This window comes from Platalea leucorodia, assembly GCF_965183815.1.
Source record: "Platalea leucorodia genome assembly, chromosome: W".
NCBI classification, from domain to species: domain Eukaryota; kingdom Metazoa; phylum Chordata; class Aves; order Pelecaniformes; family Threskiornithidae; genus Platalea; species Platalea leucorodia.
This window is the reverse complement of record NC_138859.1, coordinates 3281313-3409708: the sequence shown is the minus strand read 5'-3', so window position 1 is coordinate 3409708 and position 128396 is coordinate 3281313. Positions and strand designations below refer to the sequence as shown.

Sequence of the window (128396 nt, the reverse complement as noted above, 5' to 3'; positions counted from 1 at the left end):
CCCAGAGCAACCTGCTCCCAAAGCAAGAGAGAAAACAGGTCTGTGCCATTCCCTTCCCGCTCCCTGCACCCGGCTGGCCGCCCTCCCCGGAGCCCCGGCAGCGAGAGCGGCTTTCACTCCATGCCGGGGGGTGTTAAACGTGGCCGGGACTTTCCCTCCAGCAGGAAACGGCTGTTTACCTCGCAGGGGCTGAATCACGCCGGCCGCACGCAGGCGTGTCGCATGGGTCCTGCAAAGCTCTGCCAGCCTCGCCTCCCCGCCAGCAAGGGTCGGGGTGACGGGCTGCAAGGTGCAAAGGAGGATGCAGGAGCCAGGGGGGTCCCGGCTCGCCCCGGGCACACGGTGCTGGGTGAAGCTGCAGGACGCGGTGGGAAAGAGAGCAACAAAAAAAGGAAGCTGGGTAACATACCGCAACCCAGGGAAAAAAATACAAAACACACTGCCCGGCTTGCCATCGGCGCTAAAATTAGCAGCAGAGGAAATGACACTTAGAGATGTCATGGAAGTCTGCTAAAGTTGGATTTCTCCTTCTCTTTTTCTATACTTACCCTCTGTTGAGGGTGTAATTGGCCCGTTAGGTTAATGCAGAGGGACCGGTGTAAATGAAAGGTCATGCTTTGTTGACATCCTGCAGTCAAACTATAGTCATCCTTTCCTCCCTGCCTGTAATTCCTTGTGGCTGGTGTGTTTATTTTTGGTGGAACGGGAGAGAAAAGGCAATCGGATGTTTATCCTTCTAGGAAATTATCACCATCATTCTTGGTTTTAATTTGAGCTGGAGATGAGAGGAGTTAGACACACGCCGCGTCTCCCTGGTCCGAGCCAAGTGAGCTCTCGCAGGGCACTGTGAGCCCAAACTGGTCCCTCTCCCCTGTGCATCTCCAGTGGGGATGGGGATGAGGACAGGGATAAGGATGAGGATGAGGATGGGGATGAGGATGGAGATGAGGATGAAGATGGGAATGGGGATGGGGATGGAAACCAGGGATGGGGTTGAGGAGGAGGATGGGGATAGGGATGGGGATGGAAACCAGGGATGGGGATGGAAACCAGGGATGGGGTTGAGGAGGAGAATGGGGATGGGGTTGAGGAGGAGGACGGGGATAGGGATGGGGATGAGGATGGGGATGGGGATGGGGATGGAAACCAGGGATGGGGTTGAGGAGGAGGATGGGGACGGGGATGGGGACGGGGATGGGGTTGAGGAGGAGGATGGGGATGGGGTTGAGGAGGAGGATGGGGTTGAGGAGGAGGATGGGGTTGAGGAGGAGGATGGGGACAGGGATGGGGATGGGGATGGGGATGGGGACAGGGACGGGGATGGAGATGGAGATGGGGAGGGAGATGGAGATGGAGATGGAGATGGGGAGGGAGATGGAGATGGAGATGGAGATGGAGATGGAGATGGGGATGAGATGGGGATGGGGACGGGGACGGAGATGGAGATGGAGATGGAGATGGGGATGAGATGGGGATGGGGACGGAGACGGAGACGGAGACGGAGATGGTGATGGAGATGGAGATGGAGATGGAGATGGAGATGGAGATGGAGATGGAGATGGGGATGGAGACGGGGATGGAGACGGGGATGGTCCAGAGCAGGAATCTGCCCAGGTGGCTGCAGCAGGCACTGTGGTGGGACAATCCCCTGCCAGGACGCAGGACGAGGCACGGCTGGCCTTGCACCGGGCACCCAGGCACACACAGGGCTGCACACACACGGCGCAGCAGGAGCACCGGCCAGGCCAGAGCCACAAACTCTCACTTGGATGCACACAAGGCCTTCACGGCATGGAAAATATTAATTGTGGTTTTTTCGTTCACTTTTTGATAATTTAGAAAGAAAGAAAAAAAAAAAAAGGAGGAAGCCATGTACAGTCACTTCGCGCTGGTCCCACCCCCTTTATCTCTCCTTCCATTCGCTCACCATCGGTGCGAGAGAGAAAAGAGAAGCTGAGTCTCTCACTGCCTAAATGTAGAAAGTTTTGCTTCTAAATCAGTTTGTGATGGAAAGGAAATACGTCACGTCCCTGGGGAAGTGGCTGGTTTTCAGCAGCCACAACCCCAGCACCGAGTGCTGCAATGGAACAGCCCAGCACTGAAATAGCTCCGCGCTCTGTTATTGTCACCGATATAATTTTTTTTCTCTGTCTACGTGTGTCATTTTTAGCATCCAGAGGAAGTTTTATTTGTATTTGTTAGCTCGACTTTCCACTGTCGTGGCTTTTATTTTTTTCATCTGAAGGTCCAGGAAGGGGGCAGGAGAAAATAGAGCGGGGTGAGCTCAGGTGTGATGGGCTCGATGGGGTGGAACGCGGTATCCGCGGCACCGCTGGCCTCTCCGCCTGCATCTGCCGGGCATGCCGGCGTGCGTGCCCCAGCCTTGCAGAGCCCAAGGGAACTGAAACGCTGCAGGCCCACGGGAGCACACGCTCCCGGGGATTTTGGGGGGCTGCGGCAGCAAGCCAAGCCCCGGGCATGGCTGCAGGATGGAGCCGGCTCCTGTTTGCTCTCCCCAGGATGGGGTCGTGAGGCAGGTTTGGATGCTTCCAGCCCCTTCCCAGAGCAAACCCACCCACTCAATGGGACAGCTGAGGAAGAGGAAGACTTGGGGTTTAAAAAAAATAATAGCGAGCTTGTGAAAATCGAATGCTCCTAGTGAGCAACTGCAGCTCCCAGCAGCACATGGGGGGTGTTTCTTTCCAAATCTGGGCTGGAGGCCAGAGGAAGACTGCACTAAATGCAATCCCTAAATCAACAGGGTAATGATTACCTATTTTTAATGATTATTGAAATAATTAATGAGAAAAAGTCTCAGCCCCTGGCTCATTGGGAGGCAGCCCTGGGTCCCCTCCCCTGATGAAGAGCAGAAGGCATCTCCCCTCCGGTGGGCCCACCCTGGGAAAACACAGCTTTAGGCACAGGGGATATTAAAGAGCAGAGACTGGGGGCCACCCCTTGCACCCCCCCGGCCTCGGTAGCACGTGGGGACGACACGGGGATGACCCAGCTCGCCAGGAGCGAAGCGATGCCAGGCAGCAGCTCCCCCTCGCACAGGTACTTGCACAAGAAGGGATTAGCAGGATCAGCTGATGATGATCTAAGCGCATAACTATATCAACCTGTGAATTAATTAATGATATCTCACACTTCATAATGGCTCTATCTGCAGATCTTATGCACTCCTCAAGCATTCAGCGAATTAAGCCTTGCTGCACCCCCCGGGAAATAGGTCAAGATTGTTAATCCCCATGTGCTGGTGGGGACGCGGTGCATGATGCGGGGATAAACAACGCTGCCCAGTTTGGGTGCCGGCGCAGGAGATTTTCCAGGCGAGCTGAGCACCAGCATCCCCAAAGGGACCGGGCTCTCCGGATCGGTCGTGGGGTGGGCGATGGACACTGCTGGTGGGATGCTCCGATGCCCGGTGCTGAGCTCCCAGCCCTCAGCCTTGTGCTGCAGGTCCACGAAGCCCCCAGCCCGGGGGTCCCCCATGTGCCACAGCGCATGCACGGGGCTGGTGTGGGTGGTGGGTGCATGCACCGGGAGCCGGCTGCTTGGCTTTGCCGGCAGCCACGAGGTGCCAGATGCGGCGGACACCTCCCTGCCGCTCCGTGAGCGGTGACCCAGCAGCCGGGCGGGCCCTGGGAGAGGCAGCCTGGGCTGCGGCAGGAATTTAGGGCTCCTGAAGTAATAGGGGAAGGCAGGTAAGGCTGTGTCCCCACCTCTGCATGCCAGGCCAGCACCCAGAAGGGGCTGGTGGGCAGCAAGGAGCACGCAGGCCGCTCCTGGCATGATGGTTTCATTGATTAGCAATAATAATTAATTCTTATTTGGCCTCCAAAATGCTGCATATCATCAGAGGAGCTTTGTGGGGCTGGCTGGAGGAGCCCAGTCCCCCTCGCTGCCCTGTCAAGGCTTGCTTGGCTTGGGGGTCCCGGCCCCCCATCCTGCTCGCTGGGGCTGGCGGCCATTCGGCCGGGCTCTTGCAGCGCCCTGGGATGCAAACGCCGGCGGAGGGCGAGCGGCTGCGCCTGCCTGGCTCTGCCCAGAGACGCTGCCAGACATCCCGGGACACCGCATTCAAAGGATGCTCAACAGAGAGAAACTGTGTTGGGGTTTTGTTTCCTCTTTCAGCTCGCTCTCCAAGTCAGTTTGGGCTGGGTTTGTCCGTGTGGAGCCGCGGCAGTGGGAAGCTCACAGCCTCACCCGCTCTGCCGGGAGCACGAGCACCTTCAGATGTGGTTTTACCCAAATGCTCCTCGGTAGAAGAAAAAAAAAAAAAAACAACGTTGTCGATACAGTGGTCCTGGCCCACCAGCTTTGCCCCTGTCCAAAAGCAGCCATCACCCTCGGTTCGTGTCCGGTGTTTACGCCCGGCTGTCTGCAGGGTGAGGCGGCTGCCTCTCGGGGTTTGCATCCAGAGGTGTGGTGGAAGGTGCTGGGTGGCTGCGCGGCTCCGCCAGCCTCCCTTGCCTGCACCACAGGCAGAGGACGGTCTCAGCCCGCAGCCCCCGGCCGGCTTGTCCTCACTTGTCGGTAGTGACTCGCTTCCCATTCCCTCCTCGCAGCCCTGCAGGTCCTCAGCTAACCCCATATTTCCTCATTGCTAGGAAATGGCTAATTCCCCCCGGGCTGGTTTCAATGGCTCTGCAGATCCCTCGCCTTTGGCCTCTCACCAGTTTCTCCTTCGGTGGTTAAAGCAAAGCCCTGCAGCCCTCGGGAGCAGCGCTTTCCCAGGCTGCACAGCCTTTGGCTAGCTGGGAGGACATCCATCCCCTCGCACAGCATCCCGAGATGGATACCCCAACCCTGCCGGGCACTGGATTCACCCCCTGCTCCGGCTCTCCAACCACTGTGCCACATTCACGCAAGGTTGAGCCCCTTCTCCGGCACCGCCGTCGGATGCGGCGGATTCAGAGAGTCTCTGCCATGCTCTGGCGCTGGCTGTGCCACGAGCTCCTCTCCCATTAGGGAACCGCTCACGTCTCCGGAGTCGTGTGTCATGGCACAGTTCTCAGAGCTGAAACGCAAGCATCCATTTCCTCTTTTGTTTCTTGGTTTCACGTTAAAAAAAGCCTTTATGGTATCTCTCTGCAAACCCCTCGCTGGGTCCGCAGCACTGTCCGGTCACCCCGGGGTTCCTGGCCGGCACCACAACACTGAGGTTCGTCCTTGTCCCGTAGCATCAGCTCTGGTTTTGCAGCCGCATCTCTCCCAGCTCTGCACCTGATCTCTGCCAGTGGTCCTCTGGCTGGAAACCCCGTCGTTCCCAGCGGTGCTGCTCCCTCGGGACCGCTTTTTGCTCTGGACCTACTATTTAATTTTCCTGCTAATCACACTGTCTCCTTATCTCTGGGTCACACTGCGCCGGCCGCCACCGCTATTGTTCCCCTGCTGCGGGCTGGATAATAACAGGAAAGACCTCCGGGCTTGCGAACCAAAACCAGTCTCGGACTTAGATGACCCAGAGGTTCCCGGCTCCCCGGTGCATACGGCGGCGTGCCCCTCGCTGAGCAGGCTGGAGTCACCCGCCGACCCCAGGCCCCGAGAGCAGCGGAAAATTGTGGGATGCTCTTCGGGGTGGCCCAGCGCGGCCGGCCCATCCTTGCCGCGGGGTGATGCAGGGAAGGGGATGGCAGCGGTGTGGGGACCGGGGGGATGTGGGCAGAGCCTCCCCCAGCAGCACCCAGTGCTGTTGTGGGTGCTTCCCTGGCCTCCAGCCGGTTCCCAGTGCTGCCACCTTCAGGGACCGGCCCCGACCACCCAGCACCCATTTTCCTGCGCAGGGTGCCCAGGGCTGCCCAGCTGCTCCAAGTTTCAGCAGGATTTGCAGCTCCTGTCTGCTCCAAAGGGCATTCCCCCCTCCTCCCCGAGCTTTTCACACTGCTGCTGCACAGAGTGAGGCAGGGATGCTCTCTCTCTGGCCACAGGGGAAACTGAGGCAGGAAAGGGCCTCCCACAGCCACCCACGATGCTGCCGTGGTACCCCGCTGCCTGGCTCCCCCCCACCAGCCGCCCTGGGGTTCGGCGCACGGGGATCTGCCTTTTGGGACCGACCCAGCAACGCAGGCAGCAAAGCCCCAGGGCAGCAAGTTCTGCCCGCGGGTCCCTTCATCCCCCCGAAAGAGGAGGGAGGAGGGAGATGGTCGGCTCTTTTGCCATACATATTTCAGTGCGAGTGTTTCTGAATATTTCCGGAGGAGGAGGGTGTGTAGTTTTCACAGGCAAATCAGGAAAACCTAGGTGAGGCGGGAGACGGCGTTGTGGAAGGACGCAGGCCGTTGCCGGGAGGGTGTTGGTCCGGGATCAGGAAGGCTGCCCAGCAGAGTTTGGCCTGAAATGAGGATTTCCCACACCCAACAGCAGCAGAGAAAGTCTCTCCTCCTCCTCCAGAAATTACAGATTACGCTGAATCCCATCCCTGCCGGTGCTAAGCATCTCTCACATCCAGGCCCTGGGTTGCCCAGTGAATAAATTGCTGCCAGTGCAGCATCTGCCACATCTGGGCAGCTGGTGTTTGCCAGAGGGAGCTGACACCCCCGAAGCACCGCATCCCGCCCGTGCAACCTCACCACTTGCAAACAAAGCACTTGTAGCCCTGAGAAACTCCGGCGGCTTCATCAGATACCTCTGCGACACCCACCTCGTGGTTCGGGTGGCTGAAAGACTCGGGGTTTATTTGTTCCCCTTCTCCAAGCTGCTCGAGAAGAGCTTGTGTTGTCGACCATCCAAGCAGCCGCCTACGCATATGGCCCTGGTACAGTCATGCCGAGGGGTAGGAGGTAGGTGACCTTTCAGGTCCCCACCAGCCACACTCTGTTTACGACTCTGTGACCTTACCAGCCCCAGATCTACATCTACAGCAAATCCAAGGGGCTGGGGAGGAAAGCCTCCATGTTCTGGTAGTGTAAGGGCCTCGAGCTTCATGTCTGAGCATCCTCTGTAAGCCAGGACTGGAGGCACCACCACGGCGGATCCCCAGAGCCAAGCACTGTGCAGAGTCTCCCAGAGCTCCCGAGACACCGAACCGCACAGCGGGATGGTGATGAGCACCTCAGCCTCCAAGGCTCAGCTCTGTCCAAGCTCAGCTCTCGGCTCAAGACACCAGCAAGGTTTAGGCATGGTATCAACGGGAACGAGCATCCCATTTGCCTCACCACGAGGCATGAAAACCAGGCTCATGTTCTCCTCCCTATAAGTACATTTATGCTGTCATTAATTAGGTGAAAAAAATCTGAATAGTTCCCCTTTTAAAAGCCCCAGCAGTCCCCGGAGAGCCGGCGTGCAGCGTGGCCTCTCGCCCCGGCCGCGGCACAGCCCTGTGCACCTGCGGGGCTCACGGCACATGAATCACCCGACGTGCGGCAGGACCCGGTCACAAGACTGAGAGGAGCGGGGAGAAATCACCCATCAGCTGACAGCACCCAGAGGGACACAGCCCCGGCTCCCCGGGGGTGACGGCGGGGTTTTGGCACATCCCGCTCTCGGCATTGCACAGCCCCAAAAGGAGGAGCAGGGGCTGGGGGGCGGCGGGAGCTGGGGGCTCCTTGCTAAGGGGAAGCTGCCAGCACTTTCTTGGCGTGGGGATTGTGGGGATTGATCCCGGTTGGGACAATAAATAATGTCACGGCTTGTCCCAACCTCTGCACGGGCGGGCAGGGAGAGCGGAGGCGCAGGGGGACGGCGATGGGTGCCAGGGGCAGAGGAGGATGGGCTCACCCGTGCTGCCCGGGCGTCACGGCATTATTCCTCCCGTTAGCGCTGGGGTTAACGAGGCAGCCGGTTCCGGGGCCAAGCCGGAGGCTCGGCCAGCTCTGCCTTCCTCGCTTCATTAACACGACGAGCTTTTAAAATGCAGGGGCAACGGTGGCGTGGGACACTTGCATCGGCTCTGAGGAAGGGACCGCAGCGTTTCATGCACACAGACCCATGCTACAAAATCACTGATGCCCGCCGTGATTATTCACATTACTGAGACACCCTGCTCAGGATGGGGTTTGCTTGGCCTAAGACAAGCATGTGGGATGCCCAAAATGAGTGAAAGCTCTCGGCTGCAGCCTCCAGCCAGCCAGAATCGTAGTTTAAAATCATTCAGAGCATCCCAGGTGAGATTTTGTTGTTGTTGTTGCTCCCTTTGAGTAAACCGCTCTGCTCAGGATGCTCTGACCCATTAAGCTGAGCTGTAACTAAGCCAGTCCAACCCCCACGCAGCCGTTTTCATGCCAGTCTAAGGCTGCCTCGGTTTATTTTGGCTTAAGGCCGTTCCCCATCAATTGGCATCAAACCACTATGAGTAACTGAGCCGGTGTCCATGTGGGATTAGGCCGTTCTCACAGGCTGGGTTTAGCGGTGCACCTCCCTCCTAGGCCGGCTCCTTGTGTAAACCAGGCCCTTATGGCTCAGGAGCTTTAAGCCAGGCTTAAACCCTGCCGTGAGGGGTTGGGGTATTACTGCTGCACCTGCAGCCCCAGCTGGCCGGATTCGGCGGGGGACGGCTGCGTTCCCGGCGGGGAGCAGGTGCCACTCGGGGTGGGGGGGATACGGGCGCACGTTCACGTGCCCGTGGCACCGTCACCCCTCCGCCCACGGCGCAGGGGCCAGATACCCACCCGGGTCGGTACGAGCCGAACGCGTGGCTGGGCCGCCTGGCACCTGCCGGGCTGCCGGGCTGCTCCGTTGCGGGGCGAGGAGCCGGGCTAGTGCCCGCTTGCTCCGGCGCAGCAATTCCCAGCGCAAGCCTCGCCAATAAGGCCGAGCGAACCCTCGCCCCCTCCACTACAAAGTCTGGAGGAACTGGAAAGGAGCGGTGGTGGTGTTGGTGGTCGAGGAGGGATGGCTGGATTGAGGGGGGGGGGGCTCTGACCTGCGTGGGGGTGCTGGTACCCGCGGGGGCCGTGGGAGCCGGGGATGCAGCGGGGGACACGCAGCATCCCCAGCACCGCAGATGCAGCCGGGCTGCGACCGTGGGAATGCGCTGATGGGGAAGGATGGGGGGGTGCTCGGTGGGACCCCCCCTCCCCCGGATCGGGGCGGTGCTGCCCAGGGGGCGCGGGCGCTGGGTCCCCCCTCCGCACCCCGCCGCGCAACGCTGCGCGCCCGCCCCGCACCTCCCCGGCGCCCGGGGGCACCGGAACCGGTCGCCAAAGAAGGCAGCGAAGGCGGGGCCGGATCCAGACCTTGTATGGTTCTTCCCCTCGGCCGCCCGCCCGCCGCCGCCCCGTTCCCCCCTCCCCGCCGCCGCCGCCGCCGCCGCTGCGCTCCCCCGGGCCGCGCCGGGCCACGGGCGGGGCGGGCGGGGGGGGCGCTGGGTGTGGGCTGTATCGGGGGGGGGGGGGGAATGCGTCTAGAGGGGGTGCAACTGCGGGGGGGATGGTGGGGGGGTGTAAATAGAGGGGGGTGCAAAAGAAGGGGAGTGCCCTGCGAAGGGTGGCGGGGTATGGGGGTGCAATGGATGGAGGGGGGCTGGAAGGGATGGGGGGGCTCCAGGAAGGATTCTGCTGGGGGGGGGGGGGCATTTAGTGAAAGCGGGGTCCTGTGATGGATAGGTGCCGCTGCGATGGATGGGGGGCTGCAGTGGATGGGGGGCTGCAGAGGATGGGGGGGGGGGGCTGCAATGGATGGGGGGCTGCAATGGATGGGGGGCCCTGAAGTGGATGGGGGGCCCTGAAGTGGATAAGAGCACCCGGGCCACCCCCCTCCCCAGCACTCACAAACAAGCCACCATGAGGGCTCGCTGCCCCCCACTCCCGGTACATGCTCCCCCCCCAGCATCCCCCCCCCCCCCCCCCCGCCCCCCGGAGGCTGCTGGCACCCCAGGGCCGAGGTCCCCGGCTCCCGCAGCACCGGGCCCCCCCGCCCCCGCCCCGCCCGGCCCCCCCGCAGCCGGCAGCCGGTGCCCGGTCCCCTCCAGCTGCAGCACTCCCGTAGCACGGATTTCACTCCCATTGCAAAGCCGGCCCTGCAGGAATTGGGTAAGTGGAGCTATTGCAACACAGCATTTTTCCATACATTTGCTATATAACTCGGAGGGTTTTAAAGATAGCATCAGTTGGCACACTTAGCACGAAACCACCTAATTACTGACGCCTTGGAAGTGCCAAACTTTTAAAGGGGGGAGGTGAGGTTAAAATCACAGGCGACCAACAAGTGTTACCTGTTTTAAAGTATTCAAAGCACTGTTCCCCATCGGAGCCGGGGCGCGGGGAGGGGGCAGCTGGGTGCGAAGCCGTCTCCTCTGTCCCCACTAGCTAGGGAGGGGATTTTAGGCTTCTGCAGCTCCAGCGCCTTCCCCGCTGACCCTCTCCTTCCCACCGAACTCCAGGCGCTGCCGTTTCCCCCGCCCATCTCCGATCCCGCTTCTCCTGGGCTGCGGGATGGGGTTTGGGGTCGGTTCCCCCCCGCCCCCCCCGTTCCTGCTCCCCAGGGAGCGGAGGGATAAAATCTCCCGGTGAGATGAGCATCCCCGGGGGGGGGGGGGACGCACGGAGGGGACGGGCAGGGCCGGGGCGGGCTGCCCGCGCCCCCGCTCCTTCCCGGGGGGCAGCGATCCGGGCAGGGGGTGCGGAGGGGGGGGACCCCCCGCCCGGTGGCCCCTACCCGGTGCCCGGTGCCCGGTGCAGGTTGCCCGGTGGCCGGCCCCGCTCTCGCCGTTGCCCGGCCCCGCGCACGCCGGCCCCGCTTCCTGCTTTCTAATGTTCCATTGTGCGGAGCTTCCATTGTGACGTCTCGGCCTCGGCTCGGCTTTGTCTGTCCATATATGGGCAGCTACGTCACGGAGCGCTCCCGCCGCCCGGATAAATGGGCTGCGGAGTCCCCGGCGGAGCAGTCGGGCGGCAGCGAGGGAACCTGCGAGCGGAGCCGAGCGCGGGAGGGAGCGGGGACGGGGACGGGGACGGGGACGGGGAGCGGGAGCGAGCGAAGGAGAGAGGAGGGGTTAAATCCTCCCACCCGCTTCTACAACCACATCTGCCAGCCAGATCGCCCCCTCCCCCTCGAGGAAACACCACCAGGGACCCACGGAGGACCGCACCCCCCCCGCGCCCCCTCCTCCGCGGCCACCCCCGGCCCCCCCCCCCCCTTCTCCTCCTTCCCGGCCCCCCCCCGCCCCCGCCCCAACTTTTTTTTCTTGCATGATTTCCCTCGCACGGATTTGCCACTCGGATGTTGTTTCCTCGGGAGCTGAGCTCGGAGCCACGTTGAACCAGCCTTTTCCTCCAGTGCTATGACAGGCAAACTACTGGAGAAGCTGCCGGGGACCATGAACACTTTGATGAACCAATTGCCTGACAATCTGTACCCAGAGGAGATCCCCAACTCTTTGAATATCTTCAGCAGCAGCGACTCGGTGGCTCACTACAACCAGATGGCTGCAGGTAAAAGGGGGGGGGGAAGGAAAATGGGGAGAAGGGAGGGGGGGGCGGTGGGGCGAGGAGGAGGACGCTGTGGGTAGGGTGTCATGGAGCCTCGGAGGGAAGGGAAGAGCTGGGGCTGGGGAGCGTCCCCCCCCCCGCACCCACCCACCCCTTTCCTCGCCGTGTCTCCGCACGATCGCTGCAGGGCTCCGCCGAGCGCTGCTGCCGCCGAGCCGCCGCCGCAGGTACGGGGACGGCGGCCGGGCTCCGTGGGGAGGAGGACACGGGGATGGAGGCGGGGGGTGAGGGGGAAAGGCCCGGGTCCCCGTGGGGCGGAGGGACCGCCCGCCCCCGCCGGGATCCGCGCGGGTGCGGAGGTGCCGCGGACACGCGTGGCCGTGGCGGCCCCCCCCCCCCCCCCGCCTCAGCCTTACCCCGCAGCGGCGGCGGCAGCGTGGGCTCCCCGGGACGCGGCGCCGACTTTCCCGGAGCGTGGGGTTGGGAAAGGCGGAGGGGGGGTGGACGGACGGACGGACGGACCCGGGGGGCATAGGTGAGCCCCCAGGGCGTGGGGGTGCGGGGCCGCCCCGCGTGTCCCCGCTCCCACCCGGAGCCTCACCGGGCTAAACCCCCCCCCCCCCTCCCTTCCCACTCGTGTTTCTCCTCGCCGGGGCTCGGCGCAGGGAAGGCGGCGAGTCGGTAACGGCGTCGGCGGCCGCAGCCGGCTCCGCGGAGTGCCCAGCGCTGGCGGGGGCTGGACGGGGAGGAAGCCTACCTGTAGCCGCAGGTACCTCCTCCTTCCCCCGGCCCCACCTGCGGGGCGGCGGCGGTGTCTGGCCCCCCCCGGGGCGGGCGGCGGGGGCGGCAGCCCGGCCCCGCATCGCCGGGACCCTCGGCAGCCAGCGCCGCAGTACGCGGGGAGCGGAGAGGCGGGGGGGGGGGGGGGGGAATAAAGCAGCGAGGGGTAGGAGGGAGCGGGGCGGGGGGGGGGGGCCCGGAGCATCCCCGGAGCATCCCCGGTGTGCGTGTGTGACCCCCCCCCGGGGCGGTGCGGCCCTCCCGGCTCACCCTGCCCCGCTTCTCTCGCACTTTGCAGATAATGTTATGGACATTGGCTTAGCGAACGAAAAGGCCGGTCAGGAACTGTCCTCCTATTCGGGGACTTTTCAACCCGCCCCGGGCAACAAGACTGTCACCTACCTGGGGAAATTCGCTTTCGACTCGCCCTCCAACTGGTGCCAGGACAACATCATCAGCCTGATGAGCGCCGGCATCCTGGGGGTGCCGCCGTCCTCGGGCGCGCTCACCAGCACGCAGAGCTCGGCGGGCAGCATGGGGCCGCCGCAGGGCGAGGTGGACCAGATGTACCCCGCGCTGCCGCCCTACTCCTCCTGCAGTGACCTCTACCCGGAGCCCGTCTCCTTCCACGACCCCCAGAGCAACCCCGGCCTCACCTACTCCCCCCAGGATTACCAGGCGGCCAAGCCCGCCTTGGACAGCAACCTCTTCCCCATGATCCCAGACTATAACCTCTACCACCACCCCAACGACATGGGCACCATCACGGAGCACAAACCCTTCCAGAGCTTGGACCCCATCCGCGTCAACCCGCCCCCCATCACCCCGCTGGAGACCATCAAGGCCTTCAAGGACAAGCAGATCCACCCGGGTTTCGGGGGGCTGCCGCAGCCGCCCCTCACCCTCAAGCCCATCCGACCCCGCAAGTATCCCAACCGGCCCAGCAAGACGCCGCTCCACGAGCGGCCCCACGCTTGCCCCGCCGAGGGTTGCGACCGTCGCTTCTCCCGCTCCGACGAGCTCACCCGCCACCTCCGCATCCACACGGGCCACAAGCCCTTCCAGTGCCGCATCTGCATGCGGAGCTTCAGCCGCAGCGACCACCTCACCACCCACATCCGCACCCACACCGGCGAGAAACCCTTCGCCTGCGAGTTCTGCGGCCGCAAGTTCGCCCGCTCCGACGAGCGTAAGCGGCACGCCAAGATCCACCTCAAGCAGAAGGAGAAGAAGGCCGAGAAGGGTTCGGCCGGGCAGCCCCCCGCCGCGCCCCCCGCCGCCGCCGCCGCCGCCGCCACCTCGCCCCCCGTCGCCCTCGCCCCCGCCGTCACCACGTGCGCTTGAGGGACCGCGGGAGGCGGCGCGGTGGCACCCCTTCTCCTCCCCTGCCCTCCGCACCGCACCGCTCCGGGGGGGACCCCGGGGTGGCCTCGTCCCCCGGGTTCAGGATACCGGGGGCTGCGCTGCATGGGTCCGTTCTGCCCGCACCCGGATTGAACCGGGGCCAGGCTGCCCGCACCGGGATCCTGCCTGCACTTGGATCGACAGGATCCGCACCGTCTGGATCCAGGCTGCCCGCACCCGCACTGCCCGGCTCCGGGCTGCCCGCACCCGGATTGCCCGCACCCGCACTGCCCGCATCTGGGCTGCCCGCACCCGGATTGCCCGCACCCGCACTGCCCGGATCCCTGCTGCCCGCACCCGGATTACCCTGCCCCGCGCTGCCCGGATCCCTGCTGCCCGTACCCGCACTGCCCGGATCCCTGCTGCCCGCACCCGGATTACCCGCGCTGCCCGGATCCCGGCTGCCCGTACCCGGATTGCCCAGACCCGGATTGCCTGGATCCGGCTTTCCCGGCTCCAGCCTGCCCGGATCCCGGCTGCCCGCACCCCGCATCTCCCGGGGCCGACCTGCCTGGATCCCGGCTGCCCGCCTCCCGCACCTCCCGCACCCAGCTTGGCCCTGATCCGGGTTGCAGATCCCCGGGATCCCGACTAACCTGGATCCCAGGTACCCGGGATCCGACCCACCCAGGGCTGGGCTGGGCAGGATCGGGCCCTCCTGGATCCTACCCGCCCGCCTTCCCCAGGGGCTGGGCTCGCCTGGATCCGGCCCGTCCGGCTGGGGATGGAGGGATGGAGCCCAGCCGGCTCCTCTCCGCCTCGCCGGGCCCGGCTCCGCTCCCCCGGGCCCCCCCTCTCCCCGCCTGTCCCCCCCCCCAGCCCCAAGCACCGGCTCCCCGAGGCGGAGGTAAGCGGGCTCGGGCCCCCCAAGCCGGGCTGGCGGGGCGGGGGGCGGCTCCGAGGGTCCCCCGCAACTTCGGGGGGCGGCGGGGAGCGATGTCCCGGCAGCAGCTTTTGGGTTTGTTTTTTCTTTTCTTTTCTTTCTTTTTTTTTTTTTTTTTTTTTTTCAGCAGAAGGGAAATTCTTTACAGAAACGCAGACCCCCCCCATTCCCCCCCCCCCAGTATTTTGCTGAATACTTTTTATAATGTGAGATATTTTTATTTTATTTTATTTGGTCACTTTAAAACAACCAACCAACTACGGAGGAGAAAAATCAATTAGTCCTCTATTTTTTTTTTTTTTTCTTTCTCCTTCTGGTATGTGCATGTCATTGCATGACTGCTCTGATTTTTTTCTTCTTTTGTTTTAATAAAACTGTGCTCAGACATTTAAGCTAAACTAAGCAAAAATAATAATGACTTAAAAAAAAAAAATCTTTGTTGCCAAAAGGTCGTGCTATCCAGGTTTGATGTCTGCATGTGAAAAAAAAAAAACAAAACAAAACATTAAAAACGTACAAAAAATAAAGAGAAGAGAAAGAATGCAGTCTAATTTATGTGAACCGAAAGGAACAAAAAAAAAAAAAAAAAAAACCACAATCAGGTTTAACCACACAAACCTAAGGGAATGATATTTTTTGAAAGACTTTTGTATAAAGTTGAGTACTTAGAGAAAAAAAAAAATCATACCAGATGTAATATATTTTGTGGATGTTTTTATTTCTTGGATTTATAGTACCTTATACTAAGGTTAAAAAAAAAAATTATGCTTGATATTGTGAAAAGGTGATAATTTTCACACACATTTCATTTGCTCATTTGTCATGTTGTAATGCAAATATGATAGTTAATGCATACAGCATTTTTAAGGGAAAAAATCAGAAATATTGAACTGATGTATTGTTGTACCATTTGCACTGTGAGCAAATGCTAATGCAGTAAATATATTGTGTTTGCTGACAATCAAAATCTGTAGTAAATATCTTTATTTTACCTTGCTTAAGAAAGATCTATATTGGTTTGGAACAAAAAAAAAAAGTCTCTAATATGTAAGGGGGATGTTAAAATGGCTTGAAATGTGTAGGACGGTGGGCGCTGTGCCTCTTTACGGGCGACTTTGAAACCTGTTTGTACATTTTTTTCTAGTGTTGTATTTTCTTAAATAATTTTTTTTTTTTGCTATGATTTTTTTTTTTTTTTAAATAACCCAACCTTTTCTCAGCCCCCCCTCTCCTTCAGTTCTGTTCGCAGGACGGCGTGGCGAGACCAGCTGGCCAGGACGCCGGGTGACCCCGAAGGCGACCGGCTCCGTCCTCACGTCCCCCCCTTTTCCCGGCCGCGCGGGGATGGGGTGCGCCCCGCAGCCCCCCCCCCAAAACCGCCGCGTCCTTGGTTTGCCCTTGACCTCGCGTCTTATTTTTCCCCGCTCGTGCCGTCGCCTTGACCCCGCCACCATTTTGCCGGCAGCTTTCGCCGGGTTGCGTCTGTCGGATAACGGTGGGCGAAAGAGGATCGCGCCGCGTCAGCCGGTAATGCCCCCGCGCCTTTCGCCGGCCGAGTTGTCCCAGGTACAGAGCGGAGAGGGGATTTTTGCCGGGCTGGGTCGCTCGGGTTAAAAATAACCCGCCAGGTTTCAGAGCCAGCGCTTGTTCGGGCACGAGGGACGGATGGGAGAAGGAGCAGGATGAGGCGCTTGGATATTTGAAGTGGGTACACGGATGGTGGCCCGCGATGGTTAACTGCTTCCCCAGGGCCGGGGCCGGAGCCCTGGCTCTCCTGGAGCTGGGATTGTGCTAGAGGCGAAGGCTGGAGGATGCTGAGGGTCCCTTGGTCCACGTGGGTCCGGCTCTGCTGGGCTGGAGCATGACCGGAGCGGCTGAGCATCCCGCAAGCTTCCCCTTTCCCCAGAGCTCGCCGGCGGTGCTGGCGGCCGGCATTGGCACCACGATCTTTCCCAGTGTTCCTGGGGTGTGGAGGCATCGGCACCGCCATCAAATTTCCTGCCTTTTGATTTGCGTCCGCAGCCGGGCCCCGGAGAAGCTGCTGCTCCTGCCAGGCCAGGGCAGCTCTGCCCGTCCCTGGGGTTTCGCTGAGCTCCCTGGCTTGGAGAGGTTTTAATTTCGGGGAGAACCCAGGGGCAGACGGTGCCCGGGGGGGCTGCCCAGTGACTTGGGGCACGCTTGGCCCAGCCAGGGACGGCATCTCGTGGTGTTGCGGGAATCAGCTCTGGAGCCGACGGGCGCTGCGCCGGGTGGGCTCCCGCATCCCCGAGTGGATTCCCGGATGGTTGAGCCTTCGGTGACCATTAGGATGAGGCTGGAATGGCTGCCGGAGTCGGCGTGGGGCAGGAGCAGTGGCAGGGGCTGCCGTCCATGGCGTGGGGCCGGGGTGAGCCGGGGCTGCCCTTCACTCGGTGCTCTGAGCATCTTGGAGGTCCCGCAGCGATCAGGGGCTGCGTGTTGGTTTTGGAGCTGCCGGTCCCTGCGGCGTCCCCTTGCGCGGCTCGGACAAGCCGAGGTGGATGGGTAGGGGCCGGAGCCGCCATGGACAACAGCCGATGGTGCAGGGAGAGCCGCCGCGGCCCCCAGCATCGTCTGAGGGTGCCGTGGTGGCGGTGGTGGTGGTTACGCCCGTCTCCACTGGTGACTTGTGTTGGAGATGCCGGGCACGGGCAGACGGTGGCATGGCAAAGGCTGCCGGGAGACACCACGCTGGCATCACCGCGCCACGGTGAGGAGCCACCCAAGGTTGCTCCAATGTTTTGGGCTCCTTCACTCCAGGCGAGGAGGAGGAGGGAAGGAGGCCACCGGGCATCAACGGGGCATCGTGGCCGCAGTGCCGGGCTGGGGACCCACTCTGCCACCCGGGCGCAGGCGTCCCGCCGGGCAGGACCCTCCCTGCGCGGAGCAGGAAGGTGAGGAGCACCCTTGGGTGGCAAAACGCGTGGAGTGCGTGCAGCACCTTGCACGAAAATGTTGGTTGCTACGGAAACACGGCACTTTTTCCATCCCCATTCTGGGCTATCTGTGTTCTGGGGAGGAGGGAAGGGCTTGCCAGTCACGTACCAGCTCAACACAACTTGCTGCCTTTCCCTTCTCGACGGCAGCTCTGGGTTCCCGAGGAGGCCACCAACACCTCGCTCCTCTCTGCTGAGGGTCTTCGGGGCTTTGCAAGCTGTTGTTGAAACCCAAGAGCTCTCCACAGGATGGGATATGCTTCTGAGAGGAGCACCAAGAGCTGAGACCCCATCCCCGGGGTCAGGAGCGACGAGGACCCACATCCAGAAGCTCCTGGTTTGCAGCTGGTAGATCTCGATGCCACAGATGTTGGTGGGATCCCTCCTTGATCTTCTCAGCCTCCGGCCACTGGCTCAGCCTCACCTGCTGCCCCGGCAGGAGACATCTGCAGAAGGTCTGGATGGTTTCTGGATCACCCAACACTCATCTCTGCCCTGTGCCGGTGCTGTGCGGATCCATCCCCCCTTTCCTCCCCAGCCCTGGCCAGGGCGGCAGGTCTGACCCTGAAGGAAGGGCCCAGACTCGCCCCCGCAGCGTGCGCCCAGGCCAGGGTGACACACGGGGCAGAGCCTCCATGGAAGATGCTCCCTGAGCCCCGCAGCCATCGGGACGCCCAGATGCCAGGACCCGCTTGTGCCAGCTCTGCCTCTGGCCGTTCCTTGCCGCATCCCCTGCGCCCTGAGGTGCCGGCGTGGGGCATCGCGGTGGGGACGGCGGCCAGGAGCAGCCGCGTGTCCCAGCAGGCAGTGGGAACCGCCGGCAAACCCTTCCTGGCACCAGCCTCGCTCCATCCTTCCTCTTCCTCCCCACGCCTCGGCCGGGGACGCGGCGGGCTCCTCCTGGCTGCCTCCCCTCGGGGTTTGCTCTGACACCCCATCAGCACCCCAAAACTGATTCCTTTCCACTGTGCTGCCTTGCAACTTCCCCTCTCCCCGCCCCGGCGCTGCCAACCCTGGCTCCTTCTCCCCATCCCGGCACAAAATCGGTGCTTGGGGGTCTGTGCTGCCCTGGGCACCGTCCCCGCTTGTTGCCCGCCCAGTCCCCCTCCCTCGCTCCTTTTCGGCTAATCCCCTGTCCTCACCGGTGTCGGTGACACCTTCCCAGTTTAGCATCATCCTCCCTGGCTGTAATTACCGCGTTGTTTACCTCCACCTGCTAATTGATAAAGCCACCCCTGGCACCCATCCCGGGCCTCCTCCCCTCGGCCCCGTGCGGTGGCACGTGCTGTCACCAGCTCTGTGTCACCGGGACCAAACATGCTCCCCCCCACGCCGGGATGTGGCCCCGGGCTGGCAATGGGGGTCCGAGGGCACCCAGAGCTCAGGGGGGGTTTCGCTTCATCCTGCTGCCGCCAGGGTCACGGCTGGCGGTGGCTGCTGGGGACATTGCTGACGACAGGGGTGTTTTTTGGTCACCAAAATGGCTTCGCTGCCCCACCCGCCCCTGCCCAGCCTCCTGGAGTCAGATTTGGAGGGTTTCTCCCCAAAACTGGGTGCCCTTGCACATCCCTGCTGCCCTTCCCTTGGATCTCCTCGGCTGGGGCAGCCCTGCCCCTCCCCATGCCCTTGCTCACCCCAGGGATGCTCCCGGGCATCCCCTCCCCATACCCTCGCCCACCCTAGGGTGCTCCTGGGCACCCCGTGCCCTCGCCCACCCCAGGGATGCTCCCAGGCATCCCCTCCCTGTGCCCTCACCCATCCTAGGGTGCTCCTGGGCACCTCGTGCCCGTGCCCTCGCCCACCCCAGGGATGCTGCTGGGCATCCCCTCCCCACACCCTCGCCCACCCTAGGGTGCTCCTGGGCACCCCTTCCCTGTGCCCTCGCCCACCCTAGGGTGCTGCCAAGCACCCTGCGCCCTCGCCCACCCCAGGGATGCTCCTAGGCATCCCCTCCCTGTGCCCTTGCCCACCCCAGGGTGCTCCCAAGCACCCCTTCCCCTCGTCCACCCTAGGGTGCTCCTGGGCATCCCCTCCCCATACCCTCGCCCACCCTAGGGTGCTCCGAAGCACCCTGCGCCCTCGCTCACCCCAGGGATGCTCCTGGGCATCCCCCCCCCATGCTCTCGCCCACCCCAGGGTGCTCCTGGACACCCCATGGCCTCGCCCACCCCAGGGTGCTCCCGGGCATCCCCTCCCCATGCCCTCGCCCACCCCAGGGTGCTCCCAGCCGCCCCTTCCCCTCGCCCACCCCCGGTGCTCCCAGTTTTGGGGGGGCCGCCGTGGTTTTACTCCAACACCCCCCGCCCCGTTCCCGGGGTTTTAAATGGATTAAGAGGATTTTAAGTGTTTTCTCCCCCGTTTCCCCTCCGGACACAGCTGCGGACCCCCTGCCCTCCGCCGTGACGTCACGCCCCCCTCCCCGACGTCACCCCCGGCGCGGCACACGACGGGTTAACGCTTCCCGCTCCTCCCGCCCTGTGGCGGCGCTACCGGAAGGGGCGGAGCGTAAGCGGCGGCACTTCCGGGAGCGGCGGGGGACCATGAGCTGGTGAGTGCGGGACCCCGGGCCCGGCCCGGCCGCGCCGCGCCCCGCTCCGGGCCCGGCTCCGAGCCCGGCTCCGAGCCCCGCTCCGCCGCCGCGGGACCCCCGGGCCCGGCCTGGGGCTCGCCATCACCCCCCGGCCCGGCCCGGCCCGGCCCGGCCCGGCCCGCTGCGGCGCTCGGCCTGCCAGGCCCCGGCTTCTCGCCGCGGGCGCCGCCGGGGCTGACGGCCTGAGGGAGGCCCCGGTGGTGTGGCCGCCCCGGAGCTGTGTCTGTAGGCGCACACACACGGTGTAGGGGTGTCTAACGGGGGTCCCCCCCGGGGTCCCCTCGGCCGTGCCCCCGCAGCGGCTGTCGGGCCCTCCCCAGGCCGCGGCGAGCCCTGCCTTCGTCCCGGGGCACAGGCCGGGCCCCCCGCAGCCCCAAGGGTCCCCTGTGAGCCCGGCGGGTCCGTGAGTCTGAAACGCTGTAGAACTGCCTTCGATTCCATTAAAGTAAAGCTTTTTTTATATGAAAAAAACACCCCAAAACCCATAGTTTTCACGTGTGTTTGAACTTGTGAAAAGCTATGTTCGGATACCGCGGTGCCCTTGGCGTGCTGCTTCTGTGCCTCTCCCCACCGCTTATTTAAACTAATTCTATTAGAAATTAATCTTGACTGCTGTGCGTGATTTCTCACCCCAGATAGTCACGTAGAGCCGGCGCCGTTATGGGAGGTGAAGGATGTGTCGGTTTAAGGAGAAAAAGGCCTTGCCCTCATCTGGCGGTCTCAGGTTGAGTTTGCCGGGGCAGGCACGTGGTGAAAATTAAAGATTTTTTTGGGTTGGGAGTGGGGGAAGTTGTGGTCTGGAAGCATACCTCAACAATATAATGATGCGCACATGGGTACCTATTAAAATGGGACCTTTTGGTTAAAAATACGCACTTATCCACCGGGTTCATTTTTGTTCTGCTTTACTCATCTCAGAGCAGCCATGATTATAGACAGCGTTGGTTAACGAGGGTCTCGGAGCCGCCTTTTGCCCGGGCTGCCCTCGTGAGCTCTGCGGGAGCTTCAAAAAGCTCCGGCCAGTGGAAGACACCTGCTCTGCTCTCCTGGTCCGGGAGGAGCCGCAGAGCCGAAAACGTAAGAAAGAAATATTCCCTTCACATGATGGATGTAGAATAATTCGGGTGCAGAGCGGCAACGCTCGCCCTCTGCGCTTTCCAGCATCCGTCCGGCCACGCTGCTCCCGGGGACCTCGCCTGGGGACCGCAGCTTATGGCGTCTCGTGGCTTCCCTACAACGCACGTGGCTTTCGCTGAGAGATCGGCTGTTTTCGCCTTTTGCTGGGGAGGAATAAAAGGTCATTGCTGGAAGGAGGGGGGAACTCGGGACTTCACTGAAATCTGAGTCTCCTCTTTCTTCTCCAGCAGCGTCAGTCCTTCGGCGTGTCGTGGCTCCGCTTACGCGTGAACGCGAGGGGCTCGGACCCCGCGGGGCTTCGGCGCCGTGTCAGAGACACAATCGCTCTCAGTTCGGGCTCGCTGGCCGGCCGGCCCTGCCAGCCCTCCTGGCCGATCGCTCCGGCAGCCGCCCGCCCCGGATGAATCGCCCTATTCACGGAGGGGGGCCGGAGTTCAGCGCCCGGCTGGCAGGGACGGGCTCGGCGTGACGTCCGCCTCGCCGCCGCAACGAGGGGTTACGCTCCCGCCGGCAGCGGGCAGCGGTAACAAATGCCGGCGTGCGTGCTGGCAGGGGGGGAGCCGATTGTGCCGAGGTCGTGCCCCGCTCCTCAAACGTCAGAGTAAAACATGTCCGGCCCCGGTGCCGCTGCTCTGCCGTCCCCGCGGAGGGAGCCAGCTTTGTTCCAGCCCGGCGGGGCGGGAGGTTGCTTTGTACAGCAAAGCGTGTTTGCTTAGTTTGCGCGCGTGTCTCTCTCCGGCAACGGGCACCGTTAGACCTGGGGCAGCATTGATTAAAACCCCTTTTTGCAGGGCTTGGCTGTCGCGGCCGATGAAGAGGATGGAGCTTCATCCTCAGCTCTGTCCTGCAGATCGTGCTGGGGAAGTGGCACATAACTCTGCCTCCAGTTTTGCTTCTGTACGCTCGTTACCTTAATTAATTTTTTGCGCAGGCCTGTGCGAGATCCCTAGAGATTAAAGGGCAGAGAGGCTGTTCGCAAGCCGTTTGGTGGACGCCTCGTTAAATTGTGCCTGGTGAATGCCTTTGCTTTCCCTCACTCTTGGTGGGTCGGGGCTCTCTGCGCCCCATTGGGACTGGCAACACAGCAATACTCGTTGTACCAACGTGGGAAAACTTTGCTCCGGAGAGTAAAGCGTAACCCGCTGGTGACAGAGATTAAACCCCCAAATTCCCGACTCCTGCACCTAGGCAACTAGGCAGTGCTGTCTTTCTAGGCCAAACTTTATTTAGAGCAGGAGTAGGCTTGTTTTGGGAAGCAGCCTTGCATGGACAGATGAGATGTTTTCCAAATCTCGGCAGAGCTTGATGGCTTCCTTTAGGCTTTATGCTGGGGATTGGGGTCTCTTGAACGTGTCCGCATCCCCCTCTTCCTCACCCCTCACCTGTGGCCGTGTGTTTTGGAGGAGAGAGGGGAAAATGCTCCAGCGATTACCTTAACATCACTCCTTTTAAAAAAATAAAGAGAAATGGAGTGATGGCTTTTACCGTATTGTCACCCTCAATTGCCGCAAGCATCTAATTTGTGACCATCTAAAGGGTTTTTAAGGGTCGTGAAACCGCATAAAACCAAACGCTCTTGCAGCTCGTAACCAGACTCCCAAATACCTCCTCTTTTGGTTTCCCAGCTCCTGCAGGCGATTTTACAAACGGGAAGGGGTTTTTAGTAGTGTGACAGCTCGATATCCGAGTGCTCCCTCTCGGCACCGCTGCAACAGCTGGTATTTACTGGGAGAAAAAATATGTTAAGCAAATGTTGATAGTGAGGCACAGCGAGGCACGTGTTTTCTTGTTGCACTGCAGTGTATTAGTGGTCTGCTTGGGGGGTTGCCGTTGCCGGACTGCTAAACCATATGCCTCTTGGCAAGGAGCTCTCGCTAAGTGGACTAAGGAGCTGGCATCGATTTCAGATCGGGAGTGGAACTGTATGGTTATGCGATACTTAACTCCCCAGATCTTTATCAGATGCAATCCAGAGTGAATGTGAATGTGCTTTGTGCAATATTTAGGGATGGAGATGAAGAAGAGGAGCTGCCTGTCTCAGAAAGGACGGTTGGCTGGATGGATTTATGCCTGCTAGCAAGGGAAGAGGAAAGTGCGGGGAAGTGGCAGGCGTAGCTGGGTTGTAGCGTAAGAGTAGGTTTGTTGGTTATTCATTTTGTTTTCCGTGTTTTGGAGCTGTGCTGTGGCCACGTTGGGCAGGTGCGATGCAAACACAGACCAAGGCGCTGTTTTCTTTCCGGTGAATCAATATTGGTATTTTTCGGAGCCCAAATCACAGTCCCTTCGTGGTCAACGGCAACGCTCTCCCTTCTCTCCGGGTTTCAACGAAACTGGGATTTGGAGATGAGCACGGGATAAAATTAGATTGGATGAAGCAACTGGATACCAAAGCGGTGAGCGAGGTGCGCGCAGCTCCCAAGCACCTCCCTGCACAGCGCTGCCGCGTGTAGCACCCGTGCAAGGCGGTTTGCGCATCCCAGAGGTATTATCGCAGCGAAACCAAAACGCTGGCGTGCCCTCTGCAAGCCGGGCAGCGCCGGCACTTCGGCTCACCGCACCGTTTCCCGGGGTGGAGCAACCGGCAAGAGCCACGCACCGTGTCCGCCGCTGCCGCGGTGGGAGGTTGCAGCGCCCGGCGTGGTCCTCGGAGCGCGATTAGCACGTGGTTGTTTCTTAATTATTATTTTTTTCCGCCTTATTTGTACAGGTAGCTAAAAAACAGAGTTATAGTTGAGCCACAATCGTGTTTCACAACCATGCTTAAAATGGATATTTTTGTAGCATAGTCAGGGCCTAAAACAGCCTTGCAAAATTCTGCTCACCCACGCGCCTGGCGTGAGTAATTTTCTTTTGATGGGTGAGTAAAATATCATTATTTTTTTCATGCTCATCTTGGAATGGGTGGGAGAGTAGATTCTGACATTATTTTTGATTTGCTTAACACTGACACCGCGCTTGGCTCCGTGCAAGATGCAGAGATACGAGCAGCCCCTGCTCCGACGAGCTTGCCGTCTGCTTGCACACCTCTCCGCTGCCGAAGTTGAGGAAGGTGCCTTGTTTCCCCGGGCTGACCTAAACCAACATAAAATAGATGTTTACATCTTCTTTTTTCCTTCTCCCCTGCTGCAGGGGCTCGCTCTGACATCCACGTGTGGCTTAATGCCTACAAGTTCATAGGGAAGGGGTTGAAATGCGGGTGGGAGCGCAGGCCTGCGGGGATGGATGCGTTTATTTCCGAGGGATCGTAGCCCCGCGTCGCTCCTCTCCCTGCCTCTCGCCACCCCGTGACCTCCCCTCTCATCTCCACCAAAGAGAAAACCCAAACCAGAATTTGGCGCAGAGTCTCCCTCGACATAAGCTGTTTGTGATCCGTTTGAATAATTTTTTCCTTTTTTTGCCTTCGCGCTGTGTTTGGAGCGGTTGCTATGAGTTCCTGCGAGGCGGGGGGAGCGGGGTGGGACGGTGCATGCAGTTTCCATGGACACGATGTAGTACAGCGAGGCATCCGGAGCGATGCTCGAGATTAATGTCTAACCTGCGTCTGCCTTCATGCCTTTCTCACCTGGGCAGGGCTGGGATCCAACCCCCAGGCTCCAGGGCAGCCCGCGGAGCCACGGATTTGCAGCTTTTAGTGATTTTTAGAAAACGCAAAGTCACGAGACCTGTGGTCCAGATGCCCAGGGTTGGTTTTCTCGGCGCGCACATGCGCAGCACCACGCGCCCTGCCAGCCTTCGCCGCGTTGTCTCTCCTCGGGTCCTGTGCAGGCTGCCTTCAGCACTTGTTAGGACTCAGGAACACTAATGAGATAATTAGTCCTGTTTCAGCAGCTACCGATGGTGGTCACAGCTGCCCTTGAACTTCCAGGGTTCTCTGGTTTTCCCGTATCACATCACGGAAAGCTCCTTTCCTAACACCGATGTCTTGTAACGATGCGTACCTGAGTGCAGAAGGCACGGCACGAGGAGGAGAAGCGCCCTCCAGCCATGGAGATGCTCGCTCAAATTCACTTGATAACGGCAATGAGAAAGTGAAAGTTGTTACCTTCACGTTCGCATCCTTCCTCTGATGCTCCCAACCTTCCCGTTGATGTTTGCAGGAACGTTTTGATCTCTCCCGGATAGCAGCTAGTCCCATCAACAGGCAGGTCTCCTGACGGCAATTACAGCTCGAGCCGAGTCCTCTCCCGAAGCAGGAGTTTGGTGCGGCCCGGGCGAAGGGAAGGGCTCACCACCGAGCAGAGCAGGGCTTGGGGAAGGGCCCCTGACTGTCACAGGGGGATTTTCTGGGGGAGATTAGGGCCAGTTTTTGGCTTCACGGAGGATCAGGTATAAATGGATGGTTTTGTAGAAGCCCTCGGCATGCCACGTGCCGAAAACTTTGGGAAGACCGGCATCGGTGTGTTGGGGTCACCCCTCGCAGCGCAGGAGGCTGGGTGCTGTCCTCTCCTGGCTGCAGGGAGAGAGAGAGGCTTCTTTCTGGTGAAAGAATTGAGATTTTTGGTGGAAATTCAAAGAGTGAAAAGCTCTGGTGGAAATCCAGGCTGTGCTGGCTGGCTGGCGCTTGGGGTTTCGATGAAAAAAAAAAAAAAACCCAAACCAAACCCTGAAACTTTCCACGGGAAGCGGGCACTTTTCACAAAACAGGAATTTAGTTGGTGGTCTGACGGTGGTGGTGTTACCGATAAAAACCAGTCGTTACCACCGCTTCACACCAGGTTTAGACCTGCGGGTCCCTGGCAAACGCCTCCCGTGTCCACCGCCGCCTGCGGCAGAAATATTGATTTTGATGGTGCGTGGTTGCCAGAGACTTGGCGTCGCTTTTGCCAAGTGTCTGGGTAATTAACCTCCCAAACGGACTGTGAGCGAGCACATTGCCCTGGCCTCAGCTCTCCCTGCCCTTTCCCTCGCGTGCTGCTTGTCCGTCCGTCTGTCCATCCTTCCTTGCCTCCCCAGCCCCTGGTTCGGCGGCAAGTGGCTCAGCATCCCCAGGGACAGCAGCTTATCAGCCGTGGGTGAAAATGCTTCGTGCTTATCCCTTGCTTATTTGCGAGGGGTCTTTTGGGGCCTGATTAGGGCTTGCAAAGCGGTGTTCAGATGCAAGGTGCTATGGGGGAACGGCTCGCAGCCACCGATTTTTTATCCCCCGCGCACGCTCCGAACGCCGGCTGGGCTCCCCAGCCTCCCCGCCGCCTGCTCCAGGCCGGGGATGGTGCCAAGGTTTGATGTCCTGCTCGGTCCAACGCAGCGAAAGGACCATCGCCTCCCTAAATTAGCAATGATTTAGTCTGATTCACGCTGGCAATTCCTGTGTGCCTTCGTTTCAGGGGACTGGCGGAGAGTGGGAGGGGGAGCTACATGTTTTAAACTCCAGCTCCCCGCAGACCTCATTGAGCTGTATTCCCCCCCTGCCTGCGAGGTTTGTTTGCAACTCTCCTGTGCATCCAGAGGAGAATTAGCTGCTTTGGTGTGCGGCCCTGGGTTTGCACATGGAAAAGCCAAGTAAATATATGACATTGCTGGGGAAACTTCAGAGAAAATTAGCCACAGCTTCTCCCACCTTCCCCTCCCTGGGGTTCCTGAGCATCCCCGAGTAGAAGCTTGCAGGATTCTCTCCACCCACACTTTTTTTCCTACTTTAAGCTCTTCCCACCCCCTCCCTGCAGTTCTTTGCCCTCTTCCCTCCCAGCTGAACCCCACTGCTTTCCTAAACTCCCTGCGACCTCCCCGGGGAGGGGTGCGGGTGGCCGGTCGGGGCCAGGGGCCGGGATGCTCCCCCAGCCCTGCGGCGCGGGGGGGACCGGGGTGGGAACGCTCCGGCTGTGACTCAGCGCGCTCGCGCTCTTCAGGAACAGGATTTCAAGGGATTTCACACCCCAAACACAACCCCAGCTTTCTCTCGCTCAGCAGAAATGAGAGATCAAAAAAAAATGCACCGATTCTGGTTTTCCATCGGTGTACATAGACCCGTGCTCAGCTTTTAAGGTAACGGTGATAACCGTGCCGCGCGGGTGATCCATGGCAGTCAAAGATACCGACCCATCTCTCTCCAACTTGTTTGCATTATGCCCCTCATACGTTTTCTCCACAGAATAAAACACCTGGCGGCTCTTCATTTTTAAGCAAATGGTTGTAACGTTGCTATATCGGGCACGTGTTGTCCCCCCCCCATTTCGCAGGCTGGGACGCCGACTCGCGGAGGGGCAAAAATTCTCGGTGCCGGCAGCAGCTTGCCGTCGGCGTTTCGAAGCGCGGGGCGTATCCATTTGTTTTAAAAGCTCAGATAAGATCCGTACCTCTCGTCTTTTTTTTCCTCCTTACTGCTTTTGTTCCTGCTTATGCATCTCCCCCCCCCCTCCACAGAACCATATTAAAAGACAAAGATTCAGAAACCAGGAAGATTATCTCAAATTGTAAAATAGCAACAACAACAAAAAAAAGGTGAATAGACATTACTTGCATGGGGTTATTTTTTAGAGGTTTTACCGAGACAGACGTAATTAGCCAAGCGGCATCATGATACTAATAGAGATATTTATTGCTTCAAAGTGTATTTGCAGCATTGTGAAGCGCTCCAGTGACTTGCTTTTGTTCTGGAAGAAAGTAGCTGGGATTTTTCTTTTTTCCTTCCCCTCTGCGGTCCGGCGGAGATGGGGGACGGGACGGGACCCCACGTGGGACCCCCCGTGCTCCCCACTGCCTTCCCCTCGGCTGCTGCCTGCGCTGCCGGCTCGGTGGCACCCAACCGATGCCGATTCACGGCTTTGCCCTTGCCCATTCCCCGCATCCCTCTTTTTTACCAGAATTCCCTTGATTTAACCCAGCTTGCCAGCGGACAACAACGGTCAGGATGGCTTCTCTAAATAACCCGCGTTGGCAGGGTTGGCCAGACAAGGGAGAGGGGAAGGTTGTGTGCAGGTAATGCTTTAATCGCCCTCTTAATTGTGCTTTCCCGCTAGGAACCAGCCTAGCTCCGGCCTGAGCCCTGCGCTCGCTCCCGCGCTGCCGGAGGTTGCCCAGCAGGCGCCGTGGCTCGTCGTGCAAGCTGGTTTTTCTTGGGATAACTCACTCCCCCGGGGTAAAGACCACATCTTTTTCTCCTCCTTCCACCGAGATAGGTTGATGCCATCACTTCCAAAAACATCGAGTGACGGCACCTGGCTGCGGATGGGACAGCCTGTGCCTGCGAGAGTAAGGGAGGTGCCTCATTTTAGTTTATATTTGACCCATGTAGGAAAACACAAAGAAAAAATCCATTTTTTTTTTGCTTTCTTCCTGTAAGGCACCACACACCCAGTTATTGACAGGGTAATTATACACCAGACAAGTGTTTGTTTATAAAAGAAGTGTGATTCACGGCTGCCGCAGGAGCTGGAAAGGGTTAACAACCTAAAATTATATCAGTCCAACCGGAGAACCATAAACAGGAAAAATTTAAATTTAAACCTGGTGACTCAGGTTGGCTTGTGCTCCCCGAGCCGCTCAGGAGGTACGCATGGGTTGCAGCCCCGGTTTATTACCGGTGGCTAATTACACCGTTGGTTCGAAAACAGCGGCAAAGCCGGGCAGAAGCGAGGCCGGGAGGGATCGCGTTGGCAGGTGATCTTGGTTTTGCTTCGTCCGCGCGGATGGCGTGTCGCTTCGTCGCAAGCGCTTTCTCCCATCGCGTGGCATTGCTTGTAGCTGGGTTTTACAGCACATTACACTAATAAAAATGTTTTCGGGCGTTCCAGTTGTCCGATCGAGCAGTGTTATAGCAGTGCCGGGGCGGGGGATCTTGTAAGTAAAGCTGATGAGAAGCAAATGGAGAACCAGCCACGCGTTTGCTGCCCAGCAGTGAGCAAAGCCAGCCTGCGAGGCAGCGTGACCGGCGGCCGAGCCGGAGTCCTAAAATGCACATTATTAACTTCGACTTCGGGTAGCAATGTCAGAATTTGGACTGGTCCAAGAGGGGACTCGGGGACCTTCCCAAGAAGTGCCCGGTGTGGATTTGGGGTGGGATGCCGATGCCGCTGAGCTGTGGGCATGCTCTAGGTGAGGCATCTCCGGGAAAAGATACTTGCATTTCATTATGGGACCAATTTTTTTCTTTTTAGTTAAAGCAGTATGATGCACAAAACATTGGGAGGTTTTGGATGAGATGCTTCAACCAAGCAGCACCTCTTTAACTTAATGAAATACATTGGAAAGAGCAGTTGAATTCCTGGATTTTTATTATACTGATAGGCGAAAGAAATCCAAGTATTTTCAGGATGGCTGCCTGGCTGCAACCATCTGACCCAGCCACCCTTACATATGTTGTGTAATTTATTTTGAGTACTCTTCACCTTTGAGCTAGCTCGCGTGGGGAAAATCATTCAGGTAACCCAGATTTTACTAGCAACCATATTCAAGATTTTAAGAATGAAGGCTGTTCTGCTGGCAGGTGAGCCGCTCCTACAGCTGTTGTATCAGAGAAATCCTTTGAAGCAGCTCACAGCTCCAGACACTCGGGTTGTTACTTTTTTTAATATCTTCTTTCTAAATATTTACAGGGTTTGGTTGTGTTTTTTTTTTTTTTTTAAATCTTTTATTTTTTTTCCTCCCCTTTGGATTTGTTTTTAAACACAGCATGTTCTTCAGCCAAGGAACGCCTGGAGCATCCATTGCATTTATTTGCCGTACTAGGATGGTGGGAGAGTGGGGAAAGGGGCGCGCTGCGGCTGGAGATGGAGGTCCTGGCCTCGGGGCAGACACCGGCTCTCGGAGGGGGAGCAGGCTGCACAAAAAGGGGTGCTGCTACCCTCGGACAAGCCCTGCTCACCCCAAACCCCATCACCGAGGGCGAGACCCGTGGGGCTGGGCTGTTTGAGGCCAGCATCGCTTGCTTACACGTTCCCTCTTCTCTCTTTTCCAGGATACCGTTCAAGATCGGGCAGCCCAAGAAACAGATTGTACCCAAGACAGTGAGTAAACCAGTTCCCCCTTTTTAGCTCCAGCCTTTGATCATGTGGCTGATGAGTCAAGCCGGCACTTTGACTCGTCCCATTTTGCGAGCGTGTGCGTGTGCGCGCGCGTGGGAGGGAGATGTGAGCGAGCAGAACCTGTTGCCGCGTGTGACCAGCGCTCGGTTCCTCGTGCGAGGAGTGAGGGGGAGCCCCAACCAGGGAGAGTATTTTGGTTTGGGATCTGTTTCTTTCTTTTTTTTATTTTTTTTTTCCCTTTTTTTTTTTTTTGGGGGGTGGTGGTGGTGAGGGGAAGAGCTCTTTTGGTCTGGCACAGTTTTCCTCGGAGATGGCTGAACGGGCTTCCTTCCTTCCTTCCTTCTTTCAGCAATGGCTTGTTTGTTCATCCTTTCTGAGCAGATGGAGGAGGAGGAGTGGTTCAGATCGCTGAATATAACTGTTTCCAAAGAAAGGCTTATAAGCTGAGATGCTTAGTGCTCGGGCGTGAATTAATTTGTGCTGCACAGCATTTGCTTTAAAAGCAAATTAAAAAAGCATTTTGTATTCTCGTGTATTTGAGACTCCTATCCCAAGTGCTGTTGCTTGCAGCTGGCTGTGGTATTTTCCCTTCTTAAGCAGATGGTCTTTGCCTTTGTCCCGTGCAAAAAAAAGCTGTGGGACCTCACAGTAGCTGTCCCTGAAAACTAACCTGCATACCTGCTCTAAAATAAGTGCCCCGGCAGCGAGCGCGGTGGAGACCTTGTCTTTATAACGGCATTGGTGACCTAATCCCTTGAACAGACTAACATCTCTGATCCTTCCTCTCTGGGACACTCACCGCGGCTAATTCCTCAGGATGCGTGGGCACTCGTGTTTACGGGGCAGTTTCTCCTTGGGACATGACATTTTCCCCTGGAGGCAGAGGGCTAATTCTGCCACTCCCTTTATGCCTTGATTGACATGTTGTATTTTAAAGGATTTGGTTGTTGTCTGCTGCCGTAGACCAGCAATTTCCTGTAACGGCTCCAAACTGTCAGTACAAAATTTAAGCCAGGCAGGCGATGAAGACAAGGACTGATAAAATCCCTCAATGGTTTTTGTATCTCTTCAGCTGCCCTTTTTCCAGGGGCTGGCGACCAGCCGGCGGAAGGTGCTGCTGTCTGCGGTCCCCCAGGAAAGGCAGTCCACCAGCCTCAGGTCTTCGCACCCACTCCCGTTCGTTTCGGGAGACCCCGCATTGCCTTGCTCCACGAGATTTTGCCTCTCGTTGTCTTTCCCGGTGTTTCCAACACCGATGTCCTTCCAGGCTGTTGCAAGAACCAACTGCTCTGCAGCTCTGGGTGTCTTGACCAGCTTTCTTGGACGTCTCCATTCCACCTGTTCTCACATCCAAGTTGACTATATTTTCTCTCTTGCCAGTGCTTGCTGATTTCCCTCTGCTCCTGCTGTGTTTGCTGTTGCGAGAGGTTTGTCTGAGAGACCTTGTCTCCCCTGTGCCATGCTCCTTCGCTGCTGAAATCAGCCGTCCCTGAGCTGCTGCTGCAGCTCGGGCTCCGTGCAGATGAACGGTTGCACCTTTGAGAGCTTGTCTTCCCCTGAGCTGCTGCTATGTGCTGAGGCAGTTGGCAGGCATTGCTTATATATATATATACGTGTGTGTGTGTGTGTATTAAATAGAACAGCTCAGAATATCCGGCAGGCAGAGGTTCATTCAGCAGCGCGAGCGTTTCCAGGCCTTTTCCCTTTCCTTCCTTCCTTCCTTCCTTCCTTCCCCCTCTTCCTCAGCTCCCCCAAGAAGAACGACAAGTTTTTGTGTCAGCGACTCGGTAGCTCAGAGTTGGATGCCGATTTTTAAATGGCTTCCACTTGCCGTGTGTTGATGATGATGGTATTCTTCAGGCAGCAGATCCGTGGAAAGCAGAAAACAGGAAGCCCAAAGCCTTGCAACCTCACAGTAAGTGTAAAGTGCAGCTCTTCAAAGAAGAACAAACGGCAGGAAACCACCGATCTCCCCTGGGAGCGAGGCGTTCGGCGTCGTGGTGTGGAAGCGATGGGGCTGCTTTGTAGCTTTAGCGAGCTCGAGGCCCCCAACTTTACCTCCCAGTTGCAGGCTGAGACGCTCCATCTGTGCGGGCTTTTGGGAACAGCGGTAGCAGCCGAGGTCTGTGATATTCCAGATGTTGGGCTCTGGAACCCGCTGCAGGAAGTGGGAAGGTGCGGCATCTCCAGGGCTGCATCCCAAGCTGATCAGAAGGGAAGTGGTTGCGGGTAGAGGAGCTCCCACTCACAGAGATTGGACCACAAAAGAGGAGGGGGGGGAGGCCAAAAAAAAAAAAAAAAAGGCATTTGTTAGGATCTAACTTATTTGGCTCTCCATGAGGCATGTAACTCGAGTGCACGAGAGGGGAGAATCGCTTTGCCAAGAGAGGCTTAGCTCGCCAGTAAGCCTTTTTTCTTTTCTTGATGAAACAACGCTGGGGCTGGTGTCAAATCTAGGCCGGCAGTAGTACTGAAAAGCAATTTGCCTAGGCTGCAGAGGGAATTAGTCATGACTCCCTATGCCCACTCGCTTCTGATCCTTTGAAGAAGGGCATGGTGTCAGCCACAGTTTAGCTCTTCAGGTAGAAGGAAACCCCCGTAGAAAATATCGGCGGGTGAACTGAAGTGATCTCCCGCCCCCCAGACATGCCTCTGCTTTGTTTCCACCTTAACCTGGGCAAATCCAATTCCAGACAGCATAATCTCTCCCCTCCTCTCCCCTGAAAAGAGCAGCTGTCACCGGGCTCGCCGAGAGGCCAGGAGCCGGGTGGGAGGATCTAATGCGCAAGAGAGGACCTGCTGTCAGCGGAGCCACAGAGGACACAGTAACACAGCCCAATTAAACTAATGCCCAGTGATAGAAGTTAAACCTGTTAGAATTATATCTCTCTGCAGAATGTTTGTTGCTCAAATCCGATGCAGCGATGAAGCCTCTTACGGCAGAGATGTTCTTCCCTCCCCCAGGACAACTTCGGTCTGAGCAGGGGTTACGCTGGAACCAGAGCTGCAGTTGTCTTTTGAGCTCTCTTGTAGCTCCAGCTTGCTGAAGTTCATCTGCGTCACCCCAAGGTTGTACCCTGCTCTTCACCAAGGCTTGGGTTATCTGAGCCGGCAGGTAGCCGGGAAGAAGAACCGGCCGCACGTCCCCACGGGGCACAGAGCCGGGTCAGAAGCCGGGAGAGCCAGCTGGCTCTCATCCCCTCTTGGGATGGGGCAACACAGCACACAGCCCGTTCCCATCACCCGGGTTTTGCCCCTGCCTCCATCCCTCCCTCCCTCGGCAGCGCTCTGGCCTGGGCTGACTCAGATGGCTGGCCTTCCTCCTCCTCGCTGGCTAACCTTGGGTGAGTCAGCTTGGCAGGGAGCGGAGACCTGAGCTGTGGGCCCACACGCCTGCCAAGCCTCCCTTCCTTGACTCATCCCAGCAGCTCTGCCTTCCCCAGGGATGTCGGACGGAGGTGCTCCATGAGCAGGAGGATTCCACTGCAGCTGCTGGCCGTCAGCGCCTTTCCATTGGGCTCCACCAGTGAGCTGGAAATCCCAAAACAACGGACTAAATGTCGCAGAAATGGTGGGGTGAAATCAAGTGACGCCAGTTAAAGAATTTTACTCATTTTCAATCTCTTCCTTCAATCTTCAGCATGACGTAACCGGTCTCTGTGGTTCGGAGGTGCATCCTTTTTCCCTTTTAGCGTGCCACCTAAGCAGCCTTTCTTGAAAGCTTTCTTGCTAGAGCGGGGTTTGGAGAGCTTTCGGGGTGGCGAAGCCCGTGAAGTCCTAGGTACGCCCGCACTCTGCAGCGTTGCTTCGGCTCAGGGCTCCGCTGTGGGACGCAGAGCGAATATTCACCCACACTACTTGCCTTGAATCTCCTCTTGCTTGATGGGATGGCAAAAGCTCAGCAGAAGTTCCAGGTTATAGCAAAATTTCTGGCCTAATTACATGGGTTTCTTTTTTTGGGGGGAGAGGAGGGAGGAGGAAGCGTTTGCTTCCCTCTTTTTCCCAAGCCTCATGAAGAGGCTGAGACCACTGGAACATGTAGAAATCAGCTAGTCCTCCTCCTCCAGGAAAAGAAATTAACCTCAGGGGAATAAGAAGGTTCATCACAGTCCCTTATTTCCATCTCTTTGTAGTGTTGGCTTTGGTCTTGCTTCGTTGCCTTGTAACCATGGTGTCGATTATGATATCGCCCTGAAAGCAGGAGGGGTGTTATCACAGGTGGAAGGCCCAGTGTTTGCAAACAAAAATAACTGGGTGAAAAAGAAGAACGTTGTTTTATTTCGGTGCTTTTAAGAACGCGTCATTCTTTATGTAGATTTAAATAAAAACCCAGAGACGAGCAATCTTGAATTAACTAGCCCGTATGCCTAGAAGAAAAAGCGTTCAATACAGAAACACGTTTTGATTTTGAGTTTTCAGAAAGAGGCTGCGGAGAAGTGGGATTATTTTAATATTACGGAAACTTCCCTTCAGGATATTGTAATTTTCTTGCCTGTACTTCTTGTTCTCGTTACTCTTAACATGATAATCCTATCCATAGCCTTTTGCCGTGAGTGTCGGGTATGTGTGGCCATTGATGATCGCTACTGGGAGCGGGAATTACTGTGTACTCTGCAAAATGTGCTTGGCTTGCTTTCAGCTTGTCCTCCTTGCACGCCTCTGATCCGCCGGTCGCTGCCGCCTGTAAATCTGCCCGGTGGGAGCACGTGAGAGCGCGTCTTCTCCATCGAGTGCGCTTCTTCTGTGTCGTATATCTGGGCTCCGGCGATGACTGGGAAGGCTACATCAGCCTGCAGACTGTGATGACTGGTAGCCAGTTGCTACTGTGGGCGTGAAAAATAAGAGCAATCCTTGGGCAGCTGTCTCCGCATAGATGGCACTGGAGATGTGAGTCAGGCCGGGCAGCTGAAGCGCCGCCTTGTAGAGTCACCTCGATCATATGTAGAAGGCGCACAGGCTAACCGGGGTTGGGTGTTTCGGGGAAGCTTGGAAGCCCTGCGAGATTTGGGGGTTCGCATCACCCAGAGGGTCGCAGGGTGGGGAAGTTTTGCCTTCCTTCGTATCCATCGGGCAACGACGCCTTTCGCTCGTCTCTGCTCCTTGCCCAGTAATGGGGGAATCAAACAGCAGAAGGGAAGGGGCAGATACCGTGGATCTCTGCAGGTGGTTTCATTTCATGTCCAAACCCTCCGGTTCTTGGAGGAACCGACTGCTGAGCAGACGCGAGGAAGAGCCTCCCGAACGTGGAGAGGGCTGGAGCTCCATGCCAGGGGAAGGATACCACCAGCCTTCAAAGGACATATTTTTGAGTCGTGCCCGACCCTCTCTGGTTTGCAACCAAAACAATTCACACATAAGGCATATAAATAGAGTGCAATACTCCCTGGTTATTTTAGCAGCCGGAACAGCCATAGAAATCGAGGGTGATTTTTACTATGTGCTGGTTACCTGACCTCCAGGCACCAGCTGCTGCGGATTTCTGCAGAACTGTGAACCAGGCAGAAGTCGTGTGAGCTGCCCCCACACTGCTCCATGCCTGTTCTCCAGCGACCATTTTTAGCAGCACGAAAGGGAGCTGGAGCTCGATGGAGGTTTTTCATCCACAGGGAGAGCCAGCATGCATCCCCCGGATGGTGGGAGCTGATGGCGTGGACAGCTGTCCACTGGGGACGGGGCTGAAACTCGGCACGCTCGCTGCGCCGGTCACCGGCTGCCTTCGGATCGGGCTGGTCGAGTCGCTGCGGAGTATCTGAAAGCGCAGACCAAAAAGATATTTAGAAAAGGAGGTTTCAAGAAAGTTGGGATTCCTGGGCTTCATCTTAAAATACTGGTCTTTTAATAGCAGTTTTGACTGAAAAGCGAATGTCGCTAATAAGCGTTCTGGTTTCACATAATGCTGTTTATAGAATCATAGAATCCCAGGTTGGAAGGGACCTCAAGGATCATCTGGTCCAGTCTTTCTAGCACGAGATGGCCCAGCACCATATCCAGCTGAGTCTTAAACTTGTTCAGCGTAGCGGAGTCAACCACTTCCCTGGGGAGATTATTCCAATGATTGACTGTTCTCGTTGTGGAAAATTTACCTCTCGTGTCCAACTGGAATCTCCCTGGGCGTAACTTGTACCCGTTACCCCTTGTCCTCACCATGGGACTCCTTGTAAAAAGGGAGTCTCCATCTTCTTTGTAGCTCCCCTTTAAGTACTGGTACGTGGTACTGGTAGCGTTACATCAAGCCTGGGTTTGAAATCCCGAGGACAGCGTGAAGATTTGGAACAAGCCTTTGGATCCTTCTAGTCCTGGCTGCTTGCAACACTTAGCATTTCCTTAATAGCATGGTAGCTTGACAACACAAATGAACCCAGTTTTGATCCCATGACAACAAAAGCGCATGTATTTACTCTTGGCTGGTCAATTGAAATCCATTTGCTTATTTGGTCGACGAGGTGTGGAATGAATATTTAAGTGTGTGTTAAAACAGTCAGCATGGAAGGAAAGTTCCTTAAAATATCTTGTATCACTGGAGATTTGCTGCCAGATAGCAAGTAGGAGGAAGCAGTCATTGATGTAGCATCGGGAGAAGGCTGTTCTTTAGCTCTGCGCTCTTCGCCGGCACAGGTTTCTCCCTCCTTTGCGAGGTGCCGCAGTCCGCTTGGACCGCTGCTCCAGCTGAAGCGTTTCATCGGAGGGAGCTATTGCAGGAACAAGGAGCGTATCGAGGAGGCAAATAATACGGAGACTGGAGGGCTCAGTAATGGCTTGAGGGGTTTGGGAGGAGAAAACCCATCTTGTTGAAGATGGGGAAGGAGGGAGCGGCTGGGTGGGGGTCTGGCAGCCAGCCATGGGCAGCCCCACGGCGGGGGTCCTTTGCTGCTGGAGGAGAAGCAGCCTCTCTCAGCTTCTGGGACGATCATGCCTCTGGAAGAGAAAGCGGGCTCGTCCCCCGCCGGCACCAAGCTGAGCTGTGGGCGCCTGTGTCAGTGCGTGCTAAGTTGCGATCTCTGCTTTTAAGGCATTCCCATTTACTCTGTCAGCTTCCAATTCATGTGCTGGAGCACATCCTTGGAATGAGCTGACGCAGTTGGTGGCGGTGTCTTTTGCTCTAAGAGAGTCTGGAGGAAAAAAAAACCAAGACTTCATTTACTTTTGAAGCGTAACTCCCATTATAGCTGCAGCTTATGCTTCCCTGGGTTCACGTAGGCATTTCCTGAGGACAGGTTTCCCTGCACAGGTAGTTGCCACTCCAGGCTTTGCTGCGGTACCTTTGAGCTGGTTTCCATCTCTTCTTTCCACAGGTGGAGAGAGACTTTGAAAGGGAATATGGAAAGCTTCAGCAGTAAGTATCAACCACACTGGTAAAACAGGAACAGTAGCATACTTCTCTGTTGTGCCCTCTTATTGCATCTTCCCAGGACATTTTAGCCAGTTACGCTCTTCCCAGCAAATCACTCACTGCCCTGTAATTTCTAATTCTTCAGAGTTTCTCTGGTGGCCGGGTGTTCAAAGGTATCCTAAGAAGTATTTGCAGTGGGGTTGAGGTTTGCGGATTATGGCAGCTCTAAAGTAAAGAGTGTAAAATTGCCAGAAAACTGTGGGGTCACCGAACAGCTCAACACCTCTGAGGACAAATACTGGTTTTACCATACTGACTGTGTCGCATAAGCTCACACTTATCATCTGGAAGCATTTGGCTTTACCATTTGTGGTAAGTGTGAGGATTTAAGAAAATATGTGACTTTGAATAAGAGATCACCAACTTGAAAAGGTTCAAAACCATCTGAAAACAACCAGAAAAGGTTGAGCAGTACTGAACTTCAGAGAGCTTTGCCTGGATATTTTTAACTCACAACAGAAGCCAGCATATTCAGCCCGTAAATGATTTGTTGCATGTATGATACACTTCAGTTTGTTTCTTTCCAAGATTCAGACTTTGCCTTGTTCTCCCATCTTTCAGATTGGAAGATCAGACCAAAAAACTTCAGAAGGATATGAAGAAAAGCACAGATGCAGACTTGGGTATGTGACTGTAGGATACATAGACTGTGAACTTGGCCACAAAGAGATGAAGTGACTTTCTCAAGATCACATGAGTAATCTGTGACAAGTCTGGAAAACAAATCTAGATCTCAGTCCCACTCAGTTTGCTTAGTTACAAGGCCATCTGCATGAGCAGTAGCTCAACCAAGGGAACAGAAAGCATGTTATGGGCTTAGTCCCTATCTCTTGAGCTGCAGCTTGCTGTGTGGCCTTGGACAAGTCACTTTCTTTTCTTTGCCTCAGTTTCTGTGGCCGAAAAAGAGGAGTAATTATTCCAGTTCTCATGTTAGACAGGCAGGAGCAGTCTCCAGCTGAGCCTGTTGGGTCAAGCAATGCATATTCGTCTACTTCAGGTGAGGGCATCTTCTGCTCTCTGAAGCCAAAGGAAGATGGGCTGAGGCTTTGGGGGGGTCTGCAGAGCACCACGTAGGCATCGCCGTACGCGTTTCGCGTCGGAACTGCTGACCTAGCAGCTCTCATTCAGGAATAACCCTGCTCGTTCCCTTGGTGGCTTCTTGCTTTGGCTTGACCTCGTGGCAGCGGGCGACGTAGGAAGCAATAAACAAGTCATCTCTGCGTGTACCGCCGCAGCTGCCTGCGCGAGGGGACATCTGCCCTTCAGGTGTCCCCTCCCAAGGCACGGCAGCCCCTGCCCGCTCCATTCATAGCTTCTCTAGTAGGAAACCGGTGTGACCGCACCACGTGGCGCAGGCTTGAAACGAACATGGGAGAGAGAAGATGGAGCGATCTGGCGGAGGGGAGCTGGGAGAAGTGGATTCGGTGGATGCCAGTTATTGAACCGAGCAGGGCAGCCTGCAGAAACATGCAGCAAGGAGCTGTTTTAAACACAGATGGTTTTTCTCAGCATGTGGTTTGGAGTAGTCCCTATTTGTACCGGGCCCCCACAGCTCTGGAGCCAAGGCAGATGCACCAGCGCAAACAGGTGTGGGCTGGACTGGTCCAACACTCATCTCGTGGGAGTTGGGTTCACAGAGGGGCAGGGGAGTGGGAAGGAGCCCGACCGGGCGCTTTGCCAGAAGGAGGGCTGGCAAATTTGGGGCTTCCCATGATACAGGCTCTCACCTGTGCCTATGTGTGTGTGCATGCTCAGATATTGCCAGACATAAACACGGATCCCGGCTCTTGCCCGTGCTCTCCCACCCTTCCCAGAACCGTGCTGGCTGTGCGTGTGCTTGCACAGGGAGAGCGGTGGGAAAGGCACCAGTAACTGGCTCAGCCAGGACTCCTTTCCAGGGTGAAAACTGCCCTTTCTGGGGACTTTGGTCATTGTCAGGGATCCTTGGTAAATTTTTCCTTGTTAAGGATTCCCCTCCCCTCCCTTGCAGTGGGCGTTGTTTATATGGAGCATTTCAAGTCCCAGAGGAGCTGTGGGAGGACTTTCTTTTTCCGTTCTGCTACATGGCAGAGTCACAAATGAGCCTTGGCCAGATCCAGTAAGATCTGATTTCTCATTTAAAGGCACGAAATCATGAGCGTAAGGGAAGATTTTGAATGTGGTCTGGTGAGGGATGGCTGAAGGAAAAGGAGGTAGATCTGATCAAGCTCTGAGGACTGCTTTCCTCACCTGGCAGTGCCCATTCCCGAGAGGAGGTGGCTGTGCTTGCTCAGCCAACATCCAGCCCCCATATCCCGACGAGGACGGCAGTGTATCAGCGCTGTGTCCTCCTGAGTGTCTTATTTCTTCCACTGTACCTCTGCGCCGAGGGTTTTGATTATTCACTGCCTGCAAACACTCCCTAGCAAACTGGACCCAGCGGCTCGAGTCTCCACCTTCTGCCAAAAAAGACTCAGCTCAGAACGAGACCGATTCCTCCGTCTGCATGAAAATGTTCCTGCGAGGCTCGGCCGCTGCCCTGCCAGCTGCAGCAGCATGGCTGGGAACAGGGTACGGGTTATTAGCGGCACTCTCCGTACTGTGGCTAAAGATCACTAACCCCCTTCCCCACCCTCTTTCCAAACAAAATATGATCTTAAGGAGCAGGAGGATGTTCTTTAGTTGGAGACAAAAGCTCTTCTTTTGAAATGAGATGCAGGTGACCCACGGGATCACTGTGGCTCAGATTTGCTCTCTGGAGCGTGCCTGGCTGTTCTCCGTTACTTTTATTGTGATTCAAAAAATCAGTGACTCTCTAAAGTCGCTTCCTTTAATTGGAGTCGTGTCCCGCATGTTTTATTAGCAAAGTGCAGTACAGACCCTCCTGAAGCCCGCCCTGAAGGGCAGGTGATGCTCTCGTCTCCCTCTCCCTCTCCCTCTCCCTCTCGCTCTCCCTCTCCCTCTCCTCTCCTCTCCACTCCACTCCTTTCCCTCTCCTTTCCTCTCCTCTCCCTCCTCCTCTCCTCTCCTCTCCTCTCCTCTCCTCTCCTCTCCTCTCCTCTCCTCTCCTCTCCTCTCCTCTCCTCTCCTCTCCTCTCCTCTCCTCTCCTCTCCTCTCCTCTCCTCTCCTCTCCTCTCCTCTCCTCTCCCTCTCCCTCTCCCTCTCCCTCTCCCTCTCCCTCTCCCTCTCCCTCTCCCTCTCCCTCTCCCTCTCCTCTCCTCTCCTCTCCTCTCCTCTCCTCTCCTCTCCTCTCCTCTCCTCTCCTCTCCTCTCCTCTCCTCTCCCTCTCCCTCTCCCTCTCCCTCTCCCTCTCCCTCTCCCTCTCCTCTCCTCTCCCTCTCCTCTCCTCTCCTCTCCTCTCCCTCTCCCTCTCCACTCCTCTCCTCTCCTCTCCTCTCCTCTCCTCTCCTCTCCCTCTCCCTCTCCCTCTCCCTCTCCCTCTCCCTCTCCCTCTCCCTCTCCCTCTCCCTCTCCCTCTCCCCTCCTCTCCTCTCCCTCTCCCTCTCCCCTCCTCTCCTCTCCTCTCCTCTCCTCTCCTCTCCTCTCCTCTCCTCTCCTCTCCTCTCCTCTCCTCTCCCTCTCCCTCTCCCTCTCCCTCTCCCTCTCCCTCTCCCTCTCCCTCTCCTCTCCTCTCCCTCTCCTCTCCTCTCCTCTCCCTCTCCACTCCTCTCCTCTCCTCTCCTCTCCCTCTCCACTCCTCTCCTCTCCTCTCCTCTCCCTCTCCCTCTCCCTCTCCCTCTCCCTCTCCCTCTCCCTCTCCCTCTCCCTCTCCCCTCCCCTCCTCTCCTCTCCCTCTCCCTCTCCCCTCCTCTCCTCTCCTCTCCTCTCCTCTCCTCTCCTCTCCTCTCCTCTCCTCTCCTCTCCTCTCCTCTCCCTCTCCCTCTCCCTCTCCCTCTCCCTCTCCCTCTCCCTCTCCCTCTCCCTCTCCTCTCCTCTCCTCTTGGCATGGGGAGGTGGGACCAGGGGATGCCCTCCCGGGCTGCCAGCTCCCTGCGCACCAGTGGGGACGCGGCGTGTGCCGGGGTCCGCAAAGCTGCCGCGAGAACCACCGAGCCCACCGCGGCTGCTTTTGCAGAGCTGTACAGGTGAGGTCGGTGACGCAGGGGAAGCACCTGGCCCAAAGTCTCGCCGAATGTGCCTGAAAAGCCCCGGTTTCTGGCCTCCCAGCGTGACCCCGCTGCTCGCCGCAGCTCCCCTCGCTACAGTACTCTTTCAGTCCTCTCCTTAGGAAGGGAAACTAATTTTTCTTCCAGCTGAGGGAGTTCTGCCATTCTTAACTCCGTCCCATTTTGGCACAAATCCTTCTTCAGATGTGGTCACACATATGGATTATATCCCATCTGTTTAAAGGTTTAAATGCCTAAACCCTTAATGTTTGGATAATAGACGGATACGGTAGCTTTGTTATTCCTTAGTTAGCATCTCGTTCTGCATTGAGCTTCCCAGCTATTTAGCTTCTGAGCTCTCTGTATAATTGTGTGTAACCTTTAAATCAGAATGTTTAACCCCTTGATTTATGATCTTAAGCCCCATTATTCAGATGACTTTAACTTTTAATATCTGAGTGAGTACAGTAGGAGTCTTTCCAAAGCTCATCTGTAGCACGGCTCAAGCATCTGGCTTTCTGATCTTAAACTGGAATAACTTCCAGCAACAGTGCTGACGAAAAAGAACATTCTTTTTTAGTACCCGTGACTATTTTTTTTCTTATTTATTCCCATTTATATTGATGCTTGCCTTTTTATTCATCCTTTTTTCCCATTCTGTACCTTAGCTATTTTCTTCCTCTTTTGTAGTGGCCCTGTCATAGGGATTTAGTTTTCCCTTTGAAGACCAAGTGTGTGGATAGGAAGAGAGATGTGTCGGATGGAAAACAAGCAAAAGTGCCAGCGAGACAAGAACTGAAGCCCGTCCGTGCGTGACCTGGTGTTTCTGTATTTCTTGGTGCCAGTCTCACCCTGGCTTTTGGGTTGGTCTCCACGGGCAGAAAATTTAGGCTCACTGAGGGAAACTGCTTAGCCAGCTTGTGTCTCTGCTGCTTGCGTAGCGCCTGTTTTGAGAGTAAAAGAGAAGCCTCGTCTTCCAGTCCTGTCAGTCTCGTCCTTTTCCACCAGCAATAAATCCTCTTCAAATATATATATTTTCGTAAAGCCATTTGAAAGATTTAAGGGACTGATTTTCCTCATTGTGGAAGAGCTGTAGCAAGACTGAGAGTGACACTTAATAGTCTGTCGAGAAAAGACGTATAAAAAAGCCCATCTACATTTTTTTAAGAGAACAGTGCTTTTGTTAGTCTGGTATTATTTCTGGCAACACCACAAGCTGTACATTGGAGTGGTTCAGACTTAACATATAAAAACAGTTCTCTGGGTGTTTATGTGAATGAATTGGTGGCTCTTCCTTTCTTTTCTTTTCACCGATGTTGAGTACCTTCCTGGAAAGTTGTGCTAAACCCTCCTCGGTGGCTGAAGTCCCTGATTTTTGCCCACGGTCACCCTTTGCAGATGCAGGAGCCAGCCTGGGCAATGAGGACTCATATGGCTGTCCCGCCAGGCAGCCGCTGAGACGTGACCCTCTCTGCTTTCCTTTGCATGCTCCTGTTGCCCACAGCCATGTCCAAGTCGGCCGTCAAAATCTCTTCGGACCTGCTGTCTAACCCCCTGTGTGAACAGGAGCCCAGCTTTCTGGAGATGGTCACAGCCTTCGACACGGCGATGAAGAGGATGGACTCCTTCAACCAGGAGAAGGTGAATATGGGTTTGGCTGAAGAAGGGGAGACCAGGGTGTGCAGAGGTGCTGTTGGTATCTCCTCCTTCCCATTTTGTCATCATCTCCAAGACGTTTCCCACATGAGTTTCTCTATAGTCTTACTCTTCTTCTGGCTCTGGTTGTACTGGGGATTGCAGCTCATCCCGAGCACATGGGAGAAGTTTGCTATTTCTTGGTTAAAGGGCATCGTGGTTGTGCTCAGAAGCCCACATCACCCTATGGTAGGCGCTGTGCAAACATGTATCGTTGTGCAAACAGGCTTTTTCAACAAGCCTGACATATAATCATCCCTTTTGCTTTCAACAGGTGAATCAGATCCAAAAGACAGTCATAGAGCCTTTGAAAAAGTAAGTACCAACGTTGTCTTATGAGCCATATCGAGTGTTTGTCATAACCATGTACTTTAGGGATGTGTATCATCGAAAGAGATGTTGTCGGGTTAGAAATCAGCCCTTGCTAAAGAGGTAATAGTTCACGTCCCGGTGACAAAATGGCATCCTTCTTGCTTTACAGTTGGGGCATGGAGAGGTGGGATGGTTTAGCTGAGTCTGTAGTCTGTGGCAAGGGTAGAGACCTCTCGTGTCTTGGCCTGCCAGGTGTCTTTATCTGTACTTTAAAGAACACCTGAGATGAGTAATCCTGAGTGCATTAAAGCATCCAGCTTCTCTTCCTTTACGTGTTGGTTACTCCCAAAACTTTGCTTCATCCAAAGGAGAAAAATGGACTGGGGAGCTCCCCTGCGGCCAGCAGGCGCGGCCGGTGCCATCCAGCCCAGGGTGGTGAGCATTTAGGTGTTTGAACAAAAGTTTCTTTCCTTTGGAAGTTTTCTAAATAAGTAGAAGCTTGCTTTTAGTGGAAGTTCTTTCGTGTTTATAAATAATATATCCGTGCGGGAAAGAAAGAGATGTTAGAGCCGTCGTAGCTAGACAGTGAGCAGGTGGGAAGTACGGACAGAAAAAGACCAACATCCCCCATCCCGGGCTGGTAACTGAGCCAGGGTGGGATGTCTCAGACCCTGGAGAAAGCCTTGCAAACCTCTGCAGGAAAAAATGCAGAGCGCACGTGGTCTGCAGGGCCGGCGTGGGGTGCACGTGGAGGGGAGCCCGTGCAGAGTCACGCCGAGAGCCACCCTGTCACCGGGCGGAGAGGTGGCAGGGAGCGTGCCGGCGTCGGACCTCGCTCCAAACCGTGCCCGTCCGCAGGGTGCACGGCTTGGAAATAAATCCTTATCGGCGAGCGAGAGCCGGAGCTGTTGACGGTATTGTTCTGGTAGCAGGTTTCCATATTTTCCCCTGTTCCTTGCTCACCGGTGCTGTACGGTGCGTCAGTACTCAGTCATGCCTCGGCACCGCGGCAATTTTGTCACCTAGGTCTCATCTGCTGCAATTCCCCTCTGTCTGCACAATTTCCACCGGCGTTAGCAGCCATTATCAGTGTCACAGGCTGTACCCCCTAAACATTTAAGGAGTGCTTCAGTTGCTATACCAAATGTCTTCTGAAATCCTGAGATTTGCTATTTTGTTACAAGAACAGAGCAAGCGAGCGAAAATAAAATAAAATTACTTTAATATGACAGTAAGTGTTGCAAATTGCTGAATAACAATTTCAGTTTAGGTTTGACACAGGGTGGTTTGGTTTTTTTTTAAGTTGTTGTTTCTGCCCAAATCTGAAAGTAAAATCTCATACACCACTTAGCGCATGAGGTTACAGTGTGTTTCTATCCGAGGGATGTTTGGTGACTCAAGTTTTACCTCGGTCGTCTATCCACGACCAGAAATTCTTGATTATTTAGGAAAAAAAAAATGAAGAAAGAAAGAAAGAAAAAAACCCCAGGCTCATGCTGTGGAATTGTGTTGCTTATTATCTAGATTGTCCTCATGAAAGATACATTAACTTTTTCTTCCAGCATTCTGTTAAAATTGGAAGAAGGGCTTGTGTCTCTGAGATCTTCATGGGTTTTTTTTTTTCCTCCAACTTGTGTTAGTTGACGAAATGAAAGATAATACCATTCCCTGCAAACCTTGCCTTGTGTTTTAAACCCTGGGCAGCGTATGGAGCCGTTCATTAAAGACAATAAAGACATTTCCACATCACCGACATCTTATTCTGCATTTGTGCGGTGTTTGGCTGCTGGTCTGGATGCTGCCGTAGCACAGATGGTACAGAAGGGGAAAACCCTTTCCTATTGCTTTGGGTTTGAGGCAGCTATGCAAGATCACGTTATATTATTCCTGCCGTAGGGAAATATTGGGGGAAGAGTGGAGTTTTGCAGGACGCGGGGGCAGTTGGTTTGTTCCCCCTCGGCAGCAGCGCGGTGCCCGGGAGCGTGTCTCACAAGGTGTAAGGCTCAACTTCAGGGCGGTTATCAGTCCCGTCCTTAGTTAAACGTAAGGGTGTTTACTTCAGCGTCCTGGCTGCTTTCCAGCCTTGGCAATTCTCTCCAACTTCCTAAATTTCCACTGGACTTGAATATGGTATTTTTTCCCTTCCTGCCCTTTGGCACCTGCAAACAGTTGCTGCGTGCTCTTAAACAGCTTATGTTTCACGCTCGGAGAGGCTGCATCTCCGCGCTGAGCAAAAAATGTTCCTTTCCTTCCCTCTTTCTGACTCTCCGCCTAGGTACGTGCATGGCCGAGTCGTGCAGCCAGGAACATTTCTAAAGAGCCCAAGGGTCCATTTTGAGGCTAATGAGATGCAGGAGAGAAATGCAGAGCTTGCACCTCCCCTTGTCCTGCTGGCAGATAAACCCCAGCAACGTTTCTAGGATAAAAGTTTCAGATTAATGAAAGCTGCCTTGAGGAGCTCTTCTTATTTCCAGTTAGGTATTGCTTCCCCTCGCAGAGACAGTCCTCCCCAGCCTCTCCCAAACTTGCTTTGACCTAGAAAAAGGCTTTTGCTACAACAGCTGCACTTTATTACATCTTCACTGGTGGTCTTTTATAGTTTATTAGCCAAAGAAACAGATAAATATAATCCAGGCAATTATCATTAGTGGTAATACATTGTAATCGGAGGCACATGTGCAGTAAAATCTCCATTCAGTTGTCCAGGGATGGTAGGTTTCAGACAAATATTGGAGAATTTGTTAAACCATGCAGAAGAAAGCGGTAGTAGATTTAGAGGGGGGTGGAGGCTCGTATTGTTTAATTCCTTCTGCTTCTGGGGACATAGGGTTATTCAGAGTTTTGCTTTTTGAGCCCCAAGAAGCCCTCGGCTGGCAATCACTCATTTCACTTCAGGGAAGGAGCAAAGCTCTAATGAGAATATTGCATATTTCAGCGTGTGGGTTGGGCAAGGCGCTGGGGTGGCTGGGAAAGGTCGGGAGGGAGCTGCTCTCCTCTTTGGGAGATGCCTGCATAAATTCACACCAGAGCAGCGGATTTGGGGCAAGGGGGGAGCAAAACAGCTGGTTTTTACTTCATTCTTCCAGTTCTTCGCTCTGGCTTGGGTGAGGAGTGAGGTGTATTGGCTGGATCGGGGGTTGGTGATAGACTGTGTACTGTCATCTTAGTATTACATATTGTGTGTCAGTATTTAAGGAAGGAAGCCGCTTAAATAAGCCAGGTGGTTTGGAGATTCACGGGCTTTAATGCCTTTCACGTTTGGAGGCGATTTTCGTTGCCGCAAGGTCTCGAGTTAACAAACTTTAGCTGTCTGAACCTCTCAGAGCGTGGGGATGTCGCGGTCACCCTGGCACGGTACCATCCCCTTGGCTCGGGGCACGGTCAAAGCCGAGGGGCTGCTGCAGGACGGTGAGGCTTTGGCAGGGGTACGGCGAAGGGTGCTGCCACCCGGCTGCCATCCCCGGGGCTGGGTGTCAGCGCAGCGGCGGGTCCCAGGGGTGCAATCCAGGAGCCGTTCGCAGCAGACTGATGTATAAATTCAATTAGAGCTGTATGTCAGCAAGTATCTGCTGGCGATAGCAACCAGTGCTTGGCATCCACGGAGCAAGGGGGGGTCGTCTTCTTCTTCCCATAACCCTGCCATGAATGCGAAGCCTCGAGCTGCATTTCCTCCCCTGCATTTCCACCCCTGGGGCTGCCGGGACCGGAAGCAGGAAAAGCCGCTTTCATGTCCTTAACGAGCCCCTAATGAGGATTTCGTGCACAAAGCTAGCCACATGGCTGCCTGGCCCCCTCCCGCCGCGCGGGGCTCTCGGCCTAATCCCCAGCTCGCTGCTTTTTTGTACCGTCATCTTCATTTCTGGTCCTTTTCGCTCTAGTCGGAAGGGCTGGTTTTAATTTCCCCCTTCCTGGTGGGTGGACGGGCCCACGACGGACGTGTGGGCACGGGCTGAGGAATGGCAGGCATCCCCGAACATAGCCCAGATGCTTCGGCCTCGCGCTGAGCCGTCCTTCTGCCTCTCCAAACTTCCTCCTCATCTCATCCGCCGTCGCTTTCTTTCGCATCTCATGCTCCCCAGCTCTCTTACTCCTTTTTCCCCTGTCCGGTGCCAGCCATAGATCCCGTCCGCTTCCTTTTGCTTTCATTATCCAAGCCGTTGTCCCTAAATAATGCCATAGGGAAGAGCGCACGTGCATGCCAGCCTAGTCTAGCTCACGGGGCTGCCAACAAGAGTGCTCGAGACGCTTGCAAACAGGGAGAAATAAAGGTTTTACCGTTATTTTTCCCTGCGCCGAAGCCCTAGCACCTCTTTCGCATTGCTGACACTAAAAATGGGGGCTGGAGGAAGCCGCGGGGCGAGCATCGGGGATGCATCGGGGCAGGCAGCGGGGATGGAGAGGGAGAGGAGAAGACGGGCTGCTCGGGGAGCTCGCTGTCGGCCGGGAGGCGATGGGATGGTCCCGCTCCTCGAGCATCCCCGCAAAGAGCCGCTCGCCGGGCTCGCCGGCAGCCTCCCGCCAGAGAGGGAGAGAAGTTTTCAATTTTCAAGCACCAGACTTGTCAGCTGGGCTGACTAACGAACGAATCCGGCAGCGACGGGAATCCTAGTGGCACTTTTATCTCCCGTGGCAGTGTCTCTCCAACCCCGTCCTTTTAATTACGGGAAGCTGAAGGGAGGCTGGCGTGGAGACGAGGTGGCAACATGATTTATAATTCAGAGAATCGGCTGATTTATGTATTTTTTTTTTCCAGGGCTAAACTGTCATCCTAAGAGGAGTTCACCAGTACATCCCCCTCTCCCTCCCAGCAGCGGGGAGACAGTAATTTGTATTTTCTTTTCGTTATCCCTGCGTATCTCCCCTCACCTGCTCCTCTTAAGCCGCCTGTGCTGTAATCCCCTCTCAGCAGCCTTGCCGAAAAAGTGACAGGGAACAACGGCGGCTTATTCTGCAAGCCGCTTTCGTGCCGGGGGCTCTAATGCCCTGTGCTGCTGTTTTACCTTCACTCCTGCTCTGTGCTTTTAGCACCGTACCCACCAAATTTGCTTTAAGTCGGCTTCAATTTTCTTTGCTTTGTATTAAAAAAGAAAGTATCGAGTAACAGAGGGCGGCCCTGGGGATTTGTGAGTGGTTACGGCTGTCAGACCCTCTCAGCCCCTACAAAAGCAGGGTCTGGGTGGAGCGTACGGAGGAGGATGGTGCTGGGCTTATCCATAAATACCCACATCTCGGGCTTTTCATCTGTGCTTCTCGGAGCACTTTGCAGCAGGAGGAATCCTTGCTCCCTGTGCGGGTGGAATGGATGGGTGAAATGACCCGGGTTTGCTTGCGAGGCTTCCCTGGTCCTGCTAAAATGCTAAAATTCTGGGTTTAGTTGTTCAGACTTCATTTCCAGAGGGGCTGCCGCTGTTTGGATGTTGCTCACCACCCACGGCACTAATGACGGTCCTCGTCCCTTGTCTGCTGGCACCACTGCTGCCGGGAGGGTTTGCGATGCTTAGCCCAAGGCTTTGGAAGAGATTTGAGATCCTCGCGGGGTTGTTCTTGCAGGGCTTGCGAGACTGAGGGATGTGCTTGTGGATGGCAGGAGCTTTTGGAGGGTTTGTAGCCAGCCTTTCTGCCAGGCTTTCCACCAGGATCGTTTGTAAATAACATGCATGAGATATTTGCAAAGACACTGGGGTGACATGTGAAATGCAGCAGTTTATTAAGGCATCAGAATAACTTGGCAGTGGTGGAGCCCGTATCTCCATATCGCCCTTCATGAGTGTTTACCACCCCTGGCACTTGGCTTGAGATCCTATTTCTGTACACATGGGGAGAAAAACCTGGGTAGGACTTCAATGTGGGCAAGAAACCCACTTCTCTCTGAACTCCAGGGGAATTTCAGAGCTGCTGGGTTAATAGGGAATTCACACGGAGTAATTCCGTCAGGAGCCGGAGGCAGCTTCGCCGCAATCCAGATCAGTCCAAGGAAGGAGCATCCTTCCCTGCTTGAGCTGAGCTAATCCTGCGTGAAAATTAAACCAGGTGACTCACGGGGAGAGCTCGGTTGGCACAGGGAGAGCTCGGTTGGCATGCCGGTGGTGCCTGGAGGAGCCGCGGCTGGCCCGGTCCTTCCTCCTGGTTCCGATGGTGAAGGACCACCGCACCGAGACAACCTCAGCTGCCACGTGGGGTTTGCAAGCAACTTAGAAATCCCCACGCCGCTTGCGCGGCTCGGCTGCGGCTGCTCAGGAAAAACTCAAGCGGGTTTCAATTTTGTTGCTCGCAGCCCTTAAAACCTTTCGAGCATCTCTGGGGGGGGTGGTTTGAGCCCTCAGCAACCCATCACTTAACGCTGATGTTTCCAGCTGGAGCCTGGGGCAGCCGGAGCTGGGCGGCCGTGCCCGGCACGGCTGCGGATCCGAGGAGCTGGCGTGGTGCGTTGCGTTAATGGCAGCCACCCGCCCTCTCTCTGAAATGCAGGGTATAATCTATGCATTAAAAGTCCTTGTGAGACAGTAGTTGCTGTGCCTACACAGTAACAGCCTCTTCAGATCCAGCACTGTAGCTATTTTTTTAAAGCGCTGCCGGAGTACAGTGTCCTTCCATTATGGGCTGCAAAATCGCACCGAGTTGATACTAGGAACAAAAAGGGGGGTAAAAAAATAAAAATCAAGCCTTTTTCCTTTTTAAAACCAGATTTAACTTCAAAGTAAATGGAAAGTGTGTCGCTAATCGTCTTCTGCGTTCTCACTTGCTGCGGTTCGGAGCTAAAGGGTTCGCTCTTCCCCTGCGGTAGCGAGTTTGTAAGATGTAAATGGCTGCGTGCTAATTCTCTGGTGTCTCGTGGCTCTTTTAAAGTACGAGCACCGTGGAAGTGCTGAACATGGGAGAGCGTGCGAGAGAAAGGGCTCAAAAGCTGGGCCATTGGAAAAACACCATTTAAAAGCCAGCGTTGGGTACCGACACAAAGCTTAGCATTTTTAAGGCATCTTCTCGATAAGCGTTTGCCAAGAGTTGATGGATGCGCGGGGCAGCGATGGCCGCATCCAGGCCACGCTGGTGGCCACGGCTCGACGTTTGGTGCCCAGCCTCCCTGCAGAGCAGGGAAGGGAGGATTTCCCAGCCCTGGGCCATCTCCTCCGATGTTTGCCGGGCCCAGAGGCACATCGTACAGGAGCAGTGTGTTACGGAGAAGCGACTCGGCTCGCCCGCCGTAGTCCTTAGTGAGCTGCAACTTGCTCCTGCCCTGCTTTTGGGTGCGATGCAGAGAGGTAGGAGGTTGTGTGCCCTGTTACCAACCCCCCCGTGAGGGATATAACACAAAAATAAAGCCAAGAGCCGCTGGCCTGAGGAGATCCTTCCTTTCCATCGCCAACTCATTAATAATTGGGAGAAATTTCTGCAGAAGCTGCAACCGCAAGCTGCTGACATGAAGTGTGCGCCGTTGGCAAAGAACGTCCGTGCTTTTATACCGAGGAGACCTCTCAACCCGGGTACCCCTTCCCTTCCTCCGTGCAGTCCTTACTGCCCACCCCTATTTCCCTGGCCCTCTCCCGGCGTATTTTTGGACCTTATGTAGAGGGAGGAGGTATTTTAGCAGCAGCCGATAGCCCAGGAGATGGTGAGTCCATGCTTGGAGCCCGGCACAGCCAGGACCCGTAAGCTGCCGCGGCATTTAAATATAATGGGAAGCCGTGTGCGAAGGTTACCATAAAAAGCAATGTCAGGGCAGCAGCATCTGATCCGCGCGCGGGCAGCTGGGCGGCAGGGTGACGCTGGGCGAGCTCCCTGATGACTTTTGCAGGTTGCTCCTCGTGCCACGGCCCCGGCTGCGATAGCATCTTGCGATAGTCTCGGTCAGAAGGAGAATATCATCGGGCGAGCACATGAGAGCCTTGCTGGCCACGCACGGACTGGCCCCGGTTATCCTCGGCCAGCAGGATTGCAAGAACACCTCCCTGGTTCGCCGTCTCAATGAGGGATGCTTGAATACAAATGCTTGAACGCAAATATTTCCCCTTCCCCCTCGCTTCTGGCATTTGCCCTTTGCAAACTGGCAAGGCTCAGGGACAAAAGCTTTGCCTCTGCACCCGCCGGTCCGGCACATTAACACCCTCCGGGGCGAGCACGGCGGCGGAAAATGAGATTTTAATAGGGGATGGAGTGGCTGTGCAGGGCTGCGAACGCCCGTGGTTTTGTTTGAACCCGAATGCCTCTGTATTAGCCCTGCATCTGATTACATCTAAAGCAAATTACAGTCCTGAAGTGAGACTTGTGTTTTTCTTTTTGCTAATGTGCCCCCCGGCCTGGATTAGAGTTGGGTTTTTTTTTCAATTTAAAGAGATCAGAAAGCTGTTTGCTTGCCTCTCAGAAGTGAAAATCGTCACCAGGCTGTTCAGACACATTTTTCACAACCGGTTCCTGGCCTTGGCCCCCCAAAATGACCCCATAATTTGTGGGAATTAAATGAATATATCCGGAGGTAGTGTGACCCATTCCATACGAACCCATAGCCCAGCACCAGCGCAGTCCCCCCCCAGTATAATTTGATTTACTGAAATTTGGGAGACAAGAGCAATGCTCCAGTTTCTGGCTTTCCCTCTTCTGTCGCGTTCAAAAATATTCTCTCTCGTCTTTGCCGTCAGATGTTCATGTTTCCTCAATTTGTAACACATTTTAATAATATGAATCTTCCCGTAGCCTGGCTAATTGTTGGCTGCTGTTAATCCTTCTGTGTGGGGTACAGAGCTCCTCTTCAGCTGGGCAAGCCTTGCTGTACGGCAAGCTGGGGTCTGCAACTCCAAAAACTGCCTGAAAAAGCAAAACTTGCTGCAGTTAATATCTATTTTGCACTTCGTATTTATTTTTCCTGGACTTTTGATCCAACTCCTCTCCCTGCTCGTTCCCTTTTCAAACACGGTATTGAGGAAATACCACATTAGCTAACTATATATGGGGGAAAAGTTGTTTATTTTTCCTTTTTGGTTTGCTCGGTGGAGTTAACAGCTTTGTTTTCTGCAGCAGCTTCCGTCCCCCGTCCCAGATAAGGCAGCTCTCCATGTTCTTGAATACAGCAGCTGGAAGAGAGGGGGAAAACTGTTAAAAATAAAGAACTAATGGTAAAAGCATAAGGGCTGGCAGGAGAAGTCAGAAGCAGGTTGGGACCTTCAAAGTACTTTTACCAGGCTTTGCAAAATTGGCTCGATTTTTATTATTATTATTATTTAAAAACACACCCTTCGACACGTGAATTGACCTTCGCAAAAAAACCCAAGCGTGTGCTTCTAGCTCTCCTCTCAAACACCATACCCTGGCAGGGCTTTGCAAATCTTTATATATAACTTAATCCTTTCTTCCAGTCTCCTGGATGATCGCAATGAAAACTTTTGTGTTTAGAACAGGCTTTGTTTAAACCCCTGGGTATTTTTGGTCTGAATCCTGAATTATTTAGGGACTTTTAGCTGGGAGATTGCCTTGGATGCTGTATCCGACCAAGATATCCCACCCAAAAACCCTTCCCATCCTTTCACCAGGTTCAGCAGCGTGTTCCCCAGCCTGAACATGGCAGTGAAGAGACGGGAGCAAACGCTACAGGACTACAAGCGCCTGCAGTCCAAGGTGGAGAAATACGAGGAGAAGGAGAGGACCGGCCCCGTCCTCGCCAAGCTGCACCAGGTACCAAGATGCTCGCGGACCCAAATCCTGAGCAGGGTCACTGGGAAAACTCGGGAAGAGCTTTTCTCTGGGCATTTGACATCCGTGCCAAGCCTCTGTGAAATATAACATTCTGGAAGGATGTCTTTTATCATTGTAAAATCACCACATAGGGCGCTTGATAACAAAAATGTGAATTACAGCGCTCGGCGAAGGGAAAAAGCCAGTTTTCCAAAATAAAATGGAATAAAAGCCACGAGAGCTGGGGATGCTCGGAGGAGCAGCCAGCGCTGAAGTCGACGCACGGGGGGTTTCCCCCGACCTCCACGTCTCAGCAAGCAGCTGGATGTGAAAAGGGGAAGATCAGAGCGTTTCAAGGCTTTATGTTTGCCACCTGTTACAAAAATTCGTCTTGGAAAATTGCAGTAATTGGTTAACAGGAAGCTTTGCCAGATTCTTTTCTCTCTCCCAAATTTTAGCGAAATCATGATTTTTTTTTAAATTAAATATTCACCAGCATTTCTCTCCAAATCTGTCACTCCTGCAGAACGTTGCTTGATCCTCGAAGGAACAGTTGACTTTCTCGGCGTCAAAGAACATGTATTTTTTGATTACTTTCCCCACAAAAATTAAGTTTTGTGTTAAAGAATAGCCCTATCAGCCTTAACAAAAGAGACCTCCGATTTAATAGTAAGCAGCTTACTTCGCTTAGCCTCGGTGACTAAAGCTGTGGCTGGAAAAATGTGAATGCTTTTGTCCTGGTGATTAAGCAGGTTTTAGTTATTTATTTTTTTTTCTCTTAATGAACTTTTGTGTGATCTAATTCCACCACCCCCCCGCAAAAGATCTTAACTGCGTGAGCTTGAACACCTGCAGGAGCCTTAAGCAGTCCTGAACCTGGGGTATCTGAGAGGTCCACAGATTTGATGGGAAATAGCGTAATCTCATCCAGGTATTTTTATTGAGCTGCAAATTTGCATCTTCCCTTCAGAGCTGTTTGCTCAAAGTCTTCTGCTGTTTGGTGTCCCACATCAACTCCTCCTCGGGAGTCTAAACGCTCCTTGTTTCATGGCAGACGACGAATTTGCTCGTTTGCATCTCAGACCTACTTAAGCCTGATATGATTTAAGGCTTTGTCCGTGCCATCCCTCCAGCGTGCTGTCCCAGGGAGCAGGACCGGCGCCGCGGCTGGGCTCGGCTCGCCGGCTTTCTCCCGCATCCCCCTCCCGTCGGAATGGCACCGGGATTAAGTGGCAGACTTGAACCGGTCTAATATTTCACAGCCCACCCCCTCCTGCCCTTTTCCACACCATCTCAGAGACATTTCCCTTTCTCCCCACGCTTCTGTTTAAAGAAGCCAGTTGGACGCGCTGAGCTGAAGGTCATGGGCGAAAATGACAGTGGGGGCAGGATCCTCTGGCGATGCTCTTGGGAATCGCTGGGTGAGGGGACACAGACGTGGCCCAGGATGTTCTCCAGCCTGGCTGAGCTTTCACGTTGGTTTTTGTCCCCATTCTTCTGAAGGGGAGAAGACCAGCTGGCTCATTATCTCTGCAGCAGCCTCTCTGGGTGTCCCATGCATTTCCTCATGGTCCAGGGTCAGAGCTTGGGTCCCACCAGGCTCCGTTAGCTCGTCACTTGGTCCCACCAGGTTCCGTTGGCTGGTCACTTGGGTCCCACCAGGCTCCGTTGGGTGGTCACTTGGGTCCCACCAGGCTCCATTGGCTGGTCACTTGGGTCCCACCAGGCTCTGTTAGGTGGTCACCTGAGTCCCACCAGGATCCACTAGATGGTTGTATAGGTCCCACCAGGCTCCGATAGCTGGTCACTTGAGTCCCACCAGGCTCCGCTAGCTGGTCAGTTGAGTCTCACCAGGCTCCGGTAGCTGGTCAGTTGGGTCCCACCAGGCTCCAGTGGATGGTCGTATAGGTCCCACCAGGCTCCGTTGGCTGGTTGCTGGTTGTCCTTGGGTCAAAGCAGAGCAGTCCAGTGGCCTCCGTGCAGGTCTGCCCAAGGGAAGGGCACTTTCCCAGATGTCTGACTCTCCATGCTCTCTCCTTTCCCAGGCCCGTGAAGAGCTGAGGCCGGTGAAGGAGGACTTTGAAGCCAAAAACAAGCAACTCCTGGAGGAAATGCCCAAGTTTTATAGCAGCCGCATCGATTACTTCAAACCCAGCTTTGAGTCGCTGGTCCGGGCACAGGTGAGACGTTGTCCCCTGTCTGCCAGGCACTGCCGGGTGTCCCTTTGGTGGGCATCCTCACTGCAGAGCATCTGGGGTCCCACCTCGGGGGGAATTGTTCTTAGAGCAAGGCACGTTCTCGAGCTGAGTGTTACACACATGCAGCAAACCTCTGCCCAAATGCCGTTACCTCCAGCAATTTAATGACCGAGCGGTGAGAGGGCATGGGGAGCACTGGTGGGACACTGGTCCGGTCACCATTGGACCTTGCCCTGGCAGAAGAGCAGGTTGGTGTCTGCCGGTACCGGCGGTGATGCGGTGCTGGCTGTCGGCTAGAAAGGACAGCCGGAGGTGAGTTTTCACTGGTTTATGTGGATCTGCCTCGTAGCAGGGACGCTCCTGGAGTGCGTATGATGTCCTGTCCCCCAGGATTGCCTGTGTAACGCAGTTCAAGCCCTGGTTATACATTAGCCCCTGGCATTTGATGGCTTTATTTATCTGGGTACGTTGTCTCTTTGCGTTTATAGTCCTGAGCTCAGGACTGGATCTCGTTTGAGGTTATGAGATGCTCAGGGCTCATCTTAAGGGTCTCTTCTGGCGCTTGGTAACCAGAACTGGTGTGTGCTGGCAGAGATAGAGGAGGCTGCCGTGTAATCTCCACACCAAGGATTTGCAAGAAGGGGTGGCCTAAATAAACCACAGCCTGTTTTAATTTCCATCCTCCAGCTTCCTTCTGTGGCTTGCTGCCGCTCCTCCTCCATCTTCCTTCTCCTCTCGCCCTTTTTTTAAGGCTGGAGAGGAACATTATCGGGATTTAATCTAGCTTTGAACTTCTGGCATCTCGGGCATACGTCGTGCCCTGGATCACAGGGTGGTCCAGCGCCAGGAGGTGGGCGAAACCACGTGCTGCTCCTCGCGTGGGCGTTTTCCTACGGTATTTTTTTTGGAAGGGAGCTGCTGCAGTGACACAGGTGCGGCGGGGTGGCTGCAAGGAGGTGCAAAGAGCACGTGTTTCATCTCACCTCCGACTTGGGGGGGCCTCGCCGCAGAGCTGCCAGCAAGTTGTCTGCAGGCTGATTCACCTACCAGATGGTGCCGATGCACCCTGCCGCCGCCTGGGTGGGTGCTGGGGATGCTGTTCTTGCTGTTCCCTTAGCAATCGGGCGCGTGGGGCTCCCTGTTCCAGCCATCGCAGCCGAAATAACCAGACTCCCTGGAGCCACCGCAAAGTCTCGCTGGCCCTTCCCTCTGCAAACCCTCTCCGGCCGCTCGCTGTGGGTGGGTCGTTTGGACAAGACCTTGAAACCCGAATGCCGCCTGCCCTGGCCGGGTGTTTGGGATCCGCTGGCAGTTTCCTTAGAGAGCGGCTTTGCCCCTCTGTCCTTGGCCACGATGTCCCTCGCTCGGCTCGTGCTGGCTCCCGGCTGCCAGCTGGCTCCTGCCTCGGCTCGTCGGGAGCTGGGGGCGAGCGGGCGGCAGCACGGGGGGAGCGATGTGCTGGGGCCGCGGGGAGATGCGAGCGGGGAGCGGCAGGGTGCTGTTGCCGGGGCTGTTGGCAAGACTCTCCGTTCGTACCCTCTTCTTCCTTGGGAATCCTCTGTTTTGTTTCTTGGCTGGCTGCCCTGCCTCTCTTCAGGTGAGGATTTTTGTTAGGAAAGGCGAGGAAAATCTCGCTTTTAATACCCAAGAGGCAGCGTCATAACAAAGCTGATGCACCTCCCGTAGGCTAGACTAAAGCTGGTCCCAGATGGATGCTAAAGCGTGTCACATCCCGCCCTCCCTGCCGACCTAGATGGGAGCCGCATCCCTCTTTCCCAGCGCTGGCTGCATCCTTCCACCCCCGGGGAGGGATGCTCCGGCACGGCATCTCCACTGCCGGGAGGAGAGCTCGGCACTCCCCTAATGACTCGTTTGTGCCAAAGCTGGGCTCAGGCCGTGTGTCCCCCCGCTTCAGGAGCCCTTGCCCGGGGGCTGCGCGGTGTTTTCCCCCTTGCAGGTGGCTGAAATAAAACAGAAAAGGGAAGTGACTTGCCCGAGGTAACTTAATGAGTCAGTGGCGAGCCAGGAATAGCACCCAGGAGCCCTGACTCACTGCAGCGGCTGCTCACCTGCAGGGACCTGGGCAGGGGAGGGCAACCGGGGGGCGGCTGGGGCGATGCTGGGAGCATCCCCATCTCTGTCTCAACATCCCAGGTGTGAGCCGGCGATGGGAGGCACGGGAGCAGCGACGGGCCGTGCTGCCGCCCCCGGCCAGCCTCATTCATCCCGCCGCTGCTTCCCGGGTTCTCTCTCCCTCCATGCCTCATTGAGCTTATCGAGCATCTCAGGGGTTTCGTGTTACTCAGTGGAATTTCTATTTTCAGCCTCTTCTGCGGGTACCTCTAGGAGCGATGCTTGGCTGATGGGGCTCGAGCGTGCATCCCTCAAGGAAAAGGGCAGACGGGGACTGGGAGGCTGAGGTCGGCTCTGCCCTTGGCCGCAGGCAGCCAGCGGCTGGCACCGTGCCGGGAGCTGTGGCTCTGGGGTTACTTGTCCCCAGGTCAAACCCGCCACTCAAAGGCAGCCCCGGGTGCAAAACCGTGTAGTTTTCCCTTTTTTTGGTCCTGGAGAAAGCAGAGGAGGGGTTAAAGTGAGAGAATTGTGTGGCAAGTGGCACCAGCCAGCGCGACGATGAGTTGTGAACGCATCGGCTGTCTTGCTGGGAACAAGTCATGCCCTGGCAAAGGGAAGGACCCCCCTTCAAACCAGCTCCGGAGCAGCAGCTTTATGGCTTTGACCCAACGAGACCCTCCAAGACCTTCTCGCCGGGCGGCTGGGTTCCCATGGCACAGCTTGGCCGTGGGCCCCGGTGCCGGGTGTCTCCTGACGGCGTGACATGCCCCAAGCTCACAGGGGCTGTAACATTCAACACCAAATGCTTCTGTCCACCCACGTGCCCGGGGCCAAGCCAACGGAGGCAAATATTTCCCTGGCTGGGGACTTTGAAGTGGCCACATGAAGATGAAAGGGGGAGAGTTTGAGCTTTGTTGCTGGTGTGAGCGTGTGAGCAACACTTCCTTCCCTCCTTGCGCTTTATTTTCCAGCTAGAAAACATGATACTCCTCTGGGTTTTAATGAAACGGGGAAAAAGATGGGGCTTGCAAGACAGGAGTGTCTGCAGGGTGGGGTGAGCTGCTGCAGTCCAGCCCTGGCAGTGACCCCGGGCTTTTGTTTTGTGTAGGGCTGACATAAACACAAACTGCTGCTGCCTGGCTGTGGCATTGTAAACACGATCTATAGAAAATCAGGAGAACACGGTGTCCCGAAACAGAATTAGTTCAAGACAGGTGGACTCGGGGCCGTTGGCTCGGTCTCAAAGGCAAGTTGGAGATGGGATTTGATGGGATGGGGACGGAGCATATGGTATCCATAGCTGGAAAAGTACTGAGCTGCAGGCAGGCACGGGCCTGCCGGCAGCAGGTACCACGACAGCGACCGCAGGGCGAGCTGCCTGCGGTGCGGCAGGGTTGTCGGTGCCCATCGGTCTGGGGTGCATCCCCCTACCCAGCACCCGCCCCGGTGCAGGGACCCCCCCTGTAGAGGCAGTGATGGTTTTCACACATATTTCAACGGGAGAAAAGCATTGGGGAGATCAATGCCTGCGGGATCTCGTTGATAAAGCACAGGAGACTTGCATGGCGATGCATGCTAGCACCCCAGATGACTGCCTACTGGTTAGGCACTGGGTCCTACTGGGGGAGAAGAGCATCCCCAAGGAGACGCGCTGGGCCCCGGGGACCCGGCAAATCCCGCAGAAAGGGCTCGATGGCTGCGGCACGTGGGCGGTGGGGGGGACAGCGACCAAAGTGTTTGCTCTGCCTTGCCCGTTCAATACGGAGGAGCTGCTGCTGTGGATGCTGGCATGCCCGGGGCTCGGGGGGGCAATCCTCGGGGGGCAGCGGCTCCCCCAGCTGCACGCAGCTGCCTCCAGCCCTGCCACCCCGGGGAGATGGGTTTCAGCGTGCCGGTGCCTTTTCTGTGCCGGAATTGGCAGCGCCGCTTGGCCGTATGTGAATGAACTGAGCCCATCTGACGCCAGGCTGGGGACAAGGGACACGGAGGGTCGCTCCAGAGCTCCGGTGCCCAGTTTCGCAGCCCTCCATCCGGGATCCCTGCTCACCCATGGCATTGCCGAGGGACTATGGTGGTGGCGGATGGTTTTGGCCCGCTTAGCTCAGGGCAGCATCTCTTGCTTGCGTGGGACTGGGGCTGCAGCCGGCGGGGAGGATGCATTGGGGGTGACCTGGCTGCGGGACTGCGGTTTGGTGGAGGGGGCTGCAATGGGGTGAAGGGGGGGGGGCTCTTGCCTGCACACCTGCCTGCTCAGCCCTGCCGCCACAGAGCGAGGTTCGTTAGTCACTGTGTAAATGAGCATTGAGGCTGAATCACCCAGCACCCACTGCGTGGGGAGACCCAGCCCCTGCCGCACCCCGGTACGGCCAGACCCAGGGAGGGGGGCATGCAGGCAGCTGGCAAAGGCGTGTGGGTCCCCAGCATCTCCCCTCGGCCCTGCCCAAAATAAGCATCATTTTGAGCAAGATTAGGGGAGCCGGTCTCCATGGAGACTGTGTGTGTCTCCGCACCGATGCTGCTGGAGATGCTGGGGCCGGCCCCGGGTGCCCACCGAGCCTCGCCTGTGCCCCTCTGCAAAATGGGGGCAACGCTGGCATCGTCCAGCCCAGCGGGCAGCGCTTCCTCGCCCTCCCGGCCAGAGCTGGGGGGAATACCCAGGCCAGGCATCCCCATCGCCCTCCTCCCGTGGGGCACAGCAGCCCTCCGAGCTGGGAGAGGGGCCTGATCCTGCCACCCTGCCCGCAGCACCGGGGGCTCCCGCAGGCAGGGCTCGCTGCCAGCGCCCGCCGGGCAGCGCGGCTCTCCTTCGGCAAGAGCCCGCGCCCAAGCAGGCAGCCCGGTGCCATCTGCCTGCGCTGACCCACTGGCTCCCACTCCGGGAAGCGCTGCTCGCTGCCGGAGTTAATTGGCGGTGCTAATTAGCACATTATTAAAACACCCCTCCCCCTGCTTCATGCAGGGTATGGCGCTGCCAGGCGTGATGCTCGCCATGCTCATCGTGCCCCTGCTCGGCAAGCAGAGACCTGTTGCAGAGCCGGCCAGCGTGGGCTGGTGGCTCATCCCGGTGCCGGTGGCACCGGCGACAGGCCCGGGACAGCCCGGCTGCGGCACGGGGCCGGCGGCTGCACGGCAGTGCCGGGTGCCGACGGCAGCCCCGCGTGCGCAGCTCCCCAGATGGGAAGCGAGCAGAGAAGGGCAGCGTGTTATTAAAATGTGTTGAGTTGTAATAATCTAAGGGGGTGGTATTAACACATGGGAGGAAGCTATTTTAGAAACAGAAATGCTAAGGCTCGGGCAGCGCCGCACCTCTTGGCTCCCACAGCAGGGTGGGGAGGAGACCCCCCTGCCCCACTCGCCCCCATTTTTCTCCCCCCGCCCAGGTTGTCTACTACACGGAGATGCACAAGATCTTTGGGGACCTGACGGCGCAGATCGACCGGCCCGGCTTGAGCGACGAGCAGCGGGAGCGGGAGAACGATGCCAAGCTGAGCGAGCTGCGGGCTTTGTCCATCGTGGCCGACGACTGAGCGCCGCAGCGGGATGCCGGTGATGGGGAAGGGGCTGGGGATGCCCCCCCCCGGGCCCTGCAGCTGGGCTGCGCCCCACCTCCTCTCTCCTGGGGATGGACTTGGGGGGCTTTAGCCGCTGGCTGCTCCCTTTGCCCCCACGGCTCTGCCCTCCTGCCAGGACAAGGTCTTGCCTGGGGCTGGGGGCACAGCAGGGCTCCCCCCTCCCCAGCCAGCCACTTTCCAAAGCCAGGGTCTGGCTCATCTCTGCCCCCCTGCAGCCAGGCTTTGCCTTTAGAGGGTTGCAGCAGAGCAGGGAAGCGAGCCGTCCCGCTCAGCTGAAAAAGGGGAGCGGGCTGGGTGCCGTTGGCCGTTCCCAGGCCCCAGCTCGGTGCTGCACCATCACACAGCTGCGTTGGCCCAGGTCCGGATCGGGCCCAGGCTCCTTGCCTTGCTGGCAGGAGGACGGGGTCAGTCCTGCTGCTGGGCCGTTCATTTTGTGCCTTAGGAGCCCAGTAGCCCCCCAGGGAAGGGTAAAAGCATTCAAATTCCATTTTTTGAGGCATCAGGAGGGGGTGATGAAAGGGCTGCGCTTCCCACGCCGAGCGTCAAGCGATGCCGCGCTCTGAATCCGCCCCATTTTAAGCACGAACGGTGCAAAATGCCTCTGCCCCACAGCTGGGGGGGGTGAAGGGGGCGCAGGGAGGTGCACATCTGCACAGCACTGGGTGCGCGGGTGCCCACCGAACAGGTATGGGGGACCCCGGACCCCAGGGCAGGGGGATGCAGAAGGGAAATGCAACCCAGCTGGGAGCAAACTGGGGGGGGGGGGGTCCACAGCCAGAGGTGACCGTAGCCCCCCCCTCGGTGCCTGGGGAGGGATGGGGGGGTTCTTCCACTCTCCAATAAAGTTTTTGGCAGCGCAGCAGCAGGCCTGGGTCTGTGTCCGGGCGGGTGCGCGGTGCCAAGGCCGAGCTGCTGCCGCCCTCTGCCGCCGCCTGCCAGCCACTGCCGCGCCCGGGGGGGGACCCACGCAGGGACGCTCCCCCCGTGGGCTGCCGGGGCCCCCCCCAGCCCCCCTGGCTACAGCACAACATATTAGTTTGGAGGTGTAATTTTAAGAAAGGTATTAGGAGGCTGGAAGGGGCGGGAAAGAGAAAAGAGGGATTGAACGGCCGCCGAGGAGACGCAGAAAGGAAACGGCTTCAGCAAAGCACAAGAAATACAATTTTACAGTCGAATACAGTGAATTCGATCCCGAGCTGGCGCCTTTCAGCGTACGGAGAGGCTGCAGGAGCCCGCGCTGCTGCCCTCCGCGTCCTGGGACGAGCCGCTGCTGCATGGGCCGAGGGGCTGGGGAGCAGTTACGGGGCTGGCACGGCGCAGAGCTGGGCACCGCAGCAAAGCAAGCTGCTACGGGCACAGCAGCAGCCAGAGGCTCCCCCGAGCTGCCAGGCAGCCTGCGGCACAGCGAGCACCAGGGTCCCTCCACGCTAAACAAGCCAGTCTGTCCCCCACTTGTGCGTCCAGCTCAGAGCACTGAGATGGCCTGTGTCCTGTCTCCGATACAGACATGGCCACAAGATTTCCTACCTAAGAGGGTTCCATTAAATGCAAACAACGGGTCAGAGCAAACCCTGTGCATCCCTACCGCTGCCCCGGCTCTGCGTGCGCGGGGTGGGAGCCAGCTCGAACCCATCTCTGCAGGGAGAGGGCCGAGACAGAAAAGGCTTGCAGGGACCCTGCCACCATCCATGACCCCGCTGTGCGACATCCAGGTGGGCAGGGACTTTGCTCCCTCCTGGTGGAGATCAGCTGGATGCTGGTTCCTCCTCTAAGCAGTCATTAGTCTAGAAGAGAGAAGGGGTGACCAGCAGCTCGCAAAGAAGGGACCCCACGTCCCAGCACGTCTCACCCCGGCTTACCCAGCTTGACCTCAACGCGTGGATTTTGCTCTCCGGGTAGAGCTGGCTGCTCCGCTTTCTCCAGCCGCTTCCCCAGGTTGAGCACTGTGACCTTGTGGGAGACCTGGGCCGGGGCAGGAGGCAGCAGAGGGAGGTTTCCTGGAACAAGAACCACTCGTCGCCCACCGCACCGTCTCCAAGAGGTCCGCTGTACCCCCATCATCCCTACGCCTACCAAGGAGCTCCTCCAGATAGCCATGGAAGTACACAAAGGCTAGGAGAGCATCCAGGGGCAGGACAGCGCTTGGGTCCAGAGCCTTGGGCTGCTGAAACACAGACGTGCGTTAAGGATGGGAGAGGCCAAGCTCCCCAAAACACCAAGCTGTGCTGAGACAGCGCTCAGGATGAGCCGGATTGAACCAGGGACACTGGGTTCCCCCCGGCTACGTACCTACATCTGCTCAGCCTCCTCCTCCACCGTTTCGGCAGCCCTTTCTTGGCTCCAGGTTCCTGGTCTCCGGCGGCTCTTCCTTCTCCGGCAAGGCCAGCAGCGCCTTGTAGTGCTTGTAGCCAAAATCCCGCTCCAGCATCTCCTGGAAGAACTCGGCCACCATCACGGCCACTTCAGGGAGGGAGAGGGGCACAGGGGACCTGCCCGCCTGTGCCGTGCCGAGCCCACTCAGAGGAGAGCTTCTCCCACCACCTCCTGCACTCCAGCGGGATGCAGAGGGAGATGCTGGAGCAGGCAGCCTGCCTATCCTGCCTGGTCGGGTGGGGATGGACCATGAGGGCTGGTTCTCCGGGGGCTTCAGGCTCCAGCGGTTGCTTGGTGGTGCCTGCGGCAGCCATGTGCTGCTCGGGGGCCTCCATCTGCTAAAAAATGCCTTGTTTAGGTGGGAGCGGGAAGAGAAGGTGCTGGGAGCTGTCACCCAGAGTGGGACCTCACCTTCTCTGAAACACAGCCCTGTCCAAGCACCTACAGAAATGAAACCACCTTTTGGGACACCTGAGCTATCACGGCACCCGGCATCACCGCAGCAAAGCTTCACCATGGCGGGCTTCTCCTCCGGCGATGGAGGCAGCGAGGGTCCCTTCTCCGCCTTGGGCTGGCACGAGGCTTCCCACTCCTCCGGGGAGTCCTGCCCAAACATCCAGCAGGAAAAATCACCACCACCTCCCACCGGTACCTGCACTCAGCAAACCAGACCCTGCGGCACGGTGGGGAATGGCGCTCGGGGTGGCCCAGGAATCCCAGCAGAAAGCAGGGAGCTGGACCTTTCCCGCTGCTGGGAGGGAGGCTGCGAGGACAGGAATGAAGGGGACGGGACTAGAGCCCTGACAGGTCATGGAGAGGCTGATGACGGTCCCCAGCGAGGCCATTTGCAGGGACACGGAGCGAGGCCGCAGCCCGAGAGCATCCCCTGGCCAGCCCGCACCCGGATCCCCTACAGTCGCTGCTGGGACTGAGCCAAGCCTCCTCCCCCAGCACCCGGCACGGAGAACTTCATCTCCCCTCAGCTGTTCTTTCCCAACCGCATCACATGCCGGGCCAGGTTTAAGCAAAATAAAATCAGTTGCCACGGTTACCCGGAGCAGGGATGCTATATATAACTGCCATGCAAGGAGCCGAGCCCATGCGCCCGAGCGAGGGCCACGCTCTGCCACGGGCGACGCGTGGGGAGCCGAGCCCTGGCAGACCCTGCGCCGGCTCCCGTGCGGGCAAAGGTCCGTGGCAGCCCCGCAGGGGTGGTCTGCGGTGCCCCGGCTGGGCAGCGGCCACGTGCTGCCTCTTCGCCATTGCTCCATGGCCCGGAGGTGCCACACTCCTCGCTGCGGCTGGATTAAACCCCACCTGGGCTCTCCTAAATCTCCCTTGCTGCCCTTGTGGCTTCGTCTGCATCGCTGTGTCACCCCGTGCAGGGCTGCCAGCCCTCCCCTACCACCTAATGCCCAGCAGCCTGCCTCTCCTCCACCCAGCGCACCCACCCATCCCTACGCCCTGCGGTCCCGGAGCTGCTCAGCCAAGCCCAGCTCCTGCTCCGTGCTGTCGGCTCCTGCTCCGTGCCGTCAGCTCCTCCTGCCGTCCCTGCATTCAAGCGAGGGATTTCACCCAATGGAAACTTAACCCGAGCGTTCCCAGCGGCGCAAACTCTGCTCTCCTCTGGAAAGCTGCTCCTGAACGAGCAGCCCTTTGCCAGGGCTGGGGCTGCACGCCGGCAGGGCCGCACGTTGCGCACTCTCCGCACCGGGCTGGGGAGGAGGACTCCATCTTACATAGTAAAAGTGGATAATTACCGGTTTCTCGCACCACCCACAAGATCCCAGCGTTAATAGGGAGCGCTCGCAGAAAGGGAAAATTAACTCTACAATGCGGTGTGCTCTCAGCCTTGATTTCTGAAACGCTACCGAGTGACGTACGTCAGCACTCAGACCTCCAAAAAGCAGAGGGAAGGGATGCCGCCGCTCAGGGATGCCCGAGCCGGTGGCACTCACCCCTTCGTGCAGCCGCTCAGGTCCAGCCCAGCCCGTGCCATGCGAATGGCCGCGCACACCAGGGCCGTTGGCTCAGCGTCGGGACGGGGCCATCCCGTGATGGGGACAATTCCCCATGGATGAGCACAGCTTTGTCCCCTCTCCTCCCGGGCAGGGAGAGGCGGTGAGCCCGGCAGCATCCCAACTGTCCCCCTTCCTCCCCAAAACCCCCATCCCCCTTGGGACAAGAGCCCCAGGGGACACGATCAGGTTTTGCAGACGCCATCCCACGACCAGGTTTTGCAGTAAATGCAGCTGACAGCGTACCACCAAACCTAAGAGCTTTCCCCCAAAACTGGGTGAATTAACCCTCACCAGGACTGCCGAGTCCAGCACACGCCTGGGTCCACACCTCAATTTGTTGGGTGCTCGGGAGCATTCCCTTGCTCCAGATGATCCAGGGGCACCGGGGCCATTGCCTGGGTGAGAGAGCCACAGGCCCCTGCGCCGAGAGCAGACCTTCCTCTTCCTCACCTCGGCCCTGAAAGCAGAATCGGCATCATCCAGAGCGGCCTCAGCATCCTCCTCGGGGTCAGCCACCGGGATGCGGCTGGGGTACCGCTGGTGAGGGGGCCGGGTGGGGGAAGGCATCCAGCCAGCCCAGGCGGAGGTGGGAGCAGCCACGGGGCAGCCGAATGCTGCTGTAGCATCTCCCCGGTGTCGCAGAAGGTGCTGGGGGCAGAGAACCGCGCCGAGGGCGTTGGGGCTCGCTCTGCGCGGGCTCACCCGACGGCGGGCCCCACGCACGTGGTGTGGGAGCGCAGAGCTGGCTGCCCTGAGACTTACAGAAACCAGAGAGATCCTCTCTGACCACCAATATCCCCCCCCCAAAAAACCACTGCGTGGCCAGAGCACCCAGTAGGGACGGGCCCCGCGTCTTAAGGTCTGGCCCGGGTGGGTGTTCGGTGCTCCGGCAGGCACAGGCGGTGCAGGGCAGCAGGGGAGGGGGCTGCCCAGACGCCCACCCCGCAGCGGGGACGCACATCCCCATCCTTCCCATCTGCTCCGAGTCGCTCCTTGCCCCCGGCATCTCCCCAAGTGGCTCAGGTGAGCGGACGGGAGCGATGGGAAGAGGCGGCACCACCCAGGAGCGAGCCTGCTCCCGAAAACCTAAACACCGGCAGCATCCCCTCGTCACGCTGTGCTCACAGCCAGCCTTCCCGGGGGTCCTGCCGGAGACCCCCTACCACCCCTCGGTGCCCGGATCCGTCCCCCGTGTTAAGGATGAGCAACTCACCTTTCCAGGGAAGGAGGAGCGGGATGCGGTGAGGCTGGAGCAGGCTCCGAGGATGCCCTGCTGCTGCCCAGGGGTGGCCCGGGCGGGAGCGGTGCCGGGGGTCTCGGGATACGCTGCTGGGAACGAAAAAAACCCCCAAGTCACGGTAGGAAATCTCCAGGGAAGAGGAGGGAGGGAGGGAGGGATAAGGGGGGGTACCTGCTGGGAGAGCGCCTGGCAGCTTGCACCAGCATCTTCCCCACCTGCGGTGCCTTCAGCGCGCAGACCCGAAGGCACGGTGAGGGGCTCCATCAGCACCACGACACCGCGGAGGAGCATCCCCCCCCCCCAGCCCGGCCCCCTCCTCACCTCAGCTGGAAGAAGACCCCCCCCACCCCCCCTCACCCCCCAACCCAAACCCTCCCGCAGGCTGCAGGGAGGGGTGGGGGGGGGAGAACAAGCTTTACCCCCCCCCGAGGGGGCAGGACCCCCCCCGGAGCCCGACCCGCCCCGGGGCTGACCGGGGGGGGGGGCAGCAGCCGCTTAAACTGGGCCGTGGGACTGGGACCGAGCGGACAAAAGGGGCGGAAAAGCCGTCGGAAGTGATGTGGCCGTGACGCGCCCTCGCGTGACGTCACGCCGGGTTGGGGAGAGTGACGTCACCGCGCAACAGCACATCACCTCGCAAAGAGCCGCCTCTTTGGTAGTGAAAAAGCTTTATTCTGGGGGGGAAAAAAAGAGGGGGTGGTGGGCGCGCCGGGCCGGGGACCGGCCCCGGGTGGGCGTGACGTCATACAGTGGGGTGTGATGCAATCGGTGCAGCGCAGCTCCTCCGTCCAGGGGCGGCGGCAGGACCGGGACCCCCCCCCAGTCCTACCTGCATCGGCCGCCCCGCAGCGAGCGGCGGGTCAGGCGGGTGAGCAGCACCTTCACCCGGCCCCAGTGCGAGCGCCCGTCCTGCCGGGGAGACGCGGCCGTCAGCGGCGGGGGACCTGCGGGACCCCTGCCCGCCTCGCCCCGCCGTCCCCCGGCCTCTACCTTGTCCGGCGTCGGGGCGCCCGCCCCGCTCTCGGAGGGGTCCAGCAGGCTGGGGGAGCTGGCCGAGTGCCCCCACGTCCTCCGGCATGGCCCAGGGTCGGGTGCTGCATGGGAGAAGGGGGATAAAACCAGTGTGGGGGTCCGGCCGGGCACGGTCCCGCCATCCCCGCGTCCCACCCCGCTCACCTGGAGCATGGCTGTCCGAGCAGGAGCGTGGCCGGAACCGCTCGCCCCTCCACACGGCCGGGTCCTGCCTCGACGGCTCCCGGGTGGGCTGTGGGCAAGGAGGGGCAGGGTGTGAGCTGGGACTCCCCGGCACCACCACCCCCAGCACCCCACCTCCTCCCAGCCCTCACCGCGGTGTCAGGGCGGGTGCGCCGGGCGTCCGCCGCCTGCTGCCGGAGGAGCTGGTTGTCCTGCTGCAGCCGGGCCAGGCGCTCCAGCATCTGGCAGACGTGCTCCAGGTACCGCAGCCCCTGCCCCGGCACGGGCGGCACGGCCTCCGGCACAGCCTGCGGGCGAGCAGGGCCTCGAGGGCTGCCGGGCGGCCGAGCCCCCCGAGCCGCAGCCACCCCTTCCCCGGCACACACCGATCCCTCGGCGTCCTCCACGCTGGGCTCCTCCGGATCCCGGGGGTCCCACGCCGGCTCGGCCCGCAGGTCGGCCGCGCTGGTGCTGTGTCGGCCAAGCTGTCGCGGGCAGCGCCCGGGCACCCGCTGCCTCTTGCTGCGCTGCGCTGCCTGCACCAGCTTCTTGCTGGCCGAGCAGCTGCGGGGCGGCCGGGGGGGCTCAGTGCCCGGCTCCTCTCCGGGGGGGCTCTTCTCCGGTGGGAAGCCATCGAGGGAGAAGCTGCTCTCGGAGCCCATGGGGGTGGAGGGCGAGTGCTCGTTGCTGGCCATTTCCACTCCGGAGTCCTCCGACTCTGACTTGAGGAGCCGCCCGCTTGCCAGGGGGCTGCCGGGGGAGAGGGGTGGCGGTGGGGGGGGTCCCCAGGTGCTCATCCCGCCCGGGGGCTGCCGCGGGCTCTCCTGCAGCCGGCGGTAGACGCTGGCGGAGGTGCGCACCACGCAGCTCTCCGCCGTCTCCCAGGGACCATCTGTGGGGCGAGGGAGGCCCGGTGGCGTCGGATGGGGGGTCCCCGGGTGGAGGCAGGGCAGGGTGCTGGCCGTCCCCGCGTGCCCAGGTGTGGGCCCCCCACCCCTCCCAGCCCCTCGAGCCACCCAGCCATGCCTGAAGCTGCTCTCCCCACCGCCCTGCGGAGTCACAGCCCCCCTGCCCAGGGACCCCTCTCCGCAGGGTCCCTGCAGCCCCTGCCTGGTGCGGGGGATGCTCGGACGATGGCAGCATGTTGTCGCTGCTCCCCAGAAACATACCCCTGCGCCCAGCCCCATCCTCCCTCCTCCCTCCCCACGTTGCTGAGCTGCCTGGGGAGCCCCCGCGGTCCTCGCCCCGACCTGGCCGGGGCTGCACAAGGGTCTGCTCTCACCGCACCCCGCTCCGGCTCGGTGCCGGCCAACCCAGGACACAGCAGGGCCACGGGGTCCGTCCTCGCCCCGTTGCGGGACGGCTCCGGGGACCTCTGGCTCCTCACTCTTGTCCCCGCAGCGTGGGGGATGTCGCCGGCCGGGGTGCGCCTACCATCGCCCTGCAGCTCAGGGTGGGATTGCAGAGAGGCAGCGGGGGTCTCGGCCCTCCTCGCGCGGGCGCTCACCTCCCTCCCCAGCCAGGCCGCGGCAGAGGGCTCAGGGAGGTGGGGAGCGAAGCTTTGGCACCCTCCCAGCACTAAACTGGGGGTGCAGAGCTGCCCACCCCCCCGGCAAGCCCCTGCTCGGAGGCTCGCGCTCCCCCACGCACTCACAGCAGCTGAACCTCCTCTTCCAGACGGCGCGGGAGCCACCCCACATTGCCGAGAGCCGGAGCCGACTGCCGGGCGCGCGTCCCGGCGCTCCCTTTTATAGCCACCCCAGCCGGCGACAGGCCCTGTATCCAGAGGCATCTCATTACAGGACTGGTTCCCAACTGGTTCCTTTGAGGGTTTGGGATCGGTGATACTGGCTGGGCCGGTGGTTAAGGGCTCCTTTCCCACCCCAACCGGGAAGGCGAGAGGGTTATTTGGGCACCGGCAGGCTGCAGGCAGACAGCCGGGTGCCGGATGAATCCCACCGCTTTGGGGGAACCCTGCTCAGGGTTGAATTCACCGGCGAGGGGTCCCCGGTGCTCCCAAAATTCCCACCACCGTGCAGCCGCACCACTTCAGCCGGGGCTGGAGCCACTCACCACGCATCCCTCGCGGGCTGGCGAGGCCGGTGCCCGCACGGCACGGGAGCCGGCACCGGGCCGTCGCGGCCGGCTGGCGGACAATCCCACCGTTCAGCGGCCGTATGAATCCCAGCAATGCCGTGGGGCGGCCCCTCCGCCCCGGCACAGCCGGCTGCCAGCGGCCCCGCTCCCACGTACCGAATTTCCACAGGCTGCTGGGGCTGCACGGGACGGCCCCACGTGCCGAGGAGCTGCTTTCCTCCCGGCCACGGCGTTTCCCTCACCACCATGGGGTTTCACCAGGGCTCGGAGCCCCACTGGGGTTCTCCTCATCACCAGGAGAGCTCAAACCATCCCCGTGGGAGCTGCCGCCGTGCTGGGGGTCCCCTCGAGTCTGCAGCCCTGGCTCAGACCCCCAGTACCTCCCAGTTTTTGCTGCTGGACGGGGGGTGGTCCCAGCACAGCCTGAGCTGGGGGGGGCAGGTAGAGATGGGCTGGAGGTTTCTGGGACCCCCACACCGCATGTGGGAACCCAGGGGGCTGCACCCCAGTGCAGGTACAGGCACAGCCCAAATATGTACTTGAAGGCAAAACCTGGTTTGAATTCCCAGCGCAGCCAGCACCCTGGGCCCCTCCCAGCAGGGGCTGCAAACTGGGGGTCTAGGGACCCCCTTCAGCATAGACACTGCAAACCGGGGGGTGTCGGGGACCCCCGGGGCCCCCCTCCAGCACAGACACTGCAAACTGGGGAGTGCTGCAGACCCCCAGAGCCCCTCTCCAGCACAGACGCTGCAAACTGGGGGGTGCTGCGGACCCCCAGAGCCCCTCTCCAGCACAGATGCTGCAAACTGGGGGGTGCCGGGGACCCCCAGAGCCCCCCTCCAGCACAGACACTGCAAATCGGGGGGTGCCGGGGACCCCCAGGGCCCCCCTCCAGCACAGACAGCCCAAACCAGGGATCCCTAAGGATCCCCCTCCAGCATGAACTTCGCAGGTTGGGGACCACGGGGGGTCCCCCCATAGCCCCTGGGACCACCGACTCACCGCGCTGCGGCTCCATGCTGAAGGCTCCGCGGCGGCGCAGGGGCATCCCCGGGCAGGGGGGAACCGGGGGCCGGGCAGGGCGCACCGGGGGCCGGGGAAGGAGCACCGGGAGGGCCGGGCAGGGCGCACCGGGGGCCGGGGAAGGAGCACCGGGAGGGCCGGGCAGGGCGCACCGGGGAAGGAGCACCGGGGGCCGGGCAGGGCGCACCGAGGGCCGGGCAGGGCGGAGGGGGCGGCTCCACTGCTCCTCCGCCGCTTTATGGAGCACGGCCCCGGGGCGGGGACCGGGGGGGGCCGCTCCCTGCCCGGGCTGCACCTTTGCCCCCAGCCCCGGTCCGGGGCTCTGCTACCCGAAGCGTTTATTCCTCTTTCTCCCGTGCACACGCTGCCAAGGCAGGACCGTCTCCATCCCTCCCTGGGGATGCTGAATTAAAGTGCTAACAGCATTGAGCACTGCAGACCTGGAGCTGGCATGGGGCTGTGCCTGCCTGTACCCCTGCCTGTACCCCTGCCTGCCTGACACCTGGCAGGGACCCCGGGCAAAGGGACCCCCCGGCCGGTGCACAGGCAGACCCACACATGTCCGGCAGCGAAGGGCCCGGGCCTGATCCCTCTGGGAATTCGGTGCCTCCATGGTGAGAGCTGGGCCGCGCACGGGGGGCTGCGGTGTACCCCCAGGCAGAGAGCGGGCAGCGGGGCAGGGGAGCCGGCCGGGGCTGTGGGGAGCCATGGGACGTGGGAAGGGGCTGGTCCTCGGCCAGGCTTGGTGGGGAGCTGCCGATAACAGCAAAGCCCAGATAACAGCAAAGCCCATCTGCGTGCAAACAGGCACGGAGGGCTGAGAGCAGCGATAAGAGCCCACCTGGGCCTCTGCAGGACAAAGACCCTGGCCAACAGCCCGCAATAAATCCCTGACACCTCCCAGGGACGCCCAGAGCAAGGAGGGGACCGTCCGGCCCCGCGGGGAGCCCTGACCTTCCCGGGAGCAGGGCAAGGCCAGCCAGCACCGAGCCCCGTGCATCAGCAGAGCACCAGACCCCTGGAGCCTGTGCCAAGCCCCGGACCCCACCGTGGGGCAGGGGGTTCGCTTCCAGCTCCCCACCGCTGCTCTGGGCGCAGGCAGGAGGGCTGCGGGGTCCGGGGTCCCTGCCTGCACCCTGGGGCTGGGGGGAAGCCCACCTTCCCCAGCCCTGGGAGGGCACAGGCTGCCTGCCCCCCCCCACCCCCCCTGCACAGACCAGACACAGGAGTGGAGCAAATATATATTATATTTATATAGAGATCTGGTTTAATATCTCGGAGAAGCCCTTTGCAGTCAGTGTACAAAGCGGTGCCAGCCCCCTCTCCGATACCTAAGTGCTCAAGCGTCCCTGTGCCCCCCGCCATGTCCCTGCTGTGTCCCCTGGCGTGTGCAGCTGCTGAGAACGGACCCAGCTCATCACACACGCTGAGACAGCACGGGCGAAGGCGAGCGGCTGCAGTGCATCCCCCCTCCCCCATCTGCAACCTGGTGATGCCCTCAGCCCCCAACCCAACACCCCCCCCACCGCAGACCCCAACCCTACCACAGCAGCGGGGCTGGTGGGGTGTCCCCGCGGGGGGAACGGGGTGCTTGCTGCTCCCATGACACAGGGGTGCAGGCAGCGAGCTCCCCTCCGCACTGCGCCGGTGCCTGGGGCTCAGGAGTGGGGGGCGATGGGGGGGGCGGCGGGCCCCCCCGGGGCACCCTGGTAGCGCAGGCGGGCGTGCTTCTCGCAGTAGAGCTCGTCGCCCACCCAGAAGTGACCCCGCATCTTCAGGTTGAGGCCGCAGTCGGCGCAGGCGTAGCAGGACGGGTGCCGGTAGCGGCCGTCCTGGATCCTCACCGCCTGCGTCCTGGGGGAGACGGGGAGGGGGGCATCAGCGGGGCACCCCGTGTTCCCCCCGGGGCCCCCGCCCAGGATCAGCCCCATTTTGGCCCTGCCGGGAGCGATGGCAGGGACAGATCCTGAGCCCCCCGCCCAGCCCCACTCACGCGATGGTGCTGCCGCACTTCTCGCAGACGTGCAGCTTCTGGACGCCGGCCACGGGCTTGCGGGTGCTGGGCGAGAGCCGGCTGGGGAAAGGGACTGCGGGGCCAGCTGCAGGGAGACGAGGCCGTCACGGTCCTGCCAACCCCTGGCCAGACCCCCCCCATCTCTCCCTGTACCCCCTCACCTCCGCCCTCGTCCTCCAGAGCCTCCTGCAACAGGCGGAAAGTGCTGGACTGCCGCGGGGCCGCCCGCAGCTCCCGGTTCTCCTGCAGCATCTTGTAGACCTCCGAATCCTCCTCCAAACGTCGCATGGCCGACTCCGAGCCCAGGCTGCGGGACGGCACCCCGGGGGGAGATGGGGTGGGGGGTTCCCAGCACCCGGACGCCTGGGTCCGCCGGGCTGCACCCCGCCGCCCGCCACCTGCTCCCTCCACCCTGGGGAGCTGCCCCAGCCTGCCCGGCCCTCCCACGTCCCTACCTACCTCTTAACTCTTTGCACGGGCTCCCTCAGCAAGGCGGCACCCAGCACGCACCCTGGGGTGCCAAGCCGCCGCGCCGGGATGGGTGCATGGGGCTGGGGGCTTCCCCGCCTCCGTGTCCCACCCCGCACGGCCCCAAGCCCGCTCCGTACCTGTTACAGGGGCTGGGAGGGGGCGAAGAGCGGCGCCGCTCTCTGCACGTCTCCCAGGGGTTTGGGGGGGCCCTGAGTCCCGGTGAGGGCGGGCGGGGGGGTGGAGGCAGGGTCGACCCCGGGGAGCTGTTCTGGCGGCTCAGGCTTCCTCGCTTCTGGCAGGGGGAGAGAGGTGCTGGGTGCCCTGGGGGTATGGGGGGCCAGGGGGTGCTGCAGCAGCCCCCCAGCACGCCCCAAGCCTGGGGGTGAGCGTGGCATCTCCCAGGCAGAGCGAAGGGAAGGGTGCCTGCAGACCCCCCCTCTCCTCCTGGGCACCCCAGGGACACCCAGACCTGGCCCGGGGGCTTTTTCCAAGCCCTGGTCCCCAGAGGGCTGGGTGCTCCGCCTTGCTCCCCGGGAGGGATGCAGGGATGCTCCATGGCTCGGCCAGTGGCACCCCAGGGGGGCCAGGGGCAGCACCCCCACCCTCCCCACCCCGGTAACCCTACGCCTGCGCCCGTCCCCTCCCCGCCATCTGCTCCTGCTTAGCGGCCCCGGCGAGGCAGGAAAGGCGAAACCCCGGCTAAGTGGAAGCCGATGTTCCCAGGAGCAGCCGCCACGCAGATGCAAACCCTGGCAGGAGCCCGGGGACGGGGACGGGGACGAGGAGCCCCTGCCCGGACCCCGCGGAGATGGAGAGGGGCAGCGCCAGGGCTCTGCGGGGTCACGAGCAGGCGAGGGACGAGCTAAAATTAGGCACGGGTGGAGCTGGCTGCCTTGGCCTCGTCCCCACCAGCGCCAACCCGCCCCGGGATGCGACGAAAAGCGTGGTCCAAGGGCAGCCATTCCCCTCGCCGCCCCTTTGGGCAGGGGTTTTTGGGCACGGCATCCCGCACAGCCCCAGCCCCGCGGCGGCGGGGTCTCCGGGGCAGGGAGGGACCCTCCGGGGCCGGCACCAAAGCAAATAAAGGGCTGGGGAGGAAGGAGGGAGCCGGCGGCCGGAGGAGCCAAGGGGTGGCCGGGGCTGCGGCCAAAGGCAGCTGGGAAGGGCCGCGCTCGGGGCCACTGCGCTTCCCGATTTGGGCTTGAAAAACAAGAAAAAAGAAAGCGGGGAGGGAGGAGAGGAGGGAGACGCCAAGCCCGGAGCCAGCGGCTGCCCCGCGGGGTGCAGCAGCCACCCGAAACCGCAGCAGGGAGGGATGGGGCGGCCGCCGGCATCCCGGGACCGGTCCGGGCGGTGGGGGAGGCATCCCGGCCCCCCGGGCATCCCGGCTTGGCTCCCCGGGCATCTCACCGTGGCAGGGGCTGGTGGGTGCTGCCGGGGGTGCGCCAGGCCGTGGGTCCCTGCCGTGCCAACGCCCCAGTCCCCCGGGCTTGCGGGAGCGGGGCCCGGCCTCCCCAAACTGGTTTGGCCTCCCCAGGCTGGCGCCGTTGCCAAGAGGCGCCGGGTAGGAGCAAGCAAAACATCCCTGGCCAGGTGTGCTGGTGCCCGCCGGGCCCCGGGGTGCCTGCCAGTGCGGCGGGGAGGCGGCCGGCGGCACCGGCGGCACCGGCAGACGCGGTCCCCAGGGCAGAGCGGGGCTGGGTGGTAACATGGCAATGGGGCTGCAACGGAGGATGCTATGGGGCTGCAAAGGGCGGCGGTTTGGGGTTGCAAAAGGTGATGGTCTGGGGCTGCAAAGAGTAAAGGTGTGGGGCTGCAAAGGGCAATGGTCTGGGGCTGCAAAGAGGTGATGGTTTGGGGTTGCAGAAGTTGATGGTTTGGGGCTGCAAAGGGCGATGCTGTGGGGCTGCAAAGGGCGATGGTTTGGGGCTGCAAAGGGCGATGGTTTGGGGCTGCAAAGGGCGATGCTGTGGGGCTGCAAACGGTGGCTGTGCACGGATGCCCCCCAGCATCTCTGCCTGGCCCCGCACAGCCCCCCGGCTCCCTGCTCACCTGGCGGAGGCCGGGACAGGCAAACTCCTCTTCCAGGGGCTGCGAGCTGTGGGGAGAGGACAGAGCCATCAGGAGAGTCCCTGGCCCTGCCCGGACCCCTGCCCACACCCCCAGCCTCACATGCAGCCGGGTCCGGCCTTACCTGCTGCCGCCGGGTGGGGGGCTGAGGGATGCCGGGCTGGAGTAGGAGGGTCTCAGGGCACCCCGGCTCTCTTCCTGCATCCGCAGCGTGTCCTGGGGACGGGAGCGAGACAAAAATCAGCCCTGGGTGGGGGGCCGGGGTGTGCAGGGGCTGCCCGGGGCTCACCTGGAAGCGTGTGGCCAGCCTCTCCGGTGAGGCGTCCCCGTTGGCGTGGCTGGGAGGTGGCACCGGGGACCTGGGGACCAAGGGAGAGTGGGGGGTCCTGCATCTGCCCCAGGAGCATGCAGCCCCTCCGCAGCCCGCGTGGCCATTCCCCTGCGGCCCCTCGGGGAGGCGGTGAGAGGCAGCAGCCCCAGGCCCCCAACTGGGACCAGTCGGCCAGGTAACGGCTGCCAGGGCTGCCCGGCCTCGTTACCGCCTGACTCTTTAATTACAGAGCCGGGACAGGCTCCTGCGGGGATGGCACAGCCCCAAGAGTCGCCGGAGGGGAAAAACAACCAGCGCACACGTGGTTGGGGACCCCAGCCTGCGTGGGGACGCTGCTTCCCCGGGGCTGGGGACCCAGGCGTCCGGGCTGTCACCCCCCAATCCCGGCACCCACCTCTCCACCTGCAGCTGGAGCTGCCCAGGGCTCTGCTTGATCTTATTCTGCGCCTCCACGTTGAGCATCTCGGCCGCGCTCTCCCCGTTGATGGCGACGATGACGTCCCCTGGCCGGAGGTCGCCCGCGGCCGCCTTCCCATGCTCCGTCACCTCCACGGAGAAGGGGACACGGGGACAGCCCCAGTGTTATCTTGAAGGCGCTGGGGACAGCGAGCCCCCCGCCAGCCGTCCCTTGGCCCCGCGCACGCCGGTGGGAAGCAGCCTTTAATTGCAGCATCCCCACGTGCAGCCCTCATGCACGGCCGAGGTCCCGGCACGTTGGGTACCGGTCCCCGAATCCCACCCCACCGGGATGCTCCCACCCACCGGGGTCCCAGTGGCCCTGCCAAAACAGCGCCAGTCCCTCTGCCGGGGTGTGCACCGGCCAGGGGGGACCAAGGCCGCGGCAACAACAGCCGGAAAGCCGGCACAGCCCTGCCCAGCCCAGGGGCAGCACGAGCCCCCGCGCCGTCGTCGCCCGCCGTGGGGCCGTTCCCACGGCAGGATCCCTCAAGGACAGTAAACAGGATCCGCTCCCCGGAGCAGCCCGGCACGTCACCCGCCCTGGCAGCCCTCCTTGGGGCGAGGGGACACACAAGGGGGTCTTACCTTGGAGACGGTGATGGGTTTGCCGAAGTCCCTTCCCCCGGTGATGCGGAAGCCCCAAGGGGCCGGGCCGGCGAGGGTCACGGTCACCGGCATGGCAGCGGGCGGCTCTGGGCGGGCAGGGAGCCGCGGCGTCAGGAAACCCCGGGGCGCCGAGGGGACGAGGCAGAGGAGAGCCCTCTCCTCCCTCCGCGGGGCACAGCCCGGCAGACCACCCGCCGCAGGCCTCCCCCGTCCTTGTCCCCCCAAGGGTCCCCAACATGGGGCCGATGGAGACCGGCAGCGCCTTCCTTCCGGGGAGGGGACCCGCGTCCTCGCGCCGTCGCAGGGTGCCGGCAGCCACCGCTGCTTCCTCTTGCCTCGCCGGTGCCCCCGGCCGAGGCTGGCGGCCTCCTCCCCTGCCGAGCCCCCGTGGGGACGAGGGGGTCCCGGGCACCCACCGCCGGCTGCGGTGGTGCTGCCGGTGGGACGGGGCAGGCGAGGTCACCCCGCCGCCCCCCGGGCCTTGTGCGAGGCAGGAAACCGGTGCCGCCTTGGCAGCGAGGCCGGCGGCTCGGCACGGCACGGCAGGGCCAAGCCAGCGGGGTTTGGAGGGGAGGATGCGGCTGCGAGGGCAGCCAGCGGCCGGCGAGGGAAGCATCCCGCTGCTCACCGCGGCAGGGTCCGGACACGCAGCAGGGCTGCAAGGACCGCCACCCCAAGTCCTTCGCCCCACAGCAAACCCGTGCTGGGAAAGGATGCTGCGGATCCCCCGGCGCGGCGCAGGGTCCCCACGGTGCCCCAGCGAGCGTGGCAGTCCTTAGCTTCGATGGGACCAGCGGGAATGGGCAGCCCCTTCCCCTAAATGTCAGGTCTGGCATCCCTGCTCCCTGTCCGGCTGCCCCGCACCGGCCCAGCCCCGTCCTGTCCCGCCGCAGCCGGCAGCGGGAGCGCAGCTGGGCCTGACCCCGCCGGCACAGCCCCGGGGTGGCCGCGGGAGCCGGGCACCCCGTCTGCAACCGCCGGGGAAGGCATTTTAAAAATCCCAAGCGCACAAAGAGGGGCTTGAGAGGCTGCCCGGAAGAATTTCCTGGGCTGGGCTTCGCAGAGCCAGGAGGAAACCCCAAACCCCCTCCCCACGCCCGGCCCCGCTCAGCATCCCTGGGCAGCGAGCTCTGCCACCCCGGGGACCCCGATACCCGGCTGGGCACGACCCCTGCACCCCCCAAAAGCCCTGCACCCCTCCTGCAGCCTTTGCACCCCACCTCTGTCCCCTGCAACCCCTCCCTCTGTCCCCTGCACCCCTCCTCCAGCCCCTGCCCCCCTCCTCCATCCCCTGCACCCCACCTCCGTCCCCTGCTCGGTCCAGGCTCCGCGCCCCGGCACACAGCGATGCTTTTGTGGCCGTGGCGGCTGGCGGTGCCGCCTGGCACCCTGCAAGGCGTGACGGCGGGTGACAGGCGATGCCAAGAGGCGCAGGGGACGTGGGGACACACATGCGGGACAGACTGCCCGCATTCCCCCCGCCCCACTCCCCCCCCCGCCCGGGGGGGCAGCACCCCGGCCACCCCCGAGCACCGGGACCCCCGAGAGCTGCATCCCCGACGGACGGGCACCCCCCGACAGCCGGCAGCATCCCGGGACCGGCGGAGCCCCGCGTCCCCCCCGCAGCCCCCCGGGCGCACTCACCGGCGGGCGGCCGAGCCGGGCGGCCCCGTGGGGCGCTGGAGCCGAGCACGGCCCCGGCAGCGGCACCGCCCCCTCGGAAGGGGCCGGCGGAGCCCAACGGGGCCGGGCCGGGCCGGGAGGAGGCTCGGCAGCGCCGTCTGCGGGCACGGCCGCCCCGACGGGGCGGACGGAGCGGGGCTGGGCCCGGCGTGGCGGGGGGCCCCGGGCCCGGGAGATGCCCGTGGGCTGGGGGGGGGGGGTGCCCCGCGGCCCCACGCAGCCTCACCGTCCCTCCGCCCCACGCAGCGTCGCTGCCCTGGGCACCGTCGCGTCCCGCGCAGCATCAGCCCCGGGCGCCGTCGTAGCCCCACGCAGCCATCGAAGCCCCATGCAGCCCTGCATGCACCATTGCAACCGGCTGCGGACACCGATGCAGCCCCACAAGCACCACTGCAGCCCCACATGCCGCCTTGCAGCCCCCCCCCACACCACTGCAGCCCCACGTGCCCCATTGCAAACCTGCATGCCCCACTGCAGCCCCACAAGCACCATTGCAGCCCCACATGCCCCACTGCAGCCCCACAAGCACCATTGCAGCCCCACATGCCCCACAAGCACCATTGCAACACCACAAGCACCACTGCAGCCCCACATGCCACCTTGCAGCCCCCCACGCACCGCTGCAGCCCCACAAGCACCACTGCAACCCCACATGCCCCACTGCAGCCCCTCATGCCCCATGGCAACCCCACAAGCCCCCCTGCAGCCCCACATGCCCCCTTGCAGCCCCCCATGCCCCTTGCAGCCCCCCACGCACCATTGCAGCCCCGGGAACCCTGCACAGCACCGCAGCCCCACAGCGTCACCGCCATGCAGCACGACAATGCCCCAGGGGCCACCACAGCCCCACGCCGTTGCCCCACGCAGCATCCCACAGGCCCCCAGCCCACGTTTCCCCACGGGCACCGTCCCACCGGCTTCCTCCTGTCCCAGCACCACCAAGCTGGGCTTTGGCTCGGGCTGAGCTGAGCTTTAATGATGGAGAAGAAGCAAACGCGACTCCCGGGCACGTGGCACGGCCCCGGACTGGCATCTCGGGTCACAGCCGTCACGGTCAGGCCCGGCACCGGCCAGGCTCCCCCCGGCAATGGACGGAGAGGGAGGGGGAGGTATGGCCACCGGGACGGTGGGCAATAAGGCACCGGGCAGCGGTGAGGAGGGGCCGGATTAAGGCACTGGGGTGGGGGAGACCCCCACGCAGCGGGGATTGGTCCCTGTTAGAAGCAGCCCCATAGGGGCAGGAGGGAGCTGGAGGCACTTCGTCCCCGTGGGGGGACATGGTGGGGATGCCGGGCGGCCGAGGCGGGACATGGGGGAGCCCCTGGCCCCCACGCCGCCCACCGGGCTCCTCTTCTGCGCGCTGTGGGTCACACCGGCGCCACGTAATTGCCGGGGAAAGTGCCGAATTTCTGCGTCCTCCTGGACACGCCTGGGGGGGGAAAGGCAAAGCGATGCGGTGAGGGGGCCGCGGTGGCATCCCGTCCCCGTCCCCATCCCCGTCCCGGCGGCCACGCACCCACGAACCAGCCGTCGTCGCACTGCTGCATGACGTCCACACGGTCCCCCTCCAGCAGCTCCAGCTCGTCGGCGTTTTGGGGCCGGTACTGGTACAGCGCCCGGTACCTGCGAGACACAGCGTGACCAGAGCCCGCGCCACCACGGGTCCCACCTGGGGACACTGTGCCACGGTGCCGCTCCTGGCCCAACTTACGGCGTCCACTGGATTTCGGAGCCGTTGTAGGACGGGGCGGGCTCGGGGCGGGTGCTGGTGGGTGCCCCCGGGGCTGCGTGCTGCAGGCGGAGAGGATGGGTGCAGCGTTACGGGGCAGCACCCACATCCCCGGCGGTGCCGGGGCACGATGCCGGGGCTGGGGGCTGCGGCGGGGGGTCTCTCACCTGCTCAGGGGGCCAGGCTGGACGCCAAGGCTCCTGGGGATGGGTGGCCGCAGGGTGCGAGGGGCCGGCGGGGGCCGGTGAGGGGCTCGGGGCACCAGCACGGGGCAGCTTTGGGGAGGGGGGGAAGGCGAAGCCGAGGTGGCGGGGTGAGGACGGGCACCCACCGGCCTCACCGGGGCCCCGTTCCGCCACCTGGGGGGAGCCGGCGGAAAGTGGGGGGCCCCGGGGACCGGGCGAGCGCTGCAGGGACGGGGAGCCGGCCGGGGGCCGGGGGCTGGCGGAGGCGGGTGAGGGTGGGAAGTCCTCAGCGGTGGCTTTCACCCGTGGCTCCTTCAGCACCTGAACGTAGGTGGCGGGGAAGATGCCCTGACGGCTGGTGCCGGAGATGCGCCCCTCATACCAGTTCTCATCCACCCGCCGCACCAGGCAGATCCGCTCGCCCTGCCGAGGGGACGAGAGGACAGGTTAGCACGGTACGGCACGGCACGGCACGGCACGGCACGGCACGGCACGGCATGGCACGGCACGGCACGGCATGGCACGGCGGTACCTTGCGGAAGGAGAGCTCGACGGGCAGCTCCCCTCGGAAGTTGTAGAGCGCCAGGGCCTCCCCGTACTCCAGCACCTGGATGGTGGGTGCCTTGATGGGCTTGGGCACCTCCGTGGGGGGCAGGATCTGGGGGGACACACGGGTGACAGTCAACACCAGGCTCTCCAAGCCCGGCCACCCCCTCTCCATCCCCCGGGCTCACCTCCACGTAGTTGGAGGGGAAGATGCCCACGCGGCCGTGGTGCTCGCCCTCCAGCCAGTTCCTGTCCACCTCCTTATGGATGTAGACGATGTCCCCCTTCTGCAGCGTCAGCTCCCTGCAAGCGGCAGCGCTCAGGGACACCGCTCGTGCCGGTCCCAGGGGACACCGACCCATCTCCGGCACGGCCGCCCCACATCCCGGGGCTCCTCCGGTCCCCACCCACCGCCCGCGGGACCGTGGGGGCACGGCGGGGACCCCCAGCAGCGCCGTCACTTACTTGGGTGACTCGGCTTGGAAATCAAACTTGAGGCGAGCGGCTTTCATCTGGGGAGGGAGAGGAGCAGTTATGGGGGGACCCCCCATCCCGACCATCTCCGCTCCCGTATGGGATGGGACCATCCTGGCCTCACCTTCTTCTCCTCCTTCCTGACGGCCTCCGCGGGGTCCCCCATGTCGGACAGGCTGGGGAGGGTCCCTGGCCTCAGGGTGTCTGCAAAGAGTGGGGTGTCACCGGCCGGCGAGACCGGGGTGTGTGGGGTGCCCCATGGCACGGCACGGCTCGGGGGGGGCTCACCTCTGCCGGGAGCTGCACGGCTCCGATCGCTGGCCAGCCCCAGGCCACCCCGCTCCATGCCGGGGCTGGCGGGCGGGCGGTGGGTGCTGGGGGGGCTCTGCAGCCGGCGGGGTGACAGGGGGCTCCTGCGGGGTGACAGCGGTTCAGGGCAGGGCTGAGCCCCGCATCCAGCCCCGCTGCCACGCACCCCCCTGCCCTCCCTGCTCCCGACCCTCTGGCCAGGACCCCTGGGTCCCCTGGGACCAGGACGCCAGGGTCCCCCGGCTGCATCCCCCCGGGGTCTCGTCCTGGAGTCGGCCAGGCGTGACGGGTCCAAAGTTTGCCGGCGGTGCCGGTGGCACGTCCCCGCTGCCGCGGAGCAGGAAGCACGGAGCAGGCGAGCACCGGGGAGGGCCTCCTGGCTAATGGATAACCCCGCTCCCAGGGGCACTTAAAGAGCCCCAATCCCCCCCCCCCGACCGGGAGAGGGGGTCGGGCAGGGGGGCAGCCAGCCCCCCAGCCCCTAGGCACACCCCTGGGGGGTTAGGGTAGGTCCTACAAGAAGCGGAGCACTTGTTTGTTTGTTTTCCTCCCACTGCCAGGACAGGGCACGGAGCCGTGGGGTGCCCCAGGGTGTCCCCCCCGTCCCATGGTGCGATAGCACCCGCCGGCACAGGTGTCCCTTCCCCGTCTTGGTGGCATTGGGGACATGGGGACACGGCGGTGGGAATCCAAGCGCCGTCACCTCCCCTGGGGCTGAGCCCAACGCCAGGACACAGCGTCCCTGCCCGGGCTGGACGGGGGAAAGGGTCAGCCCCGGTCTGGCCCCGTCCCACCCACCGGGCAGCCAGCCCGGCGCCGGGGTCCCCCACCCGTGGCGGGGCGTGGTGGGGGCAAGGCGGCCAGCGGTGCCACGGGGGGCTCCATGGGGGTCCGTGGGGCATGCGGGGGGACCCCCACCCCACCGCGGGAGCCGGGACGCTGGAGGGACAATCCCGCCTGCCCCCCGCCACCCCAGCGTGGGGCCCTGTCCTGCCGCCGCCCCCCGCCACGAGTGGGGCATGGGGCAGTAGGATTTGGGGTTCGGGGGTGCGGGGAGCAGCCGGCTTTACTCACCGAGCCGCCGGGGAGGCCGGAGCAGGGGAGCGAGCGGTGGGAGCAGCCGCCGAGCTCTGCCGGAGAGGAGCGGGAGGGGGTGGGAGAGAAAAATTAATCATCCAAGAGGCTGAGTCTCCGCGGGAAGCGAGGGAGTCCAGCGCCGGGCTGCGCAGAGCCAATAACCGCCGGACGGACGGCGCGGCGAGACAGGGTCCTAGAGTCCCGCGGCCACGGCCACGGCCACGGCCACATGCCGCTGGGCGGCCTTGCGTGCACCCAGCCGTGCGTGCATCCAGATGCGCACGCAGCCGGCCACGCGTGTACCCGGCCGTGCCCGCATCCAGCTGGGCGCGCATCCCGCCGCGTTCCCGCCTGGTGCGCGCAAGGCCGCGCACGCAGCTGGATGCGGGCACAGCTGGATGCGGGCACCGTCAGCCCTGCGCGTCCCTTCAGTGCCACCCAGCCCCGGGGAGGGCCGAGGGGCAGCAGGGGAGCCCCAGGCTAGCGCGGGCGGGGGCCGGGGTACCTGGCAGGGCTGCCGGTGACTCTCCATGGCCCTCATGTCCTTGTCCAGCTCCTCGCTGAGCTGCTCCAGCTCCTGCTCCAGCAGCACCTACGCGGCCAGGACGGGGCTGCGGTGGGCAAGGCTGGTGCTGCCCGCGCCCTGCGTCCCAGCAGCACGGGCACTGGGAAGCCCGCTGCCACCCCGGCCCCCCCGCCTGCCATCGGCAGCTTACCTCGATCGGCTGAGCCCGCTCCGGCGGCACCGCTGCCGGCGGCTGGAACGGGCAAGGGACCGGTTAGGTGTGCATCCACCGGCAGCATCCCTCCGTGCCGGGGCTGAGCGGGTGCTGGGGGTGCCAGGGCTGCCTACCTGCTGTGGCTGCTCCAGCACCAAGGATTGCCCTGGTTCGTAGTCAAAAATGCTGCCGGGCTCCGCGGTGGCACTGGTGTCACCCCAGCTGGGCCTGTGCAGAGCCGGGAGGAGCTCAGCCCCAGCAGCCCCCCGTTCTGTGGGCACCCCAGGAGGGGACGGGTCCCCGGGAACCATTTAAATGCCGTCCTGAGCCGCACTCACCAGTCCAGCCCGTTGGGCATGCCAGGGGGCTTGGCCAGCGACGGCCCTTTCCTCCGCGGCTCTGGGGGGGACGGAGGCACTGCGGTGGGCGAGGGGCTGAGCCTATCCATGGGGTAGCGATGGGCATCCCAGTCCGGCTCTGCGGGGATGGAGGAGGAGGTGAGCGGGTGCCGTGCCAACGCCGTGCTGTGCCGCGGCACCGGGGACTCACCTGGCAGCTTGCGGTGGATCTGCCGGAACATGCTGCGGTACCAGTCGCGGGGCCGGTCGACGCTCTGCGGGGACACGGCGGGGTGGTGAGGGGGTGACGGGGGGGAGAACCCCAGCCCCGTGCCCCCGACTCACCGAGCGCGAGGCGATGGGCATCCCTGTCTCGTCCACCGGCCCGATGCCGTCGTACTTCACCCAACGCCTCTCCCGACGTTTGCTGTCCTTGGTCCAGGTGGCCGACCAGCCTGGTGGCTGGGGGCAGGCAGGGGTGGCCCCAGGGCTGGGCATGGGGCCGGCGGGCGCCGGGGTGCTGGGTGCCCTCGCCTCCTTGGCTGGCCAGGTCTGGTACCACTCGCTCGCTGGGGACGAGGCGGGTGAGGGTGAGCCCTCACCCTCTGCCGAGCATCACTCGGGGGAGCCCGCGGGGGTGTCCCCGGGGATGCTCGGAGCAGGTACCTGAGCTCCTGGGGGCCGCCCGGCCGCGCTCGGCCACGCCGTGGGTTGCTGGGTCGTGGAAGTCGAAATTCAGCGTGTTGGAGCCGCGGTGGCGGATGACGGGCACCTGCGGCACAAGGAGGGGACTGGCACGGGGGCAACGTGGTGGTGGCCAAGGGATGGAGGCGGAGCAGCTCCCCAAATCCCCCCGGGCATGCAGCAGCCCCCGGCCCCACTCACCCGTGTCACCGTGTGCTGCGGGGGCACCCACAGTGGTGGGTGGAAGGGGGGGATGTCCTCCATGCCCAGAGCCTGGCCGGCGTTGGGGGGCAGGAGCCGGCCCGCCATGGCGGTGGGGTGCCGGGACGGCGCCCCGGGGCTGCCGGTGCCCTGCGGGGGAAAGCGGCTGCGCTCACGGCGGGTCCCGTCCCTGTCTGCCGGGTGCTCCCCTCTGGCGGCTTTGTCTCACCGCGCTTTGCCGGAGGGCTGGGGGCTCCGGTGGAGCCCCATCCCAGCCCCATCCCCACCTCCGGGGACCGTTCCCTGTTATTCACCAGTGCAGGCGACACCACAACGGGGTGACAGCCACCGAGGCACCGTCCCCAGCCTGGGGAACCTCGTAGTGCCGGGGGAAGCGGCTGTTCCCAGCCAGAAACAGCCCTGGCGTGGCTCTGCCATGCGTTCTCCATGCGGCCTCAACCCCGCCACGGCCGCATCCAGACCACCCGGCCCCTCTCCCTGCCCCAGCTCCCCAGCACGGATGGATCCAGCCCCTCTGGGCTCTTTGGGGAGAAAACACCCCAGAGCGGGACAGGGCGATGGCTGAGCCGCCTGCCCATCATCCCGGCATCCTGGTGCGCCATGGTGGGATGTGGCTGGCGCCGGTGCCCTCCCACCCGGGCACGTGGTAACAGCGGCGTCGGGCAGCGCCGCGCCGGGAAAGCTGCCAGGGCCGAGCCTCCCTGGGGCCGAGAAACACGAAAAGGCAGAAGTATTTCCCCACCCTGCAGCGCAAACAGGGAAGGGAGAGGGGAAGGAGGGGAGAGGCGGCGAGAATGCGCAGCCGAGCCCGGCACCACCCCGCCGGGAGGACGACGTGCCCGGCGGAGCCGCGGCCGTGACTCACCGCTGCGCCGCGGTGCCAGGGCCGCAGCATGGCGGGGGGCAGCCGGGGGGCCCGGGACCCCCGTAACAGCTCCCGACACCATGGCGGGGAGACGCGGGGCGGCGTTGGCGTGGGATGGCTCCAGGGGCAAGAGCAGCCCTGGGAACCTTTGGGGGACAGCCGTGTCCTTGCTCGTCCCCCTGCATTTCCATCCCCACCAGGGCGTGGGCATCACCCATGGGACTCGCAGATGCCACGGGGGACCCATGCTGAGCCTGGGACGGCACAGACCCCTCCTCGAACAGGGTGGCTGGTGCTGGCAGGGGGCTGCTAGCCCGGGACGGTGCCCTGTGTGCCCCGCACAGAGGGCAGAGCAGGCTGGGGACCCCTCGGCTCCTTGCTCCCGACACTGCCCTGCAGCCTGCAAGGCTGTAATTAATGGTTGTAACCACCACGGGGAAACTGAGGCCCCAGGAATGACTTGCCCCAGGGCACAAAAAGTGGGGTGCAGACTCCCACCCCCCCCAGGACACCCCAACCACTGCCACTCCATTCCCAGCACAGTGCCCTCCTGCAGCCCCACGGGGCTCAGCCCCGTCCCGCTCCCGCAGACCGTCCCCCAAAGCCTGGCCCTGGGGAGCAGGTCCCCGGCGGTCGCCCCCTCCTCGCCGGCCCCTGGGCCAGCTCTTACCTCCTGGCTGGTGCCGGCCGGGGGTCCCCGGGCAGCGCCGGCCTCGGTGGGGCCGGAGGCTCGGGGAGCCCCGCGGCGAGCGGGACGGAGCTGCAAGCGGCAGGGAAGAAAAATGCACGGCACAAACTTTGCCGGGGGAAGGAGAGCAGAGGCCTCAGCGTGTCACGGGGGGCCGGCGACGAGAGCCCCCCGACAGCATCCCCTGGCCGGGTCAGCAGCCGCCGTCCTCCCCGGTGCTGGGTACCCGCATGCCCCGGCCCCCCTGGGGTGCGCTCGCCCCCCCCCCCAGCACTCCCCGCTCTGGAGCGGGGCCGGCCCATTCAGAGTTTCCAGTGACATTTCCAGGGATGGGATCCAGGGAGAGGAGCCAAGAGGCTGAACTCATCCCACGCCCTGCGCACGCGTTCCCGTGCACTCGGCCCCCGCTTACGAAACGGGGCGAGTCCGGTGCCGCCGGCCCCCCGCCGGCAGCTGCCCCCCGCCGGGATGGAGCCGGGGGCTCGGAGGGGTTTTTTGGGAGCGGATGGGGAGGGAAGCGCCCAGCGGAGGTCAGGACCTGAGTGGGGAGCGGGGCTCCGTGCTCCCATGGCCCCCCAAGCCCCGTCATGGGGGGCACGGTGAAAGCCACCTGCTTTCCCACGGGCGACCCCCATCCCCTCCATCCCCCAGGGGCCTGGGCATTGGGGACCCCCGTTTAACACCTCCATGCCCTGCTCTGCGGGTGCCCCGTAGCCCACCTCATCCCCTCCGGCAGCGCCCGCGTCCCAGCCTCCGCCGCGCTCGCCCGCCGGCCGCTTCCTGCTCGCCACTCCCCAAAACTGCTGACAGCCCCGAAACCGGGCAGCCCTGGCCCTTCCGCTGTCCCACGCGCTCCCTCGTGAGCTCAGGCCTCTGCCTCCGCGGGAGGACGGTGGCTTTGATGCCAGCCAGCCCTCGGTCCCCACCGAAGCCACCCGTCCCCTGCCAGAAGCTGCTGCTGGGGATGAAGAGGCCGACGGGGCCGATGGCACGAGCCCTGCCGGGCTGCGATGCTGCACCCAGGGGACAAAGGGGACAGGAGCGGGTGCGCTCCCCGCTGTCACAGCCACGAGGACGCAGGTCCCGTCCGACAGCCGCGGGGACGGGGCGGCTGCACCGTGCACCGGTGCAAGCCGGGGACACCGCAGGGAGGAAGCAAGTTGGGGACAGGAGCTGGTTCTGCCAGGGAAACTTGGGGGGACGAGGACAGAGAGGGCAGCGCGGCCGGGGGCACAGCCGAGGGTTAAACCCCGCGAGGGGAGCCCAATCGCTCGCCAAGGGGGTGACGGTCCCCTCCAGCCCACCGAGGTCACGGCGCCCGCTGGCAATGCCCTCCCGTGGGCGGCGGGGTCCCGGCCACCCCACGCCGCTGCAGCCCATCCCGGGGGGTCCGGCTGCCCCCCGGCAGCGACCGGGACTCACCTCCGCAGCCCCATGCGCCGTCCGGGGCGAGCAGCCTGCGGGGCCGGCCCTGCTTCCCTCTGCGCGGCTCCCAGCGCCAGCCTCCGCTCGCAGATAAATATTTAACGCGCGGCCTGGGACAGGATTAACAAAGGGCGAGTGTTTCCTGTTTGCTCAGCGCGGCGATGCCAGCCGGGAACGCGCGGCCAGGCCGGCGATGCTCTCTCGGTCCGGGCTGTGGTGGGCGGCTGCCGGAGCCCCTCGCTGTCGCACCCTGCCCACGCCGAGGGAGCCCGGGGAGCGACGCTGGGTGCGAGGCAGGTTGTTGGTTTGGTGGGAACACCCAGGAAAAGGGTGGGAGAGCCGGAGCATCCCTTCCGGCAGCTGGGGACGGCTGTCACACCGCGGCGACACCGGGCCTGGGGAGCCGGCAAACGGATTGCACGTGGTGAGCTAAGCTCGACGGGGAGATGCTGACCCAAGCAGCTCCGGCAGCGGGCGGAGATGATGGAGGGGAGAAGCCAGATGTGGCAGCCACAGCTGGGGGCCAGGTCACCCCGGCTCCCCAGCCAGGGAGGGAGCAGGCGGTGCCGGAGCCGGGAGGGCTGTAGGAGCCGGCTGTAGGATGGGGATCCCCGGGCAGGAGCCGGGGGAACCAGGCCGGCTGCGGAGCCGTGACCCAGCAGGATGGAGCCTGGCCAGCACAAACACGAGGGCTGCTCACCAAAGCCCCGCATGGAGGAAGCACCCCGAAAGAGGGACGAGGAAAGAGCCGGGGGGGTGAAATGAGCTGGCAAATACCCTCCTCTTCCTCCTGGCACCCAGGCAGGCAGCGGGAGGAGGGTTATTTACCCAGCCAGCGGCTGGAAGGATGGAGGGGTGAGGAGAGGGAGCCGAGAGCTCTCCAACAAAAGCGCCCGGGAGCGACCTTCGCAAGTGCCGACGTGCCGGGGAGGTTGGGAGAGGCCGGGGAGGTTGGGAGACGCCATCTCGGCGCTGCCCCGGCCCCGGCGAGGGGCCCTGAGCGAGGCAGCGGCCGTAAAACAGATCCTAAAACCTTCCTCCCTTCCCGAAAGCCAGGCAGCACCTGTGGGGCTCCTTGCCGTGCCCTCCGCCCCGGGAGCCAGGCCCCCCAAAATAAACCACAGCGGAGCCGAGTGACTGTGTCAATTTTTAACTTTTTTTTTTTTTTTTTCTCCTTAAAGATGACTTCCAATTTACATTAAGACAGTTCTAACAAATTCATTCCTTGTTCACAAAAAAAAAAAGGAAATTATATTAAATAATTTCTGCCAATAAATAACATTTTCACCATTTTTTTTTTCTCCTTTAAACATAACTAAAAAAAAAAAAAAGCCAGAAAAAAAAAATAAAGGAGGCAGTCTCCAGGCAACGGGCGTATGATCCTTCAGCATCGAGAACCCTAAAATCACCATCACCGCACCCCGCGCGTGTCCCGTGGGGCTTCAGGTCCTCCCTGGCAGAGGCCGGCGGGCCTCCACGCATCCCTGCCACCGCACCCAGCCCTAGCGGCAGGCTCCCGGGCTGGCACGGGCAGCAAGAGGTTCTCCCGACGCCAAAAAAAAAAAAGAAAATAAAAAGCTTGAACTCAACCCACCACCCGACCCATTGCTGACTCCCCTCCTTGTTACATGCACCTTGCTATAACATGCAAAACAAAAAAAAAAAAAACCCAGGCTGCGAGGCCAGCCTGCGGAGGAGGCGGCTGGGCTTTCCCCGGGGCCGGTCGTGCTCCGTGGCTTGTATTCCCGGAGTCCCGCTTGCCAAGCACCGGGTGGCAGCCGGGGAGGGAAAGGGACGGCGGGAGCTCTGAGATGAGGGGTCTGGAGACGTGCATAGCTCCGAGGTGCTGGCTTTGCGGGGACGGGGCGGGGAATCGGCGTATTTTGGGCATTTTTTTGTTTTGCCGTGGTGGGGATGGGGGCAGGGCGCTCTGCCGGGATGAGCGAGGGACCTCGCTAGCGGCTGCTGGCCTCTGCTCCGAGGTCTTCATCACCTTCTTCCCCAAAAGCTGGCGAAGAGGGGACGGGGTTTCCCAGCTTGGCGCTGGGGCAGGGATGCCAGCACGGAGAGGGTTACACGGCCGAGTGGTAGCCAGTCGGGCGGGGGGGTAATTAGCACCCACGCACCCCATCGCTCCCCTCAGGAACCGGTATCAAGGGAAGGGGGGACCGGCCCCAACGGGAGCCCGCGCTTTGCCTGGCAGTATGGCATCCATACGTGCCGGCTGCCGTTCCAGCCAGCGACCGCCTTACCCGACAGGCACCGGCCCGGCCCGGGCCGGGATGCTGCGAAGCTGCGGCCCCACCAGCCGCAGGGAGGGGTTTTTTTTGGCAACACCCAGCTCCAGGGATGGGGATCCCAGCTCCTCACAACGCCGTCAGCCCCCCCCCGGCGCTTTGCAAGGGCAGCAAACCATGAAGCACGAGCGCCCAAAGGGGTTTCGGGAGGGGAGCTGGCGATGCCGGAGCGCGAGAAGAAGGTTGGGGGGACAAACCGCGAAGGGACGGTCCCTGCTGAACCCCCACGCCCCAGGGGCCGCCGGGCTCGGGGTCGGAGCATCCCCCTGCAGCACCCATCCCAAAGCTCCCGACTAAAACTGCTGCTTGGGTGAGATCCCAGCCTGGGTCAGAACAACACGCCCGAACATGCACGGGCAGCACCTTTGCACGGTTTGCGCTCTCAGAGGAAGATACCACACATCGGCTCACTGCGTTTCGGAAAGGATGCCGTTAAAAAACAGAAGAAATACTCACAGACAAAGGCAATTGGCCCCACGCCTCATATGGGGTTAGAGAAGCTTGCTCAAAACATCTCGCACTTTTTGCAAAGCGGTGGGCGTGTAAAAAAGGGGAAAAAAAAAAAAAAGGGGAAAAAAAAGAAAAAGTGGAGGCATGCGACTCAAAAGTCTCTTGTGAAAACCCAGCGGTCTGCTCACGGATACTGTTTCCTAAATAGCTGGCATGAAATTAAGTGACGTATGATTATAAGACAATTTGAAAGCTTCCTGCAAAGTTGCTGTTTTCCTCTGTCGCTGGAATCGCAGCTTAGGGCCGGAGCACAAAGGGAAGACAGCAAGATCCAGAGAACGGGTTGGCAAATATCCCTTATCGGAGGCTAAGCCCGCTCACCTGCTGCCCTGGCTCGGAGCAAGCCTAACAGACAGTTCGGTTGGAAAAGAAGCGAAAGCTGGCACGGGATTTGCTTCTGGAAGCTGCCGCTTTGACTCTGCGCAATCCCGGGCAGGAGAGGACGCGGCCCAAACGACAGGCGGGGAAGGGAAGCGACCAAACGGGAATCTCGCAAAAATCCTTTTTCAACACTCGCTTCAGGTCAAAGTCTAAGTGAAAGAACGAGGCTCTGCTTAACAGATCCAAGCTTCGAAACCCTCGACGCTGCGAAGAGGGCGGCCTCCAGAAACCCTCCTTTCACCGGGAGATCCCTCTCCAGCACTGCACAAACACCCTTCCAAAATTCCTGCCAGATCCACTCGGTTCTTCTACCTGCCAACCTACCGTAAAACCATCCTCCCTCCCCTGCAGCCGAGGGAGGGACGCGCTTCCCAAACCAGGGGCTTTTTAGCAAAGCCACCTCGCCACTGGCCGTCAGCCACCAAGCCACGTCTCTACAAAAACGAGCAGCACCGTCACTCATCCTTCCCCAAATCTTTACCACAAGCCGGCAAAGCCCCTCCAGCTGCCGGGAAAGGCCGATGTGCCCGTGGCTCCTTTGGAGCCGGAGGAATAGCCGCTGGCTAGGAAGGTAACCAGCGGCGGGGTAAGCCCAAATAGGTGGAAGACCCCCCCAAAGACGCATGCTGGATGAGTGGGAGGCGATGCTGGCTTCGGGGAGACCACCTCGTACGCCCACCACTCAAATACTGACCAGCGAGGGCCGATTCGAGAGCCGGGCGCAGGGGAGCGGGCCACAGGCTCTGCAGTATGTGAGGGTGGTAGCGCGGGGGTCTTTCCGTCCATAGGTTATAAATCACCCACTTTTTCCTTTAAAATTCAGGCTGTGCAGATTTCCCAAAGCCCTGCTGATGACTAGAGACTGGAGGTAATTCCTCTGCTCCAAACCAGAGGGATTCCCAGAGGTATTTCTGCAGCACGGACAGCCCCGGCTGACAAACTCCGGCGTACAGCTGGCTGCGCCGAGTCCGAACGGCCGAAGCTTCGGGAAGAGCTGCAACAAGGGGCAGCCCTTCTCCCACCCGCCTTCCCGTTCCGATTAAGAGGTTACTTTTTTTGCTTGGGGCTCCATTGGAATACAACTGAATTACTGAAGGAAAAGGTGCTGTGATTGATATAACACACTGGAGTCCTTTAGAGCTAATCCGGAATATTTGGATGTCACCTTGGAAGAGGGACGGATCCCAGCCAGCTGCACCACGCAACGTGCCTTCCACAGAATCGCTTGCTAAAGCAGCAGATGCAGGTAGGCAAGAAGTCGAAGAAAACAACAGCAAACTCTGGGAAGAAGACAGTTGTGAAAAGAAAAACCAAACCAACCCTATTTTCAACGGAAGGACCTGCTTGTGAAAGCACAGGCTAACTTAGAATTGTACCAAAGTCAACGACCCAAGTTGCCTGGGACTGTTTTTGTTTCTTTTAATCCCCCCACGGAGGTTTGCCTCTCGTGGAGGAGAGGTCAGCTGTACAGCACAACACTTCATATATGCACTAGCAGTTAGATTGGTTTCTAAATTAAAAAAAGATGGACTTTTTATATATTGAACATAAATAAAAAAATTACAAAATGGTCACCTTTCTTACAGAATGGATGCAAACTGGATTATGAACGTGCCTCCAGGTGAAGTTGGTTTCTCCCCTGCCCCCACCCCACCCCAATAATAAATAAATAAAATTCATTAAGTTTTGGATCCTTTAGTGGTGCAGATTGGGCGCTCGGACCGTTACTGGGCTTTCTTCCCTGTGCCATTCTTGTCCGCAGAGTTTGTTGAGGTTACCAAGTTCACCGGCCCGTCTGAGTGCATTGAATCTTTGCGTGGCGGCATGCGTTCGTTAATGCGATCCAGACCTCTGGCTTCTTCGAAGCTGCGGATCTTGTGCTGCGGTGAAAATCCACGAATGGCTGCGGAGAGAAGGGCCGAGACAGAAGAGTTAGTCGGAGCCGCGGATCCCCGGATAGCAGCCCGTTAGCCCACGCTAGACATGTACAGGACAGGGTCGGGGCGACAGAAAGCACGTGTCTGGCTACGGGAACCCCGAGATGGGTCCGGAGGTGATTTTTCGGCATCGCCAGCTCCTGTGGGTACCACAGCGCAGCTGGGAAGTTGAAGTCTTTGCTAGGTCACAGCAGCAAAGTCTAGGATCCAGACTGCAGCGACTTGCTCTGCTCCCTAATGGTTCCTCTTTTAATACAGTTTAGTAGGAGGAACTTGAAGACCAGACAAGTGCTCAGCGTCCCCGAACAGTGAAATCTCAGGAAACTTTCAAAGCTGAAAAACAGGATACTAAAAAAAAAAAACCAACCAAACCAACAAAAAAAGGCAAAACCAAACCAACACCACAAAGACACCAACACAAGGCTTTAACTCCAACACAAACCACACACTGCAACACCAGGAGAGGGAAACAGCTAGTCCTGGGATCACAAACGCAACGCTTCTTGCATGACCAGGAGACACACAGGCAGTCTCACGAGCGATGAAATCCCACCAAGGGCAAGCGTTATCTCTGTTTCATCACTACGAGGCCGAGTACATCATCCTTGCGGTGATGATACGGACCAAACGTTTAACTTCTTTGCATGACAGATAATTTAAGAAAAAGGGTTTTGTGCCAAATCTTTTTACGAGGACTTGGTCGGTTTACAAACAAACTTCCCTCGGTAATCAAAAAGTTCTCTACGCAGCGGTACGGCCCCGTTCATCAGTAGTTGAAGGGAGCTATCGAGGAGAAAACCTCCCCAAGACAGTAACCTCATGAATCTGTCGTTTCTACACAAACTACAGGGAGAAAACTGCTTCTCCACGCTGGGAGCACCTTATCCCGCCCGTGGGGAAGGCAAGGATTACATCGGAGCCGCGCAATCCGCTATTTCCTAGAAGATTTTGACCAAGCGTGCCGGCAGCCTTCACCGGATTGAGTTACCCAGGGGATGAACTCAGCCACGAGGCATCCGAGATCAGATTGCAGGACCCCAACACCGAGGTCTTGAGACACCAGAGCACAAACGGCTCCGGAGACAGGGAATAAAGGTATTGCACTAAGCGACAGCCTCATTAAGGCTAAAATAGACTTGAACCAGCCTGCTGTGTATTTTTTGCTTCCCAGCAGGGGCCCATCCTCTCCCACTTCTGGTGATGCAAGAGTAAAAAGCTTCCATAAGGCTGATAAAGCTCTTTAAAATTAGCGCACGCACACACAGAGATGATTTGAGTCTCTCGCCAGGTTCTAGCCATACCTTCCCGTGCCTCTACCGCTTCTACTGTGGCTGCAATACAGAAGAACAGTGGCATGCAAAAATGAAGACAGGAAAAAAAAAAAAAAAAAAAAAAACAAAGAGTGACAGTGAGTGATCTAACATCATTGCTGCGAACGCAGAGCCCACAGCCTCCCAGCCCCGGTGGAGACGACCGTAATCAAAACCAACTGGCAAGAGGAAAAAAAGGTGACAGGAGCTTGAGAGGAAGGCTGAAAGGGGACTCCCTCGGGTTCGGCCTCTGCTGAGCACTGACACGGGGGAGTCTCCTTTCCTCACATTCGCTGGACTCGTCACACAGATAAATCCGATGGAAAGAAACAGAGAAGCAGAGAGATGGCTCGCTGCTGCATGCGCCGGAGGGCTGGGGCATGCAGGCGTCCCGCGGCAAGGACAGCGGTAGCCTCGGACTAAGCCATGGGTCTCCACCTGCGTTTGCAGCCCCTCTGCTCCCAGTTCGGTGGCTCTAGGGCCTCCTGGCCACCTTCAGAAGGTAAATGACGTGGAATTTGTCCCAGAGCAAAGCCCCAGCCACCAGAGCCATGTAAGGGAAGTGACCCTGAGGGACGTGATGACTTTTTGGAGCAGTAGGGAGGAGGGGGGGCAGTTTATTCTCTGGGGGAGAGCAGGCAGCAGCAGATACCAGGCTGCTCCGCTGCTGATGCCTTGGATTACAACAAAAAAACCCCAGGCTGATGCTTCAAATCCAGTTTGGCTTCAGCTCCACCTCCTAAAAGTGTTACCAAGCAACAAGGCACCATAAAGCTGAGCAATGTCCCCCTTCCTAAATCTGCTGCAGCAGCTGTCCAAGTTTTGGTAGTCCCTGCCTCAGCATCTGGGAGGAGGCCCTTCCCTAGAACAGATCCCCTGCTTTTAGCCTCAAAACGCCATTTTTTTTTGCTTTGGACAGAATACAAAGGCCACGTGGTCCTTGAGAGGCCATGGAGGAAGAATGGAGCTGTAGCTGAACATCTTTGCTCCAGATCCAGCACTTTCCTTAGCCAATTTTGCTAAGCCGTGCTGCGAAAGGTTGGCAGGAGGCTCAGGGAGGGAAGGGGCCACGTCACTGCTACCTGCAGCCCTGTCTCTCCTCTTTTGGGGTGCAGAAGCACCCCAGAAGCGGGGCAGCCCCCTCCTCTCCCCGCCGAGCAGACGGGCTCCCGGCACGGCTGCCGAAGGAGCGCCTGTACGTTCACCAGGAGGCTGCTGCGAGCAGACGGCGCGGCGCGAAGGGACGTGCGAAACGGGAAGGGGTGAGAGAAGGAGGCACGACGGGGAAAGGAGCGTGAGAAGGGCACGAAAAGCAAGGTGCCGCTGAGGGGAGCACGGGGTGCCGGGAGCAGCAAGGGGTGGGAAGCCTGAAGCCACGGGAGGAGGCGGCAGGCAGGGTCAGGTAAAGCAACGGCAAAGGTCCAGCTTGTTTGTCCTCTCTCGGGGAGATGCACAAATCTCAGCTTCCTTACTGGGGGGAGCTCCCTGGTAGCCCCTCAGAGGAACCCCCCGAGAGGGAAAGGGTGCAGGAGAGCATCGCAGCATGCTCCCTGCGCTGTCAGCTATAGGGGCAAAGCTGCGGCACCAGGAGCGAGATGGCTGCTCGAGCCGAGCTGTAACAGCCGCCTTCCCACTCAGGCTCTGTTCCCATGCCTGCAGCAGAACTGGGGCGACAGAAACCATTATGGTTGCTATAAAAAAAAAAGAAAAAAAAAAAAATCATACTCCTCTGCGGGCAAAGAAACCCATGGGTTTGGGAGCGATACTGCATCCTCCCCACCCCCAGGAGCGGGCAGCAATATTTACACGTTTCTCACTTGTGAACTATTTAACCAAGGCAAGGCAATCCCAGAACAAGCCCTCTTCTGAGCCCGCAGGAAATTACCCAGCGCTAATAGGAAGGGGAAAGCAGGCTGGTTAGAGGCCAGCATTCAAAGGCTGGCGGCAGGAAAGGATTAAAACACTAGATTACAGGATTCCCTCTGGGGACACATGTTACTATGATAACTCATTCCCTGACCATCAGCCAATCTCCCTGCCCTGCGAGCTGAAAGCACGCAGATCGCTAGCTCGGTCCTGCTCGCAGCACACTAATAAGACAGACCAGTTGGCTGCTGAGGGAGGGAGCAAAGCATTTGCCAGCAAGCACAGAAAAGAAACCTCCAAAACCAGATCAAAACCAGGGGGCCGAGAGAAGTCTTAATACGAAACACACAGGCCTGGAAGAATCTCCTTCCTTCGACTAAATCTAAGCTTCCTCTGTTTGGGATTCACAAATTTCATAGGGTCAAAATCGGAGGGGTTTCGTTTAACAAAGAACAAACGAGCAGGCGTGTTTACTATTACATTCATATATACGCTATCACACAACAGCAGCAGATAGGTGAAGCAGAGGATGCTTATCGTGCAGCGTTAGAAGGGAAATAAATGATAAAAATTGTTGCAGAAACACACAATAAAGCAATACACATGCTTTAGGCAGGGTGCTGTTTGTTGTCTTTTTTTCCCTCGCGTTCCCCTCCTCGAGGGTATATGGGGACATCTTGGAAGGCTCTCCACATCCCACCTACATTTCTGCTTTTTCCTATTTCTGAATCCTTCCTCCCCGTGGGCCTGAACCATCCCTCGGGTCCCCTGGCACCCTGAAGTACGCCTACGGGAACTGACGGAATGGTTTTTGGGGCAGCTGAGGGCCAGGTTTAAAACTCCAGAGGGGACGCAGTGTTGTAGAGAGCAGGATCGTTCATACTCACCAGTCTGTAGGGTCTGCCTCCCCCCTGAGAGCACTCCCAGGGGCAGTGTACCTGTGGGAGTCAGGCCTTTGAGAGTCAGCACGCTCTCGCTCTCCTCTCTGCAAATAAGAGGCAACGCAACCGGTTACCCAGAGATTAACACAACGCTCAGTTAGATCCACGCAAGACTATTAGGGGTGAGCGGCACGAAAACCGGAGCCCGCCCCGCGCTGACCGCGGGCAGCGCGCGTCTGATCTGCTGGGCACCGAGCACAACCCTGCCTCGTAAATACAGGACCTCTGCTTACTCTGCCACGACGCATCAGAGTTACGGCACAGCAAACGCATCCTGAGAGGGCTAAATATACCTAATCGGCAGTATTTCTGCTGGCAAAGGTGCCGCTGCTTGAGACGAAGGTTTCTGAGAGTCAGACCACCAGGCATAGAGAAGCCACCACCTCGAGCCTTTGCTGTCTGCTCTAAAGCAACAGCCCTGTAAGATTTTATTTTTTTTCCCCCCAGCAGGACTCTGCCTGCCCGGAGCAGCCCGATCAATGTCCCCCATTACCCAGACCCCAAATCACAAGCTTCTTCCTTACCGAAGAACCGAGAAGACACGCGCCATCTTCCCAATGGCTCTAATCTTATTCCTGATGATCTCTTTACGGACTGTTGTCCCACCTTAGGGAGAGAAAGAACAAACACCAGCATGTTTAAGGTTTCCTGCTTTCCAGGCACACGTAATGTCAATATGAAGCACCTGCCTGACTCCAGGAAAAGAAATCATGGTTTACAGATTCACAGCTACACTCTTGAGAGAACAGTGCTGAGAGAATGGCGGTCAGGATGGCAGTGAGAAGGGCAACACCAACGAGATGACACACGGACTTAAAGGTCTAAAGAGTAGAACCATCAAAAGAAACGGATCGGATAGGTCTTGTTCGAAGCTCACCAGGTTTGATCACACTACACAGGATGTAACACAAATGACTCAGCCATGTAGACACAGTTTTGCAAGGCAGAACACTGACGAATCTGACTGCTGATGAACACTGCAGAACACCGGGCTGTGCTCGCCACGGGGAGGAGTGTCACGCAAGCATCAGCTTTGGCATCCAACGCGCACAGTGAACGGCTGGCCGGAGCCTTGCAACTCTGCTTTGACCCCACACAAACACAAAGTGAGATATGTGAACTCCCCTTCCGCTATACAGACCGAACGTGAGAGAAAAGCATGGAGGGTAACTGAAAACAAACAAAAATCAAAGTAAAAGAGGTAACAAATACATCTCCTCTCAGCTGAGATTCCTCACATGGCCCAACTACACATTAGGACAGTACAAGCCAAACCGGAGGTCTAACATGCACCGATGGCTCAGCCATGCACTAAGTGGCTGCATTCAGAAGTCAGATAGAAACGTGACCCCGTTTCTCAAGTTCCTGGAGGAACGCAGAAGGGTTAAAAAACACACGGCGCTTATGTTAAAACTGAAAGGGGATGAAGAGACTGCCCAACTAGTCAGCTATTCAAATCCACTCCAAGGAATCTGGTGGCACAGGCAGTGAAAATTAAGCTTGTAGCAAATTCTAGCTGGGTACCTTTCTGATAGCTTGAAATGTAGTGATCTTCAGGGAGAGGAGACACCAAGAAACAAGTAGATGAAGACAGAGATAGAAGAAACAAATTTAATTTTCATGGGAGGGAGAAAGAAAAAAAAAAAAAAAACAAACCAAAAACGAAATGCAATGGGAGAAGCGGGTTAAAGTCTCACGCTGTCGACCGAAGCAGCGGCACCTTGTTGTAACCACAACGGTGTTCTGCTTCTCTGCGGGACTGACTGTCCTCCGCCCGACACGGATCTGCACAGGCGGCTCCCCCGGGCCCCCCCGTGCATGCTCACGGCCCCCGCTCCTCGCTGCACGCCCCACGTCCGCGCCTGAGCTTCCTCTAGGCCACCACCTCGCTCTGGAGCGATCCCCCCGATATAGAAACTGCCGATCAGTTCAGCAGCTGCTTTGTCCCTTTCATGCATAGCTTAAAACCAGGGCCAAAAGCTGCATTCTGCTTTTCCGGGGGTGACATGAGAAGCTACTTTACAGAGGAGTTCACTGCAACAGATGAGAAGACTGGGTAGATATTTTGGTGCAGAAAATTTTGAATTAGGGGAAAAAATAACCACTTGGAAAGCAGGCTCTGTAAGGAGCAGGAAACCATTCTCCAGAGTAGCTGGCATGAAGCGTCTGTCGCAGTGAATATAATTTAATTTCTCTGTGACTGAATAGCAAAGGGGAAAAAAAAAAAAAAAAGTTTCCTACCCAGAACTGCACAAGGGTTGGCCAAAAAGGAACTGGAGACCCTGGCTGGGCATCCAGCTATAAATCAAGTGCCGATCACTCTCGAGCTAACATCATACACCTTCCCCACCTTCACCCCCCCACCGTTACCAGCTCGGTCGTAACAGCGTTTTTTACCTTCCAATGTCTCATCACCATCTGAAATCAACTCATCATCGGAGCATATGTTGAGGATGTTAACGAGCATTTCTGTGACTGTAAGAAGTACAGACAGGAAGATTAGAGAGGCCTGGTGCGCACGCTTGGCAGACAGAGGTATTTGGAGGACGAGCTGGACGAGCAAACGATTTCAAGGTCATTTATACTCTGGAAGTGGAAGCCCAAAGACACTTTTAGCTGCATACTGCTGGTACCTCGCAGCAGTACCCAGAGCAGACGACATACTTTACACCTTCTGCCAAGGAGGTGGATGCAGTCCAAGCACATCACAGATGAAACAGACGTGGGGAGCGGGGTGCCAACATTCATGCAGAACAGCCGGGGCTCGCTGATGGTCCCACCTCCCCACCCCGACCCGCACAACAGGCCACCTGGCTCCAAGAACGTCAAATCTGGGAGAAATTCAACCTTTGGTTCCTCAAAGTCAAAAAAAAAAACCTTTGGCATTTCAGACCTTTAAGTCGTACTCCAAACATACAACACTGGAGTGGAATTTAAACTCACCAGGAGACGTAAAAACCCTTTTGCTGAGAAATTGAGGCAAAGTCTTGGTCATATTTTAAGCTGCCTCGCCTCCTTCAGAATGAAATAAGCCTTTAAGTTGAAGTGAATGCTTCCTTTTTGGTGGGCCACAAGCCAACAGGAGATTTTAATTTCTCTGTTGCAAACCCAGAGCAAGAGAAATGTCTCCAAGTTCTGAGGTGGGGCGACACCACCCGAGATCGGCTCCATCAGCAACGCAGAAATAGCAAGAAGGGATTGTTTTATTGGTAAAAGCTTTCTAAAACAGGTATCAACAATTATTCTCATGTGAACTTTACCCAGTAATAAGCAGATCTCCTTGAACCTGAACTACTTTCCCATGCTATCTGATAGTAAGGAGTTACAACACTCTCTCAATACATTTAATAGCCTGTGGGACAGGTTTCTAACACTCAGGGTACTATGACCAGTCACCGGGCAACTCACGACAGAAACCCAAATATCTCTTACCCTTTTCCCCTACAAAAGGCAAAGACCATGTGAAGACATCCATGAAGTTTGGAAGCCAGTACGGATGAGGGGAACAGTTGAACTGCCTGATGTTCATGACGTTGTTTTCATATTTCAGTACAGCAGCTAGGAGAGAAAAAGGGAAGACAGTACGTGTCCACAAGCCCTGTCAACTTCTGGGAGTTGTACCCACGCTACTGAAACTTCATTATCCTCGAGAGGTTGCACTCATGCAGAATCAAACTACCAGCTCTCCAAAATGAGAAGGCTTAAGCAGTATTTTTCAGTTTACCCATTACGTTGTTTCACTAAAGCTCATCATAATAGCGAAGGTCAATTTAACAAAGCTGTTCGAATTTGTGCAAGTCAGAAGCGATGAACACAAGGCCAAGATCCAGAGCGGCAAAAAAAACCAAACCAACCCGCAGTTGAGAAAAGTTCCCCATCATACCCATACAGTTTTAGGGGCACTGTGAAGTTAAAAGCTTGCCTATACCAGCAGCTTCTCTTTATGGCAGCATTCATCAATAGTGCCTAGTTGTCATGTGGCTGGAAATGAAAGCATTATTCTAGGCTTTATAACTTGACAGCTAATTGTCACAGTCATACATTAAGTCTTCGAGTCGGAGAACCCAGCCACTTCCAGCTCCCCAGCTGCCGTCAGTTTAACATACAAAGCTCTTTTTCATTTCACGCATAAGAATGCAACTAGAGGAGAGGGCAGAATGGGCAAGGCAAAGGAAGACGGAGAGGGATTTCCTAAGGGCGTGAGGACAGTACTGACATCCGAGCGGCAGCAGAGCCCTGCCCTTGCCAGCCTTACCCTTGTTGTTATAGACATCTAGGTAATTTGGTGCAGAGAAGATTGTGATTAATGACGGAAAGCCTGTTGTCTGGCTCTTCCTGTACATTCGGTACCTGAAAAACAGGTCAAGTGTTAAAACACACTGGTCTTGCTAAGGATAGCATGAACGCAGACGGAGCCTGCTCAGCTACCAGGCTGCAGCACTTACCCAGCGTCCTGGGCTTCGTGAGCTCGGATTACAGATAACAAACTATTATTCTGCAAAAATTCACAAACTGCAGGATAACTGGAAAAGAAAAAGCAAGTATACATTAGCATGTAGCACAGGAGAACAGGCAGCACCCCTGGTCTTGGTTTTGGGAAGCAGCCACTTGCGGCATCCACTCGGTTTGTGTCCAGCATCCCCAAACAAGGCCAGTACGTATTACATCATTCAAAAATGAATTGCAAAGCGTTCTGTTAAACAGACTCCTGGTGCCAAATCCTCCCTATCAGCTGGGCTACAAGTGGTCTGTCAGCACAAATGCTTCTCTTTTAGACAGGAAAAGATTATTTCCTAGAGCTCCTGGTACTGTCCAATGCCTGAAAACCATTCAAAAGGCACCCTGCCAGCTAAAAGAAGCATCTCTGCTGTCCGATACCACAATTTCATAGAGCAACGTACCCAAAGAGAGCGCAATATTACAGGAGAAGAAAAAACAAACAAGATTTTGTGCATTAGAGCCAACCGAAGACTATTTCAGAGCCAGGTATGCTGTAAAGTCCCAGAGAGCGATCTGAATGGCAATTTATCTCCCCATACACCTTAGTGTAAGGGGAGACACAAAGCTCTAGCCCATCAGAGCCCCCTAAAACACCACTTACCTGTAGAAATAGGAGCAGCCTCGAACGGTGTTGTGGGCGAAATGCTCCAGCGTTTTCTCATTGCCGTAATCCTCTGATGGATCGGACCAGAGCAGGTCACACATTGGACCAAAGGCCGGAGGCTCCTTAAACCTGTCTAACTGAAAAACGTACACAAAAATCAGGACGACGTTGGCGAAAGCTGCAGTAACATACACACACCTACGGTGTGGATATGCAGAGCACAGGAGCCTCAGCCTGCAACTCCATGCAGGAATCAAGCAAGCCATTAACCCCACTATTCATTGTAAGCTACGTGAAGGGACCACGGAGATTACTTACTTTCCTAATGTCATCTAGACACGTGATTTCTGGAGACAGTCCTCCATGAACACACAGAAATTGCTGGTTTAAGAGGGCAGCAAGAGGAAGACAGTCAAATGTATCCATACACGCATCATACACTCGCTCCGAATACTTGATTCGACCTGGAAAGATGCAGGGCAGGGGGAGGAAGAGAGGGAAGAATTGAATTAATTTACCCATTTACACAACGAAGACCGCTCAGGCTGAAAGCAGAGCTTTTTTTTCTTTTTAGCCTTTTTTTTTTTTAAAGGGCGAGTCATTCACGCATCAAAACCTACATGATACAAGAAGCATTAAGCAAAGCTTTGATCAGCCAAAGTGCTGATAAGTAAGTTCAAGGAACCTAACTCCTAAGGTGATATGGAAACTCTATGTCTATGGCCCACCAAGTCGAACTTTGCACCCGTGTATTAGTGAAAACGCTGACTTTGAAAATGCTTGTTGGACATGAAGATAAAAAGGCTTCGCAGCAATCTGGACACGGTCAAGAATATTCATCTCCCTTCAAGCTATTTTCTAGAACACCTGCACTAAGATTAACATAGAAAAGAGGCTAGGCCACTGTAATAGAAAACTTAGGATACTAATAAAGCCATCCCATCGCTTTCCTACATTCATACTGCACCTCTAGACTCAAAGAGCCTTACCAGCCTCAGCTGCTAAGCAGATTATACACTGGGAAATGCAGCAGCTGTTTAATTTGGCACAGCAATATTACACAATCACTTAAGACAGGAATTGCCTTTTCGGCTGGACACAAGTGCTTTGAGTCAGAATTTGACCAAGATGCCTGCAGTTAAATGAATCTTCCTACAGGATCTTTCAGGGCTACAAGCGATCACAATCTCCGCTGGATGCCTCATCTTAACAGAGGTGAAGAGGATGTTTCAATACATTAAACAAGAGATACCACAGCCTCTCCGAAAGCAGCTTAGCTTTTACAGCAAGCCTCCAAGTATGTTCAGAAATCTCTCTCAATGCTTCCCGTTAGAATGGAGAGCAGGAGCAGGGATCGCCGCACGTCAAGCGCGTGTCTTCTTGCGCCTGCGGCCCCTCTGCAGGGCAGCAGTACGTTAACGTAGCCAGACCTTCCAGAAAGCCCCGTTACTGCTATAAAACCTAGATCTGTCTAAAGCAAAAAAGGGCACGAATGGAAAGTTTACCTTTCCTCCAGCTTTATTTCAGGGATACTAACAGGTTTTTTCAGCTGCACGCTGTGATACAGGAAGCGGAAAAGCAGTATCTTCTGTTTTCCGAAGGGGAAAAATCCCCATCACCTCTGCCTTTCTAGTTCAAATTGAGCCCAGCTCAACAGGAGCTCATCTACCACCATCTGATGGCTACAGTATCCAGCAGAGAGCTGGCTGGTGTTTCCCAACTCATTTCTGAGTAAACAGATGTCATTATCTCAGTACCTATCCGCCTTACCCTATCCAGCAGCATCCAGAGCTGAAGGGCTAAAGATTGGCCTCGTGCCTTGCCCGTAACTATTTCCTGAGGTCGGCTCCTTGAGCAACTATTCCCGAATAGAGAGCTGCACGTTGCTGGTGTATACCCTTTTTTTTATTGCTTGGAGGAATGACTGTCATCCCCAGGGGAGAGGGGTCATTCCCCGACCTTTCATCATCGTTGGTTTAAAAATACGTAAATGCTGCACGAAACTATCTTTAACTCAACTAAAATGATCTTAAAGGTAATGATTCTCCCTAGTGCAAACACTGAGGAACAAATCCTTTATTTGCTTCCAATTGTAATCACTGATCCCAGCTGCACAATCTGGAGCTGAAAGTCATTTGGCAGTAATTATACGTTGCTGGGCCTGAAAGTCGGGTGGGGGGGTGCGTGCGACTGGCTCACGAGCGAGACGGGGAAGATGTGTTCGCATTTCTTCCATCCGCGCTCCTTCTTTGTAACCAGAAGGCCACATCAACATGCACTCAGTACTTTACAGGACTTACATATTTGGCTTTTTTTTTTTCCTTTTAGCAGGAGCTGAAACAGGAGAAGAGCTATGTATGCAGGAGCAAAAGACGACAGGTTTTTACAGCTCCAGAGCTAACCAATACCACTCACGGCAGGCACAAAAATTAAGACTCGCACCTGGTCACAGCACATTAATACGTTTAAATCCTTACGCTGCTGATACTTACATTCCTGCTTAAAGGTGAAGTATTCTGTGAGGTGCCTGCACTCGTGGTTCCCTCGAAGGAGGAACAATGTTTTGGGATGATTTATCTTTAAACTCCATAAATACAGCACGCACTGCAAGAAAGGGAAGGAGGAGATGGCATGTAATAAAAACCTTTTATAGGGCACTAATCATCCGTAGACTTCACTAAGTGTTTCTGGGAAGACACCCAACAAGCTGAATTCAAAGTGGAACCCTGATAGAAACCCAGCTCCATAATCGGCAGTAGATCTTATCTTGGCCAACTTCACCAGTGGGGGAAAGCCACACTGAGCATTTCTCTATATTAGGCCTGAGTTGGAGAAGTGACAAATGAAATCGCATTCAACTGAAACCGGCTCTGGGCGGGGTGGGGGCAGCTTTTCCTTCCAGCAGAAACCAAAGCAAAAAGCACCCATTTTCAGAGCAGCAAAGCAAAAGCAGCTGCGCAGCGCGATGTGCGCTCCAGATGTCCCCCTGCAATCAAAACCAGAGACCATCAAGTATAACAGACAGCCATCTTGACAGACATTTTATCAAGTGCATTAAACATTAGAAAAATTAAACTTGCTCTTCCCCACTGACTTCCCCCCGCCCCCGCCGCTGTTTTTTTCTGCTTACGCTACAGTCATGTGAAGTTCAAGTTCAAAACAGGAAAAGCCTAGCCAAAAAACAAGCTTAGTAAAGCCTCCTGGCTTTGAAGAGGGCTTTCCACATCCCCTATCTGAGCAGCGACACCTGTACAAAGATCGTCTTTGATGAGGCGCAGGCCAAAGTCAAACTGAAACAATCGTTTTCAGCAGAAATATTTCACGGTGGCTTTCCGAAGAGGCTACGTGAAGAAGGGAAGGGCTGGAAAGCAAGCGCGCTTACCCTTCCGTGCTATACGTTGTCAAGCTGACAGCTAAACCAGCAGGTATCTAGTATGGGGAAACGTTATCACATTTCCCTCGTTCATTTTGAGTGCTGGAAGGACAACCCATAACGACAGCAAGCTTGAAGATCTGGATTGAAGTCCCTAATAAGAGCTTACCCTTTAGGCTGACATGCTACAGAAACGGCACACGCTTTGAGAACGTGAACCATGAAGTCTGTCAACAGTTTGACACTTAAAAACATTGCTGATCTGGCGCACAGATCTCCGGGAACCAGCTGCCGTGGCATGGAAACAACCTCCAGCACCAAAATAAACCAGTTTCAAGTTAGTTTCCAGTACAGACATCTCGGATATCATGGTATTTAAGCACTGAACCTGCAAGGGAAGCTCTACGTTACTCATTCCAGCTACATGCAGGGATCCCTAAAACCCCAAGGAGCTGTAAAGCACCCGCCTGTGTCTAACTCGGGATTCAACCCCACACAAAAAAGACTGGATAGCAAATTCTGAATTTTAAAACTGAACAGAAACAGGGCCAGTGGCAGGTAATTTAAGCTGTGGTTAAGGCTAGCAAAAATCATGTTTTACTGCATCTGTTAACAGGAGGAATTTTCCCAACAAAACCATTTATAATTATTCTATGATTTAAAGCTTTAACCTGCAACCTAAATGTCACTTTTCTGGGCTAGCATGAGAACTGAAAAGCGAAAAGTCACTGTAAATGAACTGGGCGACTTGCTAAGGACTGAAGAAAGTAACCAGCCCTGGCATCACTGGTTCAAAGCAAAGCAAGAAAGTAGAGACACACCATCAATAAAGAGGAGGATTTGGGATGTATAGAAGGTCAGCAACTTGCAGAAGAGAGATTTAAAAATACATTCGAAGTGTTTTAAAGTGAAATGGAAGCCAACGGAGTCGCTCGGCACCACAATTCTTCCCGGCCGCACAGCAAGCAAACTACAGACGTCGAGGGCAAACATCGCTGCGGCTCCCCGTGGTTCGCAGCTATTTCCCAGGGATCTGGGGGCTGCCAGGTACCAGTGGGGTAACGACGAGTAAAAGGACATTTAACAGCTCCGGAGGGGCTGGAAGGAGGAACGAGGGAGGTTTCTACACTCGCATGCCTCAGATGCTTCCTGGCGTTTTGTACCGATCTCTTTCCCAGACTTTCAAGGCGTTGTGCCCAGGAATTGATTACTGCATGTTTACAATAGCCTAGTAGCAACTCCAGACAACGATGGCTTACCAGGCTTAACTACTCTACTCCTCTCCCTGTTCTGCCTATGGTTCGGAGTCCAAAGCCAAGCATTCGTGCCCACGCCCCCATTTGATTCCCCCCCTTTCACTCCGCAGGTCGCGGTGGGGGAACTGCAAGAGGAATTGCTACCTGCAACCCAAAGCAAATGCAAGAGGGGCTGCTGCCAAACCTGCCCGCAACAAGCCACACCGTAATCTCTCATACCATTTACAAACCCCAGCATTTACAAGAAAGTTATAAACATCGAGCCTACCAGCTCTTCCCGGAGCAGGCACAGAAGAGACAGCATGGCAAAACTCCTGCATCCCAGTCCCACGTTTAGCCCACGGCTCTACCTTCGCTCGTACCTTACAATATTGACTGGGTCTCTTTAATATTATTCTGGATAAAACAGTGCATTCCATCCTGGCGAGATTACCGTACATACAATTCTGTAATTAGACAATGATCATGTGTCCCATCGTAATTGGATTTGAAAAAACTAGTCCGGCAAAGGTGTACGCCATTATCGTGCCACCTTTACCGATAAATCTACTCTTTCCATAGATTCTATTTTTGGTCATAATAATTGTTTCACTTTATCATTTAATAAAACAATTCTATTCATTGTGTTCTGGCCTCACGGACCAGGATGGTCCCTCATGGACTAACAGAGGCACAGACCCCTCTTGCGTAAAGGGGCTAGGAGATGTAACTCAAAGCTTAAAGCACTTCGAAGGAAGCATCTTTCCCGCTTGCAGACTGACGAGGGAATCCTTCATCAGGATGCTGTCTCATCAGCGTCTCCAAACGGAGGTGTTCAGCCCGATTTCCATGCTGCCCGTCAGCCCCTTCGCTACAGCGTTCGAGTCCACGGGCGGTTAGTCTCGCTGTCGCAGCCGGCTTTGCGGCAGGGACGGAAAGCAAACGCTTTGCAGAGTCCTCTTCCACTAGAGATCAGCCGTCTCAGCTTTCACACGGTTGCTTCCCTCCCCTCTCCCCCCACAACTCTTTTCTTTTAAAAAAAAAAAAACCAACCCCAAAAAAACAACACCCAACCAAACCACACTTCACGGCCTCATTATACTTACTGGGAATGAACGTTTTTAAATGAGAATTTCCCTAAGCCAGAGGCCCAGAAATAATTTGTTGAAGACATCCAGCTGAGTTGATGAACAGAGGCTTTCGGGGCGGGGGGGGGGGTTTTAAAGGTTTTGTCTGAGCCACAAACTGCTCCTTTTACCTTGACAACCAAATACTTGCAGCAATAGGGAAAGCTTGCAAGGGTTATTTGGGCTGCTAACAAGCAACACAGTTTACCTTAACACCTCCTTGGCCCCCAGTTTTGCATCTTGTTTCCTGATTGCCTGCATCAGGATGCAATTATACAATTACCTCCCATTTCATTCAGTTAAAAGGTCATGATTATCAGCTGCTCTGGGCAGGCACTCGATAATATTCCCCACCCAGCACATGGATGCACAAGTTTGTGCGGTGACTCATGAAAGCCTGATGATGCTGGCTCTCTCCACCTTCCCAGTGGTGAAAGCCCAGGGAAACCTGGATGCCTTTCCATCACCTGAGCCTCTGGGATACAGCGATCAAAACTCCAAACCCCGAACGCTCACAGAACGGCAATCTCCACACTTCAGAGTCCAGCTGCTACAGCTTTGCATTTTATAGAAGTCTTTAAAAAATATATATAACGCAAAGACACCCGTTCGGCATTGTTAACTCTTTGCTCGTAGCGATCCTCTACGCCAGCTCAAACCTCCTGTTGTTTCACTATAGAAACCGGTTTCTGCGCACCCAGGTGGGAATCTCTTAAAACACATCGGCTGCGCTTTGCAGTAGGTGGAAAGAAGAGGCACACATCAATAGGAACAAGGGAATCGAGTCTTCTAGATTCTGCTTTATCAGTGACATTTGGAGCAGCCCCCGCATGTACTAATCAAAGCCCACCCTGATTCGTGAAAGATCAATGTGGGGTAACGGAGCGCTCGGTGACTTTCCCCTCGGAAAGGGGAAGGAGGTGGGTCAAGAGCAGCAAGAAATAAAAACTTTCTGCTGAGATCTGACAAAGACTGACTGCCCCAAGGCTCTCGAGCCCGAAACACCGGGCTGCCTGGCACAGGCCAGACTGTCAGGCCACAACAGAGACCTGATGAGATTTACCTGTAATTATCAGACCTTCCTCCTCACAAAAAAACACCCCAAAACACCGATTCCTACCACCACTGTTCTCCAAGGCGGACTCATCATCCATCCCCCTGGAATTCTTTCATACTATCACAGCACGCAGAGATGAGGGCACCGATCCCCAACTCAGGCACTCGCTTCTGCAGATCTGGGAGTAAAATCCCCATGCCAGATCAATCGCAGGCTAAGAGCAGAGAGCGGGAGAAGCGCTTCACCACCCAGGATCTGTAAAATTCACGCGTAGACACAGGGTACAACAACTTTCATTTGAAGGTTTCTTGGTTAATACCAAAAAAAAAATCCACGTCTTGTCTCAGAAAGAGTTGCTGTGCTATAATATAATCTCTTTTCCAGGTAAATGCACTTAAACTGCAAACCTGATTTGCGCAAGCCAAGCCATTTAAACAAGCGGTCAGATGCCTGTTCTTCCCCTTCCTCCCCAGGGGTTACGGGGCTCCTCCTTGCCAGCACCACCAGAAATCCCAACAGCCGCAACCCCACCTCTCGAGCATCCGTCCCCGCTACCCCGGAACCTGCTCGTCGTCACACCTTGGCTCACCGACAGCATTTAGGAACGCGTGAAGCGCAAGGCTGGAAGCAAGCCAGGACGCTGCTAAAGCACAAGCTCTCGGCAGTACCCTCCTAAATCCTCTGCAGAATCCTTCAAAGAAGCACTTGCATTAACTGTCTTCATCGCTGTCCGTGCGAGTTCCTCCCCAAAATGTAACTGAGAAAGATTCCCCTGCAGACTCAACAGCTCAGCTATTCCTGCACTGTGGTCCCCTCTTCGAAGGGAAACCACTGGCTCTGTTATTCCAGACCAGTTTTGCCACCTTTCATGCCTCCGTTTCCCCAAACGCCCCCCATTACATTGCCTCCAACTGGAATAAGCACTCCTTTTCCACTCGGCTCTGCCTCTGCGAAACCAGAAGGCTGCAATCCCTTGGGGTTTGCAGCGTTTGCTAATGGCTCTCCCATACCGCCGGCTCCCCAACCTTCACTGAGCCAGCAGCAACCACGAGGACCCATCGATTCCTTTGCCCTTTAAGACCAACAACTCGCAGTGCTACCCAATACTTGGTCAGTGGCATCCCACGGAGCTGCAAAATCCTAACACGACGCCAGATGTTTGGCTGATGTCTGTAAGGTGACAGCGTTATTGTGACAAGGCAGACTGTCACACGGGCACAGCATGGCTCGACACACAATTAAATGCCTTGGCACTAAGCTCCTGGGTCACAGCAAGACGTACAACAGCCCAGGTGATTTATTGCTCCATTCTCCTGACCCCGTCTCTGGCATTGCAAGGTTGATGCTTTCAGGGGGACGGTAGGGAAGCAGTGACTCAGTAGTGTAGCGCTTTCTTTTCCCTGCTAAGCTGAATCCTGCAAGTTTTTAAACATTTGCTTCCCACTGCCTGGTAGGATTCTGTTGCCTGTAACATACAATCAACTCTCCCTCTTGTTCCCCTGACTGACAGCTACAAGTGATATTAAAACTCGAGTTCAGAAGCCAGAGTTTAGTCATTAACCCCACCGCTGCTGTTTAACTCTGTCACTGGGCGAGAATCCAATTGAAAATCATCACATTCGGACATCACTTTCCTGCCAAAAATCATACCGTAAGTTACCTACAACACGTTCTTCCTTGCATGCAGAACTAGAGTAGAGCATAAAATCCAGCGTAAGAGAGGCCTGTGTTTGCTAGTTTAGTTCAACACTTTTGGTTAGGTTAGGACTAGTAGCCCCAGGCTCAACTTTATTTGTCACCTCTATACTGAAGTAGCCTCTGTCCACGTAGTCTCCCAGGAAGAGGTAGCGGGTGTTATTGGGTGATCCTCCAACTTCAAACAACTTCATCAGGTCAAAAAACTGCCCATGAATGTCACCGCACACTAGGGGAGGAAGAACAGCACAAAAGAGGGACAGAATTACACGCTAAGAAAAGAAAGGTCATGACAGCAACAAGGAGCATAGCACGGCTGTGCTCTGACCCAAGCCACCCCTGCTTTACATCCAGCTTCTGCAAAGATGTACTGGATCTACACCAGCAAAATCCTCTCTTCTGAGAGTTCAGGCAACGTAAAAACCTTGCTGATGGAAGGAACACAGCAGAAAACCTGCTACTTTGAGCAGCTCGTGCTTCCTAGATGGCCCTTATTTAGGACTCCAGCTGCAGAAAGCGCTCTGACCTGTGATCGGAGCCTCCACTTCAATCATTGTCTTCTCGTGCCTAAGGATGGCGGCCCCATCGTTGATGATCTTCAGCGCCGCATCCTCTTCCAGGCGCCCTTCCTTTACCAAGTGGCTCTTCAAGACGTCAAGCCTAGGCTTCCCATCCTCAAACACCTCCTTCAGAGTGAGCCGCTGCGTGGGAGGAAATGGGACAGCTGGAAATGGAAGCGAAGAAGTTAGCAACACGTCTCTTTTCGAGGGGGGGGGGGGGAAGAATTACAGTCTTTTCAGCAGAAGGCTTTCGTTCCAAGCCTCAAGACGAGCGCACACTCAGAAACATACTTTCACTGAAATTATGCTCTCGGATACCGAAAGAAGAAAAGCTGTGCTGCCAGAGCAACCGAATACACCCCTCAGCGTGTTTAAAAAGCCACCGTATGCAGACTAAATGCCATATGCATCCGCAGAAAACGCGGGCACCAAAGCTGTCTCCTAATTCGGTGGGGATAGTTGTCACCATAACGTTGCACTAAAACAGGACCGCATGCAAATATCGGCAAAAGCAGGAGAAAAAAAAACCACACCGGTTCCCAGGAACTGGCAATTAAGGTGGGAGGACCAATATGTAAAATTCTCGCTTGTCAGGAAACCGCACACACCCGTAAAGCAGAAGCTGCCTTTACCAGGCGACAGCCTTGCACCTCTCGGTACAGGCCACTTCAAAAAGCTTAACCCCAAGCTTAGGAATTGCTAAATCTTGATGCAATCCAACATTTAAGGCAAGGTAAGGCCTCCTCTATTTGCAACACATTCCCTGGTTTTTAAACCTAGGTAGAAAAACACCCCATCAAAAGCCATTATTAGGATTTTCACGCTAGGCAATTGTATTATTGATGAGAAGGTGACGTCTAGCAGAAAGGAAGCATATGAAACAAAAGTAATAGTTACAAGCGAGACCCATCCGACTTCCTCCTCTACCTTCTCCTGGGCCTGGCTAATTTTAAAAAGAAAAAGATGCAGGACACACCACCCCTGCATAATATTTCAAGGCTATATAGTGTCTTGATTTAAAATAAATTCCAGGAAGGAGGCCTGGATGTTTGGGAAAAAGAGAAAAAACTGGAAGTAAAATGCTGTCAAACAGCCCCAAACGCGTGGCCCGGCTGCCGGCGGCTCCCGCGCACCACAGAGCCATTTGCATCTTATCGCAGCGGCGTGGTGCGGAGATCGTCTCAGGTCCCGGAGTCCGTTTCTTTCTCAAAACATCTCCAACAACCAGCATCTCCTCGGTCCTCCGGGTTCAGCCCTTTCAACCCCCCCAGGTCACAGCAGGACCACAACGATTACGACCAAGCCCTGGCGAGGGAGCGATGCTGCAGTACGGATGAGGAGGAGATGCTGGGATGGGTTTTGCTTCGGGGCGCTCCCCGGGGCGTTGCAGACTCGTGCCACACGCACGGCGGCGTGGACAGCCCCCAAAAAAGCCTCTCACCAGCCTCTTACCCTGCTGTGGGTACCGCGGGGAGCTGCCGCGCACCCTCCCGGCCTTAGGGACAGCACACACCTCTGCAAAAGGTCTTGGAGGCACCGCCGTCCGTAAGGCTGCGGGCAGACGGACAGACCACCTCATCTTTGCTGGGCATCCCCCAGAGAACCCCAAAATCTGGAAGGCAAACGGGCCTTTTACAGCCGTTTTAATGATTCCGGTGCCAGCCTGCTTCTGAGTAAGCGGTCCCTCCAACACAGGCCGCGTGTAACGAAACCCACTCACTAGATAATGTACCATCGCTTCCACATCTCCCGCTTCTGATGCGATCATGTCATGCGGTGAAAGACAGATTTGCACTTAACTGTAATCCAGCTAGAGAAGAAAAATATCTGATATGCAAATGAAGTCGGTGTCCTTACCCATCAGCCAGTAAAGACATCCCATATGCCAAACTATGTTGAATTTAACAGGCGAAACGATAGTGCTGGTCAAATAATAACAGTGACGAACAGTAATGCAACCCATCTCTTTTACATGCAAATAGAGCAGCTATTTAGCTTGGAAACCCAGGAGGCAGAGAGAAAAAGCAGAGAGGCAGCACAAGAGATTCTTTGGAGCCGAACATCAATTTTCAAATAATGTGAAATGTAGGACAGCGGAGAACAAGAGCGGATATAATGAAAGGGGAGCCGGTACCCTCTTTCATCGCTCGCTTTGGAAGTTTTGCTCTGCTGGGTACTTGCTAAGTGCCCCGCATGCCTTGAACGGTCCAGGGCACACACAGCGCTTTCCCCACGGAGCCGCCAATTAAAGAGGTTTAAGCAAGACCCCTGCTTATGCCAACACAGGTTGGACAACATTTTTTTACTGCATATATTCCTCCTCTCTACAGCCGAAAGAAAAAGTGACCCCTCCGGTTTACCGATGAAAAAGTCGACATTTTGCAGATTTTCACATATTCTCCACCCCTCCCCGTGCGCTCTGGGTCTGCATAAGGACGGCAGGGTTTGCACGGCAGAAGGAGGCAGAGGGAAACTGCAGGTCTGACACAAATAGGTTCAGCTGGAAGAAGGGAGGCCAAAGGGAGCTGGGTGGAAACGTGGGCACGGGACTCAGAGAGAGGGGCAAGGGAGGCTTTGGGACTGGAAAACAATTTGTAAGTACTTCTACAAACTGGGCAGTTGTCCTAACATCTGCCATCTGACTCCAAAAGAAGCGAGAGAACGCTTGAAGGTCAAACGATTTATAAGGAAGAGAACAGAGAAACAGGAACCGTTCAGTGCCATGTTCCCCATCGTCCCAGGCCTTCACACGCGGCCACCGACTCGCGAGCCACCCTAACAAAGTAAAAAGCCCGCAGAAGTCGGGACAGAAAGCTTAATGGAGATGGCATGCGACCACAAGAGCAGTACTGCCCGTCACACAATTCAGAAGAGATCAGTGAAAAGCTCCTGGCATGGTCTGCTTTGCCTTTTCTTGGTAGCCCTAGCAAGCAGAGTTATGCAAGATAAAATATGAGGCTACGCCGATGAGAGCAGCCAAGAACTTTTATGTAAGTTCCCTCGCTGGCTTTGCACGGCTCCACTCCCACAAGGAGCTGGGCACGATAAGGAACCGGCGTCTCCTCTGCTGTGCCTGTCTGCCAGCCAAGCTGCAGCCAGCACGGAGCGCAAGGAGAAAAATCTGCTCCAGAGAGACCAGCACCATCCGGGGGATGCAGATGCACAGCAAAGACCTTGCGCTAGGCGAGGGATTACTCCACATCGCCGGTTTTCTACTCGCTGTGCTTCCTGCTAACCCACCCCAAAAAAGATTTCTCAATTCCCCGAGCCGGGCGTGCAGGGCTGGAGCAGACGCCCGTGCCGCGGCGCACCCGGAGCTGTCGAGCACTTCAAAAGCTTCGTGGGAGCTGCATGAAAAAAATCCTCCACGCACCAGAGAGTCACGAGAAGCATGCACTGGAGCCCCAGCGTGGGCAAAACCAAAACCCAGCGATGCCCCTTTCCCCCAGGCAGCAGGGGATGAGGACGAGTACTTAAGTAATTAGCGGCGTCAAAGCAAGTAATCCTGTTAGCCAGCATAACTTGTGTAAGGGCTTTAGTCAACTCAGTGCAAGCAGTTATCTGACGCACAAATATCCACTTTTTTTCTTTAACATCTGAATTTTATCCTTATGAATGCTCAATTCTGTTGGAGTAACCAGCACAGGAGGAGGGTGCGGAGGAAGGAAGCTCCTCCTGCAGTCAGCCTGGGCTCACAAACAGCAGGAGCAGCACCGGCACAGCCGTCAGAGCAAAAGCTGACCCGAAATCTTGCACCCCCAGGGCACCGAGAAGGGTGGAAGAGTCTTGCCTGCTTCCTGCTCCTGTCTGCAAAATGGGGAAATAACTCCTTATCTCACCAAAAAAAACGCTGCGGCTAGTCACAGACTGCCCAAGCAGTGCAAAGATACAGCGTGCTGCACTCATCCTCAGAGCCAGCTCCTTCCGTGCACTGCCCGCAGACAATAATTAACAAAAATGATGGATAAAAGATTCACCACATTGCGAGCAGCAAGCGCAGTGATCTTCACGCCATCTTCCCTTTGTATACAAAACCACGTGTTGCACCCAGTCTAGTTGAAATAGTCAAATCTTTAGGTCTGGGAGTTACGATTTTGCAAGTGCATCAAAACACACTCCGTGGATTGCTCCTGAGAAAAGACTACAATTCCCACTCTGCTAACAGGACAAACACCGCACGCCAAACCACAAACAAAAGGACACAAATGCAAGTGAACTTTTGAGGTGTAAAATGGATTAAAAGGTCAGCTGCGCTTGAGGGAATCCAGTAACAGTAAGAGGACCGCAATATATTTGCTAGGCTATGGTGCAAGACTCTGCTTACTACAAAACTAACGCAGATTTTATTTGCCAGTCCAGGGGCAAGTGGGTATTTGCAGCACTCCGAGAGGACACTGGTAGTCATGGATGGGAGAATTTGACAAAAAGCTGCTTCTCTACCACCAGCTCTACAAAACCAGAGCGCTCACAGCCCACTCCTTTGCCCCTCTGTGCAAAAAGACTATATTCCTCCAGGAGAAAAGCCTGTGCTGTATTTCTGCATCCGTACTTAAGCGACGACCCTATTAAGCTTCATCACGGCTCTTCCCGCACGGATCGGGTCAGACCACGTAATCTATCGTGCATCTTTGGTTGAAACGAAGCAAAAGATCCTCTCCTCCCAGGACCGGAGGCAGCAGCAGCAGACAGAGCAGGGCTGACTGATCCACACCTCCAGAAAGAGCCAGTACCATGGAAGAGAAAACAAAGTGATCCTCAAATTATTGTTTATATATTTGAGAGTCCCTTGGATGACTGTACAAAGCAACAAAGCGAGATTCATTACTGAAAAAGGAGCAAGCGCTCTTTGCCTGAAGTGGCAGCTACAGCAAAAGTCAGTTCATTCCCCGAGGGGCTGGGTTTCTAATGAAAAGGAGGTGTCCTCTCACCCTGGGGCGTGTGGGGCTTCAAGTCCAAAACAAAAAAAATCATCCAGGACTAAACATGCTTGATAATAAACTTAAGAGAGATTTCTCTGCCACTCCTGACACCCATCTGGGAGTGAATCTGAGGGGCACTGAATGCGATAGCCCCTTTCCCTGCTTGCTCCTCATCAAATGAATGATATTACAGATCGATAGTTGAACAGATGGTTACAGATATACTTTTTTTTTCCTCCCCGAAGTGTATTTGGGGCATTCTGAAGCACCGGTACAGCTCAGACAAAACTAAGCACAAGGAAAAGCTGTCTTTTCTTATGCTCAGACACACGATGTAAGGTACTAACAGCTTCCAACTCCTGCACCCTCCCACCTGTGCTGGAAGGCATCGGAAATATTTGACGGACGTTCAGCTAAGGGTTTGACGACCGGGGATGACGGATGTCCATCTGCCACAACGGAGATCTGGCCACCGAGGAAACCAGACCTGGCTGTCAAAGGTAGAAACGTTCACAGGGAAAAGTCTGCATGGGAGCCGTGCGTACCCGCTTTGAAAGGCGGAGAGAAAGCTGCCTCCTGCGTTGAGCTGTGCACGGCGTCAGCAGCAGGTCAGGGTTGGTTTCCCCCCCACCCCAATTTCCAAATAGCCCAATGTTATTTTTATCAGCCATTCCTATTCGCATTCACACCTAACCTACATTCGCCTGTTCAAAGTTGAATCCAGGGCTCACACGGAGCCAGTTGAGAGGCAATAACCCGGAGAAGTTCAGCAATGAAAGGCAACGGCAATGCCATTTTGTGCTTGCGGACAGCTTAAGTTCCAGGATCGTGCAGAGCTTTCGCAGTCATTAACGGGGAACAAACCCTTGAAGGCAAGTGATGGATGCCATCGTTACCTACAGCAACGCTCCAGCCAACCTGCTTCAGTGCTTCTCTATTAGGGGGTCCGGACCAAAAGCAAGGATGGGTCAAACCTCAGCAGCTAGAGGCAAATTCGAAACTGCTGTTAGTCCTAATATTTAGCAGCAATTACCCAATTTTTCATGGAATAATCTTTATTTTCTTGAAATTACGAACCATACACATTTCTGGTCATAAAATGCTGAGACGTCTTTGCTTTAAGAATCCCTACGCTGGTTTGCATGAAATTTTCTCTCCCTTGGAGTGCCTCAGGGCAAGTTTACATGAGAGTCTGCAAAAACAGATGTATGCTTGATACCATTTTTTCAAAGCCTGGACCAAGCCCTGACAAATAATCTGTGTCATTTTTCAGGCTGAAGCAGTGCTGGCACAGGCGCCCTGACCCTGCTATGTCAGAGAGCTGCTGCTCTCTCCAGCTACAGAAGCTACAAAGCGGAGCAAATGCATTGCTCCTCCAGCCTCCTACCACCTGAGAAAATAAGTAACTTCTCCCCTTGCCACTGGATTGGGCTAAAATAAATAACATTAATATCTCAGAAGAGTCACCAAGTAAAGCAAACGCCTTCCTTGCATAAATGCAGCAAGAGCCAGAAACCATTACTATTGCCATTTCTGTCTGCCCTCCTCCAAACTTTTGCATGTTCTTTTTACTCTTCCGAGGGTAGCAATTTCCCTTTTTCGTGATGAATAAGAGACCCTGGGTTGCAGAGGCTCCAAGCACTCACAAAATGGAGCTGCAGGAGGACCCAGCCCCGCACACAGCTCCTGCGCTGAGCATCAACCAGAGCCATCGCACGCCCCGTCCCCGTTAACAGAGAGCATCTGGCACACAGGACTTTGGGTATCTTTCTCATCCATTTTGCAAGTGTAAATTCCTACTGAACGGCACCTCCTTCAAATACAGAGGAGCATTAAATGTAGTTCGTGACGCCCCAGTTTTATCCGGAGCGAGTCAGAGCGGTGCTGCTGGAGATCAAGCCAGCCTCCCAGCGTGCCACCGATGCAGAGGGCTCGCTCTGCTCCTTACCTTGAGCCAGATTCCTTTTTGTAGCACAACCAGAATACCTCCTCACAATAACCCTAAAAATATCCGTATTGTACATCGAATGATCTACAAGCTGAATGATTTCTTCGAAGGGGGAGAGACACAGTCACTGTGATACTAGAGTCGAGCGAAACTGAGAAAGACCGATCAACTGAACCGTTCCCAGCAGCAAATCTGTCTTTACCTTATCAACTACCTTTCAGTCATTCAAGGAGTAACACCCAAATTTTGAGGCCACGTTGACTCTCGGTTACTAGAATCTGGCACGCACAGTCTATGCAGAAGCCAGGTGCATTTAATTCCAAAAAAAGCAAGCGACAGCCCTGTGCATCAAAACGCAAATACAAACATAGTGTGTGCCAAACGAGCATAACCCAGGCCACGCTTAAAGCTCCCACGGACCTGCAGAAATACTAAGTGCAATGCCAAGAGGCTAGAAAATCATAAAAGCTACCTAAATCAAAGTCCATCTGTGCATTTCGGATGCCATACAGCCTCTAAAACCTTACAGCTACCTGAACTGTGCTCACGGACTTCTAAAAACTTGAATTGGGATAGAATGTAATTATCCTTAAACTGTTCTGCTGGGAAAACATCTAGCACGGACAGTAAATAGTGTTATCAGAATAGGAAAAAAAAATAAGAGGTGCCTTTGCCAAAGTAAACCGCGGCTACTCAAGGAGGGTTCACCGACAGAGTTGTGTGCCAAGGTTTGCCACGGTAGGCAAGCCCAGAGGCAGCTACGATGGCCCCTTGCCGGGCTGCTGACCCGCGAGGTGGAGCTGGCTCCTCAAGGAGCCGGGCGAGATTAAAACCGGGAGTATTTAATTAGAACAGAGGCAACTTAAGGCTGTCACCGCACATCAGCCGCCCAGCTCTCAGCCAGGAGAGCCGTCCGCAAAGCTTTCCTCGCGTCAATCGGCTCTTCGCGCCGGGGTTCCTGCCCCGCCACCCAAAACAAAGCTGAACCTCGGCTGCAGCCGAGACCCAGATCCACGCTGCGGTGTCACGTCTTCCTCTCGCCAAAGCACTCTGCGCCTCAGAAATTGTCTCAAAAACGCACTCGCTGGGCACTGAATTTCCTCAGCCTCCCCGGGAGCAACGCAGACATTAAAATTGTACTTGCTTGCAAGGTCCGTCAAGTTTCCAGCGCCCACATTGCTATGCGTAGGTCCCTCTCTTAATGACCAGCGCTGATGCGGATTTGCCTGGGATTGTCATTGAGACAATCCGTCCAGAGCCAAGTCCTCTGCCGGGGACACGGGCTCCTTACCTCACCGAGCGCCAACTCACCAGCTACTGTCAAGGAAAGCACATAAGCCCTCAACACCAGCCTGGGAAAAAAAAAATCTCTCGGGATCCTCAAGCTCTATAGACTTCCCAGTAGTTAAAAATATATGTATTCCTACGAAATAACCACTCAACAGCACACCGACCCACAGCAAACCTGGTGTCTTCCTCTCAACAGGTCCATCGGTGGGACAGTCTCTCGGCTGACTCGAGGAGGTCGCTGCTAAGCTTGAATGAAAAAGAAAAAAGGAAAAGGAAAAGGCCGAGGTCTACAGCAAACAGCTGCAGCGACTTAAAAAAAAAAAAAGCGAGCTCACCAAAGGAGACGGGAGGGGATTCCTAGATGTCAGCAGGCAGGGAAATTCACCACCTGTTTCACAAGGTTAGCAAGCTGCCAGCGCGTCCACTAATAGATCATTAATAGAAGAACAGCGGGGTCTTTGTGTCAAAGGCAAATCCCCCACCTGCTGGTGAATGTAAATCTGACCCCACCGCCGGCAGGGGAGGGGGTGCTGGCTCCAGTTTTAAAGCCACTTTAAGCAAACGCAATTTTGCATGTTGCGTACTTTCAAGACCTCGCTCGGGATGACGTTGTAGGCAGGAATCGGCTGCTCCACATGGGAAACCTTGACAAAATAACAGCCAGAAACGCTCCGGCTGGAGCCCAAGCACCGCTGTGGACGCAGGCAGAGCCCAGCCTGCAGGCCCTTGGAGAAGTGACGGTTTCATCGCATCCAGCAAAAGGCGGTCACATCATCGATAAATGAGAATTTGAGCACTTGCGATCACCAGCGCAGCAAAAAAAGGCCAATTCACAGACAAGAGGGGTCTCAGTTTCTCTTCTCTTCCCATCTCACGCCTTAATGCTTCAACCCCAGCTGCATTCGCACTGGATCAAAATAGCGCTGGTTAAAACGTTTATTGCAATGCGCTTACTCCAATGTTTGACGTTTATACCCACGGATCACCTTATAACCACACAGAGGTGCGGACGGTCTGAAGGGATCTGCAAACTAATTAAAATCTTCCCAGCGGCCACGCTGGAGATCAGCCAGAGTAGCTTTCTTGCAAACCAAAAAGCAGCCCAATAAATGGGCTAAATAAGTTCTAGCAATGCTTTCAGAGCAGCTTCACAGACCTTCACGTGCCAGGGATGGAGCTCGATGACAGGAGCCCCCAGTTATCGCTGAAACAGCAAAACCAGTCCTCTGTGCTGCTGTTCAGGGTCTTCCTCCAGGAAACCTTTGCGATATATAGCCGAGACATCACCTTTGGGATAATAGTCTCACTGCTGTTTGAGAAGCCATTTTACCACATTCACTACACCTCAGCGACTGATAAAAGGGAATATTTTCTCAAGCAGGCTAGGGAAATGAAGACTCTTACTGGGATCGCTGTTGACACCATTTCTCCCTGTTATCCTGAAATTCACCCCAAAGCACTTGTCTTACACAGGGGAGATCCTTGCACACTCTCACTAGATCTGGCTCGGAGCAGGGAAAGTGCTTTAAACTCATGTCTTACAGCCACCACCATTGCAAAGGTATTCATTAATAGGGGGGAATCACTCAGAAGCCAGGAGATTGATGGAGACTTCTGGAGAGAGAAACCCCACAAGTCCTCTCCCGGCAGCGTACCCAGGCTCCCAGCTGGAGGAGGTCGCGTTACTCAACATGCTCGCATCCACCTCTGCTCCTAATGGAAACGCAGCGAGATCCTATTAAGGCTTCATAGCTGGAGATGCTGCAGCTGGAGACAGCAGCGAGGTTTTGCTTCGGAAGCTGGAGGTCTGAAGTCAGAGCGCAGCCCGGATAGCCTGATGCTCCTCCTCCCTGCCAGCAAAATCTTTAAAAGCTGCACTGAGATTTCTTTTTTCCTACCGTTTTTGAGCACCCTCCGCACCCAGGAGTGCCCAGCCGTTATCCTCCATCTCACCTCTGCTCCATGACATCCTAACCCGAGATGCTCTGGGTGCAGAGCTGCTCTCCATTCCTCCCTCTGCCCCTACACCAAGCTCCCTGCCCTGACGGGTTTTCGCAGTACACCTTGACCTGGCTCCCAAGTGTCATCGGCATATGCCTCTTCATCACCGCGAGCCTAGCAGACCGGCCTCCAGGAGCCGTTCAGAGCCAAGTCTTGCATTATAGGATAATGCTGATGCCTTTACATAGCCCATTTCCTCGCTCCCGCTGCTTAATGATGTCCAATTCCATTACCATCCAGGACATTAACGCACTGTACGTCTAGTAAACACACTCGCCATCCCAACACAATCTGCAGAGCGGCGCAAGGGATCGAACAGGGAACACCTGGAAAACCAGCCAAGCCAGGAAGGCTCCCAGACAAATATAGGTCTCCAAGGAGTATCTTTAGATTAGCAGGCGGCTCTGCCCCCACCGAGACCCCAGGATTTACCTAAATAGCTCCCTTCATCACAAGCAGCCCAGCGTTCGTTGCTATTTTAAGCCAGCACCCTGCCCTACTTCCGAAGGAACAGCCTGCCTTCTCCTGCCCATGCAACCGAACGAGCACCAAAGCCATTACAGCTAGAGGAGACAAATTCCTCCCGACTCCGCCTTCTTTTATTAAATGAAAAATACTATTTCGGCACCGTACCTAGCTAATATGGGGTTCATTTGTTCTAATTGCTACAGAATGGGCCCTCCAAGCAGCCGGCATGGCCTTGAACGGGGGGAATGGGATTAACCTTTCCCAGGCCGATATCCAGACAGCAGGGAAACAGAAAAACCATATTAAATGCGGGGGCTCCAGACGGGCATGACCTTCCCTCCTCTCCGTCCCACCTCCAGCGCCGATCTGAAGCATCTGGTGTTATTCTCGGAGGAAATAAATAAAAAGACAGCCCAACCTGCTTTCCTTGACACCTTATCGCAGTTTTCTGAACAGGTTTTAGTACCCAAGGCTAGCGTTAGGGTTTAGGTTTTGCCACCAGCCGTGGCATTTCTGTCTGGCAGCAGAACATCTCTGTTGCAGGCTACAGAGAGGCCTGGCTCTGGAGGTTTCATACACAAAAAAGGGGTACCGCTGGCTCTGTTTGGGGCAGACGAGGGCTACAAGAAGCCTACTAGAGCTGAACAGCTTGCGTTACCCTCAGACGTTTGCAGAAGTGCCGCTTAGCTCTGCGTTTGACTTCTGATTCATTTTTGGATGAAGTGCCACATGATCTGGCAAAATCAGCACCCATTCTGCAACGCCCAGCCTCAGCGCAGCCAGAAACCTGCCCCTTTTCTTAGTACCTCCCATTTACAAATAACGAAGCATCCTTCCTGCAAGAAAGACCCCCAAAATACCAGATTCCCAAGTAATTCGGAGAGATCCTACAGGGTTCATGCTTTAAGCGCGATCTACACTCAAGACCTTCTTGAGCTCTGTCCAGACAAGTTGCTGTACCATGACACAACTTGCTTTTTAGAGATCCCACCACCGCATCTTGACTCAGATGGTATTTGCACTTTTCCCCTGGCACGCCCGAGGTCTGACAGCATGCACCTTGGCCTTTATCGTCACTTTTAGCCATTTTTGCAGCTCTTTTTTCTCCTCCAAGTCCTCCTTATTAGCTACAAAATGGCAACGCTAAACAAGACAAACGAATTAAAGTATTACAGGAGACAAACATGAAACAAACAGCAATCACAGTGATGGTACTACATAGTCTTCTTTTCAACAACCACAATTTCCCTTGCATTTAAGATTTGCCTCAGCCTTCCCTTGCTTTGCATGCAATTACAAAGCTACTCTGACTTTCGTATCGGTGTGTGCTCTGTTATAAAAATTCTCTACAGCTCCCAACCTGCCGCAACTGGAAAAAGCCCAATGCTCAACCATCTGACTGCATTTGAAGGGTAGTAGTTTATATTAAAAACAAGGTAGGAAGAAAGCTACACATTTTTCATAAACTGAAAGCGTCTTCAGCCAGCAAGATGAACTAGCACACCCTCTGAACCCTATCCACTTGGCAGCAGCGCGGGGGAAGCTCTCCAAAGCCTCTGAAGACGGCATCTATTGATCTGACGCCGGTTTTTGGCTCCCCAGAGGCACAGCTTCTGTAGAAGGCACCGGGAGCCTCGCTGAACAAATCCCGTGGGATTGGACTCCAGGCCTCTATCAGCATCTCCGCCACGCTACAAAGGCAAGGCGTTCGCTGTGCGGAGAGAAGGGGAGCAGCTCCTTGGGTGTTTTCTGTTCGAGCGTGACTTCACCGGAGCCGAACACGCACGTGGTATGAGATATTGCTGGGGAAAGCGTGCTCAGATTGCCCCGCTGTTCCTTCGCTCCCAGAAACCTTAATTAAGTATTAAACAGATGATCTACAACGTATCTGGGAGGTTCACACCATGAACCAGACAGCTGATATGTAAGACAGCATCACATCAGGGGTCTTACATCCCCCCCCCCGCCCTTTAAACGTCTTCCAGCTGGGAAAAAAAAACAAACTGGGTATGCAGAAAGGTACCTGAAAAAGCCCAAGTCCTTACAAAAGGACAGCAAAGCACAAACTTGGAAAATCCACTTATTTACAGGACACCTTTAGCTATGGAGTCTCAGCACCGGTCCCAGCTTTACCACCGCCACACAATTCCTCCATATCAAGCCACTGACGATGGCTCTGTCTGCCCATCTACAGAAAAGCAGAAACCCAACAGTACTTCATAAAACACAGCAGAAGCACTATGGAACAGTACATGGATTAGGCACATCATGCTGACTACCGACAAACACACAACGGCTGCCAAAAAGAGGGCACCAGATCCTAGCCGCTCCTCCTTCACCAGCTTTGTAATGGTGCAACACTTTACTAATACACGCATCTAGAAAATCACTCTAAATTATTTGCTCTGGCTCAGCCAGGTGTCTAAATACCAAAACCCTGGGTTTTTTTAAAGAATTTTTCATGGATGCAACTGCAAACACAGTAAGCTGGGTGGGTTTCCACTGATCAGCAGTGCTCACGTGTCTTTGGAAAGGATCCTCGCAGCACACAGCTATGCTTACCGTCGATGCTGCTTCCCAGAGGAGGTCACGCCATTCAGGTGTGCTTCGCTGGAGGTGGAACGAAGCAGGATCATTTCTGTGCAACAAAAAGCTCCTCAGGTTTGTTTTCACTGGGCACAGGGCGGGAAGGCACCCACCGTGCCCGAGTCCCGACCTCGAGCATCCAACCTACGTGCTCCAGGGGCACTGCAGCAGCCCAAAGCATCGCGTCCGCCTGCCTGCAAAACGTGTATTTCATAGGCTGTGGATCCACCAGTTAATCCGAGCCTATCTTTGGGCGAACGTAGATAACCGGACCTAGCTAATCACTCAGATTTCCAGCAGAACCACCCCAAGTGCTCTCACGAGATCACCAAGTTTGAACATTGATGGTCCCAGTTAACATCAGCCACTGGTTTGCTGCTAGAACTGGGCTACTAAAAAGCAATTCTTGACGTACCCCAAAATTAGAGATTTTAATAATGAAGTTACTCGAGTACAAGTTTAAGCACAAAACCGAGGCAAATGGAAACACTGTATTTCTCCTGACTAAACATAATTATAGTTAACGCTTCTGCAGGGCTCTAGAGATGTAAATATATAGGTTAAACATAGTTAAAATTCTACATCCTACTTAATTGTAGGCATTTCCAATTGAATGAAATTAGCTTTTATCTTCAGGTTTAAATTATTAATAACCGCGAACAATGTCACCACCTTTAAACAATAATCACAGCCACGGAAGAAGCGATTCCTCCCCAGATTTCTAGAGGCACTCGAATCAGCGTCCCGAGCGTACCTGGGGGAAATCAAACAATCTCCTCGACAAGTTCCCGTGGCTCTCGGAGCATTAGCGCACGGAGCGAGCAGGCTCCGGCCAACGCCACGAGCCTCCACCCCACCTGGCTACGGACTAATTAACAAAATTAGCGGGGGCCATCTGGATGCGGCAGGGTTATCAAGCCCCCGAGCAGCGTCGGTAACCTCGGCAGGATTGCTGATAGGGTTTCCCAGGATCTGGAAGCCCGAGCAGCAGGGACAGCGTGTCGGTACGGACGACTCAGCTGAATCATAATGGCTGCATTGACATTACCTTCCCCGAACAAGGCCAACCTAAACACACGCAGCTGCCTGGGATTTAGCAGGAGATTTACGGTTTGCACCGGCCACTCGGGCTGCCTGCAGACCTACAAATCACCAAGCCACACACGCGGCTCTGGGGAAGACCCCAGGTCCCCCCAAATCCACGAGCCCTCCAGCCTTATTTCGAGCGGCACACTGCAAGCAACCCACGAAAAACACCCGCGGGCAGCACAGAGCTAACGAAGCCTGAGGGGCCTCAAAGTCCGGGCTACCACCCTAGTCCACTTTCCCTTCGTTTGAGGCCACGGTTATTAACATCTAAACATGTGATCGGCCACATGACAGGCTAAAAAAATCACTTGGACATGTCCAGAGGAGAAGGTAGAGATGACAGCGTGCATCTCTCTGATGGGCGCACCTCCATACCCTGTATATTATAACCATTCCTGGGAAACCGCTCCTTTCATCAGCCGGCTCGGGGCAGCTCGACTGCCTGCAACAATTCAAGCCGTCCGGGCGAGAAGCTTTAATAACCGGGCGATTGTATAACTTTGACAGCTGGGTGCCTCTCGGCTACAGCGGTGGGTGCTGAGCAAAAGTTTAAGCAAGCGAAGGCGCACAGTGGATGTTCCCCGATGCGTGGGTACGATAATGGCACTAGATCAATTAGGGCAGCGAAATGTACATCATACGAGCCTCCTCCTAATCCAGGAGTTTCTCAGCTAACGTATTTCTCTCCTCGTTAACCGCTTCAGTGTCTTCTGCTCTTTCAAAAATAGTACCTACTATAACGGGTCCTGAAGAGGGGGCCAGCTGGCACCCGCCTCGGGGCATCGAAAGAGCGAACAGGGCTTTGGGGGAGGCAAGACACAGGCAAGCAGGCAGGGAGCTGCCGGAATGAGGGCAGGGTGGGCTCTCACCCCCCCATCCCCAAATTCTCAGGGGGAGATGCAAAGCAGGGCCAGGCCAGTCCCCCCCTCCCACCCCCAAAACAGGGTCTGGGCACCCCAGGCTGGGGGGCGAGGACCTCGTGGGTGCGGAGGAGCGCGATGCCTGCCTCGGTTTCCCCCCATGGCTGGCACCGCTCCCCTCTGAGCCCACCGCCCCTGCCCTCCTCCGGGCGCTGGGCTCTCCCCAGGACGGGGATCCCCCCCGCTTTGCCGCCAGTGGCCTCCTGCCACCGTGGGGCTGGGGATCCCCCAGCCCATCACCCCCCCACTGCACCCCCATCCTTCCATTGCACCAGGGGGAGGACCCGCACCGGAGAAAGGGGGGGGGGGGGGGAAGCAGGATTGCTCATCCTCTTAGACCAGGGGTGCCCCCCAACCCCAAAATGCCCCCCCCCCAGCAGACACCCCCCCACCCTCCCTTTAGAACAGAGATGCCCCCCCAAATGTCCCCCCCCAGCCCCCTCCGCAGAGGTTTCTGCCAGACAAGCGCTGCCCCCCGGCCTGCCCCCCCCCCGGGCTCCCCGTTAGGGGGGTTACCCCACCATAACCCCCCCCCCCCCCCCCGCTCCAGCCATTCCCCGGCCCTGACCGGGGCTCCCCCAGCCCGGGGATGCCCCCCCCCCCAAAACCAGGCTCCCCCCCACGCCCACAGGGGGCGCCCTCGCCGCCCCCGGCCCCTCACCCTTGACGATGCGCTCGGTGGTCGGCAGCTTGTTGTGGCCGCGCCCGGACATGGTGGTTGGCGGCGGCGGTGGTGGTGGTCGTTTGGTGGTGGTGGTGGTGGTGGTGGTGGTTGTGGTGGTGCCGCCTTCCCCCGCTCCCCTCAAAAGGAGGGGGCCGCGGGGTGCTCCCGGCGGCGGGCTGGGATCCGCTGGCTGCCCCGGCGGCGGCGGCGGCGGCGGCTCCGCTCCCCCCCCCGCCCAGCCCCGCACGCTCACTGCGCAGGCGCCGCCTCGCGCCCGCCCCGCCCCTCGCAGGGGGCGCGGGGCGCTGCTGCGCCTGCGCCCGGCGTCACGTGGGCGCGCCCCCACCCCTTCCTGCCGCCATCTTGGAGGGGAAGGGGGTGTTGCTAGGCGACCGGGGGGGGGGCAAGATGGCGGGAGGCCTGTGAGGAGAGGGGCGCGACGGCCCGTCCCTCCGTCAGCCCACATCAAGTCAGGCACCTCACCCCTCGCCACCCCCCTGCCACGGCTTCCCCTCTGCCCCCCCGGCCTGCCTCAGGGCCGGCGGGAAGACATAGAGGTAAAAATAAACCTCCACGCCACCCTTCTGGCAGCGCAGATTGGGAAATCGGGCACCGTTCGTGCAGCCCGACAGCTTGCGGCATATGGGGAAAGCACAGACAAGCGTTAACGCTCCCGCTGCCAACAGCAAGAAGGGTTAGAGGTTGGCGGAGGGTGACCCCAGCCAGCACGGCTTGCGGGGTTGAACCTTTCTGCTGAGGTGGGTAACCGAGGTCGCAGGCGTTGCTCAAAACAGGAGGATTTTGCAGCAAAAACCAGCCCCCCTGAAGCCTCGATGCACAGGACAGGAGCGCTGCTGCCCGACAGCCCCCTTGGAAGCACTGAGACAGCGCCGAGGAGGAGAGCGAGCACGTCAGATGTGTGCTGCAACCTTTCTTCCTTAGAATAGCATTTATTTTTAAAAACCACCACAGACTTTCAAGATTTGTTTTCTTTAGCTGCAGCGGGGTTTCTAAAAATTGTGCTTGCCACTCGGAGCTGGCAGCTTGAGGGTAGCGGTATATAAAAAGGCAAAAAAAGTGAAGTGGAAAAGCAAAGTATGCTTTTTTTTTTTTCTTCCCCCTCCTTAATGCAGGGTGGGGAAGCAAGGACACAAATAACGCTGCTCCGAGTCAGGCTCCCTCGTGTGAGCTGGAGAGGAATACATC

General features: G+C 57.6%; 7 protein-coding genes across 10 annotated transcripts; 2 read left to right on the top strand and 5 right to left on the bottom strand.

Annotated features, from left to right (window-relative positions):
• Positions 1-11224: 11224 nt before the first annotated feature.
• Positions 11225-14716, top strand: LOC309601887 (early growth response protein 3; the record flags this gene model as incomplete). The annotated part of the gene is made up of 2 exons (XM_082335131.1): positions 11225-11375; positions 12451-14716. 2 exons carry the CDS (start codon positions 11225-11227, stop codon positions 13494-13496), a joined length of 1197 nt encoding a protein of 398 aa, XP_082191257.1. The 3' UTR covers positions 13497-14716.
• A 5182-nt stretch (positions 14717-19898) lies between these two features.
• On the top strand, positions 19899-61781 carry LOC309601798 (bridging integrator 3). 2 transcript variants are annotated; one of them, XM_082334928.1, is made up of 9 exons: positions 19899-19941; positions 30014-30062; positions 37373-37413; positions 38032-38093; positions 43061-43197; positions 43526-43566; positions 53085-53226; positions 55272-55406; positions 60878-61781. In XM_082334928.1, the coding sequence occupies exons 1-9, from the start codon at positions 19934-19936 to the stop codon at positions 61022-61024; spliced, it is 762 nt and encodes a 253-aa protein (XP_082191054.1). In that variant the 5' UTR covers positions 19899-19933; the 3' UTR covers positions 61025-61781. The 2 variants fall into 2 exon arrangements, with proteins under 2 accessions (XP_082191054.1, XP_082191055.1); XM_082334929.1 differs by lacking the exons at positions 37373-37413; positions 38032-38093 and having other exon boundaries at positions 19930-19941.
• A 1295-nt stretch (positions 61782-63076) lies between these two features.
• LOC309601705 (uncharacterized protein) lies at positions 63077-64338 on the bottom strand. The gene is given in 3 exon segments (XM_082334871.1): positions 63077-63233; positions 63359-63403; positions 63405-64338. Coding segments are annotated over 2 exon segments (699 nt in total). The 5' UTR covers positions 64059-64338; the 3' UTR covers positions 63077-63233.
• Positions 64339-67528: 3190 nt separating this feature from the next.
• Positions 67529-69597, bottom strand: LOC309601682 (uncharacterized protein C8orf58-like; the record flags this gene model as incomplete). The annotated part of the gene is made up of 6 exons (XM_082334848.1): positions 67529-67612; positions 67694-67797; positions 67880-67967; positions 68050-68205; positions 68284-68789; positions 69552-69597. The coding sequence occupies 6 exons, from the start codon at positions 69595-69597 to the stop codon at positions 67529-67531; spliced, it is 984 nt and encodes a 327-aa protein (XP_082190974.1).
• A 2743-nt stretch (positions 69598-72340) lies between these two features.
• Positions 72341-78660, bottom strand: LOC309601884 (PDZ and LIM domain protein 2-like). Its single transcript, XM_082335128.1, has 10 exons — positions 78613-78660; positions 76948-77054; positions 76298-76449; positions 75862-75931; positions 75697-75788; positions 75555-75600; positions 73640-73794; positions 73193-73338; positions 73011-73116; positions 72341-72871 (listed from the first exon to the last, which is right to left on the bottom strand). The coding sequence occupies exons 2-10, from the start codon at positions 77038-77040 to the stop codon at positions 72676-72678; spliced, it is 1056 nt and encodes a 351-aa protein (XP_082191254.1). The 5' UTR covers positions 77041-77054; positions 78613-78660; the 3' UTR covers positions 72341-72675.
• Positions 78661-79616: 956 nt separating this feature from the next.
• LOC309601495 (vinexin-like) lies at positions 79617-88039 on the bottom strand. The gene is made up of 19 exons (XM_082334520.1): positions 87910-88039; positions 84914-85063; positions 84695-84800; positions 84374-84597; positions 84240-84303; positions 84029-84167; positions 83825-83918; positions 83688-83729; positions 83477-83563; positions 82969-83024; positions 81874-81998; positions 81710-81789; positions 81577-81623; positions 81300-81414; positions 81098-81223; positions 80548-80988; positions 80363-80442; positions 80168-80274; positions 79617-80080 (listed from the first exon to the last, which is right to left on the bottom strand). Exons 2-19 carry the CDS (start codon positions 85019-85021, stop codon positions 80019-80021), a joined length of 2103 nt encoding a protein of 700 aa, XP_082190646.1. The 5' UTR covers positions 85022-85063; positions 87910-88039; the 3' UTR covers positions 79617-80018.
• A 4754-nt stretch (positions 88040-92793) lies between these two features.
• On the bottom strand, positions 92794-127412 carry LOC309601825 (serine/threonine-protein phosphatase 2B catalytic subunit gamma isoform). Of its 3 annotated transcripts, none has more exons than XM_082334997.1 (14): positions 127188-127412; positions 111272-111469; positions 110850-110974; positions 104751-104862; positions 102577-102722; positions 102256-102395; positions 101600-101677; positions 101410-101504; positions 100587-100712; positions 99552-99629; positions 97679-97760; positions 97101-97198; positions 94339-94368; positions 92794-93003 (listed from the first exon to the last, which is right to left on the bottom strand). In XM_082334997.1, exons 1-14 carry the CDS (start codon positions 127237-127239, stop codon positions 92825-92827), a joined length of 1539 nt encoding a protein of 512 aa, XP_082191123.1. In that variant the 5' UTR covers positions 127240-127412; the 3' UTR covers positions 92794-92824. The 3 variants fall into 3 exon arrangements, with proteins under 3 accessions (XP_082191123.1, XP_082191125.1, XP_082191124.1); XM_082334999.1 differs by lacking the exon at positions 127188-127412 and adding an exon at positions 116598-116656; XM_082334998.1 differs by lacking the exon at positions 94339-94368.
• Positions 127413-128396: the final 984 nt, after the last annotated feature.

Coding starts and splice junctions, on each gene's coding strand:
- LOC309601798 (XM_082334928.1), top strand. Junction 30,063..37,372: donor AACAGATTGTACCCAAGACA/GTGAGTAAACCA, acceptor TTCTTTCCACAG/GTGGAGAGAGACTTTGAAAG. Junction 38,094..43,060: donor AAGCACAGATGCAGACTTGG/GTATGTGACTGT, acceptor TGTTGCCCACAG/CCATGTCCAAGTCGGCCGTC.
- LOC309601884 (XM_082335128.1), bottom strand. CDS start 77,040: ATGCCGGTGACCGTGACCCTCGCCGGCCCGGCCCCTTGGGGCTTCCGC. Junction 73,339..73,639: donor CCTCCCAGCCCCTGTAACAG/GTACGGAGCGGG, acceptor GCCGTCCCGCAG/CCTGGGCTCGGAGTCGGCCA. Junction 72,872..73,010: donor AAGTGCGGCAGCACCATCGC/GTGAGTGGGGCT, acceptor CGTCTCCCCCAG/GACGCAGGCGGTGAGGATCC.
- LOC309601495 (XM_082334520.1), bottom strand. CDS start 85,021: ATGGCGGGCCGGCTCCTGCCCCCCAACGCCGGCCAGGCTCTGGGCATG. Junction 84,598..84,694: donor GGCGGCCCCCAGGAGCTCAG/GTACCTGCTCCG, acceptor CCTCGTCCCCAG/CGAGCGAGTGGTACCAGACC. Junction 80,275..80,362: donor TCCGAAATCCAGTGGACGCC/GTAAGTTGGGCC, acceptor TGTGTCTCGCAG/GTACCGGGCGCTGTACCAGT.
- LOC309601825 (XM_082334997.1), bottom strand. CDS start 127,239: ATGTCCGGGCGCGGCCACAACAAGCTGCCGACCACCGAGCGCATCGTC. Junction 97,199..97,678: donor CGTGTCTTCTCGGTTCTTCG/GTAAGGAAGAAG, acceptor TCTTATTTGCAG/AGAGGAGAGCGAGAGCGTGC. Junction 93,004..94,338: donor AGCGGTAGAGGCACGGGAAG/GTATGGCTAGAA, acceptor TTCTCTCCGCAG/CCATTCGTGGATTTTCACCG.